The following is a 144179-nucleotide window of genomic DNA, read 5'->3' on the forward strand; positions in this document are numbered from 1 at the left end:
ATTTGTCTGTGCAAATGCATGTATAGTGTGGGCACATATAAATGCGTGTGCTTTTGTGCAAATACATATGTAGCCTATGCATGTAAATTCACATGTAGAGTGCATGCAAATGCCCATGTAATGTGTGCATGTACAAATACACATGCTTGTTTCTGTCTGCATGTGCAAATAAACAAGTGGTGTGTGTTTGTGTTTGCATGTGTAAATGCATGTGTTGTGTGTGCAAGTGCAGGTGTGTGCTTGTGTAAATGCACATGGAGTGTGCATGTTTGTGAAAATGCATATCGAGCATTTGTGTGCAGATGTACATGTGTGCATGCATAAATGCACGTGTTGTGTGTATGTGCAAATGTCTCGTTGCGTGCACTCGTGTTGTGGGTTATTGCAGCATGCATCATGTGTGCACTGTTACAATCAGAATTCAAGCGAGGCTTACCATGTTACTACGGGAACATAGAACAGTACAGCACAGTGCAGGCCCTTCGGCCCTTGATGTTATGCCAATCTTTTATACAAATCTAAGATCAAACTAACCTATACACTCTTCATTTTACTATCATCCATGTGCTGATCGAAGTGTTGTTTAAATGTCCCTAATGTCTCTGACTCTACCCACCACCACTGGCAGTGCATTCCATGCACCGCCCACTCCCAGTGTAAAGAACCTCTCTCTGATATCTCCCCTAAACCTTCCTCCAATCACCTTAAAATTATGCCCCTCATGATAGCTATTTCCACTCTGCGAAAAAGTCTCTGGTTATCCATTCTATCTATATCTCTCATCATCTTATACACCTCTTTCAAGTCACTTCTCATCCTTTTTCGCTCCAATGAGAAAAGCCCTCGCTCCCTCAGCCTTTCTTTATAAGACGTTTCCTGGCCATCCAGGCAACATCCTGGTAAGTCTCCTCTGCACCATCTCTAAAACTTCGATATCCTTCCTAAAATGAGGCAACCAGAACCGAACACAATATTCCAAGTGTGGTCTAACCAGGGCTTTATAAAGCTGCAGCATAACCTCACGGCTTTTAAACTCAATCCCCCTCCCCCCTGCTAATGGAAGCCAACACACTGTACACCTTCTTAACAACCCTACCATCTTAGGTGGCAACTTTGAGGTATGTATGGACATGGACCCCAAGATCCCTCTGTTCCTCCACATTGTCAAGAATCCTGCCTTTAAGCCTGTAATCTGCATTCAGATTTGACCTTCCAAAATGAATCACCTCACACTTTTCCAGGTTGAACTCCATCAGCCACCTCTAAGCCCAGTTCTGTATCCTGTCAATGTCCCGTTGCAACCTACAACAGCCCTCCACATTATCAACAACTCTACTAACCTTCATGTCATCAGCAAGCTTACTAACCCACCGAACCGGTCCCTGTGGAACACCACTGGTCACCAAGCTCCAGGCTGAATACTTTACATCAACTACCACCCTCTGTCTTCTATGGGCCAGCCAATTCTGTATCTAAACAACCAAATCCAATTCCAGGAGGAAACTCAAATCATTAAGATCCCAGGCATGGATGGATGAACTGTCTCCCCCTCTCTTCGTACACCAGCTTTCTCATTTGGTCACAACAAGCGTAATTTAAAAAGGATCCTACCATAGGATGCTGTTTTCTTCCAGACCAAATAAATTTACATTTTAAAAGGAGCCAGTTTTAACCAAGCTTGCTTGAATCAACAACAGAGTGCTTTTATTAGTTACTAATGAAAAGAATTCATGTACATGTACCCACAGGTTAAGAATAAGAAGTGAGTCCAAAAGGAGATAAACAATACACAGGTCAGTCTGTCTGGGTGGTTCATGGAGAGTCTATAGCGGAACATTGACAGTTGGACAATCAATTTTAGGATTTTTAGCTTTTGCAGAGTGGTTGAAATCTTATCATCTTGTTTGCTTTTGATGGTGTTTGGCCAGTCTGCTTGGAGTGAGAGAGTCCAACTGTTGTCCAGTATATTTTTAGCTGGTGTGTTATCTAACTGGTGTCTAGCACTCGATGCAAAAAAAAGTTTTTTTTAACTGCAATGTAGGGGTGACTAGCAGGGCTTTATTTCAATAGTGACTTTCACTGCACACTAATGCTCAACTCCAGGCTAATACATATGAACCTCAGTTCATGAGCTCACATTTTTCTACTAACACACATAGATCAAGGTTATAGTCAGTTGTTAACCCTTTTGCTTTATGTTCCTAGAAGGACAAATCTCAAAAATTGTCCCCAATCTTTATTTTACATTTCTTAAATCAGCTTTCTGCTGAGACAAGGAGATAGTTATCCGCCTCTTTACCTCTCTCTATTATACTTCTGTCTCTGTTTGAAGTTTTCCTGACACTCTTCAGGTAGGATATTCCATGGTTCCCATACAAGACATTTGGAAATCGGCTTTTTAAAAGTGTCCAGAATACCTCAGGATTCTGAACTGTCATCATCTCAGTGTGCAGTGTATCTGTGTGTACAGGGTGTGTGTATCTGTGTGTACTGCATGTGTATGAGTGAGTGCAGTGAGAGGGTCAGGGAGCAATCAGTTTGCAATGGGATCTCACCTTTTTGTGTGATCCCATTCTATTAGATCTGTTACGTGCATGCATTCCCTTTCAGAGATGAAAAAGCTCCAAAAGCCTGTGATTTGAAATAAACTGTTGGACTGTAACCTGGTATTGTGTGACTTCTAACTTTGTCCACCCAAGTCCAATATCGGCACCTCCGCATCACAGTTCCAAATGCAACCAATCAGGTGCCAACAATTTCAGTAGGATAAGGAGAAAACTTAGAGACAATTAGATTAGATTCCTTACAGTGTGGAAACAGGCCCTTCAGTCCAACAAGTCTACACCGACCCTTCAAAGAGCAACCCACCCAGACCCATTCCCTTGAGAATTTTTAAGAATGTGTTCATGGGCTGTGAGTGTTGCTAGCTGGCCAGCATTTACTGCATGTGAGAAGGCGATGGTGAGTTGCCTTGTTGAGCTGCTACTGTCCTTGAAGTGTAGGCCAGAGAATCATATGGTCCACAGATAAGAAAAAGGCCCTTTGGCCCATCAAGTCTGCACTGGCCAAAAACAACACCAAACAATTCTAAACCCTTTTCCAGCACTTGGCCCATGGTCTTGTGTCTAGATTAGAATGGAGCTGGAAAAGCACAGTACGTCAGGCAGCATCCGAGGAGCAGGAAAATCGACGTTTCGGGCAAAATCCCTTCATCATCCCTGAAATGTCGATTTTCCTGCTCCTCGGATGCTGCCTGACCTGCTGTGCTTTTCCAGCACCACTCTAATCTGGAGTCTGATCTCCAGCATCTGCAATCCTCACTTTTGCCATGGTCTTGCGTGCCTTGGAATTACAAGTGCACATCTAAATGCTTCTTGAATGTCTTGAGGGTTTCTGCCTCAACCACGCTGACGGGCAGTTCCAGATTCCCATCACCCTCTGGGTGAAAGGATGATTCTCATCTCCTTACTATAAATCAATGCTCCCCTGTCATTGCTGCCTCCCACCAAGGGAGAACGTTTCTTCCTGCCTGTGACCCTCATAATGTCATACATTTCAACCATGTCTCCCTGGTCTCCTCTGCTCCATGGAAAGTAACCCCAGTCTATCCAATATCTCTTCATAACTAAAACTCTCCAGCCCAGACAACATTCTGGTAAATCTCTTCTGCCAGTGCAATCACATCCCTCCTGTACAGCAGTTTGTGGGTTCCATTCTTGAGTGCATTCACAAGTCAATTTATTCACAAGTTTAAAACACAATGTAGGACAATATAAAGGAGCCATTCATAAGTTCACAAAATGTTTTCATGTTGGCTATTTAAGATTACAGCTCTGTATGACTTCATGTTCATAGGTACATGATTTGTAAGACAGATATTCATAAATTGGGGACCCACTATAATGTAGATTCCAGAACTACATACAATACTCTAGCTATGGCCTAACCAACATCTTATACAGTTCCAGTATCACCTCCTTCTCTTAAACGCTACACCTTGACTAATAATGATGGGAAACTCCCAGTGTTGTGCAGGAGGGAGTTCCAGGATTTCAACGGTGACACTGAAAGAACAGTGATATATTTCCAAGTTAGGATGGTGAGTGCCCTGGTGGTGACTGTGGGTTTGGAAGGCCTGTTGAACAAGTCTTGGTGAATGTCTGCAGTGTATCTTGTAGATGGGGCATACTGTTGCTACTGAACGTCAGAGGCGGAAGGTTAAGGTGGTGAAGTTGTGTATGGTTGTCAAGCCTCAGTTAAACCCAAAAACAGACATCTGTGCCTTTAGTGGAGTAAAACATCCCCAGGTGTTTCAAAGAGATACTATCACGCAAATTCTCATAAATAAAATAATTAGGATAGATGGATAAAAGCTTGGCCACTCTGGAGAACTCCCCAAGTCTATTCAAATTAGTGACCTGGGATCTTTAATACCCATCTGGCCTTTGGTTGACACCTCATTTGGAAGATGACTCTTGAACAACTTTCTCAATCAATACTGAACTAAAACCAAAATACCACAGATGCTGGAAATCCATAATGAAGACAGAAAGTGCTGGAGAAACGCAACGGGTTTTGCAAAGTCTATTATAGAGAGAGACAGAGTTAACGTTTCGAATCTAATACAACAGTCCTTAAGACAAAAGGAGTCACCTTGGACTCAAAACATTAACTCTGTTCCTCTCTCACAGATGCTGCCAGACCTGAGTTTCTCCAGCATTTTCTGTTTGTTTTCGATCAGTACTGCATTGGATCATTAGCCTGGAATTCATGCTCCATAATTCAGCATGGGAAGTAGTTGATGCAGCAGTGTGCTTAATATTTTGGAGTGAAGGAATTCCAGTGTGCTGAGTGAATTCAGCGGACTCAGGGTGGCGCATGGGGGATCGAACAGTTACCAGGTGTCAGAGGAGTGAAGATTGCAAATGGGGACAGATGATATAGTTAACACCACAGCAATGGTGACAGTGACCCAGGGCGTAACGTCACAAGCATCGACCTCCTCCTTTTACTTTTTCCCTGGTGTCGACATGTGTTATAGATTCTTAAGCCAATTTAAATGGATCTGGAGTTTGTCCACAGTCATTGTTTGTGAAGAATTCATTTAACACGTTTGCCAATTCCTGACACTCCCATACTACAAAGCTGCAAGTTATCCCTCTGAGGATAAAAGAGCTTAAAGATCACATTGGTTTCTGTAGACAGTGAAGGTTTCTGACTCTCCCTTGCTCCTATCAGCAGTCACCACTCTCCAAAGGTTCTGCTCTGTGATCCTCAATTGTCTCCTGTTTATGAAATCTCTTGCTTGCCTCATATACAGTACCATCTCAACTGCTTCCAATAGTTTTTATTCTAGCCCATCTGTTTTCCAACAGCTAGTTAAAGTTGCCCTTGAATGTTTTTAATTGTTTTTCTTCACAGCCTTCTTTATCCAATTTCAGAATTTACTATCAATGCATCTCCGATTGTTCGATCCACCTCTTGGCCGATCTTGGGTCTTCTGGTGATGAAAGTCACCAGCTGTCAAGATGTCCAGACCTGTCCAGCAAAGTCAGAGCTCCAGCTTTGGAGAATAAGAGGCCAGTGCGCACAATGAAAATGCTAATGAAAGGTGAATGATTTGTAGATACTCATACCATTTATTTCAGGATTTGGATTTTGAATAGTGTGTGTTCTATAAAGGGATTTGTCTTGTCGGTATTTTTGGAGCCACGATTTTAACCCAATATGTGTGCAATACGGCAGCTGACTGGGTTTGTGATAATGTGAATTTGTTTGCACTGCATTTTATGATTAGAAGGAGCAAACGTAGAAAGGTATTCGCTTACTTTTGGTTTAGATTAGATTAGATTACCTACAATGTGGAAACAGGCCCTTCAGCCCAACAAGTCCACACTGACCCGCCGAAGCGCAACCCACCCAGACCCATTCCCCTACATTTACCCCTTCACCTAACACTACGTGCAATTTAGCATGGCCAATTCACCTAACCTGCACATTTTTGGACTGTGGGAGGAAACCCACACAGACACAGAGAGAATGTGCAAATTCCACACAGACAGTCGTCTAAGGTGGGAGTTGAGCTCGGATCTCTGGCGCTAGATTCTATTGCTTAGGAGATTCCCATAGATTGGAAAATTTTTCTTTCAGTTTACAGAAGACCAAGCTAGAGTCAGATATAAGAATAGTTTCCCTTGGAGAAAGGAGTTCATTTGGAACAGGTAGAAAATAAGACACCACAGTGTAAGGGTTTTAGTCTGAAAATTACAGACCAGAAGAATTCAGTTAGAAACCTGAATGGGTTATTTGAAGCTAAGAAAATATAAGCTCAATGTGTGTGAATAATTAAGAAAAGGGCTCTCAAGATTGGAAGTTGAAAGGAACGGTCAAATTAAATCTGTAGATGTGATAGAGAAGGGTCCGTTCTCTGGCATTTGAGTACTATAAAGTTATAGTGTTGGGATAGATGGGATTTTGATTTGCCATGAGTTTTGACAACCCACATCTAATATATTAATTAATATTAATATGTACATTGTATGTTTAATAATATTAAATCTGAACTTAATATATGTTTATGGTAGCTAAGGATAATGGCACCGAAGAGGGTAAATGGAGATTCAATGATAGAAAGTGTTTGAGGGGCTGAATGGCCTACTCATGTCATCACTTTTAAATTGCAATCATAACCAACTGTGCATGTGAAATCACAGGCAAATGATGGGTGTTGTCCTGCTGCACTGGTCTGAGACAAACTTACAGAGACAAGTCAAACACATAGGAGGCCACTGACTGAATATAAACCCATCCATCACATTTATTCCAGTTTACAGGCTATGCTCAGAACTGGCCACGGACTTTGTGTATGGAATTCTCTGGCCTTTCTCACCTCCCTTCCAGTTGTGACATGTTTGTCTGTTTGATGCTTGAGATAACCAATTCCCTGGGATTATCACATCACATCTAAGATGAGCTTCTTGATATGCGATATGTGATTCTAGCTCTATATAAGGTATTGAAAAAGAATACAATCTCCGTAATTAGTAGGTGGGGAATGGAATTTAAATATTGGTCCCATACCCTTGGAGGCAAATGTTGCCTAATGTGCTGGTGTTTTCCTTCATTGGAATAATGCTGCAATTATGGCATCAACTTCTGACATTTCAGCTCTCAGGCAATTATCTAAGTGTTGCAAAAAAAAGGAAAGAAATGATACAAAGGCGATCTTAAGCAGACTGTCTCTCGATTGAAACTGCAACTTCTTTGATTAGTCAAATTGCTTCATCTCAGAGAGTGAGTCTATTTGAGGTACAATTACTGAAGCAGAAACAGATAGGCTGTTAGTTCAGGGAAGGTGGAAATAGCTGGTGTCTGTGGTTCTGTCTCCCTGCATTAAGTTAAAATTGCTGCTGTCTCAGTGGTGAGGGTACTGCTCCATACACCACTTAGTCAAAATGAACAGAAGGCTTCAGTTCTGATTGCTGGCTTATTTGTACAGTGACATCGATCGAAGTGGAGTTAGTAATTAGGGTCCTGTTGATAGCAATAATTCACATTGAAGTTATCAATTGTCCAGGACTGCCTGGAGGGACCCAATGAAAATGAACCTTGAGGTCACTACCTGAGTGTAAGGACTAGGGAGGACAATCAAAGGGGTCTTTTTGAAAATGAAACTACAGAGGTGATTATAGCTGAATCCTTCAGGCAGTAAAGAGATGGAATAGTGGTCAAGTTGTAGTGTGTTTTGTAAAGCCTTTTATGATGCATGAAAACACCTTATGAACTAAGTAAATAAAACAGAGATGCAGGGTTAGGTTATGTAGCTGCATGATATGGGAGCTGGTGGATCCCATTGTGGTTCAGAGTAAACACATCTTTAGCAAGTGTTCAAAGTTAGAAATCCCACTACACCAGGTTACAGTCCAACAGGTTTATTTGGAAGCACTAGCTTTCGGAGCGTTGCTCTTTCATCAGGAGATTGTGTTGGTTGCTTCAGGAACTCCAGCTCAGAGTTGATGAGTTGGAGTCTGACCTTCAAGCACTGATTCATCAGGGAGGGGGGGGGGAGGAGTTGACCTGGACGCTGTGTTTCAGGAGGCAGTCACACCCCTCAGATTAACAACCTCAAATCCAGTTAGTGGTCAGGGACAGGAGGGTGTGACTACAAGTGAGGCAGGTAGAGGGATCCAGGAGGTAGTGCTGAAGAAGCTTCAGACCTTGAGCTTATCTGACAGGTTGAATTGAATTGAATTGAATTTATTGGCACATGTACCGAGGCACAGCGAAAAGCTCTGTCCTGCGAACAATACAGGCAGATCAGAGTTAAGTCGCATAAATAAGTAAATAGTAGGTAAACAGCGGCAAAAACAAAAACACAAGTACAGGCAAATGCTAAGAGTTTGTGAGTCCATTCAGTATTCTAACAACAGTAGGGTAGAAACTGTTTCGAAACTGGCTGGTGCATGTGTTCAGGCTTCTGCACCGTCTCCCCGATGGTAGAGGTTGTAGAAAAACATTGCCAGGGTGGGATGCTGTTGCCCTCATGAAGCAGGCAGGGACAGGGGCATGCTGCAGGGAGAGGGTGAAGATGTCCAAGAAGACCTCTGCCAGTTGGAAGTTCTTGCTCCCTGCGTGGAGGGGCTGTTGGGAGAATGAGCAAATGGACCATAGCACAGACATTCAAGAGTGGGGAGAGAAGAGAAATGTCGTTGTAATTAGGGTTAGTATACTCAGGGGGATAAACACTGTTCACAGCAGCTAGGCACAAGAGTCCCGAAGACTGTGTTGCCCACCTGGTACCCGGGTTCAGGATCTCTCATCTGGGCTACAGAGAAACTTTGGGTTGGGGTAAAACATGCTTTTAGCATGGTCCCTGTAGGTACCAACCATATAGGTAGAAAGAGTAAAGAGGTTCATCTGAGGGAATGTGAGCAGCTTGGGGCTAAATTAGAAAGCAGAACCAGAATAGTAAGAACCTCCAGATTACTACTTGAGCCACAAGCTATTGGCACTGGGTCAACAGGATTAACGAGGGAAGCACACAGCTCAAAGATTGCTATGGGAGAAATAGGACTGAATTCATGGGAGATTGGCACCAGTACTGGGGAAGGAGGGAGCTTTTCCAATGGGACGGGCTCCGCCTGAATCATTCTGGGACCAGAGTCCTGGCAAACCACAGAACGAGAGCTACAAATAGGTCTTTAAACCAAATAGTGGAGAGGTGGGTTCAGTTGCTTGTTTTTATACTGCGTGCATTCAAGTACAATGCCCTCACTGCTGCATCGACTGGAGTTGATTGGAAGGCGAGCAAGGAAGAGGATAGAGCAAGGCCTTCTGGGAGTAATTTGGGGGAAATTCATCCCAAGGAAGAAGAAACATACTTATGGGTGAACAAGGCCACCGGGGAAATCAGGGACAGCATAGAAGCAAAGGAAAACACATACAATATAGTGACGCTTAGTGGGAAGCCAGAGGATTGGGAAGCCTACAAAAACCAGCAGAAGATAACTACAAAAGCAATAAGGGCCAAGATGAAATATGCAAGCAAGCTAACTCATAGTATGAAACAAAATTGTATGAGTTTTTAATGTAAGTTACAGAGAGGGCCACTGGAAAATGAGGCTGGAGAATTACAAGTGGGGAACAAAGAAATGGAAAAGGAACTGAAAAGGTGCTTTGTATCAATCTTCATGGTGGAAGACTCCAGCAGCATATCAGAACTTCAAGAGAGTCAGGAGACAAAGGTGTGTGTAGGGGCCATCAGTAAGGAGAGGGTGCTGGGGAAAGTGAGGCCTGAAGGTGGATAAATCACCCGGTATGGATAGACTACACTCCAGAGTTCTGAAGGAAACAGCTGAGGAGATTGTAGAGGTAGTGATGATGTACTTTCAAGAATCTCTGGAGTTAGGGTGTCTCCCAAAGGCATGGAAAAAGGTTAATGTAACATTATTATTGGTTATCCTGACCTCGTTCATTGGTAAAAGTTTAGAGTCCATTATTAAGGATGGGATTGCAGAGTAATTGGAAGAGGATTGAGTCACCAAAACTTCATCAAAGGAAGATCATGCCTGGCAAATCTACTAGAATTCTTTGAGGAGATAACGAGCAAGTTAGACAAAGGAGATCCAATGAATGTGATCTATTTTAGATTTCCAGAAGGCCTTTAACAAGGTGCTGCACAGGAAGCTGCTAAATAAGACCCATGGTCTTAGAGCCAAAGTGCCGGCATAGTTAGAGGATTGGCTGACTGACAGGTGGCAGAGACTGAGATAAAGGGATCTTTTTCAGGATAACAACCGGTGACCTAGTAGAGTCCCGCAGGGGTCAGTGTTGGAAACCACTTTTACTCACGTTGTACATTAATGATTCGATGAAGGAACTGAGGCCATTGTAGCAATGTTTGCAGATGACCCAAAGATAAATGGAAAGACAGGCAGTGTTGAGGAGGTGGGAGGCTACAGAAGGATGTGGACTGGCGACGAGAGTGGTCAAAGAAGATCATGTGGGAAAGTGTGAGGTTATGCACGTTGAAAGAAAGAATACAGGTGCAGGCTATTTTCCAAATGGGAAAAGGCTTTGGAAAGCTGAACCACAAAGGGACTTAGGAGTGTTAATTCAGGATTCTCTTAAGGTTAACTAGCAGGTTCAGTTGGCAGTTAGGTACACAAATGCAATGTTAGCATTCATTTTGAGAGGACTAGAATTGAAGAGCAGAGGTATACTGCTGAGGCTGTATGAGGACCTGGTCAGACTGCATTTCAAATATTACAAGCAGTTTTGAGTCCCATATCTAAGGAAAGATGTGCTGGCATTGGAGAGGGTCCAGAAGATGTTTACAAGAATGATCCCGAGGGTATGACGAGCAGTTGAAGACTCTTGGTCTGTAATCGGTGGAGTTTAGGCATTTGGGGAGAACTCTCATTGAAACGTCCAGATCACAGAGAGGCCTGGTTAGGTTGGAGATGTTTCCCCTAGTGGGAGAGCCGAGAGCACAAGGGCACAGTCTCAGAATGAAGGGACGACCCTTTAGAATGAGATAAGGAGGAATTTCTTCAGTCAGAGGGTGGTATATCTGTGGAGGTCAAGTCTTTGAGTGTCTTTAAGACAGAGATAGATCGCTCAGTAAGGGGATCCTGGAATTCCCTCCCTAAGGGTATTGGGTCTACGTACAGCACATGGACTGCAGCGGTTCACAAAGGCAGCTCACCACTACCTTCTCAAGGGACAACTAGGGATGGGCAATAAATACTGACCCAGAATGAATTAAACAAGTATAAGGTTTTCTTCCCTAACTGCAGTTGAAAATTCATTTGTGCATGTTACATAGGAGGTGATGGAGAGCTGAATTTCAACGCACCATCACATTTCAGAGAGTGGGAAACATGAAGTTAAAAGAATGAATTAAAAACATGAATGAATGCTATGATGAGGGCCCAACATTTGGCAGGTGCTGTGGGTGGTGAGTGGATGAGAATGATGACATTGAGAGCACAATCAGTCAGACTTTGAACTTTATTTTAGCTCCACTCTGTCTGTCGACTGGAGACCTGGCTGTCTTCACAAATCCAGACTCAGTGCTGTTACTGCAGTGCATCCACCGTGAATAGGCAGACATCTGGAGTCAAAGAGACTGAAATGTAGAGAAGACGGGTAAAAATAGGAGCATCAGCAGGAGAAAGGAAAGAAAAAGGACTTAACGGATTATCAGAGATCCATGAGGGAGTGATGCATGTTTTTAGTGAGCTAAGCCACAGCTCATTGCAAACGCGTTAATGAAGTTTATCATCTTTTCCTTGCCCTGCAGCTCTCTGTCCTTCTGTCTCACTTCTGCCAGCTTAACAATTGGGTTCATTTCCATGGGTCACAATAACCCATTGGTAACCAGTCACAAGACCATAAACCACAGGAGCAGAGGGACCATTCAGCCCATTGATTGTGTTCCACCATTCAAAAAGAACATGGCTAATCAGCTGATCCTCAATTCCACTTTCCTGCTTTTACCTCATAACCCTCAACTCCCTTACTGGTTAAAAATCTGCGTATCTCTGCTTTGAATATACTTAATGACCCAGTCTCACTAGCCCTTTGCAATAAAGAATTCCACTATTCTCTGAGAGAAGAAATTCCTCCTCGTCTCCGTCTTAAATATGTGACCTCTTAAACTGAGATGATGCCCTCTGTTTCTAGAGTCTCCCACAAGGGGAAACAATCTCACTACATCTACCTTGTCCAGTCCCCGAAGAATCTTGTATGTTGCAATAAGGTTGCCTCTTGTTCTTCTACATTCCAGTGAGTATTCCAGTAGACAGTCCATCCATAGCTGGGATCAGCCCTAGTGAACCTTCTCCAATTTGACCACGTAATCCAATTTGACATTCCCAGTGTGGTTTCAATCCATGTACTCTCCTCAGGTCATCAGTTAACCATAGCTGGAGCCCATAAGGTGGCTGGGTTATGTAACACAATAGGATGTTGATGAATGTGGTCGATAAGCTGATCTACACGGCAGAGCGACATGCTTGTGTCATATAAAGAGATGTGATTAAGTAGCGGCAGAAATTTTCAGCATCTGTCTTCGGTGTCTGGAGAATTACACAATATCCCTGTCTCTGATGGGAGAAGTTCTCATTTCAACATTCGATTAAATCTTGCCCCATAGGGGAAGAAAACCACCCAGCTAAAATTATCTCTCGAGAGCGTTAACTCCACAGACTGTGATTGACCTGAGGTCACCCAGCCTCTATACCCATTAGAAACAGCAATTCTCAATCTTGGATTGTCAAAGCACAGTGGAGGTTTCGGAGTGGTCGGTCATGTTCTTCCAGTTATTGAATGCTCTTTATTAATGGTGTCTTGTCAAGATGCAACTGAGACAACTGCACACAACACGCTGATCCGTGAGGAGTAGGCAAAGTTTGAGAGAAAGTCATTGCCAAAGAACACGTGTGTAGGCTTTCCTAGAGCCCTTGCTGTTAGAGTGTGGCACAGAGAAAGCTGACATAGATTTTGAAGGGAATGCTTTATACATGGAGGAATCCTTTTAACCAATCTTTAAGCTCATCCAGAGACTTATTTCAGAGTCTGTGGAATTCTTTACCCCAGAAACAGGTTGTGTCCAAGCAGGCGTTAGATATAGTTCATAGTGTTAAAGGGATCACATGGTATGGGCAGAAAGCAGCAATAGGGGATTGAATTGAATAGGGCAATGAATGGTCAAGCAGGCTTGAAGGGTCAATTGGCCTACTCCTTCCTCTATTTTCTATGTTTCTATTCCATTCATTACCATGAAATAAATCATTCCTTGTTTATCCTCATACACCACATGGTGCAGGAATTAAATAATCTCCCAATTATTCCTGATTTTGTTGCTTGGCAACACAGAGTATTTTCAACCGAACACCCGTCATGCTTGGTTCAATGCCTGTCTCTGAAACCGGTGAAGGCAGGGTCAGACAGTGAAAGAACAAACTGATGTAGTACAGCATCAAACTTGGATGCTACCTGTTTAGGGACAGCAGTGTTGAAAATAGCTGTGCGTTCTCCACTCTCACAGGATGATGTGAAGACACCCAGTCAAACTGGTTAATGGGGAAATCATTGTAATGACTGGCACCATTCTGTCTGCAGAATAAAGGTGGGGCTCATAGAGCCATCTGCTTGTCTACAAGAATGGTTGGAGAACTTCCCATTCACAGCTTTCAGTTCCTCCTATTGGTACAGTGAAAATACGATAGCACATTTGTCAAATCTCTACAGCTTGTAAATGTCTCATTCAGTCTGTCTGTCTCTCTCTGCTTCTCTTGACTTGACAAGGCTTGAGATTAAACTGTTTATTCCTTCTGTTGAGAGAGGAACATTTGTGTATGCTATCTGACTCTAACAGGAGCAATTGGAAACTCAACAGCCTCATCGTATTGTACAGCAAGATCTCATAAGACCTTTTACCAACAATGCCTCCAATATTTGTAAGTCATTTGTGTGGCTTGGTTTATTTTCCACTTTGAGACCAACATGATCAAGACTGACATTCCTGTGCAGCACTGTCAGAGGTGCCATGTTTTTGGATGAAATGTTAAAATATAAATCCAGCCTGCCCCTTCGAGTGGTCAGAAATATTTGATTTTAAAAAGCAGGGACATTATCCCTGGTGCTCTGGCCAATATTTATCCCTCCATCCACACGGTAAACAGCGAAATTAGAACAGGTACAAAACAGAAGAGGAAGAGGAGGGAAATGAATCTGAGAGAGAAGTGGATGAGAGGAAGTTGTTGTTGCCAAGTTTGTGTTGATTGTTAATGATGGGGAAATCTGAGGGGGAGGAAGTTTAAAAAAATTACAAGGATTTTTTTAAATTATTTCATGGGATGCAGGTGTCTCTGGCAAGGTCAGCAGTAGTTGTCCATCTCTACTCACCCCCGAAACTGGACAGCTTACAGAGGACACTCAGCCACATCACTGTGGGACAGGAGTCACGTGTAGGTCAAATCAAGCAGATTTCCTTCCTTTGAGGACATTAGTGAGTCAGATGGGTTTTCACAACAATCGATGATCATGCATATTAGATTAGATTAGATTCCTTACAGTGTGGAAACAGGCCCAACAAGGTCCACACCGACCCGCCGAAGCGCAACCCATTTCCCTACATTTACCCCTTTACCTAACACTACAGGCAATTTAGCATGGCCAATTCACCTGACCTGCACATGTTTGGACTGTGGGAGGAAACCGGAGCACCCGGAGGAAACCCACACAGACACAGGGAGAATGTGCAAACTCCACACAGTCAGTCGCCTGAGTCGGGAATTGAACCCAGGTCTCTGGTGCTGTGAGGCAGCAGTGCTAACCACTGTGCCACCGTGCCGCCCCATTGGACACCATTAAAAAGCTAGCTTTCAATCTCAGCTTTATTAATTGAATGTACATTCCACCAAAGGCCTCAGAGAGATTTGAAGCCAGCAGGTTAGCACCTCCAGCATTGGGATGTTATAACTACCTAGAGGAACTGAACATACTGGGATTCTCGGACTTAGAATCATCAAGACTGAGAGACGACTGAATGGCACACTTTCAAACAATAGCAAGGTTCGGCAGGGCAGACGAAAGGTTTCACTTAAGGAGGGGACCGAAACGAGCAATCCAAGAAGTCATTTGGGGAAACTTCATTACCAAAGAGTTGTCAAAAAGTGAAACTGATTATCATGAAAAATAGTCAAAGGAAGTGCATGTAGAGGGATGCTAGATAAATATGTGAGGGAGAATGAAAGGATACACGGTGGCACAGGGGCAGCACGGTGGCACAGGGGCAGCACGGTGGCACAGTGGTTAGCACTGCTGCCTCACAGCACCAGAGACCCGGGTTCAATTCCCACCTCAGGCGACTGACTGTGTGGAGTTTGCACGTTCTCCCCGTGTCTGCGTGGGTTTCCTCTGGGTGCTCCGGTTTCCTCCCACAGTCTAAAGATGTGCGGGTCAGGTGAATTGGCCATACTAAATTGCCCGTAGTGTTAGGTAAGGGGTAAATGTAAGGGTATGGGTTGGTTGCGCTTTGGCGGGTCGGTGTGGACTTGTTGGGCCGAAGGGCCTGTTTCCACACTGTAAGTAAACTAAACATTGATAGAGCGCAATGAAGTTGGCTGGAAGGAGTTGCAGGAGTAATCCTTACTGCTGTTCACCATGCTGTCTCATGTTGTCTTTAATATTCTCACCATGAGTTATGTTTCTATCAGAGTCCTATTACCGCTGTTCACGTTGCTGTCTCATGCTGTCTTTAGCATTCTCACCATGGGTTACACTTCCTATCACAGTCCTATTCTAAGCCAAGAATCTACACGAGAAGGTGAGGACTGCAGATACTGGAGATCAAAGTCAATACTGTGGTGCTGGAAAAGCACAGCAGGTTGGGCAGCATCTGAGGAGCAGGAGCTTGTTGTGTTAGATTAAAGAGACAACAGCTATAAGTCGAATGAGAACAGACCCCTGTCTTAAACAAGATGTCCTTCACTGCACCACAGAAAGGTAACACAAATTACACTGAAAGGATCGATACTGTTACAGAGACGATGAGGGGAACTTGGATGGTAGATCTTACCTTTTCAAGATCCTAAGCTGTTCTCTCACTTGGACAGCATCACAGTGGCGTTTCAGGCAGGCCTCCATATTAACCCTTTCAAACCCTCACACCCTTATACAACATCTCCTTTCAAGCTTTTTTTTATCTCTCATTATTTATATTACACATTTGATCATATAATCACACTTGTAGGTACCACAACTCCCTGTCTCCCCTCCCCCAGTCTCTGACATTACAAATTCTGGTGGTCTGGAAGTTTCACTATTCTCCCAGAATGTGCTGTCTTTGAACTTGAAGATGAGTTAGATCCCTGGGTTGAAGATTGTTGACTTTGATTCTGATCCTGTCAGTGTGAGGGTTGAAAGTTCTTTCCATTTTCTGTTCACCACAGTCAAGCAGAGATGAATGACTGATCCACAATGCGATGTATTTCCTGGGGTTCCTTCATGCAGCCCCTTGTGTGGTATAAAAGATACTGCCTTGTTGCTGGTTCACAGCTCCTTGAATGATGAGACATTTTAGTCCAATATCCACACCTGACATCCTGAATGTGTCATCTATCTCAATTGGTGATCCCTCCTATCATATATGGCCTGCTGTACATTGCAGGACTGTTCTTTCTGACAGACATCAGAATCCGATGGGATATGTGAAGGATCAGGAGTTGAGTCTTCAGAGTTGGTGGATCAGTCATTTAGCAATGCTGAACAGAGGTCAGCATTTTCCTTCCAAAGTGATTTGACTGTCTAAAGTTCGGGCTCAGCTTCCCCACTCAACTATGAGTAACTCAACGGGCTCATGACATATTCAAACCTAGAACTGGCAGTAAAATGGCTGAAAGACTCATGAGCAAATGGTGGTCCATCATCTAATACAACCACATCAAGGATACCATTGCAAATACTTCCTGCAAAATCTTGATAACAACATTTGTAGAAGTGGTACACAGCTTTTTCACCCCTACACATCCTGAACAATAAGTAATGACAATAAGGTAGGACTTTCCATCAAAAACGTCTCAGTCTGTTCACAAAGGTCCCTCTAGGTAGGGAATGTGATGGTTATCAGCTGTTCTCATTACTCTGGTGTGTGAATCACACAAGGAGCACTATTGCTGATGAGACCTTCAGTCTCTTTGGAGATCTCAGGCCACCATACCAATGGCTTCGTTATGGTCCTGCACTGAGAGATGCCACATGTCCATGGTGTATTGTGGCAGGGTGTCTTCCCAAAGTAAAGCTGGAATAACCAGCCTTTCATCAACACCATTAAACCATTGATGATTGTGAAATGCTATCAGTGCACCAATTATGTTTTCATGGCCAACCAATTGGGCTTTTGATCTGGCCAATCATTGACACATTGCTAATGAATGGTCTGGCTCTCTCTTCCTGATGCAGTACATTGAGCTAATTATGGCTTGCTGGCCTCTGTAGGCGGAGGATATGACTCTATTTCATGAACAAACTCAATATCTTGCCCAGTAAGGTTACTGATCATCGCTCTGGAGTGTGCATTTGCAGTTATCGGCAGGTTTCCCTGCACAGGATACTGTTTCATTGGCAAACCTCATATAGGAGAGCAAGATCTTTGAATTCTCGGAGGTACCATTGTTAATTCTTTCTCATCTGATAAAGAAACTAGGGTTTATGGTCTGTCTCTATGGCGGTCTTCAGATGAAGGATATATTCTGAAAATCTCTCTTGAGCCTGTGTAATGTAAAGAGGCTCCTCCACAACTGCTGCTGACCACGCTTCTGTATCTAACAATGCCTATGATATAGAGTCAACTGCATCTAGTTTCTTGGGTGGTATGCACATGGAATGAGCTGCCGGAGGAAGTGGTGAAGACCGATACAATTACAATATTTAAAAGGCACCTGTATGGGTATATGAGTAGGAAGGGTTTAGAGGGATATGGGTCAAGTGCTGGCAAATGGGATCGATTAGGTTAGGATATCTGGTCAGCATGGACAAGTTGGACCGAAGGGTCTGTTTCTGTGCTGTACATCTCTATGACTCCTGGAAGACCATGGCTTCAAAGCTGAAGTGACAGCAACGATAGAGCCTGGAAAGGCCATACTACAGTGAGTTGGGATATCCATGGAAGTCAGCATGTCCATGATCCTGTAAACTGTATCTTCCTGCTTTGAATTCTGATGCATTCCTCTAGTTATTCAGGAGGTGTCTCGAAGGTTCTATAGTAATTGCCAAGTGAGGCAAAAATTTTACGAACTAGTTTATTGTTCCTAAAAATCTTTGTAAGCTGACTTTGGAGAGGGGAAACTCGCAATGGATTTGGAATTTTTGAGGGTCTGTTAATGTCCCATTAATGTTGAAGAAATGAGCCAAAAAGTAAAGAAGAATTGAAGAATTCATACCTGTCATTGAGAATGTGTCCTTCTGGAAATGCTATACTCACTTTAGTGTTACCTTACAGTGGATTCTGCCATTGGATAAGCAGTCCAGACTTCTTACCACATTTATAACTCCATTTAGGGGCTTCGTTTCAACTGACTGCTGTTTGAAATCATTTCATCCCCAAAGGTTTACCTACAGACTACATCAACAAGATTGTATGCTCTGTCTGCTCATGCATTTCAGTTGTCTTGCTGTGAATCAGTATGTCATCCACTTATAATTTCTTAAAACCTTTTGAAATATGTAGTCTGTTGAAACTCATTTGGAATCTAAATAAATGATAGTCATTTCCTTGGCAGCTTTATTGAATGAATCCCATTGCCTGTTGTTTTTCTAAGGGTCCTTGTTTCTTTCAGGGATTTCATGGACACTTCCCATGGTCTGCAGTTTAAGTGAATGCTTCCTACCATAACTGCAGTTTCAGTAATGGGTCTCCTACCTTTTCTGTGGCCTTAATAAAGTCTACTAAATATATTCTTCCATTAGATCTTGTCTGCTTAGGCTTCAAATATGCCCTTTAGAGTCTTCATTCTGTCTTTCTCAAATCCCTCGATCTGAGACCATGATTGAGTTGCTTCTGTGGACATTAATTTCCCTCACCTTGCCATGCACCATGGTGGACACTCACTGTGACTTCAGTCTGAACAGCCACCTACGAACTCATCCTGAGAATGAAAGAGAGATGACAATCACTGTGCTACCAATACACAATCTAAGCTTTAAATACTTTTTTGTTACTTCTCTATTTCCCAGGCTGTAATTCTGCATTGGTTTGAAATGATTTCCTTGCCTTCTGGGGATTTTAATTTTGGCCGTCTGATATTCATTTGGTCTCTGGATAAACCCAACTCAAACCATTCCTAGAGATCACTGTGTTGGAATGATTAATATTCCAGCTCCAGAGAGTTACTAACTCTCTGTAAGCAGTATATCTCTTAGCTTGCCTGAAATGCTGTTACCACTGACTGTAAATGCTAACTTGTTGAATCTTTCCATGAGTTGACTTCAGTATGGTTTTTGAATGTTCATCCCTTCCCTATTGTTGACTGTATGCCTGAGCAGGATTCTTAAAGCTGTGTCTAAATAAACTGTTCACCTCCTCTGCTGCCAGCATCATGCAGCTATGCAAGCCACACCACTTCTCAGTACGGTATATGGGAAATCCTCACTATGTTCTTTGAGGCTATTCCCCACCATGGGGTATTGTTGCTGCCAGTTTTCTTTGAGGGATCTACAGGGCCTGCTTTATCAGGTGTAATGGGGACAACATTTGCTAGTCTAACAAAAATAAGCTCTTAACTTAAGCAAGACTTGGTTTAGTGAATGTTCGCAACAAAGTGCAGGTTACATTGATATGACCAACATTGTTACAAAAACTATAAGAAGGACCTGGATTTGATTTGTTTTGATTTATCTTTTGTCATATGTATCCAGGCATATGTGTGAAGTACGGGCAGATCATACCATACAAAGTGCATCCGGATAACAGAACAGAGTGAGGAATACAATGTTACGACTGTAGAAAAGGTGCACAGAGAGCAGGATTAACATTAAATTTAAAGTTTGAGAGGTCCATTCCGAAGTCTAATAACAGCGGGGAAGAAGGTGGGGATAGTAAGCTTTGCTCCTTCAAGATGCCCTCCTACTGGGTCCACATGCCATCATCATAGAGGATGGTGCTTAAGGCATTCCTCGGTATTGACCCATTCAGACCTCTGTACCTTTATACAATGGGAGAAAGATGAGTGGAAATGAGTGGCCTAATACTGCACTCTAATTTAGATGTGAGAGGTTCATTTGGAATGAGATTAGGATGTGACGGAATATGTAACACAGTGAGGCTTAAGGAAGGTAATGTAAATGAAACCAACATTAACCAAGAGTGTAAATAAAATAAATGGAGATGAGGAAACTTGTCAAAGAGAAGGAGAGAAGATGACTGGTTGGAGGCCAAGAAGGTGGATTAACCATCAGACATAGAACTCATTTTTGTATCCTGCCCAGATACTCTTGAGAGCACTTTCTGTGTGATGAGATTTCTGTGAGTTTGTTGAAAATTATATCCTTGGTTTATTTCTGGAAAATTTGCAAATCTTGTGTCGCAGGATTCAAATAGCTGAAACAGCAATCTCCTTTCTGGCTGCCTTCAACTAACTGTTCTCCCAGCTCATGGAACAACTTAATTACAACTTCCCATTCTCTCTTTCTCACTAACTCATATTTGGATGTTTTGCCAATGATAATGTTTGAAGATGGCACAAATATCACTAATCTCTAGCTTCTTGACATCCCACATGGAATTACTGTGTTTAAGTTTCACATCCAAATTAAAAGCTATATTTCCCAAGTGTACACCAGTATATCATATTTACAAGAAAACGCAAAGCTCGCCAAATAACGTGCTACAGTGACAGAGTGCGTCATCCACAGAGACAGTTTAGTTGGTACAGACACAATTCAGAGAATTACCAGGAAAACCGCATATCTCCCACTCCACCCAATCACATGGGTAAAGTAAAAAAGGGAGAGCTGCATTGATGTAGCCTCTTTCAAAACCTCAGGAAAGTCCTAGACTACTTTGCAGTAAATTAGGTTGATTAGGAATGTCGTCACCAAAATTGTGCATAGTAAGCTCCCACAGTGTGGTAATGTTGGCCAGATAGTCTGGATTAGTTATGTTGGTCAGATAGTCTGCATTAGTTATGTTGGTCAGATAATCTGGGTTAGTTATGTCGGTCAGATAGTCTGGGTTAGGTATGTTGGCCAGGTAGTCTGGATTAGTTATGTCGGTCAGATAGTCTGGATTAGTTATGTCGGTTAAATAGTCTGGGTTAGGTATGTTGGCCAGGTAGTCTGGATTAGTTATGTCAGTCAGATAGTCTGGGTTAGTTATGTCGGTCAGATAGTCTGGGTTAGGTATGTTGGCCAGGTAGTCTGGGTTAGTTATGTCGGTCAGATCGTCGGGGTTAGTTATGTCGGTCAGATAGTCTGGGTTAGGTATGTTGGCCAGATAGTCTGGATTAGTTATGTCGGTCAGATAGTCTGGGTTAGGTTTGTCGGCCAGGTAGTCTGGGTTAGGTTTGTCGGCCAGGTAGTCTGAGTTAGGTATGTCGGTCAGATAGTCTGGGTTAGTTATGTCGGTCAGATAGTCTGGGTTAGGTATGTTGGCCAGGTAGTCTGGGTTAGTTATGTCGGTCAGATCGTTGGGGTTAGTTATGTCGGTCAGATAGTCTGGGTTAGGTATGTTGGCCAGGTAGTCTGGATTAGTTATGTCGGTCAGATAGTCTGGATTAGTTATGTCGGTCAGATAGTCTGGGTTAGGTATGTCGGCCAGGTAGTCTGAGTTAGGTATGTCGGTCAGATAGTCTGGATTAGTTATGTTGGCCAGATGGTCTGGGTTAGTTATGTCGGTCAGATAGTCTGGGTTAGGTATGTTGGCTGAGGAATGAATGTTGGCAGAGACTCCAGCGAGATTACATGCAAAGGAATTTATTCAAAAACAAAAACAGCAATGGCTGGGAAAGCTCAGCAGCTCTAGCACCATCTGTGCAGAAAAAAACAGAGTTAATGTTTCGGGCCCAGAAACCCTTCCTCAGAACTGGTTGTGGTTCGGAGAATGTTGGTTTATGTGTTGATGGAGGGGTAAGGGGAGGGGGGCAGGAGTGAACGAGGTGGAGATGGAATTAGAGAGGGAGAAAAACAGTCGGGCACATGAAGGAGTTGGTAAAGGTTAGCCTGGGAGAATGAATAGCTGCCAATGGAGACCATTAATGGCTGACAATGGGGTGTTTGTGGTTCAGCCCATATGATGACAAGGTCTGGTGTGTGGGGGTTGGGGTAAGGACATGGGAGAAGGTGCTCAACTCTAAAATTGTTTAAGTTAATAATGAGTCGGAGATTGAATGGATTGGATTGAATTGAATTTATTGTCTCGTGTACCAAAGCACAGCAGTGAAAAGCTTTGTCTTGCGAGCAATACAGGCAGATGTAGCAAAGGTAAGTAAATAATAGGTAAACTGCAGCAAAAACAAAAACACAGGTACAGGCAAATGTTAAGAGTTTGTGAGTCCATTCAGTATTCTAACAACAGTAGGGTAGAAACTGTTTCAAAACTGGCCGGTGCGTGTGTTCAGGCTTCTGCACCTTCTCCCCGATGGTAGAGGTTGTAGAAAAACATTGCCAGGGTGGGATGGATCTTTGAGAATGCTGGTGGCCTTTCCTTGACAGTGGGCCTGGTAGATGGATTCTATCGATGGGAGGTTGGCCTTTGTGATTGTCTGGGCCGTGTTCATCACTCTCTGTAAACGTCTCCGATCTTGAATGGTACAGTTGCCACATAGCAGGTAGTGATACATCCAGACAGAATGCTCTCGATGGCGCACCTATTAAAGTTGGTAAGGGTATTTGCCGTCATGCCAAATTTCCTCAGGTGCCTGAGGAAGAAAAGACCTTTTTGGGCCTTTACAATGAGTGTACCCACATGAAGAGTCCAAGAAAGCTTGTTGTGGATGACCACTCCCAGGAGCTTGACACTCTCCACTCATTCCACCTCTGTGCTGTTAATTGAGTGGGCAAAGAAGTGGCAGGTGGAGTACAGTGTGGGAAAGTGTGAGGTCATACACCTTGGTAGAAGAATAAAGACATGGACTATTTTCTAAATGGGGAGAAAATTCAGAAGTGTGAAGTGAAAAGAGACTTGGGAGTTCTAGTCCAGGATTTTCTCAAGGTAAACTTGCAGGTTGAGTCAGTCATTAGGAAGGCAAATGCAATGATGGCATTTATTTTGAGAGGACTGGAATATAAAAGCAGGGATGTACTTCTCAGGGTCGAGAAGACCACATTTGGTGTACTGTGTGACGTTTTGGGCCCCATATCTCAGGCAGGATGTACTGCCCTGGGGCATGTTCAGAGGAGGGTCACCAGCATGTTGAATGAAAAGGAATGAAAAGCTTAACTTATGCGGAACGTTTGAGGATTCTGGGTTTATACTTGATGGAGTTTAGAAGGATGAGGGGGGGATCTAATTGAAACATACAGAATACTGAACGGCCTGGACAGTAAGGATGTTGGGAAGCTGTTTTCATTAGTAGGAGAGACTGGGACCCGAGGGGACAGCCTTCGATTAAAGGGAAACCTTTAAGAATGGAAATAAGGAAAAACTTCTTCAGCCACAGAGTGGTGAGTCTATGGAATTCACTGCCACAGAAAGCTGTGCAGGCCAGGTCATTGAGTATACTTAAGATGGAGAAATATAGGTTCCTGAGTATCACGGAGATCAAGGGTTATGGGGAGAAAGCAGGAGAATGGGGTTGAGAAACTTAACAGCCATGATTGAATGGCATAGCAGACTCAATGGGCTGAATGGCCTAACTTCTGCTTCATGGTCTTATGGAGTCTAGAAGGCCGCAGGGTTCCAAGTGGAAAATGAGGTGCTGTTCCTCCAGCTCGTGCTGAGCTTCACTGGAGCACTGCAGCAAGCCTGAGACAGAGATCTTGGCCAGGGAACAGGGTGGGGTGTTGCAGTGGCAGGCAGCTGGGAGCTCAGGGTCTTTTTTTAGTGGACAGAACGTAGGTGTTTTGTGAAGTGGCTACCAGTCTATGCTTCATCTCCCCAATATCGAGGAGACCACATCGTGAACAGAAAATACAGGAGACCAGAGTGTGAGAAGTGCAGTTAAGTTGTGTCTGGGACCTTGAATACTGAGGAGGGAGGAAGTAAACAGGCAGGTGTTACACCATCTGCTGCTGCAGGGGAAGGTATTGTAGGGCTGTGTGGGGGTGGATTGTTGGAAATGAAAGAAGAGTGGACTAGGGTGTCCTGGAGAGAACGGTCCCTGCAGAAGGCTGACAAAGGTGGGGAAGGGAATATGTGTCTGGTATTGACATCTCACTGGAGGTGGTGGAATGGCAGCTGACGTTATTTTATTTATCATTCTTACGTAAGGATTTTATTTACCATTTTACCTGGGAACTTACGCGGCCCTCAATATTGAATCCAGAATGTAATCCTGGATTGGGCGGTGAAATTTAAGAACCGGAACATAGAAACAGATGTACACTATTTAGTTTGTCAATCCTGCTCCATCATTCAGTGAGATGGTGGCTGATCGACAAATTAACTTCATATCCTTGGCTTTGGCTGTTGCCACCTCTCCCCTGACACAGGCTAAACCATACGCTCCCCCATCCCACACAATCGCATCGATGACTATACCCAGCAAGCAGCTAACACAGGAACATTAAAAAACTTCAGCTTTCCAACCTCTAGAACTTGTTGGATAAAAGTCAATGTCTCCTGTAATAATACTTATTCCTGATTTTCACATGCAATTTGGAGAAATTCCAAGTATCAATATTTGAAAGTCAAAGGATTTTTTAAGAGCCAGAAAACCTGGCTGGGAGCTCTGGTGCAGGAATTCCAGACGCAAACACACTCGCTCAGGTTTTACTGGCTGGACTCGATAACCCAGGGTTACTGTAGGACCTTTAGGTGTGATATTAAGACGATTATCAGAAAGTACGTATCTGGAAATGTAAACCAGGTTGTGCTGTGGAGCCTGTGAGCATCTGACAGTAAACTAAGCCGACAGTTTAATATGTAGATAAACTTGAAACAGTTTAGAGGAGTCTTTGCAGATTCAGCCAGTTAAAAAGTCCAATGGTTAACCTCCATGAAATATTTCATCCCGCTATGTTACAGTTTTAAGTTTAACCATTGACTTTGTTGCAACAATCACCTTGGCTTTATACTCTATACTGAATGAGAGGATTTCAGCTTCAAGCCATTATATATATATATATATATAAAACACACACACACACACACACACACACACACACACACACACACACACACACACACACACACACACACGAATGGGACATTAAGCAGAGGCTTCATCCAGACTCGCCAGAAAGCATTAAGGATCCCATGGCAGTATTTTGAAGAACAAAGGAGTTCTCACTGGTCTCCTCACCAAGATTCATGCTCAGCCAACATCACAAAGCTAAGCACAATTTGGTCGTTGGATAATTACTACGTTCGTTATGCCGATTAAAGAAAGACGGACTTGTGTTTATATATAGTGCTTTTCATAACCACCAGAAGTCTCAAAGCATTTTATACCAAATTAAGTAACATTTCATAGCATCCCTCCATGTGGAAATAGGCCATTCAGTCCACAGAGTGCACACTGGCCTTCCAAATAGCAACCCAACCCCTCCTTTATCCCTGTAACCTTGCATTTCCCATGGCTAACCAACCAGCCTGCACATCCCTGGACACTTTGGGCAATTTAGCACATCTGATCCACCCTAAACTGCACATCTTTGGACATTTGAAGTGTAACCACTATTGTAATGGAGGAAACACTGCAGCTAATCTGCATACAACAAGCTTGGAGTAGCACAGTGGCTCAGTGGTTAGCACTGCTGCCTCACAGCGCCAGGGACCCAGGTTCAATACCAGCCTCAGGTAGCTGTCTGTGTGGAGTTTGTACATTCTCCCCATGTCTGCGTGGGTTTCCTCCCACAGTCCAAAGATGTGCTGAATTGGCCATGCTAAATTGCTCATAGTATTAGGTGCATTAGTCAGAGGGGAATAGGCCTGGGTGGGTTACTCTTCGGAGGGTCAGTGTGGACTTGGTGGACCGAAGGGCCTGTTTCCACATGGTAGGAATCTAATTTAATTCTACCAGCAGTCATGTGATATTGACCAGGCCATCTGTTTGTGTAATGTTGATTGAGGGATACGTCTTGACCAGGACATGGGGTGAACCTTCTGCTGCGCTTTCAAATGCTGCTGTGGAATTGTTTCCGTCCAGCTAAAAGGACAGAAGTGCAGCTTTAATGTCTGCTTCAAAAAAAAGCAGTACCTCCAACAGTGTAGCACCCCCTGTGCTCCGAACCTTTTAGGACCCATCAGACACTTTAATCAACCTGTTATGAATGAATTTACCCAGGTATCCCACAATACCAGACAAGCACAAGTTGGTACTGAAGCAAACTATTGCAACTTTATGAAGGAATGAGTAGCAGTGAGACGTTAATACTAATAATCCCCTATTCCTAATCCAGCCCAATCCCCTTAGTCGTTACAATACTTCCCAGAGTAACTTCAGTCAGATGTGCAAAGTCGTCATGCTCTTCCTTTCTCGCTCCAGATGGTCAGGAGGTCTTTACCTTTTGCCATACTGGTCACTCCTTTGTCTGCAGAGGGTCCAAGAGATAGATCTGCAGCCATGCCCCATCCTTTATACCTTTTTGGAAGGTTTTCTGGAATTTCCATAGTTCTAACCAATCAGGGCGTGTCACATAATGGTTCGAACATTGTCATTCATTTGAATGATTTACTAATATTGTTTGTTTTTTGAATAGCAGGGTCTCGGTGCCTATCTGTCTGGTTTTTCATAGAAAATATGCATTTGTCTCTCGTTTGTTTGATTGAACAGTTAATGAGATATGACCTTTTACATGGTGCTAACACCATTAACACCTGGCTGCTGTGTTTCCACTGTGTCTCATTTCTGGATTTGCAATTTGCAGAACTTCAACTGGTCAAGAACTGGAGTCAGTTCTGAAGAAGGGTCAGACCTGAAATGCTAACCCTGTATTCTCTCCACACATGTTGCCAGATCAGTTGAGTTTTTAACAGCTATTTTGTTTATGTTTAATTACAAGTAATTATATTAAATCATAGAGTCGTAGAGACGTACAGCATAGAGTCATAGAGATGTACAGACAAATGTAGCAACTTTAGAAGTAACAATGAGTTGAGAAATACATTATATGTTCAGTGCCTTCCCATTTTATTTCAATTGCTTTTAGGTCTATTAGTTAAAGAGTCATAGAGATGTACAGCACAGAAACAGACCCTTCGGTCCAACTCATCCATGCCGACCAGATATCTCAACCTAATCCAGCCCCACTTGGCAGCATCTAGCTCATATCCCTCCAAATGCTTCTTATTTGTATTCCCATCCAGATGCCTTTTAAATATTGCAATTGTACTCACCTCCACCACTTCCTCTGTGTGAGAAAGTTGCCCCTTAGGTCTCCTTTATATCTTTCTCCTCTCAACCTAAACCTAGGCCCACTAGTTCTGAACTCCCCCTTCCCAGGGAAAAGACTTTGTTTATTTATCCTATCCATGCCCCTCATGATTTTATAAACTCTATAAGATCACCCTCTGAAAATTCAGGGAAAACAGCCCCAGCGTATTCAACCTCTCCCTACAGCTCAAATCCTCCAACCCTGGCAAAATACTTGTAAATCTTTTCTGAACTCTTCCAAGTTTCACGACATTCTTCCAATAGGAAGGAGACCAGAATTGCATTCAATATTCCAAAAGTGGCCTAACCAATGTCCTGTGCAGCTACAATACAATCTCTCAACTCATATACTCAATGCTCTGTCCAATAAAGGAAAGTAAACACCTTCTTCTCTATCCTATCTATCTGCGACTCTACTTTTAAGGAGCTATGAACCTGCACTCCAAGGTCTCTTTGTTCCTAAGTGTATAAGTCCTGCTGAGATTTGCTTTCCCAAAATGCAGCATTTTTATCTAAATTAAATTCCATCTGTCACTTCTCAACCCATTGGCCCATGTGATCAAGATCCTGTTGTAATCTGAGGCAATCTTCTTTGCTGTCCACTACACCTCCAATTTTGGTGTCATCTGCAAACTTGCTAACTATACCTCTTATGCTCACATCCAAATCATTTATATAAATGATGAAAAGTAGTAGACCAAGCACCGATCCTTGTCTGAAAAACAGGCCTCCAGTCTGAAAAACAACTCTTCACCACCACCCTCTGTCTTCTACCTTTGAGCCAGTTCTGTATCCAAATGGCTAGCTCTCCCTGTATTCTGTGAGATCTAACCTTGCTAATCAGTCTCCCATGGGGAACCTTGTCGAACGCCTTACTGAAGACCATATAAATCACATTTACTGCTCTGCCCTCATCAATCCTCTTTGTTACTTCTTCAAAAAGCTCAATCAAATTTGTGAGACGTGATTTCCCAAGCACAAAGCATGTTCAGTATCCCTAATCAGCCCTTGCCTTTCCAAATGCATGTACATCCTGTCCCTCAGGATTCCCGCCAACAACTTGCCTACCACTGATGTCAGGCTCACTGGTCTATAGTTCCCTGACTTGTTCTTACCACTTTTCTTAAATAATGGCAACACGTTTGCCAACCTCCAGTCTTTCGGCACCTCACCTGTGACTATCGATGATACAAGGGGTCCTGCAATCACTTCCCTAGCTTCCCACAGAGTTCTAGGGTACACCTGATCAGGTCCTGGGGATTTATCCATCTTTATGTGTTTCAAGACACCCAACACTTCCTCCCCTGTAATATGGACATTTTTCAAGATATCACCATCTATTTCCCTACATTCTATGTCTTCCATGTCATTTTCCACAGTAAACACTGATGTAAAATACTCATTTAGCATCTCCCCTTTCTTTTGCAACTCCCCAAAAAGGCTGCCTTGCTGATCTTTGAGGACCCTATTCTCTCCCTTAATGTATTTGCAAAAACCTATTGCTTTCTCCTTAACTCTATTTGCCAAAGTTATTTCATGTCCCCTTTTTGCCCTCCTGATTTCCCTCTGAAGTATACTCCTACTTCCTTTATACTCTTCTAAGGGTTCACACGATCTCTCCTGTCTATATCTGACATATGTTTCCTTCTTTTTCTTAACAAAAACCCTCAATTTCTTTAGTCATCCAGTATTCCCTAACCCACCAGCCTTTCCTTTCTCCCTAACAAGAATATACTGTCTCTGGACTCTTGTTATCTCATTTCTGAAGGCAGTAAAACCAAAATTTAGCACTGTTAAATTAACATTTCTCCTGTCCTCAGGTTAATGCAAAGCATTTTACATCCAGTGAAAATATTTTTTGACAGCTAAAGCTGATGTAAATTGGATAACGCAGCACTCACGACCTTTTAAAATGATCACCACACTGGATATTAGAAGTTAGCATTGCTTTTCTTGATGAAGAGAAGGCTAGGAGGAGAGTTGATCGAAGTGTTCAAATCATGAGGTATTAGAACAGATTGGATAGAGAGAAACTGTTCTTGCTCATGAAAGGATTAAGGACCAGAGACCACAGACTTAAAATGACTCTTGTATAACAAAATCAGAAGCAAAAACAAGGTGAGAAAAAAATGCTTCTCATGCAACGAGTGGTTGACTTGTAAGATGTGTTGCCTGAGAGTGTGGTGGATCCAGTCTTCAAAATGCAGTCAGATCATTCTCTGAAAGAGATGGATATACAGGGTCATGGGGGAAACGCTGGAGAATGGCATTAAGCATAATTTAGACAGCCAGTACGGATATTATAGGCTTAATGACCTCCTTCTGCACTGTGACCATTCCATGATTTGTCACTAGCTTCCTTTTTCTTAAGTGCACATTCCATATCCCACCTGGACGAACAGGAAGAGGAAACCCACACTTCTCGTTGGTCTCCACCAGCCCTCACAGTGGCCAGTTGGGAAAGGGAACACTTGTTTCTATTGAGCTGTGATCTTCAGAACCTACAGGTATGTGAAAATACATCATCCCCAGGGGCCTGTGATATGAACCACCGTGTTTACTAGATTTGGGCCCAATCCTAACAGACTGATGAAAAAAATCAGACAGCTCGTGTGAAAGCTAATGCAATTAATTGAGAAGGCAACAACAGTTTGCATCAATATAATATTCTTAAAATAGTAAAAACATCTGAAATGCATTTAGAGAGCTGGTTCTCCAATGAAATGTGACACTCAGCCAGGCAGGGAGATATTAGGGCAGGTGCCCAAAATCTTGGTCAAAGAGATACATTTTAAGAAACATTTGAAAAGAGAAGTGGAGAGATTTTGGGAGAGAATTCTAGAGTTGAGGAACTGGGACAACTGAATCAAAGTTGCTAATGATGGAGCTACGTAAGTTAGAGGTTAAAGTCAGAGGGCACCTGTTTCCTGAGCTTTCAGGTGATAGTTGATGTGTGCACAAGAGATCAAAGGTGAAGGAATGCAGAGATCCTACAGAACTGTAGGACAGATGCTGGTTATAGAGATAGGAAGCAGAAAGACCAAGGAAGGATAGCCTGCACTCTTGTTTCCAATGTAAGATCATACAGGGGTCAGGAAATATAAATAAATTGTGAATATACATTGTGTGAAATTGATAGGCTCTGGAATTCCCTCCGTAAACCTTTCCACCTGTCTAACTCACTTCTCTCCTTTAGATGCCTGGTCCAAACCTACATCTTTGGCCCCATATCCCAATCCCTCCCTCAGTGCTCTGATGGTAATCCTAGTCTGACAATACCCTCCTCTGAGCCACCTTGGGATGTTTCTAACTCCCTTAATAACACTATATACATACACACTGTGGCAGTACACTCCTGGGACACGAATGTCTATTTTGTGTTGCACTTAAAACAACAAAATAATGGCCAGGACATTCAGAATGGGAGACTATATGGGTCTCTTTCATTTTCCCTAAAATGTTGGCTTTGTTGGAATTCTGAAATAAAAACAAGGAATGGTGCAAATACACAGCAATTACAAAATTTAAAAAGGCATCTGGATAGGTATATCAATAGAAAGGATATGGGCCAAAAACTGGCAAATGAGGCTAGATCAGTTCAAGATATCTGGTTGGCATGGTTGAGTTGGACCAAAGGGTCTGTTTCTGTGCTGTACAGCTCCATGACTCAACAGCAAACCTAAAAAGACAAGGTTAATATTTAATACAAACTGAAAGAACTGCGGATGCTGTAAATCAGAAACAAAAACAGAAATTACTGGAAAAGCTCAGCAGGTCTGGCAGCATCTGTGAAGAGAAATCAGAGTTAACGTTTCGGGTCAGATGTCCCTTCCTCACAGTTCTAAGGGAGGGTCACTGGACCTGAAAAGCTGATTCTGATTTCTCTTCACAGATGCTGCCAGACCTGCTGAGCTTTTCCAGCAATTTCTGTTTGTGTTTGAGCTAAATATTTTGTCATAGGCCTTCATCAAATAGTGATGCTTTTTCTATGTTTTTCCAATATCTTCTGTCAATGAAAGCTCTGCCTCTTTAACTCCATCTGCATGTGGTTCATAAAAAGAAGTCCCCAATTTTATGTTTGTGATACAAGAAGTGGTGCAGGGTGGTACAGTCCTGGATGAATCAGTGTATGGAGAAGCTGTTCCTATTAGACCTAAACCAATCATTGATTAGCAAAGTGCAGCGACAATGGCTACACTGCAATCTTTTGCTATCAATTCCGTATCTTATGATCCTGCTACACAACCACCTGATGAAGGAGCAGCGCTCCGAAAGCTAGTGCTTCCGACCAAACCTGTTGCACTATAACCTGGTGTTGTGGGATACTTAACACTGGCTACAACCAAATAGCAAATTAACAAACCCCTCAATATGCTGCTAATTACTTCAAACTGTTCAAGAAATTTGGGAAAATTAGTGTTCTAATGTACTCGTAATGATACCATTTGCCCAAAATTAGGAGATTTTCATTGTTGTTTTCCCACTGCGTGAGGTTAAATATGCAAATGCTTTAAAAGTTGAATGATTTCAGAACATGGGGTGGGGGGAATGACTTTGCAAAGACACACCCACTGGCCTGTGGAGTCTTTAACCCCTTAACTACCAAATTAATTTAAACAATTCAACTAAAAATAAAACATGATATTGGGTGTGGGAGTTCTCGTAAGTTTACGGATGTTGATCTGTAAAAGTGTGGAATTTGCTTCTCACCTCTAGGTCTGTATTGTTTGTATGCAGTCATCTGCAGTGTTAATTAAAACCCACTCTCATACATAACTATAATTTAGAATCATTGAACCCCTGCAGCATGGATGCAGACAATTTGGCCCATCAAGGCCACACAAAATCCCTGAAGAGCATTCAAACCAGACCCACCATGTCTCCATAATCCTACATTTCCCATGACTAACTCACCTAGCCTGCACATCCTTGGACACTAGGGGCAATTTAGCATGGCCAATCTATTTAACCTGCACATCTTTGTGACTGTGGGAGGAAACTGGAGCACCCAGAGGGAACCCACTCAGACACATGGAGAATGTGCAAACTCCACACAGACAGTCGCCCGAGATTGGAATCGAACCCGGGTCCCTGACACTATGAGACAGCTGTACTAACCACTGAGCCACGATATTGCCCTATCGGTTATCAGTTGCAAGGGATGCAAAAACAGTTAAAGGTTTTTAAATCAATCCTATGTAATATTTTTGAAAATATAAAAGGTGAAGTTGCCAGAGGCATAGTGGATTATAGAGCTGCTCTCTCATTAGAGAGAGAGAGAGATGACTGTGTGGTGGTTTAACCCGAGGGTCACCATGATGGGGAAAATTGAAAAAGGGAATCCTCATGATAACCTGAGCTGGGGTAGAATTGAATCTATGTTGTTGGTATCACTCTACATTGCAAGCCAGCTATCCAGCCAACTGATCCCTAAACACTGTAAGAGCTTTTTTTAAATTCATTCACAGGATGTGGTTTTCAGCAAGACCAACATTTATTGCCCAACTCCTAATCAGAAACACTATTTGCATAAAATCAATTATTTTGCAGCGTGGTGACTTCTAGTTTAGACAACAGTGGTTGACCCTTTGCTGTGCAGAGCAAGATCCCACAATCTGGAATTCTCGTTAATCCAACGGTTCTCAAGCATTTTCATCCATGGACCATAAAGGCAGAAGGTGCCACAAGTCCCCTGTTGGTCTGCTTCCACCCATTTCTACTTAATCCCACAGAAAAGCTCATCAAAATATTGGAAATTAATAGTTATGTGCATCTTCAACTGAATATCAAATGTAAATCATTAATTAATGGCAAACAAAAAACATAAGTAGTTTCATATTATAAGCATTAAAAATACAGAACATATATATTTCAAACGTTGCTACAGATGTTACAAACATGTTGCATATATGCTATCTAGATTTAATCAAAAAAAGGTGAATTGTAATGTAAATCTTGCTTATAAAACTACATTGGTGGTGTTAATGCTGAGGACAACAACAGACCAGCACTGGAACTGGTCTGGCTGGTTAACAGCACAGGAGTGGTGGGGATTAGGGTTCTGGAATGTTCTCTGGTATGGCCGTATGTATCAGTGACCTGTGTTTTGGACCAGCCACTGGACCACCTAGAGTACGATCATGGACCAGCAGTTGTCCCTGGACAACACTTTGAAAACCTTTGCCTTAATCTGTTTGTTGTGGCATTGAGGGAGGCAAAATAAGAAGAGAAAGTGCTGGAAAAAGTCAGCAGGGTTGGCAGCATCTGTGCAGAGAGAAAGCAGAGGGAATGTTTTGAGTTCAATGACCCTGCTTTGGAACCATTCTGAAGAACAGTCACACTGGACTGAAAACTTTAACTCTGTTTCTGTCTCCACAGGTGCCTGAACTCTGAGATTCTCCACCAATATCTGGTTTTTTTCAGATCTCCAGGATCCACCGTATTTTTTGTTTTTAATCGACACGGATAAATTGTTCAGGACACCAGAAAATGTTGGAGCCTTTTCCTGTCAGAGCACCTTACTGTCTCTGATCCGATAGCAAGGGCCTTTCAAGTTCTATTTAGTGATGATTCTTTAACTGGGCTATGGTGGACTGTTAATAAACGGGGTAGTTTATAGAAGGAGGCTGATAGCTTATAATATTCAATAATGAGTGATGCAGTTAGTTGACTTTGTTCGTGCAGCCCCTGAGTTTTGATCAGAAGGTTGTGCATTTGAATCATGCACTAGGGCTTGAGTGACAAATCCAAGCAAACATTCAGATTTGGAACAAGGGAGTGGTGTAACTCTCGTCATCATCAATGCTCCATGATTCAAGCAAACATGGCAATTCCATTGACCCAAAAGAATCGGAGGCAGCTCTCACAATGTACTGGAGATGGCCCTTCCTCAAACAATAGCTTCCAAAAAAAAATGGATTAATTGATCATCATCATTAATGGGATGTTATTGTCACAGAATGATGATTGTCTGCAGATTAATAGTCACTGTATTCCTAAAGTAATCCACCATGTGGAATGCTTTGATGTGATAAGGCAGTATATGAATGCAGGAGAAAGTGAGGACTGCAGATGCTGGAGATCAGAGCTGAAAAACGTGTTGCTGAAAATTCCTGAAGAAGGGCTTAAGCCCAAAACGTCGATTCTCCTGCTCCTTGGATGCTGCCTGACCTGCTGCGCTTTTCCAGCAGCACATTTTTCAGTATTTGAATGCAGTTTGAATCACACAAATAACATTGCATATTACTGAAAACAAAAAGTGCTGGAGATCACAGCAGGTCAGGCAGCATCCATGGAGAGAGAGCAAGTGAACGTTTTGAGTCCAAATGACTCTTCATCAGAGTACAGACTTGAATGGTTAGCTTGCTTTCTCTCTCTGAATGCTGCCTGACTCGCTGTGATCTCCAGTATTTGTTTGTTTTCAGGACAGATTCCAGCATCGGTAGCAATTTGCTCCAACATTGGATATTAGGATGGTTACAGAAAAATCTGTGAAACTCAATAGGTGTAGACCAGTCAGCTTCCCTGAGGCTGCTGCATTTTTCAATACAAACATGGCCACTTTTCAACCATGAAACATTTTCTTGCCCAATCTCCATATCATTTGATGTCGTTTCTCAGGCTCAGATATACTCAATGATGGAGCATTCACAACCTTCATGGTAGTAAAGCATTCCAAAGATTCACAACATTCTGATTAAAGTAATTACTTCTCATCTCGATCGTAAATTAGCAACACAGTCTCCTCTGATAACAGCCAAATGAAGAGAAGCAATCTCGCAGTATGGAGTATTTATATTTTAATAAGATAATGCTTTAGTTGGAAATACATAACATTAGTTTAAAATAAGGCAACATTAAACAGAGGTGGGAGGCGAGGGAAGAATAAATAGTATGGTGGACTGAGGAGAGGACTCAAAAATGCGATTGAAGGGAAAGATCATGGTTAGTCCTGAAAATGGAACAGAAATATCCCCAAATTCTCCTTCTAATCCCACACATTGATTTAGGAAGAGGAGTAGGCCATTCAGTCCCTCAAGCCTGCTCTCCCATTCAATGGCTGATGTGATTTAGGGCTAATAATGGTCTGTGAATCTGCTGCCCTTCACAAGATTTTTTTTATGCCCTCTCCTTTCAATCACACCACCCTGACTTGAAAATATATCAGCGTTCTTTCAATGACATTGCGTCAAAATCCTGGAACTCCCGCCCAAACAATATCATAGGTGCATCTACACCAGCTGGGCTGCAGTGAGTCAAGATCACGACACCCTCAAGGGCAATAAATGCCAGTCCAGCCAGCGAGACTCAAACACATGACTTTTAAGAACGATTGGGTGTGAAGCAGCCAGACAGAGGGATAAAGGGATAAATTCCCTGGGGAGAGGACTTAGCAAGTTGAAGTTTCTATCATCAATGTTCGAATGAGGGGATGAAGCTTGTTTAGAAGAGAGAGGCTGAAGAACAATAAGCAAAGCATGAGCAAAAACGTAGAAATAATTGAAGAAGGTTTTAATTATATTTCTCAATGCTTACTATACAGTCGTGGATTAATATTGGAGTAATTAGGTCTCTGGGTCGCTTTAACCCTGCATAACTAGAACTTAATTCTAATTGCCATAAAAACCCATCTGGTCACTAATGTCATTTAGAAAAAGAAATCTACTGTCCTTACCTGGATTGGCCTACAGGAGACTCCAAACCTACAGTCACGAAGCTGACTTGTGATCTCCCCTCTGAAATGGTTCTAGAAAATTCAAGGGGTAAGTGGTTGTGTTGTCTCAGCCAGTGACACCCAAAACCCATGAACAAATACTTTATTTTTTAAATCTTGCTGCGTACAAGAAAGAATTTACTCTTGACAGTCAGAGGCTGAGAGGTGACCTTATAGAGGTTTGTAAAATCATGAGGGGCATGAATAGGGTAAATAGACAAAGTCTTTTTCCTGGGTTGGGTGAGTCCAGAACTGGAGGGCAGAGGTTTGGGTTGAGAGGGGAAGGGTATGAAAGGGACCAAAGGACAACTTTTTCACACAGAGGGTAACATGTGTATGGAATGAGCTGTCAGAGGAAATGGTGAAGGCTGGCACAATTGCAACATTCAAAAGGCATCTGGATGGGTATATGGATAGAAAGGGTTTAGAGGGATATGGGCCAGGTGCTGGCAAATGTGACTAGATTAGGTTAAGATATCTGGTCGCTGTGGATGAGTTGGATCAAAGGATCTGTTTCCACGCTATTACTCTAGGACAGTGGGAGGCTGAAATTCTTTCGAAATAATAGATAACGTTACCTTCTCAATCTACAAAGTTCCCATTATAATTTTCTCTTAGTTTTAAGTTAAGCTGATCCTTATTGTGATTAGTGGTGCATATTTATTGACAAGGGCTCCTAGTTGGTAATCAACTGTGCCACTCAGGGACTCAGATAATATTATACCAAAAGCTCCGATTTCCTCCCCTAGTCTGATGATGTATAGGTTAGGGTGGATTGACCATGCTAAATTACCCATAGAGTTCAGGGATATTTAGTCTAGGTGGGTTACCCATGGGAAATGCAGGGTTACAGGATTAGGTTAGCAGGGCAGGTCTGGGTCAGATTCTCTTTGGAAGGTCAGTATGGACTCGATGAGCCGAATGATCTGCATCTACACTTTAGGGATTCTATGATTCTTCACTGTCATTCGGACAAAATCCTGGAATTCCCTCCCTAAAGGAGGGTCCACCCAGAGCACATGGACTGCAGCAGTTCAAGAAGGCAACTCAACACCCATCTTCTCAAGGGGCAACTAAGGACGGGCAATAAATGCTGGGCCAGCCAGCAAAGCCCACATCCCATGTGAATAGAAAAACAAAGTTAAGCCTCTTCAATGAACATGTAGAGACTAATCAACATTGCTCATGGGCCACATTTAATCAAAAACCAGGCGACAGTCAACTGTGCATTACTGGGGTGATGTGATGCTAGCTGTATGGGGTCCAGTCGGGTAGCATTTCATAAACTGCTACATACCTGAGGACAGGTGGGAATGAAGCTGAGAGATTGCTGGCTTGCTGGTACTTTAATGGGTTTTAGTGAGTTATTGTTTCAAGGAACATTTGTTGAATCTATGGAATGGGATCCCAGGGAGACAGTGGAAGCAGTCAGTTAATTCATTCAAATGCAAATCACATTGATTTGTTTCAGGTAATAACGTTATAAGAACCAGGACACAGGCAATTTGAGACGTGACGTGTGGCGAGTGTAATAGCTTGGGAGAAATGGGTGATTTTGGATTTGTTGGTTTGAAAGCTTGCCACCACTAGGGTTTTCAACCATTATTACCTGTACCTGGTTTAAACGTCATGATAAAAACCCCATTATCACATCATACGACTGATAAAAGACTAAGTAACTGATGTTTTCTTTTCCCATCCCTGTGTTCTGAGACGTCGGGCTAGTGAAAGATGAATAGAGGTTGATTGCATCGGCCACCTAAAAATGGCGGAGGATAATGACGAGTAGCCTACCATAGTAACCTTCACAATGGACTTGGTGTGGAGGTGCCGGTGTTGGACTGGGGTGGACAAAATTAAAAATCACACAAAATGTGGTGGCTAAGCTTGATCATGCCCAGTGCTGTTGGCAGGACAGAAACTGGACTAATGGGAAGCAAACAGCAGACTGCTGGTGGGGTGGGGGGGGGGGGGGGGGGGGGGGGGGGGTGGCGGGAAGGAGGATATGAGGATTGAGCTGGAAAGCTACAATTAATTCAATCATGTTAGAGAGCAAGGGAAATTTGGTGACAATTTGGAACAGGACAGGTTCAGGGGAGCAAAAGGTGGAGCTAATGGAGTTGATGCGACATCATCAATTAAATATGTGAAGTCATAGAGATGTACAGCATGGAAACAGACCCTTCAGTCCAACTCGTCCATGCTGCTCAGACATCCCAATCTGAACTAGTCCCATATCCCTCTAAACCCTTTCTGTTCATATACCCATCCAGATGCCTTTTAAATGTTGTAATTGTACCAGCGTCCACCACTTCCTCTGACAGCTCATTTCCATACAGGCACCACCCTCTGTTTGAAAAACTCACCCCCACATCCTTTTTAAACTTTCCCCTCTCACCTTAAACCTATGCTGTCTAAATTTGGACTCCCCTACCCTGGGGAAAAACAGGCCTTGGCTATTCACCCTGTCCATGCCCCTCATGATTTTAATAAAACTCTGGAAGGTCACTTGTCAGCCTCTGATGCTCCAGGGAAAAAAAAGCCCCAGCCTATTCAGCCTCTCCCTGTAACTTAAACCCTCCAATCCCAGTAACATGCTTGTAAATCTTTTCTGCATCCTTTCAGGTTTGACAACATCCTTCCTATATAAAGATCAGTAGATTCTGCAATAGCCCACTTGTGTTATGGAAACAATATTCAACAATCCCTTGTTATGTCACTGCTTCCCCAAATGACAGTGAAAACAGTTCCACAGCAATTGCAACGTCAAAGGTTCAGTTTTCAGTTCCAGATTTGTATTGGGTTAATTGGCTTGAGTGGAGCCACATACTGTTGAACTCAATAGCCCTGGGTTGAGGAGGGACAAGACTCAGTGAAGGTCGTTTCTGATCAGTACTGAATGACTCTCCATCACAACACGTCCCAGTGTGCTCTGCTGCTGAGGGGAACGGTCAGCCAGGACCCTGTTGAATGGCAGAGTATGCTCGAAGGGCTGAACAGCCACCTCCTGCGTCTATTTCTTATGGTCTTATGTAGTCAAATGGGCTGACAATTCTCACATTAATGTTAGCTGCTTGACTGACACACTACATGGAGGTTGAGGGACCCTCATTGGTGTCACCACAGTTCAGTGGGGAATGGGGTAAGGGGAGTGACAAGGAATAAGTAACAAACATTGGTCGAAAATGTGTCCAATAACTATTGTCCTTTTGTCACTTTAATGCTTTACCATTTAATTTCTTGTTTTATTTCATTGTTATTGATTTCTCTCCTTTAAGACTCTGCTTAAAAGTTTGTTCTTTGATTCAGCTTTCAGCTACCTGTCCTAATGCCTCTTTCTTTGGCTCACTGCCATTTGTTTTCATTGGATAATGTTGCTGCAGGGCGTCGTGGGACATTTTGCTATAGGAATTCAAGTTGTTGTTGTTGACGCTGCTGCTGATTACCCATCAACCACATTCTGAAATAGTGTAATTAACTGCTTTACTGGAAAAGGTTTTAAATTGCTGATTTGAATACAGGCACACAAAAAGGGATGTGGTGCATTTGTCATAAATGTCACTTCGTGTCAGTCTCACATCTACTGGGAATGAACAAAACCAACCGTTTATTAAAGCAGCTTTGTCAGGAAGTAACTTAGTTAACTTTTTCTGAAGGCTCCCACTCTGGCTCACTTGCTGACTATTGGGCTGGGACTTAAAAGTAAACAACTTTGCAGGTTCATTACCTCTGGCAATGCTGTCATGTGCATTACAGCACTTGACTGGGGAAGGGGATAGGCAAAAGTGAGGACTGGAGATGCTGGAGGTCAGAGTCTAGATTAGAGTGTTGCTGGAAAAACACATCAGGTCAGACAGCATCCGAGGAGCAGGAAAATCAATGTTTTGGGCAAAAGCTCTTCATCAGGAATGAGCTCATTCCTGATGAAGAACTTTTGCCCGAAACATCGATTTTCCTGCTCCTTGGATGCTGCCTGACCTGCTGTGTTTTTCCAGCACCACCCTAATCTAGACTGGGAAAGGGGATAGGGATGTTAATTCCTCGAGGTAATATTCTTGTAAGATTCACCTCAGGAACACTGAACCTCAGCTTCTATACTCACACTGGCAGCCATCAAAACATTTAAACCCTTGAGACCCATTTGCCCAGTCCCAAATGAAAACTGAATAGATTCTGCATTATTCTATTGAACAGTCCTTGATTGTTGATCGAGCAACCAATTCTCCTATCTCCAAAAGTGAAAGAAAGTGTTTGAAGAGAATTTTTGAAAGGCAAACATTTTTGGCACCCTGATGATTTTGTTCTCCTGGGTTTTTGCTTGACAGTGTCTTGGAGATGAAGATTAATTCAAGAGCAATCCAGGAGGCTGACAACGCTGATAGAATAGAGAAGGAGAGGGACTGGAAATAAAAATAATTGCATTTACACTGCACTTCTCACAGCCTGAAGAAGGGTTACACCCGAAACATTGACTTCTCCACCTTCTGATGCTGCTTGGCCTGCCGTGTTCTTCCAGCCTCCTGCCTATCTACTTCTCACTGCCAGAAGACATCTCAAAGCACATTCCAGGGAATGAAGTACCATTGGGGTGTAGTCACTGCTATAATGTGGGAAATTAGCCCAAGTTCCCATTGCTGACTACAGGAGGGTTGGTGCACATAGGTCCTCAAAAGACTGTTGAACAAGTTGGATCCACACTCACTGGAGTTGAGGAGAAATCAAACTCTGAGGGGTTTAACAGCGTGGGTGTCAAGAGGTAGGAGGGAAATCAGAACGGGATGCAAACTGTCTGAGTAAGGGGTCTCCCATTTGAGTCAGAGAGAAGGAGAAATCTTCTTTCATTGAGGGTAATTATTGGAATTCTGTAATGTGGAGATTTCAGTGTTGGACTGGGGTGAACGTCACCTGGCCAAGGAGCAGCACTCCGAAAGATTGTGATTTCAAGTAAACCTGCTGGACTGTAACCTGCTGTCATGTGACTTCTGGAATTCTATAGCCAAGATAGCATTGGAGACTGGATCACCAAATGTATTCAATGAGACAAATTTTTGATTGATGAGGGAGTCAATAATAATGAGGGGTCCGGGTGTAACAAACAAGTGGAGTTGAAGCCATAATCAAACCAGTCATGGTTTTATTGAATGGCAGAATAGGTTCAAGGGGCCAAATGGCCTACTGCTGCTCCCATTCCTCAGGCTTTTATGAAATTTCACCAATTCCCAACATTCACTGTCCAAATTATGTTGTTTCATTCATTGTGGGGTGTGGGCTGGCCAGTATTTATTGCCTGTCTCTAGTTGCCCTTGAATTGTGAGGGGTGGGACCAGCCCTGAAGCAGAACTGGGCACTGGAGGGGATTGGGTAAGATCATGATATAAAAAACATTGAGGCATAGGTTTAGGGTGAGGGGGAAAGATTTAAAAGGCACTGAAGGGGCAACGTTTTCACACTGAGGGTGGTGTGTGAGTAGAATGAGCTGCCAAAGGAATTGGTGGAGGTTGGTACAATTGCAACATTTAAAAGGCATCTGGATGGGTATATGACTATGAAGGGTTTGGAGGGATATGGGCCAAGTGCTGGCAAATGGGACTAGGTTAGGTTGGGATATCTGGTCAGCACGGACGGGTTGGACCGAAGGGTCTGTTTCTGTGCTGTACATTTCTATGACTTGGACAATCCAACTCTGCAAAATCCCAATCAACAGCGGGCGGCGAAAGGGGCGAAGCGGGAGTGAAGATGCGGACTTGGGTTAGCTGTTCCTTTTGACCTGCAAATTCATTTAATGCAACGCCAGCTACCTGTACCCACCTTTTAAACAAATTATGATCATTGGGGTCGATTTGCGGGATAAAAATATCATTGAAATACCTTCGATAAAGTCTCTGGTGTGCAAGGGGTTAAAAAACTAGAACCCTTGTTTGCGCAACCATCACTACAACTCAGCGCCGCGCCAAAATGTCTAGACTACCACATGATTTCAGAGAGCCAATGGCTGAGTTATGTGTGAGGACGCCCAGAGTGTTGTAAAGAGAGAGAGAGAGTGAGAAAGAGGAGCAGTGGAGAGAAAAATCCACAGAGTGCAGCCTGACATGTTGGTCACGGGGACTTGTTTCTGCAGCTTGCCTCTGCCTGCCTGTGTGCATGTGTGATTATTTCCCCGAAGCTTGGGATCACCAGGAGATGTACTGAAGGAGCATGCTGCACCGCTGAAATCTGCAATGCGATTCACAGAAGGGGGAGACGCAGCTCGCTGGCATCTGTTGCAAAGGAGGGAAAAGGACACTTGCATTCAGTGTGAAGAGGAACGTTTTTGTCTGTTGGGGAAGAGGGAGGTGTAGGTGGAGGAACTGGAGGAGATATTGCTGACCTCACTTGCACAGGAGAAAATCGCCTTTCTTTTTGTTTTGATTTTTGGTCTGGCTCGTGGGTTGCTTTTTGTGTGTGTGTGCAACATTTCATTTTCCCCTTCTTTCTGAATTAGTTACTGATTCCTCATCCCTCTCTCTGCCCCAAACACCCCCCTGTCCTCTTGCACACAGCCTCCCTCCCTCCCACCCCCCCCCCCCCCCCAGCCGAATGTTGCAGCTTGGATTACAGTGGAGCTCTGATCTGTTCCCGGAGCTGGCTGTGCTGATGCATGGCTTTGCTCTCTGCTTAATGCAGTGTGATCTGCTCCCTTTGTAAAAACAAATCCCCCCCTCCCCTCCTTTCCCTTCTCCCCTGACCCCCTCCCCTCTTCCCCCCCCCCCTCCCTCGCCCCCAACCCCTCCCAGCCAGCCCAGGACAAGGAGGGCAGAGGCAAGACTGGCATTGCCAAGCTGCAGCGTTTCAGCTTGTCCTCCCTCCCCGGCCACTCCGTCTATAACCGTCGCATGTTCAGGTCTAAACGGTCGGGCCTGGTGCGGCGACTTTGGCAGAGCCGGGTAACGGGAGGAAATGGGCAGGAGGCGGACGATTGGAGTGACCTGGCCGGATCGCTAAACGAGCTGAAGTCGGTCACTCACTCGCTGCTGAAGAGGCTGAAGGAGAAGCCGCTGGAGGTGCTGAGCCAGGCGGTGCAGAGCAGCGGTGCGTTACACACCGCCTGTGTGCCCATGGCCAGGAGCGAGCTGAGGCTGGGCAAGCAGACACTCGCCCCTCAGGTCTTACTCTGTCGACTCTTTCGCTGGCCTGACCTCAAGCATCTTTTTGAACTCAAGCGACTGTACTCCTGCGAGGGATTCGCCAGGAACACAGACAGTTCCACTGTGTGCTGCAACCCTTATCATTTCAGCAGACTCTGTGGACCAGGTGAGTCCTCTCTCTCTCCCTTATCTCTCAGATGCTCACACATCCAGGCAGATGCTGGAAACCAGAGTCTAGGTTAGAGTGGTGCTGGAAAAGCACAGCAGGTTAGGCAGCATCCTGCACCTCGGATGCTGCCTGACCTGCTGTGCTTTTCCAGCACCATTCTAATCCCCACACGTGCAGTTTAAACAAAATCTTGAGGCGTGCATCGCCTTTTATGCATTCAAACCTTTTCTCGTGGAAGGCGGTGATGATGGGCTGGGATTGTGGGAGAGAAGATGAGAACTCCCAACTCTCACCTGAGGCCCGCATTTAGCGCTTTTAACCAGGTATCAACTCCTGTTCCTTGTGAAAGGTTTCAGCTTTGTACACGGCTGATTCTCTCCAGAGGCACGTGAGATGTGGGTTACCTTCATTAAGATGTCACATTTTGAAAACGATTGAGTGTGTGACATTAGTGAACGCATTTAGAACCACCCTCACCCTCACCCCCACCCCCCAATAAAAAAAGCTCGTGTGAAATCAATTTTTAAAAATATTAGTTCAAATGAAATCCCATAATTTGTTGGTATCATTGCAAAACCCAGTCTCTCAATGTACAAACGGAGTTTGCAATGTGTTTATAATACACTATCTTGGGGAAAAAATGCAGACCATACGTTATGTCGATTTCAAACATTTGAAGGACAGAAATTGTTGTCACTTTTGGGGCCCAGGCGGATTCATTCATTCACATGGAGTGGATGTAATGTTCCAGCCATGTGAGAGCGGAATGTCTGTTTCAAGTCATTCATAAAGTAGAATGCTGTTGTAGTAAATACAGCTCCAACAATGGCAGGGCTTTGGAACAGGTGAGATTGGGAATTTCTGGCCTAGGGCGGGGAGGGGCAGATAGGAGGATGGGGTAGTTACTTACAGACCGGGCAAAATCACTTCGGAAATAAAATGGGAGTTTGTGACTTCCATAGTATTTGATGTGTGCCTTGTGATTTTTCTCCCCTTCCTCCGGGAAGCAACGTTCACGCTGAAACTATGAAATTATGGACATTTGTCTCAAAAAAAATACATGTTCCAGGCATTCCAAATTGTCTGTTTATTCCGTGTCAGAATCACGAGCGAACAAGGCGTTCGAGATGTGAATGTGTGGAGTGTGTGTCACTTGGTGAGTGGCTAACGGTTTCAGGGAAAAGACTGGAGATTTGAACCCTTTTATATGTTAAACATCAGAAGGAGGATTCCGCTCTGGGTGCCCCTCTTTTGCCATGTCCAATTTCTTGGATAAAACTTGAATTTCTAGTGAGTGTTGGATTGAAATTAGCTTTTTTTTAAAAAAAGTGTTACATTTTAATTCACTTATCCTCCTTTCATGGATTGGATTTCATTTCTCATCATTGTTCTATCTACAGTTAGTGATTTAGATTTCACACCCTGGTTTTCAGTGGGTTTTGCAAGTCTTAGGGAGTGTATGGGGGGGGGGGTGTCATAGATCTGGGTTCAGGCTGACTCTGAGTGAACAATTACATAACACCAGGTTATAGTCCAACAGGTTTAATTGGAAGCGACGCTCCTTCATCAGGTGATAGTGGAGGGCTCAATCTTAACACTGAGTGAGATTACTAATCACAGGGAACCAAAGTCATCTTTTCTCCCTTACAGCGAGAAACAACTGTTCATATATCTGGGGGTGGGCGAACACCACTCCATAAGTATGGGGGAAGTGAGGAAGATGAAGAGGTGGTCATCATGGAATAACCAATGTGATCATTCAGCACCACATTATAACCATGAGCCAACTGAGCTCCTCTAACTCGGTTACTCACCTCTAATGGTGAGACTCCTGAACTTGGGGGAAGCACCTTTCTGATGATCATTAATAAATAATTTAAGCGCCGTTTATAATCCAAGGGAAACAGTTTGGCCGGATTGAGAATTTAATAAAATACAAAGGAGATGGGGGAACAGTTAATGCGGAAAAATTGTGAATTCAATGTGTTTACTTTGAATGCTGTATAAACTTTTTTAGAGGCCCTGATTTAAAGAGGGAGGGGGGTACCACTATCGCTTTAAAGACAAAAAAAAGGCCCCATGTCTTGTCTGAAGTCCTGTTGCATTTTGAAAATAGCTGAGGATCATTAATGCGTGACATGATAACGTTCATATTAATGTCACTGATGCATATTGTGGCTTTCACCTGTATATGTCCTTCGTGTATTTTTTTAAGAAAACAATGTTAAAAAGTATTTAAAATGTGACCGCTACCAGTTGCAGTTTCCTCCCTAATTGGCCTCCAACACACAAAGAAATCTATTTTTTATATATGGAAAACGGCTTTAATCTAACCAATTGTAACGTTTTGCTAGCACTAACAAAACCTAGTTGTATGTTTCCTTCGCTCTTGCAGACTGAGTGAGTCAATTTCAGGCTCCCTTTCACTGTTGTAACAAAGACAAACGCTTCCCTTTTTTTTAAGGAAGTTGTAGTAATCTCGTGTTATAATTTTTTTCTTTTAAGAAAAGGTTTTAAAGTTCTCTTAATTGTACAGACCGGACTAGATTCCAGCGAATGCGATTTTAATCTCAAGTTTTTTTTTCCCTTCTCTCTCTCCTCCTCTAGTGGGAGGAGATTGAGGTCTGGAATTATCCCTTTGAAATGAGATCGATTTCAGCTCGTGTTTTTTTTCCTCCTTTTTCCTAAGAAGTTCGAAAGCTATTTAGGTGAAGGAGTGGTAATAATATGTAGTTTGCATATGTCTGGCGCCAGCCTGGCTCTCTCGCTCATCTGACGATTGAACATCCAGGCAATTACTGCAAGCTCACTCTCCTTACACTTAAACCTTTCCCAAGACAGAGAAAGGATTTTTTTCTCTCTCGTTCCCCACTTTTTCTTTGTTTTTAACTCCCATGTCATCATTTTCAGACTCTCCACCTCCTCCTTATTCGAGATTCTCTATAAGTGATGAGGAAAAGCCACTGGGTAAGTTCTTAAATATGTCTAAAATTACGACTTTTTAAAAAAAATGTTGGTATTAATTTGAGGGAATAGTGGCTAGACCAGAGTATTATAATAAACATGTGCCACAGGTAGCTGTTTGCTATGAGTTTAGCAAAAGCTTGTCATTTTTGTGTGCAAGAGATAGACAATCCATGTTCTGATTAAGCATGTTAAAAATATTTATTTGTGATTAGGAATGGATCATCCAAGGTAACCTGAAAACTAAGGGACTGGGGTTCAGGAGGGACAATGTGGGGGAAGAGGGGAAAAAAATCTCCAAACTTTTCTGTGTTTAAAGTAAGAGCTTTGTTAAGACAGAATTAATCCAGCTTGCAGGGATTTTTAATTGTGTTTGACTACAGTAACTGCACCTTATCCTGTTCAGTTTTGTATTTACCCCACCGGGTGTAAACCTGTAGTTTTCAGGAAAGCTTGTGAATTTTGCTGCTATTTTGTGTGTTTGCCTGCCAAACACTGCAGAGCTTCAGTGAGTCACGCTGTGGTTGGGAGTGTGTGGTGCTGGGGTTGCAAAGGATCAGTCATGAGGCAAGCTCCAGTTTGTCCTGGGTTAAACTCTTCCACTGTTTAAATCCTAATAATCACAGTTTTCATGTGGCATTCATGGGGGGAAAAAAACTCGATTAAAATTTAATTTTTTAAAAAAAAGAATGTGGAGGAAAGCAGTGTAAGGATTATAAAGACATTTGCCATGCGGTTTTATACCAGTGCTAATGAGTTAGGGTTGAGGAAGATTATACATATTCACTTGTTGAGAGCTGGAGCTTTGGTGTAACTTTTGATGTTTTGGAGAATGGAAGTTCGTAGATTTTTTTTTGTTCCTGTAGTTCCCCCTGGTTTCCATTTATTCTAAACACCCCATGAACTTTGTCCTGAAATGTTATAAACTTTATTTGTGGCATGTGATGTTATTGCCCCACAGCATTGTAAAACACATCCAATACAACACCTCGCTTCCCTGTGTAATCATAGCATGCTTGAGAAATGGGGTAATGTGTGTGATTTGGCTGTTCTCCATTGTCATACAGCCATTGTATGCAACGGTTGGGAAGTGCATTGTGAAACTCGCCCTGTGCAGTAGTGTAGGATGCACTGCGTTTGCAATTCCTGCATCCTTACTATCATCTTTTACCATTCTCCAGAATGTACGGCATCCTGCACTGAAACAGAAGCCACCAACTCCCCAAATATCACACCTGGAGATTTCTCAGGTAAGCTTTTTGAACATGTTTGAAGTGTGTAAATGCGAAGGAAGTGAGACTGATTAAATCACTGAGTGTTCAGGTGCTTCATTTTGTTAGGAATGATAGACATCCCAGTAGTCACGATGAATAGTGCTCTCTCTTTAAAATGCTTCAAGGTGATCCATCCTTCTGGAAAAGATTCAAGGGAATTTTCTATAATGTTGGGCTTATTATCCATATAGCAAGTATACTATGGAATAGTGACCATTATTGTGTTAAATCTGTGCTGATGCCACCTTGAATCCCACCTGGACTTTTTGAGGTTGTGTTGATTTCAGAGAAACAGAACTTTTGGGAATATGCAGCAGGTCGGGCAGTATCAATGGAGAGGGAAGTGGAGTCCCATGTTTCAGATCAATAGTTTTACTTCAGAACCACATTGTTTTGTACTTGGACTTCCAACTTGGTGTTGGAAGGTGGTATTATCACGAATTGGAAATTTTGTGGATTGGGAATGTTATCCTCTTCTGATTGAGATTGAGGGCTGGGACATGCTGCGGTAACATGTTTCCCTCGTCCCCTGTTTTCATTGACCCTTTTTATTTCTTGATCATTGCCAAGTAAGAGAGAATGTACATTATGCCCCCTTGGGTAAGTCTGATGACAGAAATGGCAGCAAAGTGGTTGTCTGCTTTATTTGACTTGATCTTGTAAAGTTGTCACTAAAAGACTTTTTTGATGTGAAATCCCAGGAGGGGTTGCTTCCTGACAAACGACCATGTGAGTACAGTACAGGATTTTCTATTTGTATTCACGACCCTTTCACTAAAGCTATCAATAGGAGAGTGAGGTCAAGTCGGAAAGACATGCTACAAAATAAACAAACTAACTCTCACATGCCCCCTTAACCTGCCAGCTAGTTAGGGGACGGAGCACCTCTACCTTGATGGACTGAGACTGTAGACTGACAAGATTGGCATTAATGGACCCCTTTGGTGTTTGCAATGTCATAAATGGTGATGGAACCAATTGAAAGCATTCCACTATTTTATTTGTTCAGGGGATGTGGGCTTTGTTGGTTAGTTAAGTGTCAAGCACGTAAGTTTGGGTTTAGAATCACATGTGAGCCAGACCAGTTAAGGAGACAGATTTCTTTCCCTAAAGGATACTAGCTTTTCATTTCTCAGTGACTAAGTGGACTGAAAACCACCATGAGGTGGCATGTGTTAATATGATGTTTGGTTCTGAATTTGCTAGCAACATTTAGAACTAGTTTTTTTGGGAGGGGGGGAGATGGGTTGGAAATTTGGATTATATCTCTAAATACAATTTGATCTGTAGTGGTTCTGTTGGTCAAAGGTGGTGTGGCACTAACTTGTGAGAACAAAGGTCCAGGGCTCGATTTCTCAGTCTGTAGTCCATTCAATCATCTGAGTTGGGCAAGTGCTGCCCCCTGGGTAAAGTTGGTGGAATATAAATTCAACTAAGGTGCCACCTTCCAATCCTAGTTGGCGCCTGTTGGAGGATGTGAAACAGGCCTCTGGCATTAAGGTCAACATTGCACCTGGCTGTGGCCACGCCTTCATACTTGAAATCTAGTGTCCAACAAGATAACCAGAGGAAATCATTGACCAGGGTTGAGATGGCACCAACAGGAGAGAAGGGTGAAAAAGATGAACGTGCTCTCTGCCTCTTTCTTGCGTTATTTAAAAGCAGCATGAGCATGGTTTGAAAACAAAAAATGCTGGGTGCCCAGCGGGTCAGGCAGCGTCCATGAAAAGAGAGCAAGCAAACGTTTTGAGTCTAGATGACTCTTCTTCATCAGCCATCTAACATCTGCACAGTTTGAGTTCACCATCTGCATTTACCTGGTGCCTTTAATGTCTCTAGGTGCTTTAGGAATATTGTCCAACAAAATCTGGCACTGGGCTCCACAAGAGAGATTAGGACTGAAGCTTGGTCAAAGATCTGGTGCCTTTAAAGGTGGACACAGGGAGGTTTGTGGAGGAAATTTGAGATTGGAGCCTCATTAGCTGAAGATAAAGCTGCCAATGGGGTTGATATAAGTCAGAGTGTACGATGTGGTGTGGCTGGGATCTGGGTGCCTGTTTGTGAGCAGAGTCCATCCATGAGAATATGCATGTTGTTACTTTTTTTTTTGTTTATTGATACTAGCTATGTGGCTAATCTGGAGACTTTGGCTTTATGGTATCTAACTGTGCACGCTAACTGTGGCTGACCAATTCTTTATCATGCCCTGAAATGTAAATGAGGAGATTATCTTGCCGTGTTTGTTTTGTGTGTTATGTGGTTTTAAGGCCCAGGCTGACTCTGAGGTGCAAGCACGCTCTGCTCCAACAGGAATGTGTGGGGAGGAAGATTGTGGTGAACATTCACTCTGTACAACTGTATAAGGACAGCTGCCTCCCAGTCCCTGTGCAAGTCTGTTGTTGGCAGGATTTGTGCTTCTAACCTGGAACACTAAGTTGCGAAAGATCAGTGATGGCACTATCTTTTTCCACATGTAAATTAATTATTGATAATTGACCAGGCGCCAGACAGTGCTCTTCAGCAAAATAGAACCACATTTGCAAAGTCAAAATGAACCTTGTGCTACAGTGTAGGAGCCAGTGAACCCCTAGTAATCTTGCCCAAAGTCCCAAAGCATTGGTTTGGAACAGAATAATCTTTGCACACCATTTGATCATGAGGACATCACTTGCAATTCCAATTCTGTTCTCACCCACTCCTTTCTGCAGAGAATAATCTTGGGTGGTAGCTCTCTGGCTAATTTCCCCTTTTTTTTAGCTTCGTCACTACCCCATTCTTAACCCTTAAGTGCTGTCTTGTAGCCCATTAACTCGGCAGAGATTTGATAATTGGGTCTGGCACTCTAAGCCAGTGTTAGACTAATAGTTCCTGAGCTGAAAATGTGTTGCTGGAAAAGCGCAGCAGGTCAGGCAGCATCCAAGGAGCAGGAGATTCGACGTTTCGGGCATAAGCCCTTCTTCAGGAATATCTGCTTATGCCCGAAACGTCGAATCTCCTGCTCCTTGGATGCTGCCTGACCTGCTGCGCTTTTCCAGCAACACATTTTCAGCTCTGATCTCCAGCATCTAGAGTCCTCACTTTCTCCTAATAGTTCCTGAGCCTAGTGAACCAGGTCATCCCTATCTCACTGGATGTTCTGAAACATTCGCACTTCCTCATCGCTGTGAACCTGAATCGTGTGACACCGTGCCAGGCAATGTGACCCCAAAGGTTCCAGATTGTACTGACCCCAAAATCATAGCGATTGGTGGCCTCCGTGCGCCTGCCTTTGGATGAGGAGAAAGGCCATTGTTCAAGTTTCAATCACAGTACGTGGTTGTTCCGCCACCTCTGGGAGTCTTCCTGCACTCTTATTATTCCCTTGTGGGATATGGGAGTCACTGCCTGGGCCAGAATTTATTGCCCACCCCTAGTTGCCCTTGAGAAGATGGTGTTGAGCTGCCTCCTTGAATCGCTGCAGTGCATCTTCTCTGGGTTGACTCTCAAAGCCATTAGGGAGGGAATTCCAGGATTTTGACCCAACGACAGTGACTTGCGGAACTTACTGGGGAATGGTGTTCCCATATATCTGCTGCCCTTGTCCTTCTAAATGGTGGGTTTGGAAGGTGGTGTCTCTGGATCGTTGGTGAATTTCTGTAGTTGGTCCTCCAATTTAGAAATTTAGTTCCAGTCACCTATCCCGTGCTGGCTGACCCACATTGGCACGTGGTACAGCAATGCCTAAAATATATTTTTGTTTTAAAATCTCATCCACTTTATCAAATCCCTTCAAGGCCTCCACCTCCCCAACACCACCTCCAATCTCTGTAACAGCCTACAGCCCAATAACATTCCAAGATCTGTTCTCCCTCACCTTTGGCCTCTTGTGTGTTTCCTCTTGTTCCATCACTAGCGGCCATGTTTTCTGCTGCCTGGGCCCCAAGCGCTGGAATCCCCCCCCTCTAAACCCTACCGGCTCTCTCCTACATTCAGGTGTCAATGACCAAACTTTTGGTCATCGGTCTTAACATTTGCCATATGTATGACTCAATGTCTAGTTTTATTTTAAAGCAAGACCATAACACAGAGGAGCAGAATCAGGCCATTTGGTCCATTAAATCTGTTCCGCTACTCATTCATAGCTGACATGTTTCTCAACTCCATTCTCCAGCATACTCTTTATAACCTTGATCCCCTTACCAATTAAGGGCATCTCTATCTCTGTTTTAAATACATTCAATGACCTGGCTTCCACAGCCCTCTGTGGCAGAATTCCACAGATTCACCATCTTCTGTCTGAAGAAATTCCTCATCTCCGTTCTAAAGGGTCATCCCTTCACTCCAAGGCTCTGCCCTCGGGTCCTAATCTCGCCTACTAGTGGAAATATCTTCTATCCAAGTCTCTCAGTATTCTGTAAGCTTCAGTGAGACTCCCTTGAGTACAGACCCAGAGTCCTCAACTGTTCCTTCATGCCTGGGACCATTCTTGTGAATCTCCTGCATACCCTCTTCAAGGCCAGCACATGCATCCTTAGATACTGGGCCCAAAACTGCTCACAATAATCCAAATACGGTCTGACCAGAGCCTTGTACAGCCTCAGCAGTGTATCCCTGCCCTTGTATTCTAGCCCTGTTGAAATGAATGCTAACATTGAATTTACATACCTAACTGCCAACTGAACTTATATGTTGACCTTAAGAGAATACTGAATTACAATTCCCAAGTCCCTTTGTCCTTCAGATTTCCAAAGCCTTGTCCCATTTTGAAACCTGTCTATGCCTTTACTCTTCCTACCAAAGTGCATAGCCCTACTCTTTCCCAAATTTTTTTCCATCTGCCACTTCTTTGCCTACTCCCCCTAGCCTGTCCAACTCCTTCTGCAGCCTCCCTGCTTCCACCCACTAACTCTTGAAGGTACACACCCATAGACATGTGCACACATTCTCTTGTTGGACATGGGAACAAACTATATTATGATTCGAAATGTGAGTGAATTCCATGTAGATGCTGTCTCCTCCAGTTTTATGCAGGACTAGGTACCAAACAGTTGTTAATACCTTCAGGTGTAAACCCTGGACAGAAGCTAAACTTGAAGTCTAAAGAGCACTTTTTATTTTGTTAACTACATTCAGATGTAACCAATCATTCTAAGAGAAAAGTAGTAAAAGGTCCCTGCCAGTGAATTTTAATATTGGGGATAGGAATCAGCCAATTTAATAAATATTAATAAAATATCTGTTTGCCTAATACTTCCCTTGATCTTTCAGCCAAGGTTAGTAATAATCATTTGCAGTGAAAGGGAGAGAGACACAAAAGCAGAAAGAATGCTCTCTGAGCTGGCTGTAACTTTAATCATTCCTTTTCTTTGCAATTATATTACAGCTGAACAGCACTTAATGTTTTTCCTTTTGGTCCTTTGAAGTCAAGTCAAGTTTTTTTTTTGGTTGGTATTTTTTTCTGTTTTTAGTCTGTCCAGGTTGGGTAGAATTTATTACGTTTTACAGACCGGAAAGAGCATGTGACTTTCTAGATGCTATGATCTTAACGGAGAGGATTGGTGAGGTTTTCCGTAATGGAAATGAGTTTAACTAGAACAATATAACGATAAAATGGAGTGCAGTCTCCATGAAATCAGATACGTTGTCTCCCGACTGTGCAAGTTCAGATACTGAGACTTGTAATAGCAGACTGTCGTATTTGGTGATTAATGCACTCCTAGTATTCAGACTTCTAGTTAAGAGGGTGGGAGTTTTTAAGAGATTTCAAGCTGATCCATTAACCCCTGGGGCTTATTTTAACCCTTTACTGTGAGGCTGATAATAGCTAGCATACACTGTGAACCAGGCCATTTCTTTCTCTCTTTCACTCATGCTCCGCTCCCTCCAGACTTGACCTGATTAGTGTTTTTATCTGAGGTTGTTCAGAGATAAACCTGGCTCTGGTAACCTCTGTACACATGCTGTACAGGCATTTTGAGTATCTGACCATTGTTAATTTGAAACCCCTTGCTTCTTCACTCAGTGTGGATCTTGGCACTGAGAGAGATAACGACTTAGGTGAGATAGCATCAGTTTTCCAATGCATTGGCGGTTTTTTTGTATCATGTAAGTTTGGGGAAATCTTACATTTCCTTTGCAAATCTGATCTTTTATAATATTGAATTTATTTTCCTTTGTTTAACGGGGTGTAGGTATTGCTGGCATATACTGTCCATCTCTAATTACCCTGAAAAAAGGTGGAACAGTGTCTATAGGGATACCCACAGTGCTTTTAGGAAGGAAGCCATTCAGCAACATGAAGGAATGGTAATATATTTCCAAGTCAGGATGGTGAGTGGTTTGGAGGGGAACTTGCAGAGGGAGGTGTTCCCAAAAAACTGCTGTTCTTTCCTTCTGGATGGAAGTGGTCACTGGTTTGAAAGATGCTGTCGAAGAAGCCTTGCTGGATTTCTGTAGTGTATCTAATAGATGGTACGCACTGCTGCTACTGAGTGGTGGTGATGGTGGATGTTAAAGACGGTGGAGGAAGACCATTGTGATTACACCTGGCATTTCTGTATTCTGAGTCCCACACTGTCGAAGGCCAGTGGTCAAATCGTGGAGGGTGTACAGTGTGAATTTTCCAGAGTTGTACCTGGACTGCACTGGTCAAATGACAAGGACTAGGCTAGGATTGTATACACCATTCAGCCTAATCTTTCTGACGTGTGAACAGTCTCTTTTCTAAGTGCACAGTACTTATACATTTTTTGAGTGGCCAAGCATGCATTTTAATTTTAAAGGGGCAATGTGTATGTAGCCTCTGTGGATGATTTTGGGTCAAGAGGATGGTTAGTTGGATACCCTGGGATTTGGATGCTTACATGAGAATTTGATTAGTGTTTTTGAAATACAAAGCAGAATGGATGCAGTAGATGGAGAGGATTTAGGCGACGTCACCAAGAGAAATGTAGAGCCTGATTTTTATGAAAGAATGAAAATTGGAAGCATGTTGATGAATAATGGTAAAAGTCCCAAGACTCTCTCATAAATGGCAGTCGGTACTGGATCGGTTGGTACAGCTGGCTTACTGAATCAGCCATGATCTCATTGAAGGGTGAAACAGTCTTGAAAGACGAAATGCTTTCGTCCATTCCTAATAACGGTGCAGTTTCTAGGAAGAAACATTGACTTGTGATCAGCAGCTGGAACATAGGATGATTTCAGCTCACTGTACACATTCTTGATGTTTCAGGAGTGTCCTGATGGCATTCTCCATCATTTCCCAGTCTCTGTATGGATGGTTTAGCCCCACAGTTGGGTGTCCGCTCTCTGCCGGTGACAGTGTCTTCCCAGATAACTTGAGGCATGTCTGTCCAAACAAAATCCATTATTTATCAGAAAAGTCCTGTTCTCGATGGTTCAGACTTTCATTGGATGTGCACCTATCAACTGCAACCCTGGCACGAGTGAGGTGACCAAGTATGTGACTTCCTTTAAACCGTGTCCAGTATTTGATTGCTATGGTAGCAGCACAGATGGCTCAGTGGTTAGCACTGCTGCCTCACAGTGCCAGGGACCCAGGTTCGATTCCAGCCTTGGGTGACTGTCTGTGTGGAGTTTGCACTTTCTCCCCATCTGTGTGGGTTTTCTCTGGCTGCTCAGATTTCCTCCCATAATCCAAAAATGTGCAGGTTAGGTGGATTGGCCATGGGAAATGCAGGATTACAGAGGGGCTGGTGGGTCCTCTCTTTGGACGTTCGGTGGGGACTTGTTGGGCCAAATGGCCTGTTTCCACACTGTAGGCATTCTGTGATTTACTACTGTGGCTGAATGACCCTTAACATTTAGAATCTTGTTTGGAATAGAGCAGGCTGACTTTGAATTGAGGCTTTACAGTTGGCAAGGCCTTTATTATTAAACACCACATGAAGTGAACATTTCCAGGATTTTGTTATGTAAGTGATTATTGAATTTCATGTTGTAAATGGGTGTTTCCAATTTTGCATACAAGCCTTTCCAATTTCACTTTTTAAAAATTAATGTCCAATTGAAAAAATATAACCATGTGCAATGAAGATTATGTCCCAAGAAAGTTGAGCATTTTATTTTTGAACTAATTTCGGTTCTTTAATTGGGACGTGGGCCTAACTGATACCTTCAGTGGTCGTTGCACATTCCTAATTGCCCTTGAACTGAGTGACTCGCTAGGACAGTGCAGGGGGCACTCTGGCCTCATTTAGTCCAAACCAGATAAGGCTGGCAGAGTTCTTTCCTGTTAATGAACTCCAGTGATTCAGATGGGGTTTTCACAACATGGATAAAATTAGCATTATGTTCCAGATTTGCGAGCTGAATTTAAATTTCCTGCTGGTGCTGTGGTGGGATCTGAATCCACATCTCTAAGGCATGACTCTGAGTTTGGATTACTAGTCCAGCAACAGCATGGATATGCTACCGTCTCCTCTAACTTTGGTTGGCTGTGTTTGTAACTCATGTTTGACAGAGGCAGCCTCTCCCTGTGCTCCTTCATTGCCCTGTAACTCTCACCCCTGGGTCCCCAGCCATCCCTCATGTATCTCCTTGCCTCCTTCTGCCCCCCGCACTCTTCCTTTTCCGTCTGAGTTCTAACATTACCGCAGAGGTTTCTTAGGCTCTCCGATCCCAAGAAAAAAAAAATCATAGTTTTCTTCAAAAATAGACTCTAGTATTTAGAAGTGAGATCTGGCCCCCATTTGGAAGAGTCTGGTTTCTCTTTTACTGAGCGTGTGTCATTCGCAAGCTTTACTGGTGCTGCCTTCTGGGGCAAGGCGACTTCTGGTGGCCTCTGAGTGAGACTGGCTTGTCTTTTTTTCTGTTTGCATTTCTCCCAGTCCTTGCCTGCCTGTCTGTCTCCAATGCAGACACACAATCAATTTTTAAACCTTTCCTTTTTTTCAAAATAAAAGTGATTTTTCTGCCTCTCTCTGCACAATTGGGATTGATAACATCAGGACTGGGAGCGCAGTGCAGACTGGGAAGTTCGGAGGGCATGAGTTATTGTGTGATTATTATCAGCACTGAGGCTGCCTGACTTTCTGCCTATGGCATGCTTCAAAGGAGAAGCTTGCATTTCTGCTGTGATTAATGCTAACCACCAGAGCTAATCCATCACAGTAACCTCCATGAGATGCAGGAATAAACTGGAGCCAGTTAGGATAATGGTCATTGAATTCATTCATGAAAACCATTTTTATTAAGATTAGGTCTCCATATGGAATTTTTTTTAAAAGCTTTTGTTTGAGCTCTGAACATAGAATGCTGCAAAAATTTCTTTCCAATCAAAGATTCCCTTCACTTGTCCACAAGATATTTTCTTGGAAACGAACAGCCCTTCCTCCATTCCCCAGGGTGAATGTTTATAGATACTTTGGAGATTTATCATGTGGAAGTGCTTAGTATTTGTGCTTTTGCTATATGTCTTCATTGTTACTTTTCTAAGCTCAGGTGAAAATAAATAAATGAATGCTTTCTCTGCTAATCTACCACTCACTCACTCCCTTGTTTTCATGTAGCATCTGAGGGAGAGGAATAAAGGAGTTAACCCCTCCAAGTCCAATATGATTTCTCTTCAAAGAAAAGCATTAACTTTTTGTTTCTCTCTCCACAGAAGCTGCCAGACCTGCTGAGTTTCTTCAGCACTTGGTTTTCATTTCAGATCTCCAGTATCCAGGATTTTGTTTTTGTTGCTTGGTTTCCTCTCTCACTCAAAGCTTCAACACTGTTACATCATTTCAGGTCAATCACGATCGTACTCATATTCCATGTTCCTTTATATTCTCATCTAGCAAAACTCCATTGCCCAAATTTGAAATTATTAACTGATTGACCATGTTCTGCTTTCTGTGGGAGAGAGCTAGCCCCATTTTCTGTCTCCTTCCTTCTCCCCCAAAAGGTGCACAGTCCTCCAGCGAGAACCGATGTCTCAGTCTCCCCAACAGTGGAAAGGTTTCTCTCCATCTATTCCGTATATCCTCTCGATATCCTGATTTGTCTTCCATCAGATACCCATGAAAGTTCTCAAGTACCAGGGAATGTAAGCCCGGTTTCTATAGTATTTCCTTTTAACCTGATGTGGTCACATTCTGGATTGTTTGGAATCCATTGGGAGCCTATACCTTATCCTGGGGCTATTCAACTAAACTGTAATTCTCCGCGTGCCATGTTGGTGAGATTGGGAGCTGGGTCTAGTCTTTGAAGCAGTTGCAGCCACATTTTGCCAAAGTATCTTTTTCCAATTAATGAGGGTTTTTTTTTTTTACCTTGCTTTCCAATAATCGAACCACCCCTGAGCTCCTCACACTGTCCACCTCACTGAGCAACAGTCATGGTGAGATGGTCAAGCAAAGACACTTAGCTGGACTCTGCAGCCGTGTCACATTTTCGATATAATCGTGGGGTTAGAACTGGATGGTTGGTGCTCAGAAGCAGTTCATAAAAGGTTTTACCATACTAGTAGCTGGAATGGGTGGGATGTCTTATGAGGGAATGATAGCCAGGCTAGACTTGTAACCACTGGTGACATGATTGAATCATACAAGAGTCTGAGGGGTCTTGACAGGAGAGGTGTCAAGAGGATGGTTCCTCTAGTGGTAAAATCTGAAAGTAGGGGCTCACTGTTTTAAAATTCAGGAGTTACTTGTAAGCTTCTGGAACTCCTCCTGAAAAGATGATGGAAGCAGGGTCCTTGAGTAGTTTTAAGGCTGAAGAAGAGCAATTCTTGTTACTAAGAGAGTCATGCATTATCGGGGGCAGGCAGGAACGATCAGATCAGCTGTGATCTTATTAAATAGCATAACAGGCTCAAGGGGCTGAATGGCCTTCTTCTGTTCTACAGGCCTATGCTATAATCTGCCACTTTAACAATTGGTATGTTTTGAACTCGAGGCTGAGTAGCCTGACGGACGGGAGCTTGGTTTGAGCAGGAGTAGAGGAATGAACTTGAGAGGTGATGGGGTTGGAGGCCAGGAACAAGGTTTGCGATTCCTCTTTGAACTGATGTTGGGGACAGGATCTCAAAACTTGGACCCTTCTTACATCAGTCAACCTTGGTGTCTCCCCTGAACTCTCTCTAGGCTCTCAACATCTATTCTGTAAACTGCAAGTTCGTGATCTGTGTCCTTTGCCAATCCTCTTCAGTCTGATTGGTGGCTGGTATTGTGGCTTTTGGCCAACACGCTGACTCTCGATGAAAAAAGTCAGCATGTTTGGTGTACTTTGGCTGTCTTGAAGACAGCAGTCCGGAGGTTCGGGCAAGGCACATCAGTGGGCAGGTATGTCACAGGGTCTGCTCCCGACAATTCAATTCCGAGTCACTCCATTCCGGTAATCAGGTGCTTTACATTCTTTAAATACTTAGTTCCCATTTTATTGCGTAGAGTTCAGTTCAAGATGGATTGTTCAGTGAATGAATAGGTTGCTGGTATAGGAAGAGGGGAGACACTCTAATGTTGTTACAACTGCTCTATAATTGTTAAACACCTCCCAACTCCTACTCCTCACCATTCCCACGAAGGACAGTAAATGTACAGCAAGTCCCCAGGTTACAAATGAGTTCCATTTTTAAGTTTGTTCACAAATTCAATTTGAATGTAAGTCGGAACAGTTAGGTACGGTTCACTTCTAGCATCAATTAGTCAAATCTTTGTCTTAGTATATATTTTACCTAAACATCTTAAAAATCATACAGTAATGGTAAGAATAAGTGTAACTACAGTACAATACAGCGCAGTGTTTTGAGGGTCGCCCAAAGCAGTCAGCCCGTTCATTAGTTTGAACCGTTGTATTAACTCGCTTTTATTTTTAAATAATGGGCTTTATGGGGGTTGGTTTTGAAGTACAGGCATTCATAACCTGGAGAAAGCCTGTACTTTGTCTCTTTTTATGTGTTCCAATTCATATGGGTTTGGCGATCTGGACTGAATGATTCTGGCTCCTACAAAGAGTTGATGCAGGAACCAAAATGAGATGCGCAGGTATTTGAGAAGACGAGGAAGAGTAATTAGCTTGCGCCTGCACTGGCTTTATTTGGGAAACAGTGGACCACTGGTGAGGGCAAGCCTTGAGGAAACACTACGAAAGGAGCTGAAGCGTCAGGTTGTCAGGTGATGGGGGAAGAGACTGTTTGTTGTGGTCGGTATAAAGCGATCGTTTTATTTGTCAGCACTGTCCATTAGCCCTAAGTCAAGGAATTCCCTCCCTAAACCTCTCCACATTCCTTGAAACCTCCTTCATTGGGGCAAGATCTTTAGTCAGCCAGCTGTCTACCTGTTTACCAGGAGTTAGGTGTCCAAGCTTGCCCTGTTTAGGAAAGGCATACAAAGACAAACGAACCCCTAGTGCTGACATAACTGAGGGGACACAGGTTGAAGGTTTGGAGTTTGAGATCCTGAGGGCGAGGGAGTGATAGTAAACTTGGAGTCACTTTTCAGGGGCAAACAGCCAATGACTCCAAAAGGAAGATTAGAGAAATAAACGTGCAAGGGATAAGGTAGGGAAAGGGGCTGACTTGATTGTTTTACAGAGAGCTAGGGTGGTCTCGATGGGCTGAATAGCCTGCAAGCTGGTTACGCTTTAGCTGTATCCATGTAGCAGTGCAGTGGAGGAGGAGAGGTTTGACAAGGTGAATGTGGATGCATCTTGTTAATGATCTTGTTAAACACATGCCACTGCTATAGTTGCTCTTTCCTGAGTTATGCTAATGGTGGGTGTTAGGTGGGAGGGGATGGGGGGAAATAGGGAAGAGTGTGAGGGGCTGTGGATATTATTGTCAGCTGCTTGGAATTAATATCGTGGTCTCCTCCCGGTCTGTTTGGCCGACACAATTTACGTTGCTACGGCATGGATTTATTTCAGAAAATGGTGAATCTAAGCAGTCCGGGTACAATTAAACACAGCTGCTTTTTCACCTTCACACACAACTGGCTTCCCAAAAAAACACCAAACTAACTCCGACAAGAGCTGTGTAAAACCACAATCTCTTTCTGTGTTCATTGGGATGAAGCCATCAGCTGGTAAACGCAGTACTTGCCTCTTTCTGTCACTGTATCAGCACCAGCTGCATGCTACCCAGGGATGGCACCAGTCAGACACAATAGAGAGATGTGCCCTCCTAGTCCTGCACTCCCAAGTAACACCCTTGTTACTTCATCTCTGTTTAAGCTATTAGCTGGAGAATACCATCGCCAGTGCGTGGGAGTGCAGTCTGCCTATATTCGAATGCTTGTTGTGGCTCAGTCGATAGACCACTCACCTTTATGCTGGAAGAATGGGTATCCAATTCCCAATCTGAACTTGAGCATAAAAGTCCAAGCTAATATTCCCAGTGTGGTGCCAGTATTTTGGACATGTGTCACATGTAGAAGTTCTCCCGGCAGTATTTGGGAGAACAGGAGGGAATTTTCCTCAGAACCAATGTTTGTGCCTCGGTCAACGTCATGAAAGGAAATTTTCTGCTCATGGTTGGACTGCTGTTTGTTGGAGCTTGCTGTGTGCAAATTAGCTGCCAGGTTCCCAGTATTAATGAACAAATTCAACAAAATTATTGTAAACCGCTCCAATATTCACAGCAGTGCTGACACTTCCCAACTCCTTCGTTGGCTGTAAAACGCTTGGAATATTGTGAGGTCCTGAACCAGGCTACGAAAAGAGAGTTCTTCCTTTTCCTCTTTGTGACTGAATAGGCAAAAGGCAACCATTCTAAGGCTGGGTATGGAACAATATCTTGACTCTTTGTCCCCACCTCTCAGATCCATTCGCTCTGCACTCATTGGTGTTAACACTTTCTCGCCTCGGATTAAGATTAAGGAGTCAGTTGGGTCATCTTTCAGGCAGTGTCCGCTGTCTGAATCTGGTCCAAAAACGTGGAGGCGATCACAGTTCGCTTGTAGTTCAGTTGACCAGGATCTAGTCATTTCCTCCTAAAAAGTGTTTCTGTGTGCCCATCCGATGAGGGCTGGGTTGGGCTGAGCTCCGCAATGGCCCCCCCAACCTCTCCAAAAAATGCAGCAGTAGAATAAGGTCCCACATTCCTTGTGTCTGATTAACAAATTCAGCATAATTAGAACAAGTAGCCCCAAAGTGGCACAGAACTGATAACCAAAATTCCAAAGAGACCCTCGTGAATTCATTGTTTTTGTTCTGGTGGGAAGCACATGCTGTCTCTCTACAAGGATATGTTTTGGGATTGATGATGTATCCCAGCCCCTGTAGCTGCCCACCACGTTAGAAGGTCTGAATTGTAATGGTGGACGCCACATGCTCCCTCTCTCCAAGGACGCCCGACTATGGGCATGACCATCAGAGAGAAGCAGGCAGTTAGACACAGGGCCCTTATAGGGTCTGCTGCCTGAACCTGATGGTGGCCCATTGGCCAGGCCCTGAAGTAGTGTGCATCCACACACATCCTGGGTTGGCATGGAAAAATGGCTATTTACATCTGGTACCCAGAGGCTGGATCGATCATTCTGAGCAAAGATGAAATAAAGGAGTTACACTCCTCTCAGGAGTGAATTCTAGGTCAAAGGAAGATGTGAAATTTTATTAAATAACTTGTTTGAAGTCTTTTGGAGGACACATACTGAGGAGGAGATGCATGAAATATCTGGTTATCGTCACTGTTGATCTGTGCTGTTTGAATTGTGGTAGTTACAAACCATGTTAACTTTGTCTGTCTCTGGAAAATTGACTTTTTTAAAAAAAAGTTGAATAAGATATTGGCGCTGTATCCTTATTAGATTCTGAAATGGGCCTGAATTATCACCGCTAACACAGAGGAGAAGGACGAGAGCAATGCCTATAGATTCTCAGCCTCCAGTTTAGTTGAACCTAAAAGATTATCAAAAGGCAAAAATCTTGCATTAGAATCTGTCAGGCTGCACCTCAAAAATTACATCCGTCCTCAAGAAATGGGGGAGGTTCCTCTGTACTGTGCAGTCTGACCATCTGTCCCGCTCCGAGTACAATGGAAAATGGGGAGAAGTTGCTTTCTTTAAAGCTGGGGAGGTGATGAAGGGCTTTTACCCGAGACGCAATTCTCCTGTTCCTCAGATGCTGCCTGACCTGCTGTGCTTTTCCAGCACCACTCTAATCTTGACTCTGATCTCCAGCATCTGCAGTCCTCACTTTCACCGAGGTGAACTTTAAAGACCTACTCCAGTTTCCGTCTCTCGCCCATTCTGTCTCTCGCCCGCACCCAGAGTTGTAGGTTCAGTAAACTGTGGGTGTTGAACGAGAGGTTCCGGCTTGTGAAAAAGAGAGTTATTAACCAGAATAATCTGCACACCAAGGTTGAACAGCATTTGGGGTAAACCTCTGAGGAAAACAGAGATAAGAAAAACTGGCATCAACTCCACACGTAGATTGAGAGCGTCTAAGATTGGCCAATGGGTTCCATTTCCCAAATTACTTGGCGTTTTGTAGGACAGTCACAGACCATTTTACAATTTGGATTCCTGATTAGATTAGATTAGATTACTTACTATGTGGAAACAGGCCCTTCGGCCCAACAAGTCCACACCGACCTGCCGAAGCGCAACCCACCCATACCCCTACATTTACCCCTTTACCTAACACTGCGGCAATTTAGCATGGCCAATTCACCTGACCCGCACATCTTTGTGACTGTGGGAGGAAACCGGAGCATCCGGAGGAAACTCACGCAGACACGGGGAGAACGTGCAAACTCCACACAGTCAGTCGCCTGAGTCGGGAGTCGTCTGATCTAATTACCCCACTCATCTGATCTAGAAACGTGATGCTTTGTGCCAGTTCTAGCTCACTCTCAGAGCCAAATGTGACTATCTTTGTGGAAACCCAAAAGGAACTAGTTTGCTGCAATATTATATCATGTTCTGGTCATTTTGTCTCTGTGGTGAAACTTGTGACAAGGTGCTGAAATACAAGTGTCCCACTGTCAAGAGACCTGAATGGTCAGGACAGAGTGGATGGGGAGAGACCTTTCGGCTGGTCAGAGGGTTGAGAACTGGAGTGCACAGATTTAAGGCGAGAGCATGATGATAAATATCTTTATGCAGCAAGTCGTTAGGATCTGAAATGCACTGCCTCAGGATTCGTTGGAGGCAGATTCAGGGTTAGGTCTCCAAAGGGGATTAGAAACTACTCAAGAGGGAATTAAAAAAATGGCAGGGCTATGGGAAAGAGCAGTGAAGTGGCACTAATTGAATTCCTTCAGCAGAAAACCCAAAAGGACACAGTGGGCAGAATGGTCGCATTGTGTCGCTGAAATTGTTCTCTGAGCCTGTGACCCTTCCTTCGGGGTTGAGTTGTGAGTGTAGTTGTCCATATTGAGTGCCTCGTGCCTATGGTAGTTATTCTGATCAACACCTCGGGTAAGTGTTGGGAGTGTGGGACGTGTACCCGGACCTCTGGCTCAGAGATAGCGACACTACCACTCCCTCTGCTACAAGAGCCCCGTGAGTGCAGTTGTAGGGAGTGGGTTGCTCGAATTCTGTGAGCTTCGGAGGCTGTTTTGAGAAAGGAAAAATAAAGTGAAAACAGCTGCCCCTTTAAAACAAGCCCCAGGAAAATGGGCAGAACAGTGGAAGCCTGTGGGGGTGGGAGGGTTTAACCCACAGTGCCTGCTGCTGCCAACTCTCACTCGACCTGCCAAGTGCTGCCTCTCCTTCCAGTTCATCTGCTTTCAAAGCCTCTGTTGTGGGGGGATTTAACTCCATCTCCCAGGCGGGCTGGATCATCAAGGTAAGGGATATGGAAAAATAATGACTTGAGTACTTCCACTATGATGCCTTACGCTCTCTGAATTGGTTGTGAATTGTTTACTTGAGGGAAGTGTGTGCCTCAATCAGGCTTCCTGCTTTACTGTTTTTATTGTTCCAGTCATGCAGTAGCACAGTTCACTGCAGTTCGTAGTTAAAGGAACTTGGCATTGTTTTACCTTTGATTTTACTGTTAGCCAGTCGCCTCTATTCCTGTTCACCCTGAAGATTTGTATCCTGTAGGAAGAGACAAGAGTTTTCCTTCCTTGTGTGCATCAGAGTAGTGTGTAACTGGCTATTCGACTGTGGAGGTATCAGTGGGTATCCCAATCCTGTCTTTGTGCACGTGCCTCCTTTTGGGAAGACCTGTTTTAGCCAAGGTTCATCGGGTCTCCCATCACTGTCGTACTCTTAGCACAATTTCAGGAATGGGACAAGCTTCTCTTGGCATGTCCCCCATTCCCAATTGGACTTGGAGCTGTTTTGTTTAGCAACACTTGGACAAATCATTGACTTTTGAGTCATCTGACTGTCCTGCCCACTGCCACCTGACAGTCACTGCAGCATGATCTTTAGCAATACACTCTCTGACTGGCCTGGGAATGCGGTTTGATTATGTGGTCCAACGCTACCGTTAATGTCAGCCAGAATAGAGAGTGCATATTCTCAGTGTCCAGTCACTATCAAAAGATTGTTTGTAATGAAGGCTCTGAGATTGAGTGAAATCTTTTGTAAAAGTTGAAATAAAATGAATATTAGATGTAGTTACATTTTAAAGCTGGATTTCCACTTAAACACTGAAGGAAAGTCAGAATCGTGATATTTTATTTCCCCTGGTGGTTTGGTTACAGCTTAAATTTCGTTTCTCTGTTTGAGACCTGGTTACTCTGTGCTTACTGTCAGACCCTTCAGTGATATAAATAACACCGTGCCTCTCGAAGCACAATAACCCTTCGCTATCTGGAGAGTATATCGGTGAGTTTGATCAGCTTCTGTTTCCAGACAGTGTTTTTGGATTGTCTCCATTTCAACTGGTTTGGAAAATGGTAAAATTGAAAATATTCCGGCTTGCTGGGATATTTGGTGAATTGCATAAGTCGAGAGTACAAACAAAGCAAGATATTCCTGGGTGTCACACTTTCCTGTTTCACCCTTCCACTCCTGTATATCCTTTATCCTTGATCATTCCCTGTCGCTTGTTCATTTTCTGGTCTTTCTCCTCTTCCTCCTCCCATTCTCTTCCTCGCTGACACACACCCGCCCACGCACGCACATCATGTTAGGCTTTCTCATGTGCATTTCTAAATTGGCATAGGCTTTAAAATATATTAATGAAAAGTTCAATATTTCAGTTTATCTGTTCCTGGGATTCCCAGCCACCTTTTATTCAACAGGACCTGCCTAATCAGGGTGGGGAGTAGTGTTGAGGCCGAGATGAGGTCAACTATGATTGTATCAAATGATGGAGCAGGTTCAGTGGGCCAAATGGCCTACTTCTGCTGCTAGCTCTTATGGTCTAATATGTAACTAATGAGCAAGGATGGCTGCACAGAGATTGGAGTCTAGCTTACATTGCTGGGTTAGCTAATCCCGGTTCCCCTTCCTCTCCACCTTGAGACATGAGGGGAGCTCTTGGTGCGAGAGCAGACTTAGTAGCTGGGGTGGTCCTCACAAGTGATGGTTTTGCTCATTAATTATTGAGGTCAGCGTTTGGAAGAAACTTTGTGCTAGGAAACGTGGAGGGCATTCGGATGTTTTTTGAAAAGTGTTTCATTTGCATCGTCATTGTCATCAATCCCTCAGCAAAAGGGCATTGTTTGCATGCTCCATGGTTTGTACCTTCCTGGTTGACTTGGCAGCGTTACCCATGGAACCAGAGGTCTTTGGACAGAGAGGACGGGCTACCCTGGGGAAGAAGGGCTATCGGGGGCGAGGGTGGGGGTGGTGACCCTGGGGAAGAAGGGCTAGTGGGGGTGGTGACCCTGGGAAAGAAGGTGGGGTGGTGACCCTGGGGAAGGAGGGCCATCGGGGGTGGGGGTGGTGACCCCGGGGAAGGAGGGCTATCGGGGGTGGGGGTGGTGATCCTGGGGGGAAGGGCTATCAGTATTTTCATAGCTTCCTATTAACTGAAGCAGGAGTAGGCCATTTGGCCCCTCAAGCCTGCTCTGACATTCATTAAGATCATGACTGAACTATCTGTCGTCTCAGCTCCTCCTACCTGCAATATCCCCATTACCCTGAATTCCCCGAACATGTAAAAACCAAATGTCTCTTGAATTTAATGAAGCTGCGTCTGCTGCTTCCTTGGGCAAAGCATTCCATAGATTCATTACTGTCTGGGAAAAGCAGTTCCTCCCGAGCTCTGTTCTAAATCTACTCCCCCTAATTTTGAGGCCATGCCCCCTAGTCCTAGTCTTACCCATCAGTGGAAACAATTTGCCTGCTTCTATCTTATCTATCCCTTTTATAATTTTATATGTTTGTATAGATTCCCTCTCATTCTTCTAAATTCTAGCGAGTACAGTCCCAGGCGGCTGAACCTGTCCTCATGGGGTAACCCCCTCATCTCTGGAATCAACCTGGTGACCCTCCTCTGCACCACCTCTAAAGCCAGTGTATCCTTCCTCAAGTAAAGAGACCAGTCCTACGCACAATTTGATGGGGAAGGAGGGAGAGAGGTCCCTGGGGAAGAGGAACTGTGTAGGGGACGGGTCCCTGGGATGGGGTAGGGGTTGTAGTGTTTTCGATGTTGTTAACTAATACGGACTGACAGAGATGCTGGCAGATGGAACTGGTGGGATGTGAATTACAGTGTAGCTCCGACCAGAAAAGCCTGGACTCTCTCTTTAACCAAAGTCTAAGCTCTAGTGTTTAATGCTTGAATCAAGGGGGGTATTCCCCCTGCCCTTCCACTTTGATCACTTCCCTGGAACAGAGTTTCAACAGCCCAGGGGTGTGCTTCCTGTGGGATCAGACACTGCCATCATTTGTACGGCTCCTCTGATGAACTGATGTCAGTTTGTTCCCATTTCACTGAGGTCTTGTGAAAGTTTCAGATGTTTTCTTCAGCCTGGGTTTGTGGGCGGGAAGGGGTGGAGAAGGACCTACATCAGCAGCTATTTGGGAGAGGCAGTAGTGTAGTGGTGATATCACCCCAACAGTTTTCTAGAATTCCTGGTTAATGTTCATGGGACACGGGTTCAAATTCCATTTGATTTGATGGTTCAAACTGGAATTGAACAAAAAGCTAACTTAATGGCAACCCTGATCACTCACTTGTGATAATGGAAACCCATCTGTTTCACTGATGTCCCTTAGGGAAGGAAATCTGCCATATTTACCTCGTCTGGCTCACAGACTCGATGCACTCAATGAACTGCTAGGATTGGCAGCAAACGTTGGCTAAGCCTGAGACAGCAATGACCTATCATTCTTTTTTCCAAGTTGCCATTCAGATGCAGTGCCCAGAGTAGCTGGTCTTTGCGAGACCATTGTTGTGATACTAGAGTGTTCAGCATCACACAGAAGCAGACCCTTCGGTCCAACTCCACCATGGCGACCAGATATCCTAAACTAATCCAGTCCCATTTGCCAGCACTTGACCCATATCTCTGTAAACCCTTTCTACTCAAGAACCCATCCGGAAGCCTTTTAAATGTTGTAATTGTACCAGCCCCCACTGTTGTTTCTGGCAGGTCATTCAATACACATACCACCCTCTGTGTGAAAAAGTTGCACCATAGGTCCCTTTAATATCTTTTCCCTCTCATCTTAATCCTATGCCCTCTAGATCTGGACTTGCTCACCCCAGGGAAAAAAAACCTTGTCTATTTATCCTATCCATGTCCCTCATGATTTATAAACCTCAATAAGGTCACTCCTCAGCCTCCAACGCTCCAGGGAAAACAGCCCCAGCCTATTCAGCTTCTGCCTCCAGCTCCCTATGGGACCCTGGGGCTTGTTCAGCTGAGGAGCATCCTGAGGGGACCTTATTGGTAGAATTTCTCTAGCACCTGGAGGAGGCTTTTAACTGCTGATCCAGATCTCACTGCTGTAAATTCAGGTAGCGAGGAGATGACCGTTGCCAACTCGAACCTTGATCCAGTTGTGGGAGGTCTCTGCTGTTGGAGGAACTAGATTTACAGTTTCTCTGAGGCTAGGCCATGGCTGCTGCTTCAGTTATGAAGACAAAGATGGCAGCCATTTTTCAAACAAGAAGATCTCATGAAGGAAAATGACCAGTCCCCTCTCACCCCCTGCATTTTGAGCTGCTGCTCAAGGTATGATAATTTGATTTTTAAACCTGACTTACCAATTTCTTCATTATAGCTTAAAGTAGGTGTTTTTTAACAATATCCCAAGTTTACCCAAACTGTGGGGAACCAATTGCTTCACACTTTCAACAAAAATGTGAATAAAAGTGTGGGAGGAAGAAATATCAGTTTGTTCACCCAGTAATGGAGGACTGACAACTCCCAATATTGGATCAATGGATATTCATTGAACCACAGAATGAAACAAACCAGGAGGGGGCCATCAGATAGAAGAAAATTCAGTGTACCCCCAACAGCTGAGGGTTGGGAGAAAGTTGTGGGACAGCCTCGGGCATCATCTCCCGAGTAAGGAGGTCACACATTTCAGACACAGGAGGAGGAATCGCTTTTTTCAGATGGTCATGAATCTGAAAACCTGTTGAGACCTTGGCTTAGTAAGAATATTCAAGGCTGAGACCAATAGATTTTTAATCACCTTGAAGCAAGCTTGATGGGCCAAAGGTCATCTCTTTCATGTGTTGTTTTGAGGCTAATTGAATAGCTCTTTCAAAGAACTGTCAGCTATGATGGGTCGAATGTCCCCCTCCTGGTTTGTTTCATTCTGTGGTTCAGTGAATGTCCATTGATCCAGTATTGGGGCTGCCATTCCTCCATTTTTGGGAGAACAAACTGATATTTCTCCCTCCCACACAGGAAATGGTAAGGCAAGTGGTTTGGATGCATTTAAAGGCAAGCACATGTGGGAGAGAGGATTAAAAAGATTTGTTATTAATGAATTGCAACTGGTAGACTGTAAATACCAGCACAGTCCAGATGGACCAAATGGCCTGTTTCTATGCTGGAAACTCTGTGTATTTAATGTAGGAGCCAGGTGATGCCAAAAGGTTTCAGTTTGCGTGGGGGGTGCTCCATGGTCGAAGGGTTAACAGAATGGAAAATGGGTGATTGCCCAAGTTTGTGAAACTGTGGAGTGTGAGCTGGAAAAGAACTTCGTAATGATTAACTGGTTCATTTTTTTTTATTTTAGTTGTGTGCTTGGCACCGGTGAGCTCCCACAGTAATAGCCATCAAGTGACTTGATTTGAACACAGGCGAGTCTGGCTCCGTTTAGACTGCTCCTGATCCAAACACGTTGTCAGGCTGTGCTGTGAAGGAGAGCGGGAGAGCACTGTTGCCTGTCTCGAGAGGTCATTACAAGGCTGTGCGTCCCTCCTGTTTGGTGTGAAATGTCAGTTTGTGTCACTGGGACATTGTTGTAAATATTGACCCCATTGTGGTAGCTACACGTTTGGCGAGTCAGTGCTAAAGAAGGAGTTGCAACTTCATTCTAAGGAAACCTTTTTCCTGTATTTCTTGCTTTTTTTTCGAGGGAAATAGCCAGCATGGTTCTGTTGGTTTCTGTTCCCACTGCTTCCATTCCCTGATTGCTATTGAATGTGCAGCTAACTGTAAAATAGGAGACGACAAACTAATAAAGCTGGAAAAATCAACTGGATGCTATTTTAATTGGTGAGGTTAAATTGTCTATCAAAATAATTTGCTGGTCTGGGACCCAAAAGCCGCTGGATTTGATGAGCAAAGGAACATGAAATTAGTTTGTGTTGGAAGACCCCTTCCCTGTGTTGTCCAGTTAAGTCTTGCCCAATGCCTGGGGGTACCACAGGAGGTCTTAATCTGACTTTGGCGAACAGTTCCTTATGGAGTTTGTCCTCCCTTTCTCAGCTGACCACATGAGTGGTGCCTGGCTCTATTCAACAATATGGGGCATCGCTGCTCAGCTGATCTCCTGCAATTGGTCAATATTGACAGTCATGTGCTCTCCCTTCATTTGAGTTAGGAGTGGGAGCTAGGACTGAAGTTATCCCCTAACACCCTCAATCTCAGAGCATCAATGCCCATATCGCCTTGTGTATATTGACTTACCCAGTCCTTTCCACAAAAGGCGTGGTGGAGTGACTCTCGGAGAGAGAAACCGAGTTAACATTTCAAGTCTGCTTCCTTTGATAGGAGCCGAAGGAACTGCGGGCAGCGTAAGTCAGAAATGAAACCAGAAATCGCTGGAAAAGGCTCAGCGGGTCTGGCAGCATCTGTGAAGAGAAATCTGAGTCTCTGGACCCGAAACGTTAACTCTGCTTTCTCTGCACAGATACTGCCAGACCTGCTGAGCTTTTCCAGTAACCTCTGATCTTCCTTCCTCCAATTAATATCCTAAGAACAGATTCCTGAGTCATTATTGCTCTGCTGTTTATGGGAGCTTGCTGTGTACAACTTGGTGGCCGTGTTTAGAACAGTGGCTCCACTTCAAAAGTACTTCATGAACTTTGTGGATGTTCTGAGATTATGTAAAGTACTGCACAGCATCAAGTTCTCTTCCTGACTCTATAGGTGTAACGGGAGGCTTTGGTCCAGTGCAGGTCAGCGTGTTTGACTCCAGTGCCTGTTTGCAGCATTCTTTCAAAAACAGCCAGCAACATTCCCTTTGGGAATCTTTCTCTGAACGCTTGCTGATCTAAAGTCACGATGTTCTTGGGCGCCTGCGAGACTTCAGGCTTTGGAGCGACTGTTTGAGTTCGGCCATCCAAACCGCTCGTGAAGCACTGTGGCATCGTGCTGCCAGACACGTTGGCTCCATGCATTAGCACTGACCCAGCGAAAAGGTTTCCGGTTCCCAGTCACTCCCATCTCACACTGAGTGGGCACCAGGCAGGACTGGTATTGAGTCTAGATTAGAGTACACGAAAAGTGCAGCAGGTCAGGCAGCATCCAAGGAGCAGGAAAATCAGCATTTCAGGCTGGACCCTTTATTCAGGAATCCAGGACTGGGATGGAGTCTCAGCTTCTCTTGCAATAGATACCAGCCTACCATCTACAACTCTGATAGCTCATTGTTTCCCTCCTGATGGATACCAGCCTGCTATCTCCCACCTTGATCCCTCATTGCATCTTGCTGTTGGGTGCAAGCTACATTGGGATTTCTTGCAAAAACTCTTCAACATAAGCTAGAAGGATCTTGGATTTTTATGGCATCGTTCATGACTCAATGTCCTAGGTCAATGTGCAACCAATAAAGTACTTTTTGAATTAGTTTTAGAAAAATATGGAACCAATTTGCACAAAGCAACAGTTGAATCCTGAGCAGATGATCATTCCTAGATAGTGATGACAGACTGATATGTATTGGGGAGAGACATCTTCAGGAGCTCCCTTTGTTCTTTGCAATTTTACCATAGAATCGTTTATATTTGCCCGAGAGAACAGATAGAGTCTCTCTTTTTTTTTAAATGTCTCCTGGTGGTTCTCTGTAGCAGTGGTAACATTCTGTGTCGGGTTTGGGTTTTACACTTGGTTTGTGGAGACAACTGGACTGAAACCCCACTGCCCACAAAACTCTGGCTGGAAGGGGAGCACTGAACTTCAGCAGGTACATAACCAGAGAGTGTTTCCTCATTCCTGTCTGTGGCTCATTGACCCTGTTTCTCTCCACAGTTACTGCCTGACCTGCTGAGTTTTTCCACATATTTGTATCACAGATGTGAAAATCCTAAATCGGAACCTTTTAGCTGTGGAAGTTCATGGGGATTGCACATAGTGACTGCAGTTGGCTGATAACTGGATACATGTCAAATAGTTTGCTGCCAGTTCCTCTGGGAGTGGGAACTGAGCGGATAGTAAGAGGAAATTGACAGAGTGAAGGTTGTAAGTAGTGGAAGACTCTTTGTTGTACGGATTGAATTGGGAACGTTCACAATTCCTGAGCATCTTGTGTTTAAATCACATTCTTTTTCAAGTAGTATAATGTTCCAAAGTGCAGTGTGTTGAAGTGTTCACAAATAACATGTGAAACGGAACAGCATCAGGGTGGCACAGTGCCTGGGATCCAGGTTCGATTCCTCCCTCGGGCAACTCTCTGTGTGGAGTTTGCACATTCTCCCTGTGTCTGCGTGGGTTTCCTCCGGGTGCTCTTGGTTTCCACCCACAATCCAAAGATGTGCAGGTCAGGGTGGATCAGACATGCTAAATTTCCCATTGTGTCCAGGGATGTGCAGACTAGGTGGGTTAGCCATGGGAAGTGCAGGGTTACAGGGGTGGGGAGGGGGGGTGTCTGGGAGAGTTGCTATTCAGAGGGTCAGTGTGGTCTCGATGGGCGGAATGGCCTGTTTCCACACTGGAGGAATTCTATGATACTAGGACAGACAGACTGGCTTGTTAAAAATGTAGGTTTTTAAGAGTATCTGGAAGCAGGGGAGCTGTAGATACTTGGGGATGGAATTCCAGAAATTTGGAGTTTGGCAGTTACAGGAGCAACAGCCAATGGTAGAACAAACAGAAATAGGGAAGTGGGTGAGGCCAGAATCGAAGGAGGTCTCCCGAGAACTGGGGAGGTAACGGAGATAGGGAGGAGTGATGTCACAGCATGGCTGGAAAACAAAGTTGAGAAAGTTAAACTGGTCACTGCGAGTCCCAGGTGACTTTGTGTTATGTGTCTGTGCGCTGGACAGACTGAGCGAATGGAGTTCAGGGTACTTGTTCCAATCCATTCACGGAAACCTCAGCAGCCTTCCTGTAGTATCCAGGGAAATGTGAACCTCCCTGGCTCTTACATTCAGAGAATATTTGCTCAGCTCTGGCGTTTTCAAATTGGCAGCAGCAATTAAGAAACTCAAGCTTGTTGACACCGAAGTGCTCACGCAGTAAAGCTCATGTAACGGAAAGCCAGATCACAGCAGACTGCAACCTACTTAAAAAAAAAAGTCCAGAGTAAACTGTCAGGCCTTCAGTTTGTGAGCACTTTCTGATTGACTGGACTGGCGGCCCTCCTGTGGCAGTGCGTATGGAGTTGACTCCTGCAAGTGGAACATTAAACTAGCCACATCAGACGGCCGGAAAGCTCTCCCTAACCGTCTCGCACAGCAGGATTACTCCCTTGTTTCTTCTGGCATAGCCCGCCAGAGTTTGGTCATGGATCTCCTGTCTTCCCTTGCCTCGCTGCTGCCTTTTTTCCAGGTGTCCCTAACCTAATGACCTCTTCGCCATTTTTGCTCACTCCTGTCCTGAATATGCTGTTGATGTGCTCAGGCACAGTTCCCCAGGGTCAGTGAAACACTGACCAGATCTCAGTGATTTTCCTATACTGGCCTCTCGTCCTTCCCCATTTTCCACCTTGGTGTCACTGGTTGTGCGCTCAGTCACTGAATCCTGGACTCCAGAACTCAACTCCCTAAATCCCATCTCCCCTCGTCATTTTAAATGACACGTCTCCGAACAAACCACTGGTTGGAAGTTAATTTCTAACTCTCATCATCAATTACGTGTGGAATATGTTGCTCTGGTCAAAGTTGCAATGTAAATGCAGGTTGTTGTATACACTGGATCATCCAGCAGGATGTTGTGATGGGGTTCTCTGAGTAACGTTCATGTTGATTGAATTGGTTGAAGTGATTCTCTGTTTTGCTGTTTGAATGTCACAGCTCTCATAGAAAGGGCAAATATCTTTGGGCACAGGGCTACGATGTGAGCGCAGCAGTGTCTACCTCTGAACGGAAACTGTACTGTCTGTTGTATTGCACTTTTCACACTTGCAGTGAAAAGCTCTCGACCCTCTCACTGCTAGTTCTAGAAAATTAACCTTAGAAGCCATTTCGGGAGCAGAGTGTGAGCTCCACGGTTTGCCAGCAGCTGATTCTCATAATCTGCAAAATAATTTCCACTTCTGTACCCACCTCCCCAGATTTCTGTCCTGTATAGATGCAACTTTCACAATAAACAGCCACCGGAGTGTAAATTGTACAGTCCACCTTTGTCCAGTGCATTCTTTCACAACCATGCACTGCTGTGGATAAAGTGCTATTTGACAACAGAGGCATCACTGCTCAGCTGTATGATGTCCTTGAAATCCACACAGACAGTATCTTGGGGCTGATTTCTCTTCCCACCCCCACACTACTCCATCACCCTCTCCAATATCAAATACTGCTCCTCCACAATTGCCCTGTTACATAAACATCAGGGCAATCCGTACGGTTTTTAACTGCCACAAATAATTTGAGTGGCCCAGAAATGGTCAAATCTCAAATTGGATTGGATCCAAACACCTAACACATTTTTTGAAAAAAAAAATTTCTCTGTCAGCAGAGCTTGATTGTAAAATTTATTCCTCCTTTCTCTCAATATGTTTAAAAATGCAGTTTTCTTGTAACAAGATAAACCAGTCTTTATCCAGCAGGAGGCTGGCTGGACAGAGATCGTCGATCCCTGTTAAAAGGGTTCCGTCGGTCCCATGGTTACGGAGCGTCTCAGTTCACAGGTCAGGAAACTGTCAAGTCAGAATCATCTCTTTCGGTCTCCGATCCCCTGGTGCCTGACTGCCAGCACCCATTTCATAAGCAGAACAAAGAGTAGTCAGTAAGTCTGCCTGAAGTGGGTCGATGGTAGTCCAGCTGGTGCCTGGTTAGTTTTCCCAGCACTGACTATTTACAGCATGAGGAAGACTCTAGGTGACAGTTGCTGGGCAGGCCTCTTGCTGTGAGGAATTGCAAAGACAGTTGTTCGCTGGACAGCATCCAATAAAGTCAGGCCTTGGTCTGAACAATTTAAAAGCAATGGGATCAGCCACCTATTGGGAGAATTGTGAGTTGGGATTTGAATTCTCTCCGTGTTGGAATAGACCATCCTTTCAGACCTGTGTTCCCACAAAGCTAGGAGCACTTTGGATTTTCTTTTTTGTTTTTGTATTTTCTTTCACGGTCTTATGGTCTTTCGCTTCACAGAATCATAGTGATTTACAGCACAGGAGGAAGCCATTCAGCCTACGGCCTGTGCTGTCCCCGCAAAGGAGCTATGCGTTCTAATTCCATTTTCCAATTTCTTGGGTCTGGAACCTTACAGCTGACTATATTTCAGTAAAATTCTAAATGTGACCTGCCTCCACTAGCTTTTCAAGGCAATGATTTCCAGACCTCTGCCGACATTGAGGGTGAAAGTAAGTTATTCCACATCCCCTCTACCCCACTCAACCCTGAGTCTAAAGCTCCACTCCCACCCTCCCCAAAACCAGTTATAAACTGCTCAACCAACACAGAGCAGCACCTCCCTGTCCACTCTATTCACCTCCCTCATATTTTACTGCTCTTCAATTAGCCTGTTCTGTTCCAAAGTAAACAGCTCAAACATATCTAATCTATAATCACTGTATCTGGATGAGGTTTCTGTCAATCCCTCTGTACCCTCTCCAACGCAGTCACGTCCATGCTACACTGAGATGCCCAGAATTGCAGTTTAACTACAGTTTTAAACAGTTCCAGCACAGACCCCTGGCTCTTGTACACTAGGGTTCAGCTGGTGAAAGCTAAACCCAGAGGGAAACTTCAAAACAGTCACACTCTGAAATGAAGGTACTGGAGTATACGAGACAGGTTGAATCTGTATTGCTGTCTCGTCATGTTCATGGTCCTCTGGACACTCTCTCTCCACTTCATTTCTGTACTTTCTCTCTTACAGATTCCCATGCTTTGCTCCAGACTACCCACTCCTCAGGTTTCTTGTTCTCTCTCCAGAAGCTGCTGGGTTTTGTTAATCAGAGAGTAGCATGGGCATTGGCAGCGCTCTGGTAACTGATGAAAATGGCACTGCCCTGTACATGACCCAACATAGTGGGCATCAGTCAGTCCCAATTCTCTGTCTCACCATTGAGATCACCATGGGTAGATCATGACGCAACTCTCAGCAGATTTTATTTCTCCTGTCTGCCTCGTGCTTTAGCCAATTAGATCAGCTGTGATCAATTGTAAGACACATTACTTAGGCTGTGATCCACAGGCCCAGTACAGAACCCCATACCAAACTTTGTTCAGTTTGAACAAACCTTTTAAAGTTTTATTTTAAATTAACGAAAGGGTTTGATTGGATGGATGTAGAGAAAGTGTTGCTCCTTGCAGTGGAGACTAGAACTAGGAATTATAAATACACTCTGGTCGCTACTGAGGCTAAGAATCCTACAGAAAGTAACTCCTCTCCCAACTCCTCAAAATCTGCTCACCATCTACTTGGCACAAGTCAGGAGTGTGATGGAAAACTCCGGACTTATCTGGAAGGATGCTGCTCCAACAGCACTCAAGATGCTTAACATTATCTAGGACAAAGCAGCCCACTTGATTGGCACTACATCCATTTGCGTCCACTCCCTTCACCCCTGACACTCAGTAGTCTATACCATCTGTCAGACACACTGTAGAAATTCACCAAAGATCCTTAATCAGCACCTTCCAAAACCATGATCACTTCCATCAGAAGGACAAGGACAGTACATTTGTGGGAACACCACCCCCTGCCTCTTCCTGTCCAAACCACTCATCATTCTTACTTGGAAATATATCACCATTCCATCAATGTCACTGAGTCAGATTCCTAGAACTCCCTCTCTAATGGTACTGTGGGTCTACCGACAGTAAGTGGGGTTCAGCGGTTCAAGAAGGCAGCTCACTAATACCTGCTAGAGCAATTAGGAATGGCATTAAATGCTGGCTCAACCAGAGATACTCAAGGGTATGTAGGCAGTTAATAGAAATCCAGTAGGGGCTTAAGGCGCAACTTCTATACTTGGAGAATGGCTGGAGTGTGCACTTCCTTCCCACAGAGTGTGGTTGAGGTAATACTGTAGATAAATTAATTTAAAGGTGGGGAGAGGGAGTTGGATATACAGGTGACACTGAAAGGAGGAGCAGATGGGGTTTGATGGAGAAGGAGATTATGTGCACCATAAACACTAACCCGGATGTGTTGAGTGTGCTAACTCTTGTTTTTAAATACTTTGTAAAATTTATGGAAACTATGCATAGGATCATTTGACTGATAGGTCTGACCTTGTGTCCAAATCGTGATTACTGAGAATCTAGTCATGCTGCTTGATCTAGGAGTCTCCGCTTCTCGACAGTGACTATGTTAAAGGTATAGCTGTGGGAGAAGGATTTCCCTGAGTCACTGCGGGGGAAGAAAATCTTCTTTAAATTAACGCACTGGAAGATTTCTGCGAGCTGGAACATGGAGTTGGATTCTTTCTCCTGAACAAGAGGGACACCGGTGAAAGGGTGTCTTGCTTCTTTCTTTTCACTGCCTTCAGCTGGACAACCAGACATCCAAACAGCAGCAGAGAAAAAGCTGACCACAGCCTTAATGAGCTCCCTTCACTTTGTGAGCAGGGCTGATCCACGCTGTGCTGACCCTTGGGTTCAGCTGGCTTTGTATAAATGACTTCAGGCCTCCGTTAGTGCCTGTTTCCTTTCAGTTAGAGGCCTTCTCTGTCAGGGTCATGACCCCTGACCTTTTGGAGAAAGCCACGCCCCCCCATTTGAAATATGATGGGCATTCCCATGACTTTGAGAATGTGTCTTTCTTTCTGTCTCTCCCTCTCTCTCTCTCTCCCTCCTCTCTTTTTCTCCTTTCTCCTTTCTCTCTCTTTTCTTTCTCACTTTCTTTCTCAGGTTTTCTCTCTTTTTCTCGATCTCTCTCCCTCTCTTTTTCTCTTTTTTGTCTCTCTCTCTTCTCACATTCTCTTTTTCTAACTCTTCCAGTCACTCTGTTTTCTTTACAGAAGATCCCAAATAGGTGCTTGTTTCCCTCACTGTAAGCATACAGTCTCATGGCAGTAGGTCAAGACTTACCAGGATTGGGACTTATATACAGTGGTGACTAACCAGAGCAATGTATTGTAAATTCCCATTTCCCTGGTAAGAGAGAGCAGAAGAATGTGGGCCTCTTGTTGCTGTGGAGGCCATTTTGGATCCACTCCCAGAGTTCCAAGCAGCTCTTAATTGAAAATGACAACAGTAATTTTTTGAAATTCAGACCTTCTCCTTTGGGTTTCCATTGTTTTTCAACAATAAGAAAATCTTTGAGTGTAAAATTTGGGTCTTCAGCCCGTTTAGACAGTGTACCGTTTGTGACTTTCATGTTTGAAAGCTGGCTCACATTTTTGAGCAATGAGAAGGAAGCTGGAAAGTAAAGTTAGGGCCCAGTTTACAAGCCGAGACTTTCGGTTTCTGTCTCTACTTTTTGACCAGTCCTCACCTGACTGGATTTGGCTAACTCCCTGTCAGGGTCAGGATTGTGGAGTTGATCATTTCCTCATCCAGCCGTCAGCTGTAGGCCCTGACAATGCTGATAGTACCAACAGGCGAGACTCGTTTTAGGCTTGATCGGGGCGATACTGTGCAAAGGACAGCTATTTTGTCCCATGGTACCTGTGAAGGACATAAATAACTCTTCCCCCATTTCCCAGTGATTTTCCTCTGGGTTTTCTTTTGGACAGTGGTGGTATGGGCAGAAGGAGGAGCATGCAATCTAGTCCTTGCATGTCACGTGTGCTGAGGTGACTAGGGTTGACTTGTGGGCAGTGAGTGTACCATGATCTCTGGTTTGTGTTTTTAATTCTGTCGGACCCAGCCTGGCCCTGGTTCGATCGACAGCACATGGATTGAACCTTAGACTTTAGGTGGAGTAGTTTTACGCCTGGATGGCCCATGTGCCACGAGACATTAACAGCTAGCTAATGTGCGCAAGTTTATCAAAACCGATGAGCTAAAATAATGAATTGCTGGAGATCTGAAACAGAAATCATTGGCAAAACCCAGCAGGTCTGGCAATGTGTGGAGAGAGAAAAACCGAGTTAACCTTTCCAGTCACCCTCCGAGAGAGTCAATGGGCCTGAAACATTGACTGTTTTCTCCCCATAGATGCTGTCAGAGCTGCGGAGTTTCATCAGCAACTTTTTAAACCCAGAACTGTACAATGTACCAATGAGACCAGGCTGGAGTACTGGGTACTGTTTTGGTCTCTTATTTTAGAAAGGACAGAAATGCTTTTGAGGCAGCTCCGAGAAGATTTAGCTGATTGCTGGGGCAAAGAGATTATTGTGAGGACAGATTTGACGGATCAGGCCTGTATTCATTTGAGTTCAGAAGAACGAGCCATGTTCTCCTTTAAAATATGTCAGATGTTGAGAGAACGTGACATGGTGGATCGTCAAAATAGAGAGACGTAGTAGAAAAAACAAAGTGCCTCCCATTTAAGATGGAAATGGAGGTAACAAGTCTGGGGAACTGGGGAGGTGCTGATCATTAAATAATTTTAGAGACGTAGAGAGACTCCATTGTCTGTCAAGAATCTTAAGGTTGTCAGGAAGAAATGGAAATGTGAAGTAATCTGAACAGACTTGAAGGGCCGAATGGCCCCTCCTGTTCGTTAGTAAACTACAACCTGGACAGAGAAAAACATAAAAAGCAGAAATTTAATCTGAACAGGGTGTAGCACAGCCGAAGCAGAACAATACTTGGATTAAAGGTGGTAAGTTTTGAGGATTGCTTGTTTTTGACTATTTCCTGAAGATTAAGAAGCAGTATCCTCATTGACTTGTCTAATATGATCAAAAGACTAGATAAGATTGAGAAATATAAACTATTTCCTTGGGGGGGGGGGGGCGGTATTCGCAAACAGACAATGAGGTAGTGGTGGGGGAGAGGGGGGATCATACCCTTTACAATTAGAGCCAGGCCTTTCTGGATAAAAAGGAAAATTTGGAATTTTATCCTAGAAACATTTTTTTATTAAGGCTAGAGTTCAAGTGAAAATGTTACGACTGAGGTGGATGGATGTTTTGCTTGTGAAAGGGGTAATGGAGAATATATGACAGGATAGGGATAATGCTCTTTCATAGATAGCAGGATCTCATAGAAAGGTGGAATCCACTCAAGGGCTGAATGCCTCTTCCTGTCTGCCCCTACCCTGCAAAAGAAGATGTATGAACTGAGTCTGTCTGATCCCTCCATAGCTTTAGATTAGATTACTTACAGTGTGGAAAGCGGCCCTTCGGCCCAACAAGTCCACACCGACCCGCCGAAGCGCAACCCACCCATATCCCTACATTTACCTCTTACCTAACACTACGGACAATTTAGCTTGGCCAATTCACCTGACCCGCACATCTTTGGACTATGGGAGGAAACCGGAGCACCCGGAGGAAACCCACGCAGACACGGGGAGAACGTGCAAACTCCACACAGTCAGTCGCCTGAGACAGGAATTGAACCTGGGTCTCTGGCGCTGTGAGGCAGCAGTGCTAACTGTGGGTATCACTGGCTACGCCATTGTTTGATGCCCATCTCTAATTGCCAGAGGGCAATTGACAGTCAACCACACTGACCAGGTACGGATGGCAGATTTCCCTCTCTAAAGGGCGTTAGTGAATCAGGTGGGATTTTACTGACAATTTTCAATGGTTTTATGGTCGTCATCAAAACTTTTATTTCTGGATTTTTTTAAATATAAGTTGAATTCAAATTCCATTATGTGCCATGGCAGGATTTGAGCCCAGATCCTCAGAATGTTAGCTGGGAATTCCAAAATAATTGGCTGTCACCAATACCACTAGGCCATTGGCTTCTCACTTTTATTGTGTTGGAGAGAGGCAGAGGAGTTCTCCTTGTTGCTCTGGTCAATTCTTAATCCTCAACAAACACCAGGATTGCAGGTCCTAGAATATTTAGTGAGGTTGTGTTTTGTTTGTTGGAGCTTGCTGTATGCAAATTGATTCCAACGTTGAAATGGGAATTATACTTCACAGGCCTTTAGCACCTCTTGATGTCAGGAAAGGTCACTATTAAAATGCAGCTGTTTTCGCTTTCACTTCATTGACCAGCTTGTATATGAGTGAGGAACAAATGGACAAGAGTGTGACATCAAGGGCTGTCAGGAGAATTGGCAAATCCCACACTGGACCTTTTAGTGTGGAATGTATTAATTTCCCACAAGGTATTTCCCCATCTCAAACACCTCCACACCCAACTCCACCTCTCACCTTGTGCAGCTTACAACAGTTTCTCCAGGCACCAGCATCTGCTCCAACAGGAAAGCTCCCTAAAATGGTGTGGTTTTTTATTTACACCGTGCAATTGAAGACTATACAAGGTTTGTCACACATTTCACTTCCCTGATATTCACATATCAGCATTAAAAAGGTTAGAAATCGTGGTTTTATATACTGGCAGACTCTCTCACATTGAATATGATTTCTACTTATCCAGGAGTCATAAAGAAGTGAGATGCTCATAAATGGAGGGGGACTGTTATCTTGTGGACCTGCTGAGAGATTTAATTAACGGCCTTTAACTGCAAGCTAACCCTTTGCCTGATAGTAGCCTCAACCTTCACCCTTTCACCCTGAGGAATGCCAGGAATGTACATTATTTTCAGAGGGTCTGGTGGGCCTGAGTTGGAGAGAGGAGTTAATACTGGAAGTGGAAAGGCACCTACTGATTGCTGTGGTGATCCCTTGTAAATAACGGAACAGAATGGTGATGGAGTTCACTCAGCCACATGTGTCTGTCCATCTCACAGGTTTTTCACGCCCTGTCACACTTGCACAACCTCTGTTCCTTCACAGAATAGTGCGATGACAGTTGTGGATTCCTTTACCTGTCGCATTTCCAACGCCCCTCCCCCAAGCCCCTCCTCCCTACCTTTTATCTTAGCCTGCTGGACACACTTTCCTCATTCCTGAAGAAGGACTCATGCCCGAAACGTCGATTCTCCTGCTCCTTGGATGCTGCCTGACCTGCTGCGCTTTTCCAGCAACACATTTTCAGCTCTGATCTCCAGCATCTGCAGTCCTCACTTTCTCCTTTGCCATGTGTGCCCATCACCAGTCATTGGTTGGCACAGACCCCTGGCTCTCACTGACCCCGGAACCCACGCTGACAAGAGTGGGATAGCAGTTTTAATTCCCACTTCTTAAATTTGTTGTGACAGTGACTCACTGCAGAGATACTTCATTGTCACCGCAATCTTTTCCCTTTGGCCAGCCCTCAGCACCAAGGATGGCTGTCTCCTTCTCTGAAGTAGTGATGCGGAGGTGAGTGAGGGTCTGCAGACCATACCTACTGATGGAACAGCTGGTGTCTGAAGGTGTAAGTGGGTGGGATATCCAGGCCCACCAGCTCGGATTGACTGGAGGTGCTCAGACCTTCAATGATGCTGCTTTTCTAGTTGGGGCAGTCTTGGGTGAAGGATTCCCCTGGGTTGGTGGAGATGATGCAGTCTTGTGTTCAGGGAGACATCCTTGAGGTAAGCACTTTGGTACACAGGAAGGTTGTGAAGGACGCTGTAGAAATGCAGGACATGATGTGGGGTCACCCTCATAGACTCGTACAGCACAGAAACAGAGCCTTTGGTCCACTCGTCGATGCCAACCAAGTTTTCTAACCTAAACAGATCCCTGCGTTTAGCCCGGATCCCTCTAAACCTTGCCTATCCACGGACCTGTCCAAGTGTCTTTTAAACATTGTAATTGTACCCACCTTGATCACTACTTCTGGGAGCTCATTCCATACACGTAGCACCCTCTTGGTTAATTCACTAAAACCTGAATGGCACCACACAGCATACAACTAAACAGGAAATACAGGCGTTACATCTTAAAGATTATACTCAGCTGATTTTTATCGGGCTTGTGTGAAGGTTATTCTTTCCCTCGGTCTGTCGTGTGTCCATTGCTCAGAACCTCAGTGACTGAGACCCACCTTGTCTAGTGCGATTGCTTCATCCTCAGTGCATTAGCTGGTAATGTCACCATGGTAACGTCCTTCAGTCTTGAGGTGAGGCTGGAATTCCAATCTCTGGAGAAGCTCGCAAATAGTAACTTTAAGGGTTAATTCTTTTTTAAGCATATTTATCTTGTGTAGTTTTATTTACCATCACCTCTCTGATCACTGACCTTGGCTCCCAGTCTCGGAGTACCTCAATTATTCATCTTTATTCAATTCCATCCTTGACCTATCCCTCAGCTATCTGTCACTTCATACCCTGGCATACCCTTATCCCTCCAGTTCTAGTTAACTGCTTACTTCCAATGCTGTGCCGTAATCTTTAGCTGCCAGGACCTTAGACTTTAGGATTCCCTTTTTTTTGAAACCTCTCAGCCTCTCTATCCCTCTCTCATTTTAACAAATTCCTTATTGATCAACTTTTCTGATCCGAAACAATGTTCAACTTTGTTTGAAAATTGCCCCCACGGGGTGGTTTTTCCACTGACTCAACGGTGCCACATAAATGCAAGTTGTTGCTTTTGCATGGAAGAAGTAATTTCTTCCAGTTGGCCATCAGAGAGGCAGGCATAAGGACTGAGGCTATTGAGTCGACAAGTTGGCTGCCTTACTGGCTGAATTGATGGGTGGGAGATAGCGAAAAGAAGTGGTTTTGAAGGCTTGGTATGCACTGTCTTTGAGATTAACTGCTAATGAGGCTTGGACCCTGGCCATTGCAAAGACTGTGAAGAGATAAAGTCAAATGGAGACTAGCGAGTCTCTGGGTGAGGGGAGAGCATTGTAATTCACTGAGACTGTCGTGTGGTTGTGGGGGGTGGAATAAGGATTGGTAGGAAGTACAGAAAAGAATGATTTATTGAGCTGAATTACCCTGTTGCAGGAGACCAATGTTCTTGGCATCCATTAGGACTCATTTATTAGAGAAGTGGCCCTTAACTTACTGGCAAATGGAGCTGGAAAAAGTACACAGGGCATGAAGTTTATAAGATTTTTATTTTTAAAAAAAAGCCACCTCGAGCCAAAATTGCACTTTTTCATAAGAAAACACAAAAAGTTTATGCGTTTGTATTCAGTGCTTGGGTCGAGTTGAAAAAGTCTGAATTGTGACAAACTATGCTCTCTCCTGTATCTATTCTGTTTAACAGTCAGTCCGGATGAAATTGGTCTGGAACTCCTTTTAATAAACAACGTTCCGGAAGGATACCATTGCGCTAAAGAAAACTATTTCTTTCTCCCTCTCTCTCTCTCTCTCTCTCTTATTTGAAAGGCACTGGGATTTAATTAAAAATATCATTCAAAATAACTAAGAAGATGCCCTGTCTTGTCATGTAATGCGAATGTCACTTTTGTTTTCTCTTGTGGGCAAGTCTAGGATCTTGTCTCAGAATAAGGGTTCGCACATTTCAAACAGAACTTCTTCTCTCTGAGGATAGTGAGTGTGTGGAATTCCTTACAGCAGAGAGATGTAGTGGCTGAATCATTTAAATATATTCAAGGCTGAGATAGACAGGTGTTTCGGTCAGTAAGGGAATCGAAGGTTTTGGGGAAAAGGCATGAAGGTGGAATTGAGGATCAGCCATGATCTCATTGGATGGCACAGCAGACTCAATGGGCTGAATGGCCTACTTACAGTCCTGTGTCTATGGATCATTTGATGTGCTGAGTCAAGGCTGCCTTCATCAACTTGAGACATGAGCCAATGTGGTTGGGGTACACCCCCCTTCCTGCCCCAAACCCCATTTTGCCTCCCTACTGCTGTCAAAGGAGTAGAGTAGGTTCCATATGGCTCAGGTGTGAAACTCCCCTCCAGATCAGAAGGTTGTGAGTTCAAATCCTGGTCTAGAAGCCAGGCCATTCTAGCTGAGTACCTGGGAGGGAGTTACACAGACAAGAGTTATCACCTCTTGGCTTGGATGTTCAATTGTGACTTTGTCTGCCTTTCCAAGCAGGTATAAGGTGATCTTTTATCACTTTTTGAGAGAGACAGACAGCCAGTGCTCCATATCATGTGCATTCCTTCTCCCTTGCCCATGGTTTTAGTGATGCTGTTTATTCACAATGTCTGTGGACCTGGACTGACAACACAACAATGATGACTCTTCAACAAAAACTTCCATTGGCTGGAAAATCTCTTTGACATCCTGTGTCTGTGAACGGTGCTTTATAAATGCAAGACTTTAATTCCCTTTGCTAACTAAGAGGAAATTTACCTGTGCTCCTTACAGGGAGTAGCTGTAGCCTATGGTCAGTCTGACTTGACAGAAGGCACTTCCCACTCACTGAGCAGACTGCTCTTTTCCCACAACCTAGAAGATAGAAACAGGCGACACAACAATTTAAACTATGTACACAAATATCACTGACTTTTGTCATATGTTATCTAATATCTATGTTTCAAACTTTCTTCAAACTTCCTAAAATTAGGAAACCCTGTACCAATCTGCATATGCTCTGTGATACCATGTGTACACACAAGTCATAGGTTTCTCTCTCGCTCTCGCTCACTCTCTCTGTCTCTCACTCTCTCTCCTCTCTTTCTCTGTCTCTCATGCTGTCTCCTCTCCTCTCTCTCTCTCTTCTCTCTCACACACTTTCTCTACTTTTCAATATTTAATTCTTGTCAGACGTCACCACAATAGATGATCTGGTCGTCACATTTGTTTTTGTGGGCGTTTACTGTACGTAAGTTAGCTGCTGCATCTCTGAACTATGGTACCACCTTGTTGTTTCTAGTTTTCCTAATTTCCTGTGGAGTGTCCCACGATCAAGAATGACGCTGCAAAAAAAAACACTTTTCTCCACCCCACCTTCTTGTTCTCTGCTTTTACTTGCTGTGGCTTTCACTTGTAATTTATATTTCTCTGTCATTGCTCTGGATTATTTTGCATCTCCCTCACTGCCATTCTGATAATTTCTTATTTATATTTCTTTTACTTGCTCGGTTCAGGCACTCCTAACCCATGAGGAATCGACCTTCTGCCTGATGTACCTCCTGTACAGACTGCAGGAAGCTGGGAGTATGAGGAGAACTGCCTGCAGAGAGTTTTCGTGTCTGTGTGTGTGTCTGTGTCTGTGTCTTGTGTCTGTGTCTTGTGTCTGTGTGTGTCAGTAAAGGTTAGCACCAAAGCACAGACCTTCCTTAATGTAGACCTTACTTGGAGGCATGCTGGGAGAGGGGGTGTTGGGGGTTGGTGACAAGGTGGGTGGGGGGAGTTGGTGAAGGGAGCTGCCCCACTTCCTGTGTCACAGAGGGATCTGCAGTACGTTTAAGTGTGACTGCATCAGTGATCAGCCATTAAACCCGAAGTTTCCTGTTTTCCCAAAGCTTTTGCGGTCACTCAGACTCTGGGGCTTGGCAGAAGTGTCTCCTGAAAATGTTGCAGTCATGGAGAGTGGAAATTTGAAACTGATGAAACAATATTTCTCTCTCCTTTTTTTTTCTCTCCCCCTGGCTGCTGAAAAAGCATAACGTGTGGCTTGACAAAGCAAAAATAAAGAAACGAAGGCGAGAGAGAGAGAGATGTAAAGCTATTTGCTTCTCTGGGCCTGGCCGAGAGATGTAATCTGACTCCATTCTTAGACTGCGCTTGAGATAAGGCGGACGGAGGTCAGCAACTGGACCTCATGAAAAAGAACAACTCTAAGCTGGGCCCCTCGCGGGGCTGCTAGTCATCAGGAATTCACTCCAGCTAAACCCACATTCTTGTTTCTAAACTGAGTAATCTCATTTGCGCTCTAGGAGGAGAGGAGAGCATGTTTTGCTTTCTGAACATGTACCTGGGATTTTCTACTCTGTTCAACAGTTCCTGGAATCTCTGTGGGTGTCAGCAGAGGCACATTGGACGACACTCCAGCCGCAGAGTCAATAGGCTCAGAGTCCTCAGGCCCAGAGACTCGGAACTTGCAAATCCAGGCTGGTGCTCCCTTGCAGGGCTGTGGGAGTGCAGCACTGTCATGGGCTCAGTCTCTCGATGAGAATAAAGCCTTTATTTGAAAGGGAATGGACAGCAAAAGTAGGGTGGTTTGGCTAAAACTAAGCAAGGCACTGGTCACAGCCCAGCTGGAATACTGAACAACTTTGGACCCCTTGACAAAGGAAAGATAGATTTGGCGTTGGAGGCAGTTCCGAGAAGGTTCTCTAGGCTGATCCCAGGTATGAAGGGATAGTCTTATGAGGAGAGATTGAGTAGATCGGTCCTGTACTTGTCATTTAGAAGAATGAGAGGCAATCTTATTGACACGTTTGTGATTCTTTGGGGGGGCTTGTCAGGGTAGATACAAAAGGTTATTTCCCAAAGTGGGAGAGTTAGGACCAGATGGTGTCCTCTCAGAATATGGAGTTGCACATTTAAGTCAGAGAGGAAGAGGTATTGCTTGCTCTCCGATAATAGTGTATCGGGGGATCTCTTTACAGCAGAGCGTTGTTGGGGCTGTGGTTGTTCAAGTACATTCAAGGCTGCGAGACTGATCTTGCATCAGTGAGGGGGTCAGGTGAAGTTGAAGATGATCAGATCAGCAATGATCTTGTTGAGTGGCAGAGCAGATTCAATGGGCTGAAATGGCCTACTTTTGTGCTCCTGTGTCTTATGAACTCTTAACTGAATGTAAAGATCCCATGGTTCAAAGGTAAAAGAAGGGAGATCTCCTAATCTCATCACGAAAACAAAATTTGGAACCTCTTGTGCCCAATTTGGCAGCCCTTTTTCCGACATTACAAAATTGTGTCGAATTCCAATGGGACAGCCTGTGGTTCTCAGACTGAACGATGATTGTGATTGTTTCTTTGCTGTCCAACTTCATGTCCCATGGCACAGGAATTCTTCAGTTGTAGCCCTGTTCGACAATCTGGAAAGGAGACACATCACACTCCACCTTATCTCTGTCACCTACCCCCAGCCCCTCAAACTCCCAAAATATCCACTGTCCTCCAAATTACAGAGGCAAAGAGATTTTATAGCAGGGCAAAAGTCCTTTTGGCCCATCTTGTCCAGACCATTCTGGCCTCTCCTGCAGCCCATCAGTGCTCTGACCAAAATGCATTCTCCAAACAACATGGCCACAAAGCAGTTTTGTGTGGAGTTTCTGTGTACACATTGGATGCACAATTCCAACATCACAACAGTGCACCTTTTTTTTTAAGATTACTTACAGTGTGGAAACAGGCCCCTTTGGCCCAACAAGTCCACACCGACCCACCGAAGCGCACCCACCCAGACCCATTCCCCCCTTCACCTAACACTACAGGTAATTTAGATTTAGCATGGCCAATTCACCTAACCTGCACATTTTTGTGGGAGGAAACCCACGCAGACACGGGGAGAATGTGCAAACTCACACAGTTAGTTGCCTGAGGCGGGAATTGAACCCAGGTCCCTGGCGCTGTGAGGCAGCAGTACTAGCCACTGTGCCGCCCTTGTTTCTTTTAGAACAATTGGCTGTCAAGCAAATTGACACATTCTGATGACATGACAGGTGCTACCTAAATGTAATTTTTTCCTTTTTCAAAGTCCAAAGGGGTTAAAACAGCAAAAGAAATTCCTGGGAATTTTGCATTAAACACTCGCTTTCTTTGTATTTTTTTAAGCAGGCCCACCCAACTCTTTTGAATCTTTCTTCCCTCTCTCTTTGATAGTTTTTAAAAATAATTATTTTGGAATACATATTTAATATTTTCTTATTGAGGGCCATGTTGTATGTTTGCTCAGTCATGTTGGTCTGTCTGCCAGCAAGCACAGCTCTTGCAGAGGGGAAATGGGGACTGCTTGAAACAGCCTCATATATAAACAAGGGCAGTGTTTCAGTGTATATGTCTGGCTGATAAGTTGACTGTTGATGGGAGAGATAGCTGTGTCGCCAGGCTGAATGTTGCTGTTATAATTTCTGGTTATCCCTGTAATAATAGTTGTTCAAAGCTTTTGGGCTATTACCATTCCACCCGTGGGGGAGGAGAAGAGTGTACCACAAGATTAAACTCTTCTTTTTGCCATTGCAAGCACTTTACTGTCAAAACATTTAATGGCACAGTGTTGGTTTTGAGTTCAAATGTTGCATTTTCTTCCCATTTTATGTGGCAAAGTGTTGTTCAACATTCAAAGCCTTTCAGACCTCCCGCTGTCTCCTTAATGGCTTCACCTAATAGCTGCAGGCAAAGCTCAGAGTTGGCTGTAGATGAGACAGAACTGGCCTCGTGTATTAGGGGCCTGGCTGAGAAAACTTGCATCTCGTTGGGTTCTGCTGCTTGAATCTCAAGACTTTGTTTGAGTATGTTTGGAAAGATGGAAAAGAAAATGAAATGAATTCACTTCAGCAAAGCATTTTGCAAGAATCACAACATGGGTTCAGTATGGGTACAGCAAACAACAGGCAGAGCTGGCCTCCTCCTTCCACTGGCTAATAGTTTCCTTAACGCATAATCCTTTTATTGCCTCTCACTCATTGCACGCTCTCTCTGTCTCTCTCTCCCCCACATTCTTTCTGTCACTCTCTTTTCTCTAATGTGCCTTTTCTCATTCGCTGTGGTTCCCCCCTGTAACAGCGTAATCTTTCTTTGATGGATTTGTACCTTTCTGAACCCATGCTAGTTTAACGCATCCAATTCCCTTATCTCCCGATGTTTAATCATTGACTCACTGCCAGGTTCGAGTCCCTATCTGAAACTTGCCGGATTGTTGGCACGCACATTTTAACTCCTTCAGTGCTCAACAGTCCCGAGAATAGGATTAGGCCATTCAGCCCCTCCAGCCCATACCAGCATTCGGTTAATTCATGGCTGTTCTGCAGTTTGACTTCTTGTGTTCAGCTTGGTCCAGCTGATATCCTCGCACAGTACAAAACAACATGCTCCATTTGACCCCCCACCCTCAGCAGCTACTTGGAAGAGAGACTGTTTCCAGATGACTGTAACACAAAAGGAGAACAAAGTACATGTGGACACAGCCCAGCTCTGATTTTAATGGGCTGCCTTCTTCCTCTGGACATTCCCTCCTACCCATTCCCCACCACCAGGAGAATTAGCGCAGTACTCGTTCATCGGACATGAGAAGGTTGGGGTGAGCTGCCGCCTTGAGCCACTACAGTGTGGGCTGTGGGTTGACCCACAATGCCCTTGGGGATGAAGTTCCAGAATTGTGACCCAGTGACACTGCAGGAGCGGTGATAAATATCCAAGTCAGGGTGGTGAGTGGCTTGGAGGGGAACTTACAGGGGGTGGTATCCCAATGTGTCTGCTGCCCTTGACATTCTAGATGGCAGGATTTGTGATGTTTAGTAAATAGAAGCAATCAGCTTCTTTAATTATCTTCTTCACCTTGATTAGAACATCCCCCACCCCCCCCCCCCCCAAACTCCCTATACCCAAGGATATGTAGACTTGTCCTGTCCTCCAAATTTAGCCCTGCATTCAAAAGTCATGATCATTGCATGGTTTTGCTTCACTGGTTTGTAGCCAGCACGCTGTAAAGTGATGACTGTTCACGTTTACATCGTCCTGGTCCTGATAAAATGCTACTGCCTCCAGTCCATACAGCTCGGGGCTGAACATTAACAGGAGACAAGATGGAGCAGGCTTCTGGGTGAATGATCCCTGACCCTGCTCCTGCCATTGGCCGCTGTTTACTGTAAGGCCACAGGTTGCCAATGAACTGACATGTCTTTAGCTGCAAAGCGATCTTTTTCCCTCTAAGACTGGCGAGAGGAGGAGAAAGTAGAAAGGAGCCAAATTCCCCATTCCAAAACCTTCAGTTCATGAAGGTGTGATCTCCCCTGAGACTGAATTTCCCTGACACTGTTTGTGCTCCAAACCAGTCTTTGCTGGAGACATTAGCAGTTGAAAAGTCTGGTGCTGGAAAAGCACAGCAGGTCAGGCAGCATCCAAGGAGCAGGAGAATCAATGTTTCGGGCATAAGCATTTCATCAGGAATGTTAGTCGAAGTTAGTCCAACAGGAACAGCCCAACATCCACATTGTCAATAATACACATCATTTGAGTGCATCGAGTGTTTGTGTGACATCCCAGGCCACGCCTCAGTGCATTCATACAATTTAGAGTCCAGATTAGAGTGGTGCTGGAAAAGCACAACAGGTCAGGCAACATCCGAGGAGCAGGAAAATCGACATTTCGGGATGGTTTAGAGTCATACAGCACAGAAACAGACTCTTCGGTCCAACCAGTCCATGCAGACCAAGTTCCCAAGCTAAACTAGTCCCACCTGCCCACACTTGACCTATATCCCTCCAAACCTCTCCTAATCATGAACATATCCAAATGCCTTTTAAACGTTGTAACTGTACTTGCATCCACCACTTCGTCTGGCAGTTCATTCCACACAAACCCTCTTGTAAGAAGCAAGTTACCCCTCATGTCCTTTTTTCAAAACTTTCTCCTCTCATCTTAAAAATATGCCCCCTTAGTTTTGAACTTCCATACCCTAGGGAAAAGGCTCTTGCTATTCACCTTATCGATGCCCCTCATGATTTTATAAATCTGTGAGGTCACTCAACCTCCTACACTCCAATGAACAATGTCCCAGTCTACTTTTTGATCTTGAACCATCCATTCCTGGCAACATTGTGGTAAATCTTTTCTGAACCCTCTCCAATTTAATAATATCCTTCCTACAGCAAGGCAACCAGAACTGGACACAGTACTCCAGAAGAGGCTTTGTGGATTCAAGTCTTGCTGCAGAATAGAGTTTATCAAAGCTGCCAAGTAGAATCTATTCCAGGAATTAATTTAACAGCACAAGAAATGCATCCTACTGGCAAAAAAGAACAGGACAGGGGAATCCTGTTTAAACCATCCTGGCAATAATGAGGTTGATCTTAAGCCCTCTGTGCTTATTCTCCTCAAATTTCCTACAGTGTGGCTGGATATCTTTCACAAACAGCAATGTGAGAATGATCAGAGAATCACTTTCTGTAATGTTGAAGTCTTCTGCTGTTCTTCCGAACAGTGTCCTCGGATCTTTTTGCCTCCATCAGAGGAGAGAAGTGGGATTTTGGTTTGAGATCTCGTGCCAGGAGGTGTTGAAGTGATTTAAACAAGTTGAGCGAGTGGGCAAACAGATGCAGTGCATCACATCACTTGATAAACTCGCGCTGTATTTTCCCCCATGACCAAATGCTTCTTCTTAAAAATAACATTAGATATAAACTGCATTTTGTTACTAATATTGCCATGTGTTTGCAGTGCAGGAACATGTCTTCTGGCCCATGTGTCAGCGTTTACACAGCATGTAGACTTCATACCTCCTGCCCTCATCAGTCCATATCAGCATAGACTTCTTAGGTGGACTTGGGAATGCCATGAAGTATGGACTGGTTAGATGATGACTGCCAGATAACTGCCAAACTGTGTTTAACTTTAAATTGGCTAGGTTGACTCTGATTAAAGCATTAACCCAAGGAACAAACTAGGGGATGGTTGATATTTATTTATTTTAATCTGTTCCTGTCATCTTCAAACTGGAACCTTCTTCATGGCAACAGTGCTGTTTGTGGGATCTTGCTGTGCCCAGGCATCACAAAAGGTGCCATATACCAGTCTCTTTAACAATTCTCACCCCTGCCCTCCATCTGATTTTGATTGGCTAGAGGGTGGGGCTGAGGATTGCCAAAGCTAACCAGTTGGCAATGGAAGCCTTTTGGTTCAGGCATCTTCAGGCCTTCATCTCTCTCTATTGAATTGTTTTTTAATTGGCTTTAGTTCCACCTCCTTAACTGACATAACCAATCTGGTGGTTACTAACCATCCCCAGTCTTGCTGGGGGGAGCCGTTGGATTTGTCTTGTGATCCACGAAACAAAGAATTCAGAAACCGACAGTCAGCTCATAATAGGCTGTAGAGGCTTAACCAGATTGAAATCAGGAGGCTAAGCTTGGAAACTCTTACACGCTGTTGATAAAAGGACTTGAGCACGGAGCCTTGAGTCCTCATCAGTCAGCAGCGACAGAGCTGTAAGGGAATCCAGCCTCTGATAAGAGGGTGAGTGAGGAATGGGGCCGTTCTGACAGGAGAGTTCTGGTTTGAATTCCCAGCTGGGGAGATAGCTGAAGTTAACTTTTTTTTTAGATTACTTACAGTGTGGAAACAGGCCCTTCGGCCCAACAAGTCCACACCGACCCGCCGAAGCGCAACCCACCCATACCCCTACATTTACCCCTTACCTAACACTACGGGCAATTTAGCATGGCCAGTTCACCTGACCCGCACATCTTTGGACTGTGGGAGGAAACCGGAGCACCCGGAGGAAACTTCTGGGACCTCCACTCCTCAGAACTAGGGCGGGTCTGAAACCAACGAATGAAGCGAAATGGAAGGAGGCCCTAATGAGGAATTTGTCCAATCAATCCATGGTCTTGCAAAATTTCCCTATCTGAGTGGTTATCTGTTTCTTACTGAATCTGCTCCCACTGTCCCTTCAGACCAGCTTCTCTCAGCTCCCGGTGTAGAAGAAAGTGTTCACCCTTCTAGTTCGTCCGCCAGTTGTGTTAAATCTGTGCTTTCTAGATTGTGAATGTGTTAAGTGAGATCACAGTAAAGTTCAGGTCCACCATCACAAACATAGCTCCTGGCCTGTAGATGTCTTAATGGGAGCACCAACTAAGCTCTCACTGAAACCGATCATTGCAGCAGTCAGATGGTATTGGGCGTGGGGATGGGGGAATGTATTTAACTGGACATCTCCTCCACCCCTACCCCATAAATACCAGAAAGAACAGTTCAAAGGGAAACAAAAATGGAACAGTAAAAGGGTTACTTTTCCACCAAGTTGGTTTACCAGGTATAGGAAGCTCTGGTTAACTAGTTAACTCTGCTGAGAGCAAATTCTACTCTCTTTTGAGGGTAATTTGTCAGTCAAACCTGGAAGCAGTTGCAAAGTGGGGACAGAGGAAAGGCTTGCTTTTGTGTTGAGTATTTTAACAAAAAAATCTCCAAATTTCAGTGCACCCACCCACAAAAAGCAGCAGTGCCCCAAAGCCGAGGTGGGGGGTGTTGCTGGGGGGAGAGGCCAACACTACACTCATCCCGAAGAATGATGGGAAGGGTCGTGGGGCAAGGGAGAGGAAAGGCAGTGTCAAGAGTGTTTTGTCAGATGATGGTGAGGGAGAAAGGATGATAGTGGGGAAGAGAGAGCTGGAGAAAAAAGGTTTGATACAAGCAGCTGGAGAGTGTGTACCAGGTGAGGGAAGGGAATTATTTTTCACAGGGGCCGATATTTGGTTTAAGAGCAAGTGTCTGGGTTCAGAGATAATTTGAAGCAGTGGGAGTGCTATTGGGGAGGTTTGGGAACACCTGTCACTGGTACTGCGCTTACTGAAGGGAAATAATGGGATTGTTATGTGAGTGAGTTGATCGGATCTGATGGTGTGAGGGAGAAGAGGTTAAGAGGGCTTCATCTGCTGATAAGTTGTCAGTGGGAGCCGAGAGACACGCTGGCTTAGAACACACCCCTGGGCTCAGCTTGAAGAGCTGGGCCCAGTGCCCAGATAGAGACCGCTGGAAATAATTCTTCCCTTTTAATTGTGTAAGTGTTGGGTTAGAAAGGAGTGCATGGTGTGACCAATAGGAGTTTTTCTTTAAAATAAAAGGTTAAAGCAAACGGATATGGCCTTCCTTAGTGTACTTACTTAGTCTGCTATTTAATCACTTGTGGGTGTGTTGTATATGGAAAAAATTGCATGGAACTGTTTAACTCTCATTAATTACATGTTTGTACTGTGCTTAATGGGTCTGGCATGCGCACAGCTTCTCCAGAATCTAGCCTTGGTTGAAACGTTACGAATCTGTCCTTAATATCTTACCCCATGATGTTCTGTGAAATTTTAACCCGTATAGTCCCAGGAAAGTCTGGTTGCATGCTCCACAAACACACGTGTTTGATCCTCTGTCCTTAACTGGCTGGTTAGGGCTCAGGGACTTGTGTATTGTCTATTTAGCAGCAGGTTTAATGGTGGGCTTTATACATGAGCCTGTTAGCCCAGGGAGTTGTGGGTGAAAGCCTGTGATAGCCCATTCTGATGCACTGGTGCAGCACAGAGACACCCCCAGTTAAAGCAACAGGCCTCTCCCAGTGGATGGTGAGGTGTGCCATTGGGATGGAGTGCACTTATACCCTGGGCACCAATCAGCTCGCAGCCAATTTCTTCTGACCCTGCTTGTGATATCATGCACAAAATGGACATCTGGGATTTAGCTCCACATATCCTAAGTGCAGAGTACTAATATAATTCCTTGTGATGTTTCTGATAGATGGGTTAAGACCTGGTCATATTGCACGTTAACCTAGCTGGGGTAGAATTGTCAGAGTGTTGAAGGAGAGTATTATGTCTGTGCCAGCTCCCCTCCATGCACATTGGCACTTGGAGTCATTCTCCTGCCTTCTCCTACACTTCCCTTGCAAGTTATTTCTACTGAAACAATTATTTAATATCCTCTTGAACGCCTTAATTGACCCTTCTCCATCACACATCCAAGCAACACATTCCAAACCCTGGCTACTCACTGACTAGGGGGAGAAAAGATCTCATATCTCATTTGCTGCCTTTGTGAATCATTTTAAATCTATGCTGTTCCCATTCCAGATCTTTATAACAAGTGGGAACAGTTTCTCCATATCGAAGCTGTGCAGGGCCCTCATGGTTGTAAAGCGATTATCAAATCTCCTGCTGGCTTTCCCTTCTCCAACGAAAACAGTCCCAGCTTCTCCAGTTTATCACCTTCACTGACATTTCCCAACTCTGGAACAGTTCTCAGGAACCTAACTCTTGTCCTTTTTCTTCTTCTGGGACCTGGTAATAACTTGAATTGTAAAGTTAATGATTGGGTTGTGTCTGAAATTACAAAATCTCATCTTTAAATGCCAGTGGAAGATTTTCTGTCTTTGCGAGGGAACCCTCAGGATTTGCAGTTTTGTTTTGAATTTGTCACTCTCCAAATCGAAAACCTGACCCTCCAGTTCATTCCAGTTCTTTACATCAGATAATATCCTGAACTGATTGGAAGAGATGAGTCACATGTTCTTGTTAACCCAGTCTTCACCAATTCACATTTGGTAACAAATTGATGTTTCAGGCAATGGAAAGTTGACATTCAGAAGTAAGATTGGGCTGTTCATTGAAGTCATGATGATCGTGATTCCGAATTCCATCCTTTTGCTCCATTTCCATAACACACTCTATCCTGACTAACGAATCCTCCGTCTGGGGAAGTGGAGGATGCAGTATTTAAATGTTGTTGTAAAGGGAGTGCTCTTCGGTTTCTAGTTCTTCCAGTACCCACCCAATGAGTCTTTGAGACAGTGTAAAGGGAACTGATAACATCTACTTCATGATGTGGAGGCAATGGCCTAGCGGTATTATCACTGAATTGTTAATCTAGGCACCCAGCTAACATTCTGGGAACCTGGGTTTGAATCGTGCCATGGCAGGTGGAGGAATTTGAATTCGATAAATATCTGGAATAAAGAATTTAATGATGACAATGAATCCATTGCCAACTGTTGGGGAAAAGCCCACCTGATTCCCTGATGCCCTTTAGGGAAGGGAACTGTCATCCTTACCTGGTCTGGCCTACATGTGACTCCAGACATTTAGCTGTCCTCTGGGCCATTAGGGATGGGCAATAAATGCTGCTCTGGCCAGAGAAGCCCTTATCCTGTGAATGAATAAAAAACATGTACATGCCTGGGTGTGCTTGACTACAACGGAGTGTGGCTGACATGGGGAAATCATGTATATTCACTGCTTCTGCTGCGGCATAGTGGGCTGAATGGCCTCATGTCAAAAGAAAGGATGTACTGGCACTGGAAGGGGTGCAGAGGAGGTTCCCTAGGTTGATGCTGGAGTTGAGGGGGTTAGTTTATGAGGAGAGGCTGAGTAGATTGAGATTATATTCATTGGAATTCAGAAGAATGAGGGAGGATCTTATAGAAACATTATGAATGGAATCAATAAAATAGAAATAGAGAGCATGTTTCCACTGGCAGGTGAAGCTAGGACAAGAGGCCATGGCCTCAAGATTAGAGGGAGCAGGTTTCGAACTAAACTGAGAAGGAACTTCTTCACCCAGAAGGTTGTTAATGGAATTCCTTGCCCAGGGAAGTAGTTGACGTTACTTCAGTGATCGCTCTTAAAGCTAAGGTAGACTTTTATTTTGCAAAATAAAGTGGAGCTGAGTCCGCGAAAAGATCAGCCGCAATCTTATTGAGTGGCGGAGCAGGGTCGAAGGGCCGAATGGCCCACTGCTCCTCGTTCTTATGTTCTTATCCTGATCTATAGTATTCCATACTTCAAACCTCCCTCTCCTTGGTGAGTCTGAACGGGTCTAAATAGTGATAACGATATTGTGTGGAAGAGATTGCAGTTGGAAAGCTTGTGTTCTGGCATGTGTTTAACTATCGTTGCGGTACATTTTATGCAACAAATGGTCAGAAGTTCTGGATTCACTGACAATTAACAAGAATAATATTAATAAGCAGGAATGACTCCAGTGTTGTCATGAGGCCTGATAAGTAAAAGCAATACAGGAAAAGCCAGACTTAACTGACAAACTTTAACATGGGATGTACTGGAATGTATTGTTAACAGATCAGTTTAATTGCCTTCAGCGAGACCTGTCCCTGGTTCTACAACTACATAGAGAAAGCTGTGAATTACTTGGTACATAATTGAGATAAATGACAAACTCGTGTATATCTGCAGGAACATTGTGCAAACTTTGAGACTGCGTAAGAAATGTTGGAGAAAATTCTGAACACTTGCTTGTCTATAGTGAAGTTTGATGCAATGGGTTAGGTTGATTAGGGATTTACGTGATGTAAACTGACATCAGGCAGGTGGGTGAATCCTACCATTGAGATGGTGAACTGTCCTCCACTGCAATCAGAGGGCACACTGTGGATACCCGGGAAGGAGCCCAGTCATTGAATTGGATTGAATTGAATTTATTGTCACGTGTATCGAGGTACAGTGAAAAGCTTTGCCTTGCGAGCAATACAAGCAGATCACAGAGTTAAGTAGCATAGGTAAGTAAATAATAGGTAAACAGCAGCAAAAACAAAACCCAGGTACAGGCGAATGTTAAGAGTTTGAGAGTCCATTCGGTATTCTAACAACTGTAGGGTAGAAACTGTTGTGAAACCACCTGGTGCGTGTGTTCAGGCTTCTGTACCTTCTCCCCGATGGTAGAGGTTGTAGAAAAACATTGCCAGGGTGGGATAGAACATAGAATAATACAGTGCAGAACAGGCCCTTTGGCCCTCGATGTTGCGCCGACCTGTGAACTATTCTTTGTTTTGTGCCCCCTATACTATCCCATCATCATCATCCATGTGCTCATCCAAGGATTGTTTAAATCTCCCTGGATGGATCTTTGAAAATGCTAGCAGCGGGCCTGGTAGATGGAATCTATAGATGGGAGGTTGGACTTTGTGATTGTCTGGGCCGAGTTCACCACTCTCTGTATCCATCTCCGATCTTGAATGGTACAGCTGCCATACCAGGTAGTAATACATCCAGACAGAATACTCTCGATGGCGCACCTATAAAAGTTGGCAAGGGCATTTGTAACCAGTGCATCCATATGAAGAGTCCAAGAAAGCTTGATGACCATTCCCAGGAGCTTGACACTCTCCACTTGTTCCACCTCTGTGCTGTTAATGTGTAGGGGTGTATGAGTAACATCCCGTCATAAGTCAATAATGAGTTCCTTGGTTTTGCTGGTGTTGAGAGCTAGCTTGTTCCCATGTGCCAAGATTTCCCAGGCAAAGTTACTGTTGAGTTGTGTCTCTCAGCCCTGACCACTGAGCCAGGGGGCAAGGCCCAGTCAGTCTCAAGGCTGCAGTAGTTTATACAGGGTGACAACATGGTTTTATTATCAGACTAGTCATTGAGACGTTTGGTCTAAATAAACAAGAGTTCAGATCCCACCACAACAGCAGCATTTAAATGCAAGGCATTAAATAAATCTGTAACGGAAACCTAGGATTTGGTAATGATGTCCATATCATAAAATTCCAGCTGTTTTATCTAGACTGGGCTACATTGACCACCCGCTCCCCCTTAGCAATTTGATTAATGTTGACCTACCTCCTGAAATAGCATAGCAAGACATTTAATGTACCAAAACTGCTACAATGGACTTAAGATGGAGACAGCAAGCCTCCTTAATGGAATTTGGGGACAGGGTATAAATGCAAGTCAGTAAAAATTGAACATAGCAGCACATTTGATCAAACCAGCATCTGGGTTCCCATGTTTAACCTTTAATGTGCATGTTTTTCTTGGGCAGAATAAACTCTCCTGATATCCACCTAGACTGAGAGTTCATTCAACTGTACCAAGTGTTAGACAGGACAGTCGACAATATTTTAAACGATATAAATCATTTGTTGATAGCTTATTTCATGAATCGTTTGAGAGCCCCAAAATCTACAACCGTTGGCAGTTATGTTGTTACAGGGTTGGTTCTTTGGGGTCAGCAATTTCACTAAATATGACAATGGCAAAGTATTATTCAACTGAGATGCAAATTTAGAATTACAAAGAGCATTTGGATGAAATGAGTAGATTGCCTGAGTCCAGTGATGATTGTAAAAGATGATTGTGAGAATTTTGCTCCCAGGCATTACCCTGTGGGTACAACCTGCAACTTTACAGACAAATATTTCCATTTTGGGGATTTTGATGCTAAATGTTTATCTGGGCAGTTCAAATGTTGGCATAAAATTGAGACCAAAAATCGTGTCAACAGAAAGTTGATGAGAAATGAGTGTTTTAGTTTAATAATTGGTGACTGTGACAAGTGTCAGAGACTCCAATATTATTTCAAACCAGACTGACAGACATGAGAGAAACAAAGTATTTTCCGGTATTCTTTAATATTATTCCACAGCTCCAACCGCATGTTACAATGAACTAAAGGAGAAGAAAGGCTTATGTTTATATAACACCTTTTCAGGATATCCCAAGGCACTTTCCATCCAGTTCAGTAGCATTAAATATATAGGTGCCTTTGTAGCTCATCTGCCAGAAACAGCAGTGTGGTCGTCCCCAAATAATATGTTTTTAGTAGCGTTGATTTGAGGGATAAATTTTGGGCAGGATACATGATAGGATCTGCTCTATCAAAACCCTGTCTCCCCCAGCAACTTCATCCCCTCCCCAATATTGCATAAACGCTGTCCCCTCCACATTTCATGTCCGTTCTGGTGAAGAGTCATCTAGACACAAAATGTTAGCTTTCTTGCTCTCTGTGGCTGCTGCCTGACCCGCTGTGACCTCCAGCAATTTTTGGTTTTCAGTACAGCTTCCAGTATCTGCAGTAATCTGCTCCTACATGAAAGAACTCATCTGCCCTCCTTTGAAATTTTGACACAGGATCTTTTCCATCACTTCATAATAATCAGGACCTTAGTTTAACATCTCATCTGCAAAAATGGCACATCTGACCATGCTGCACTCCCTCAGTGGTGTGCTGGGATGTAAGCCCAGATTTCAGTATTCAGGTCTCTGCAGTGAAATCATTAATCACAGCATCAGAGACGGAACATCTGTCCACTGTGTCTTAGGTGACATTATAGTCCCTGATCTACAGTAAGTTGGTAGTTTTTCTGTTCACTTTATTCCATAACCACAACCATCATCAAGGAGACAATAGTGGTGTGAGCAGGTTTGTTAAATGTGGATGTGGATCCTAGTGGCCTTTGGGAACATTGATCTTAAACACACTTTAATGTTGCATAAGACACCAATTTCTCTGCTATCATAGATATAATACAATGCAGTAGAAGGCCATTCAGCCCTTTGTGTCTGCAGTGCCCCATCAAAAGAGCTTCTTTTCCTCTTGCTAATCTGCTGGTGTTCTCCGGAGGCTAGGATATTTCAACCCTCATGGATATTTCAACCTTCTTGAATGTCTCAATTGAACCAGCCTCCAGCCATGCTTTCACCTCTAACTGTTGTGGTCAGCTGTCCCATATGCACCAGTACATTAATAATGTAAGCTGAGTTTGTACAGTCAGAATTTTTATTGGACTGTTGGGACATTTCTTTCCATTCAATTGAAATGATGCCCATCTACCCATCAACCTGAAAGTCATTTAAGAGTACTTGAGTTGTGTCTGTGTGTGGGAGGGCTGTAGGCTAATGTAGAAAGGGTGGCTGCTTCCTTGAGAAGTAATGTAGCAGGGTACTTTGTTGATGTTAAGCCTTGCATGGGGTGTTGGTGAAATGAGTTTAGATCGCCCTAATGTTTGGTTTGTCTTCACCCTTGCAGATGCCAGCCTGTCACCCGACACAATGAAGCAGTGCCATTGGTGTATCGTGGCGTACTGGGAACATCGGACCAGAGTTGGCCGCCTGTACACTGTTTATGAACAGTCTGTCAGTATCTTCTACGACCTACCTCATGGGAACGGCTTCTGCCTCGGACAGTTAGCCCTGCACAACAGGAGCGAGACCGTCAAAAGGACTCGAAGCAAAATTGGCTATGGGATCTTACTGAGCAGAGAGCCGGATGGAGTGTGGGCGTACAATCGAAGTGAGCATCCAATCTTCGTCAATTCCCCGACTCTGGACATTCCCAATTCTCGGACTTTGATTGTTCGGAAGGTGATGCCAGGATACTCCATAAAGGTTTTTGACTATGAGAAGTCTTACCTGCTGCAGCAAGCCACAGATACAGATTATGCAGACGGGCCATATGACCCTAACAGTGTTCGTATCAGCTTTGCGAAAGGTTGGGGACCTTGCTATTCGAGACAGTTCATCACGTCTTGCCCATGTTGGCTGGAAATAATGCTGAATAGCAGCAGATAACAGTCACCCTCCAGGAATGAAATCCTATATCAGAAAAAAAAAACAAGACTATTCCAAATATCATCTACCTAGATTTAATATAAAGTTTTATATATTATATGAAATATATATTGTACTTGTAAATATGGAGTCATTTTTACATTGTAATTATTTATGTATGGTGCAATGTGTATGAATACAGAACACAACAGGAAAATGCACTTTGGTTTATATATACTCATTCAACATCAGATTAAATTATACAGCAAAAATGGGGACAAAGCCTAGTTTTGGTGTATAGTGCTGCCGTACTTTTAGTACCCAGACAAAAAGCTAACTTACCCGTAAAACAACAAAATGAGTCACTCATTGATAATAAAGTATTTGCATTATAAATCGGTTGTGCCAAGTCTGTTTCAGTTTGCAGGCTGTCAGTCCCTCGTTGAAGAGGTTGCTTAGGTGCATTAATCAGGATTAATGTAGCGGAGTGGGTCTGGGTGGGGAACTCTTTGAAGGGTCGATGTGGACTTGTTGGGCTGAAGGCCTACTTCCACAGTGTAGGGATTCTATGAAATCTTCACCTGACATCAAAACACATGCACCTCTGCGAGGAAATTAGGGAAAACGTCGCTCTGCAGACTGAAATTTGGGTGAGGTGAGTATTAAAGCTAATTAAGCGACATTTAAAGGAAGTTAAGTTAACATTTGGATTAAAGGAATAGAACGAGATGCTGACAGTGTTTAGATGAAGTATGGGGGGGGGTGGGGGTGAGGTTCATGGGAACATAAACCCTGGTGTAGTTGGAGTTTCTGTAACTTCTGTTCGTACCAGTGGATGATCTGGAATCTGAGCTTCAAACACTGCGGCACATCCGGGAGGGGGAGAGTTACCTGGACGCTTTGTTTCAGGAGGCAGTCACACCTGGGAGATTAAGTAATTCACATTCAGTTAGTGATCAGGGACATCAGGGTGTGACTGTAAGTGAGGCAGGCAGGGGGAACTTGAGTTCAGGAGTGCAGGAGCCTCAGCCCTTGACCTTGTCCAACAGGTATGAGATTCTTGCTCCCTGTACGGATAAGGAAAGGGACTCTGGACAGGATGAGCCAGCTGACAATGCTGCCATGGTGCAGAAAGCCATTCAAGAGGGGGGAGCAAAAAGACAAGTAGTTGTTATAGCGGATTCTATAATTTAGGGGGACAGATAGTATCCTATGCAAGCTGGATCGGGAGTCTCGCATGATGTGTTGCCTGCCCGGTGCCAGGGTGCGGGACATCTCTGACCAGCTTGGGACTAACAACATAGGTCCTCCATCCTAGCTTTGCCTGTTTGGGGAGTATCAAGCACTAGGAAGGAAATTGAAGTACAGGTCCTCAAGGGTCATAATCTCTGGATTACTGCCTGAGCCATGTGCCAATTGGCAGAGGGATAAGAAAATTAGGGAAGTAAACACGTGGCTAAGGGATTGGTGTAGGAAAGAGGGATTCCATTTCACGGGGCATTGGCAGCAGTTTTGGAACCGGAGGGATCTGTACCGTTGGGACGGTCTCCACCTGAACCGATCTGGTGCCAATGTTCTAGCGAAGAGGATAAATAGGGTGGTCAGTAGGACTTTAAACTTCTGAGTTGGGGGGAAGGGAAAGTGAAAGCGACAGGGAGTATGGAGTTAAATGGAAAGATAAGCAGCAGGATAGCATGTATGCAGGTGGGTTTAATCTTGAGGCAGATTAGGAATGCAACAAAAAGGAAGGATAACTTAGGACATCTTATGACTTCCAATATCGCTAATGATAAGAATGTTAGCATTAAGGCACTTTACGAATGCTATGAGCATTCAGGTAACAAAGTAGATGAACTAACGGCACAGATCATCGTGAATGATTATGATGTGGTAGACATCACAGAGACATGGTTGCAGGGGGTTCAGGACTGGCAGTTAAACATCCAACGATTTGTAACTTATCAAAAAGACAGGGAGGTGGGCAGGGGGGCGGGGTGGCCTTGTTAGTTAAGAACAAAATTAAATCTGTGGCACTGAATGACATAGGGTCGGATGATGTAGAGTCTGTGTGGGTGGAATTGAGGAACCACAAAGGCTAAAATACCATAATAGGAGTTATGTACAGACCTCCTAACAGTGGTCAGGACCAGGGGCGCATCATGTACCGGGCAATAGAAAAGGCATGTCAGAAAGGCAAGGTCACGGTGATCATGGGGGACTTCAATATGCAGGTGGACTGGATAAATAATGTTGCCAGTGGATCCAACGAAAGGGAATTCTTGGAATACTTACAGGAAGGCTTTTTGGAACAGCTTGTCATGGAGCCCGCAAGGGAGCAGGCTATTTTGGACTTAGTGCTATGTAATGAACCAGACTTTATAAAAGATCTTAAAGTAAGGGAACACTTAGGAAGCAGCGATCATAATATGGTAGAGTTCAGTCTGCAGTTTGAAAGAGAGAAGGCAAAATCGGATGTAATGGTGTTACAGTTAAATAAAGATAATTATGAGAGAGGAACTGACGAAAATCGACTGGAAGCAGAGCCTAGCGGGGAAGACAATAAAGCAAAAATGGCAGGAGTTTGTGGGTATAATTGAGGACACAGTACAATTATCCGGGGAGGGATTAGACAGCCATGGCTGACAAAGGAATCAGGAATTGTATCAAAAAAAAAGAGATCCTATGAAGTGGCCAAGAGCAGTGGGAAATCAGAAGATTGGAAGACTGCAAAAACAAACAGAGGATAACAAAGAGAGAAATAAGGAAGCAGAGGATCAAATATGAAGGTAGGCTAGCCAGTAATATTAGAAATGATAGTAAAAGTTTCTTTCAATACATAAGAAACAAACGACAGGCAAAAGTAGACATTGGGCCACTTCAAACTGATGCTAGAAGCCTAGTGATGGGAGATAAGGAAATAGGAGAACTTAACAAGTACTTTGCGTCAGTCTTCACAGTGGAAGACATGAGTAATATCCCAACAATTAAAGGGAGTCAGGGGGCTGAGTTGAGTGTGGTTACCATTACAAAAGAGATAGTGCTGGAAAAGCTAAAAGGTCTTAAAATTGACAAATCTCCTGGCCTCGTTGGGCTACATCCTAGAGTTCTGAGAGAGGAGGCTGAGGAAATAGCGGAGGCATTGGTTGAGATCTTTCAAAAGTCACTGGAGTCAGGATAAGTCCCGGATGATTGGAAGATCGCTGTTGTAACCCCCTTGTTCAAGAAAGGATCAAGACAAAAGATGGAAAATTATAGGCCAATTAGCCTAACCTCGGTTGTTGGTAAAATTCTAGAATCCATTATTAAGGATGAGGTTTCTAAATTCTTGGAAGAGCAGAGTCGGATTAGAACAAGTCAACATGGATTTAGTAAGGGGAGGTCGTGCCTGACAAACCTGTTAGAATTCTTTGAAGAGGTGACAAGTAGGTTAGACCAGGGAAACCCAGTGGATGTGGTCAATCTAGACTTCCAAAAGGCCTTTAATAAGGTGCCACACAGGAGACTGCTGAGTAAGGTGAGGGCCCATGGTGTTCAAGGTGAGCTACTGGCATGGATTGAGGGTTGGCTGTCTGACAGAAGGCAGAGAGTTGGGATAAAAGGTTCTTTTGCAGAATGGCAGCTGGTGACAAGCGGTGTCCCGCAGGGTTCAGTGTTGGGGCTGCAGCAGTTCACGTTATATATTAATGATCTGAATGAAGGCACTGGGGGCATTCTAGCGAAGTTTGCTGATGATACGAAATTAGGTGGACAGGCAGGTAGTACTGAGGAAGTGGGGAGGCTGCAGAAGGATCTAGACAGTTTGGGAGAGTGGTCCAGGAAATGGCTGATGAAGTTCCATGTGAGCAAATGCGAGGTCTTGCACTTTGGAAAAAAGAATACAAGTATGGACTACTTTCTAAACGGTGAGAAAATTCATAAAGCCAAAGTACAAAGGGATCTGGGAGTGCTAGTCGAGGATTCTCTAAAGGTAAGCATGCAGGTTGAATCCGTGATTAAGAAAGCGAATGCAATGTTGTCATTTATCTCAAGAGGGTTGGAATATAAAAGCACCGTTGTGCTACTGAGACTTAATAAAGTTCTGGTTAGGCCCCATTTGGAGTACTGTGTCCAGTTTTGGGCCCCACACCTCAGGAGGGACATACTGGCACTAGAGCGTGTCCAGCGGAGATTCACACGGATGATCCCTGGAATGGTAGGTCTAACATACGAGGAACGGCTGAGGATCCTGGGATTGTACTCATTGGAGTTTAGAAGGTTAAGGGGAGATCTAATAGAAACTTACAAGATAATACATGGCTTGGAAAGGGTGGACGCTAAGAAATTGTTTCCGTTAGGCGAGGAGACTAGGATCCATGGGCACAGCCTTAGAATTAGAGGGGGTCAATTCAGAACAGAAATGCGGAGACATTTCTTCAGCCAGAGAGTGGTGGGCCTGTGGAATTCATTGCCGCAGAGTGCAGTGGAGGCCGGGACGCTAAATGTCTTCAAAGCAGAGATTGATAAATTCTTGATGTCACAAGGAATTAAGGACTACGGGGAGAATGCTGGTAAGTGGAGTTGAAATGCCCATCAGCCATGATTAAATGGCGGAGTGAACTCGATGGGCCAAATGGCCTTATTTCCATTCCTAAGTTTTATGGTTTTATGGTTATATTAAATATTTTAATGGAACCCCATGTATGGAAACTGACATAGCCTTATCTCCTCCTGGAATTAGCTTGGATTGTGTTGTTTGACAGTGTGGCCCTTGAAAAACACAGCAGGTCAGGCAGCATCCGAGGAGCTGGAGAGGGCCTTAGGCCTGATCTGCAGTCCTCACTCTCCTTGTGCTGTTTGACGTCATACAAGGAGGCTGGCCTCTAATGCACAGCTAGTGATACACCCAGCAGCAGATGAAGGCCAAGAGAGCTGAATGCTCTCTGATGGGCACCGCTTACCTCAATTCCTGTGAACCTGATGGACCTGTCAGTTTGTTCCATCACGGACCCAAGTAACTGAAACAGTAAGATTCCTATTCCAGCCCCTATTTGGACCCCCCATACACACACACACGTTACTCACAACAACACTCCGGATCGTGATTTACAGTGTATTAACTAATCAACAATCGAAGGATGTAAAATAGCCAGAGTCATGGAGTTAGTCATTTGATTAGGGCTTGCACATCCTTGTTTCAAATGCAAGGTTACCTCTCAATGTTGCACTTGTTCAGCTCCCAGCCAGATTAATGCCTTTGAGAAGGTAAGAAAGCGAGCAAGGTGATACTAATTATCAAGAATTTAAGTTATAGGGAAATGATAAAGGAATTGTCCAACTTATGGGAGGAAATCCTCACTCTTGGCATAGTTACAAAAACTTCACACAATGAGGAGTCATAGATAGCAATGATCTTTTGCTGTTCCTGACAGTTCTCTGCTCAGATGATTTATCGCATCATACATTGCTGTGTTGACTGATCACCGATGGAAGGGCTTAACATATGCTTTGATAGAGTCAGTGGTCCAATGGCAGAAAACATAGATTGAAACATTTCCTTAGCCAGTCAGTGAGTTGAGATCTGGGCGGTACTAGTGGAAGGAGGGTCAATAGCAACTTCCAAAAGGGAGTTGGGAAAATAAATGAAAATGGAGACTTGTGCTGAATTATTCAGAAACAGCAACATGAAACCTAATTGCATCCCTTTCGAGAAGAGTTGGTGAGTGAGTGGACTGGTCTTTCACTGTATTCACGTAGGGCAGTAAGAGCTATGGGACTGTGACCAGCAGAAAAACCCATTGTTGATGTTTATGTAATCCATTAGATACTGAGGCTGATTATAGTAAGTCACAGCCGAGTTTCATACCTGTCTGTTTATTTTGGGAACCTATAACAATGCAAGTAACAGTCAAAATATGTTGAGATCAATTTACACGACATTAATTGTCCTGGATAGGGGACATTGTTTTGATGTAACCAGATGAAATGTGGTGGTGGACCTGTATAACAATGACAGGAGGGTTAAATAACTCATGTTAATGTTTCTGAAACAAAAGTCGAAACAGTACTTCCACATTCTTAAGCTTAATAAAATGTGGCATAAAATAGGTGTGACATAATGGAAATCTAGAAAAGTTAAGTAATTCTTTAGAAAGTTAACGTATAATACCCACTTATCTCTCTCTCTCTCTCTCTCTCTCTCAATATATAGCTAGTTATATAGAGTAGAGAGTATAGAAGCTATCCTGATGGTGTAACCTCTATACATATATAGTGAAATATATCTGTAATATGTATGGATTGTTTTAAAGAAAGAGTATCTCAAATCCAGCTACCCAAAAACTGGTGGAATGGGAAGTTTTTTTTTATATAATCCTGCATGCATCAATTTTGTTTGTCCAGTTTGCTTTTAAAAAAATACCAGGACGATTCAGTGAGGTGCTGCATTAATGTGATGCAGCTCCAGTTGCTGGCTTGTACGCACCACGTCCCATTCTATCCCACATTCTGAGTCATCTTTGACCTCAACTTGACCTGAATTTTCAGTGGCCTAAACCACCTGACTTGAAATGGGAAAATGTCAGAAATGCAACACAACCTGATCCCTGACAGTGCTGGGTTTGCAGTGCTGTACCTGGAGAAAATCTGGGAACTGTGCCCCTGGAAAAGGAGGCCCGTTGGTCCATGATGTTTGAACTGGCTCACTGAGCATTTTGATTTAATGCCAAACTTTTGCCTATTCCCCGTGACCCTGCAAATAACCATCCAATACTCTCTGGAAAACCTCAGTTGAACCTGCGTCCACCACATTTCCAGGCAGTGCACTCAGACCCTGCTCACTAAATGCAAGAGGTTTTTCTCAGCACGGATTTGTTTCTTTCGCAAAATTTTTAAAAACCATGCCCTCTGGTTCTTGATAACAGTTTCTTCCTATCTGCTCTGCCCAGATTCCTCATAGAGTCATAGAGATATACAGCATAGAAACAGACCCTTCGGTCCAACTCGTCCATGCCGACCAGCTATCCCAACGCAATCTAGTCCCATTTGCCAGCATTTGAATCCATAATCCCTCTAAACCCTTTCTATTCATGTACCCAGATGCCTTTTAATGCTGCAATTGTACCAGCCTCTACCTCTTCCTGCGGCGGTTCATTCCATACACGCACCACACTCTGCCCACTAGGTCCCTTTTAAATCTTTCTCCTCTCACCATAAACCTATGCCCTCCTCTAGTGGAGTTTTTGGACTCCCCTACCCAGGCGAAAAGACCTTGTCTATTTACCCTATCCATGCCCCTCATGATTTTATAAACCTCTATAAGGTCACCCCTCAGCCTCCGACGCTCCAGGGAAAACAGCCTCAGCCTTTTCAGCCTTCCCCTATAGCTCAAACCCTCCAACCCTGGCAACATCCTTGTAAACCTTATCTGAACCCTTTCAAGTTTCACAACATCCTACCTGTAGCAAGGAGACCATAATTGCGCAGCATATTCCAAAAGTGACCTAATCAATGTCCTGTACAGCCACATTATGACACCCCAACTCCTATAGTCGATGCATTGACCAATAAAAGCATAATTTGGGAACTTCTATCAACATCTTTCAGACTTCACTGCTCTACAGAAAACATACACTTCTCCAATCTATCCGTGGATGGATTCCCGCTCTATGCTGAGCTAGCTATTTCAGCAGGAATTGGGAATTGCATATGAACCAAGAAGTAGTAAATGAGACATTTCCATCCCCCCATTAGTATTCCTTACTGAGAAAGATATCTGTGGATTCCGAGTGACAAATCTATCTCCATCTGTTGACAGTGGCTAGGCTGATTTGGGAAATAGTCGAGTTGGTAAGATTCTGACCACCTTTCGGTACTAATGGAACTACATCAGAAGATTTCAAATCCTAGTAATGAGGAGCAATGAATTCGGAATACAACTTCAGAGAGAGGTCATGGTTAAGGGAGTGGGGTCAGTGATATAACTGAATATCCATATAATATCTGTGGCTTCACTGGGAAATAAATTATATACAAGGTGGACTGTTTGAAAAAGTGAATTGCAAAGGACAATGTGGTGGCTTCTATCTTTTACCTTGAAAAGTTAGGTCCCATCATCAGTTGACCCCTTTGGAAAATTTAATTTAATAATTTCAGGTGATGCACTTTGGGAAGAATAACAGGAAGTCAGAGTACTGGGTCTATGGAAAGATTCTTGGTAGTGTGGATGTGCAGAGGGATCTTTGAGTCCATGTACATCGATCCCTGAAAGTTGCCACCAAGTGGATAGTGCTGTTAAGAATACATACTGTGTGTTAGTTTCATTGGTAGAGGGACTGAGTTCCAGAACCGCAATATCATGCTGCAACTGCACAAAACGCTGGTGCGGCCACACTTGGAATATTGTGTACAGTTCTGGTACGCATATTTCAGGAAAGATGTGGAAGCATTGGAAGAGGTGCAAAGGAGATTTACCAGGATGTTGCCTGGTCTGGAGGGAAGGTCTTATGAGGAAAGGCTGAAAGACTTTAACCTGTTCTCATTGGCAAGAAGAAGGCTAAGGGGGGATTTGATAGAGACATACAAAATGATCAGAAGATTAGATAGGGTAGACAGAGAAAGGCTTTTTCCTAGGATGATGACATGAGCATGTATGAGAAGGCATCACTACAAATTGAGGGGTGATAGATTTAAGACAGATGTCAGAGGCAATTTCTTTACACAGACAGTGGTAAGGGCTTGGAATGCCCTACCTGCCAATGTAGTCAACTCAGCCACATTAGGGAGATTTAAACAATCCATAGATAAGCACATGGATGATTTTGGGATAGTGTAGGGGGATGAGCTGAGAATAGTTCACAGGTCAGTGCAACATCGAGGACCAAAAGGCCTGTTCTATGCTGTATTGTTCTATGTTCTATGTTCTTATACTGACACACCAAGTAATGGCTACCCCAGCTATGAGTTGCAGATGGGAATTTAATGAAAGCTGTGAAATTATTTTCTATAACATCCACACAAATGTAAATCTAATTGAGGATTTGGATGATTTACAAATATAGAATAACCCATACCTAAGGGAACTGCAGATTAAAACTTAATTGAGGCATTAAGATAGTTTATTTTTAGAATACTGTCATTCTAGGGGTGAGGTACATAGTGGAATCTAATTGAGGGGATTTGAATAGTTTACATATGGAAAGAATGGTTACCCGGAGCATATTAAAATCTGGAATATAATTGATGGAGCCATGGTATTTAGAACATAGAAGCGTACAGCACAGAACAGGCCCTTCGGCCCACGATGTTGTGCCGAGACTTACTCCTAATGTAAAATATAGTAACTTAACCTACGCACCCCTCAACTCACTGCTATCCATGTGCATGTCCAGCAGTCGCTTACATGTCCCCAATGATTCTGCTTCCACCACCACCGCTGGCAACGCATTCCATGCATTCACAACTCTCTGTGTAAAGAACCTACCTCTGACATCTCCTTTATACTTTCCTCCTAATATCTTCAAACTATGACTCCTTGTACCAGTCAATCCTGCCCTGGGGAAAAGTCTCTGGCTATTGACTCTATCGATTCCTCTCATTATTTTGTACACCTCGATCAGGTCTCCTCTCTTCCTCCTTCTCTCCAGAGAGAAAAGTCTGAGCTTATTCAGCCTTTCTTCATAAGACAAGCCCTCCAGTCCAGGCAGCATCCTGGTAAACCTTCTTTGCACCCTCTCCAAAGCCTCTGTATCTTTCCTATAATAGGGCGACCAGAACTGGACACAATATTCCAAGTGTGGTCTCACCAGGGACTTGTAGAGCTGCAGCAAAACCCCGTGGCTCTTAAACTCGATACTCCTGTTAATGAAAGCCAAAGCACCATATGCTTTCTTAACAACCCTATCCACTTGGGTGGCAACTTTGAGGGATCTATATACTTGTACACCCAGATCCCTCTGGTCCTCCACACTGCCAAGAATCCTGTCTTTAATCCTATATTCCCCTTTGTAGAAATTAACATTTACTTGGGAACAGTTTGCAGATTGGAGCTTAACTCAGGGGTCCAAATGTTTCCAGAAAGAAGTAATCTGTGTTTCTATATCACCTTACCTTTGGGACACACCAAAACCAATGAAGTATTTTTGAGATGTAATCACTGTTTTAATGTAAGAACTAAAACAGGCAACCTGTGAACAGCAAGTCCCACCAACTACCGTGAGATGAATGCTTTACTAATGTTGGATGAAGGAGAGATTTTGGTCAGATTTATCCAAAAGGTAGATGGGACTGATTAGAATCTATCTGGAAAGTTCAGCTGACTTATGTATCAAACGTAATTGATTTGCAGGAGTGTATTATAAACTGGAATCTATTTCAAGTTTATAGTTAGAAAAAAACAGAATCCAAGGATTAAGCTAAGGTGGCATGGTGGCTCAGTGGTTAGCACTGCTGCCTCACAGCGCCAGGGACCTGAGTTCGATTCCCACCTCAGGCAACTGTGTGGAGTTTGTACATTCTCCCCGTGTCTGCGTGGGTTTCCTCTGGGTGCCCTGGTTTCCTCCCACAGTCCAAAGACGAGCAGGTCAGGTGAATTGGCCATGCTAAATTGCCCATAGTGTTAGGTGCATTAGTCAGAGGGGAATGAGCCTGGGTGGATTACTCTTCGGACGGTTGGTGTAGACTTGTTGGGCCAAAGGGCCTGTTTCCACACGGTAGGGAATCTAATCTAATCTAAACAGTCAAATCTAGAACTGACAAAAAAAAACTAAACAGTTACCCAGAAACTTCAGCTAATTTGAAATCAACATTTGTATGTTGAATGGTTAAATCAGTTGGCTGTACACTGGCATTGTTAATGCAGAACTAGGCTTTATTGTCACATGTACTCAAATACAGGGATAGAGGAGTACAGTGAAAAGTGTACAACGTCACCATTCACAGGTACAATGTAAATAGGTACAAAACCTAAGGTAAAAAATGAGGTCTGCAGATGCTGGAGATCACAGCTGCAAATGTGTTGCTGGTCAAAGCACAGCAGGTTAGGCAGCATCTCAGGAATAGAGAATTCGACGTTTCGAGCATAAGCCCTTCATCAGGAAATAGAAGGGCTTATGCTCGAAACGTCGAATTCTCTATTCCTGAGATGCTGCCTAACCTGCTGTGCTTTGACCAGCAACACATTTGCAGACAAAACCTAAGGTAAAAAGTAGAAAAATAATGAAGTTAAGTTAAAAGTGCAACATTACAGTTCTTCTCATTATAAAGTAGTTATTAAATCTCCTTCTCAACCAATCCCTTCACCTGACGATGCTCAGATTAAACCCCACCAGTTGTTTCCATGTCATGAGCGAGTGGGACTATACCTTTACAATGATGTGATTCCAGCCTTAGCGTGTGTGTAATCAGTACATTGTCATGAAAATCAGCCTCACTAAGAATAATGTTTGAATTCTAGATTTTAAAAAAATGTATATTCTCCAGTCTTTTCTGATCATTCCTTTGCATGGGCCAAACTATACATAAATATATAAAATAATGTACATTTGTGTATTATAATAATTGATGAGCAATGGAGTTGAATGTTGTTGGGGATAGATGGAATTGTCAGCCATGATTTTATTGAACGGTGGAGTGGGGTTGAAGGGCAGAGTGGCCTGGTCCTGCTCTTCATGTATACGTTCACACAGACAGAAAGTAAACCAAACCAGTTTTGTTACAATATTTCTGCTTTTAAATTCTCTTCACATCAGTCTGTATGCCTGACCTTGATACAGGAGGTCCCGATTCACAAACGTCTGACTTACAAACGCTCGTAACTTTGACCGTGATCCCACACAGGGGTGTAATGTTTAAGACCCACATGCAAACATCTCCTGTTCTCATGAAAAGCTCCTCTACATTGTCCTGCATTCGGTTCTGACTTGTGTCCAAATCAATTGCAAATAGACTCCAGAACAGAACCCGTTCACTACCTGGGGACTACCTGTAATTTTCATTTTTTATTTAACCTATTTTTTTAATCAACCTGGGAGACTGGTTAGGAAGGTGAGATCTCGTGGAATATAGGGAGAACTAGCCATTTGGATTCAGAACTTGCTTGAAGGTAGAAGACAGAGGGTGGTGGTGGAGGGTTGCTTTTCAGACTTGAGGCCTGTGACCAGTGGAGTGCCACAAGGATTGGTGGTGGGTCCACTACTCTTAGTCATTTATATAAATGATTTGGATGCAAGCATAAGAGGTATAGTTAGTAAGCTTGCAGATGACACCAAAATTGGAGGCGTAGAGGATAATGAAGAAGGTTTCCTCTGATTACAATGGGATCTTGATCAGATGGGCCAGTGGCTGAGGAGTGGCAGATGGAGTTTAATTCAGATAAATGCAAGATGCTACATTTTAGAAAAGCAAATTCAGAGCAGGACTTATACACTTAATGGTAAGGTCCTGGGGAGTGTTGCTGAACAAAGAGACCTTGGAGTGCAGGTTCATAGTTCCTTGAAGATAGAGTCGCAGGTAGATAAGACAGTGAAGAAGGTGTTTAGTATGCTTTCCTTTATTGGTCAGAGCATTGAGTATAGGCTTTGGGAGCTGAAAATGTGTTGCTGGAAAAGCGCAGCAGGTCAGGCAGCATTCAAGGAGCAGGAGAATCGACGTTTCGGGCATGAGTCCTTCTTCAGGCTCATGCCCGAAACGTCGATTCTCCTGCTCCTTGGATGCTGGCTGATCTGCTGCGCTTTTTCAGCAACACATTTTCAGCTCTGATCTCCAGCATCTGCAGTCCTCACTTTCACCTATAGGCTTTGGGAGGTCATGTTGCGGCTGTACAGGACATCAGTTAGGCCATTTTTAGAATATTGGGGGCAATTCTGGTCTCCTTCCAATCAGAAGGATGTTGTGAAACTTTAAAGGGTGCAGAAAAGATTTACATGGATGTTGCCAGGATTGGAGGGTTTGAGCTATAGGGAGGGGCTGAACAGGCTGGGGCTGTTTTCCCTGGAGCGTTGGAGGCTGAGGAGTGACCTTATGGAGGTTTACAAAATTATGAGGGGCATGGATAGGATAAATAGACAAGGTCTTTTCCTTGGGGTGGGGGAGTCTAGAACTAAAGGGCATAGGTTTAAGGTGAGAAGGAAAAGATATAAAAAGGACCTAAGGGGCAACGTTTTCACACACAGGGTGGTGCTTGTATGGAATGAGCTGCCAGAGGAAGTGGTGGAGGCTAGTACAATTGCAATATTTAAATCTGAATGGGTATATATGTCGGAAGGGTTTAGAGGGATATGAGCCAAGTGCTGCCAAATGGGACTAGATTAGGTTGTGATATCTGGTCGGCATGGATGAGTTAGCCAAGGGGTCTGTTTCCATGCTGTACATCTCTATAACTCTATGACTTTATGATAACCTGTTCAGGGATGTTATTACACACCCTCTGGAGCAGGTGGGACTTGAACACGGGCCTCCCGGTACAGGGGTAGGGTTACTGCCACTGCGTGGGGACTGCCTGTAAAATGTGTCCCCTCTACAGTTTACCTCAATGCCGTCTTTGTCATGTTGCTTCCTTTGCCAACAGTTACATTGTCACCAACAGGAGAATCAATGTAAACAAAAGGATATTGCTAATGTCTCTTTATCACTAAGGTGAGGAATGATACTTGTGGGAGAGATAACAATTTGCCCATTTCAAGCTCCTAGAACCCACATCAAGCATTCTTAGTCAATTACAGGATAATCCAGGAGCCACTTAAATGCCGAAAATGTGTTGCTGGAAAAGCGCAGCAGGTCAGGCAGCATCCAAGGAACAGGAGAATCGACGTTTCAGGCATGAGCCCTTCTTCAGGAATTAGCCACTTTAATGCCTCTTGCCTGACCAACGGTGTACAGGTCAAAGCTGTTGTATAAGATAATGGTTCTGAACGAGTTAATGTTGGAGACTGCATGAAGGTCCACTCAATCTAGTGATGTCATTTGGGCTTATCGTACATCCTGATTTTCTTGTGAAATGTCCTGATGAGAGCACAGCGAAAAGTTTTGACACAATGTAACTTCTTCTGTAATGGTATTAAATCAATTGGAGGTTAACTTTGTAAGACTCTTTAGGTATTTGACAGGGTAGATGTGGAAAGGTTTGTGGAGGTTTGTAGGTCAGGTTGAGGTTTAGGGTGTAAGTTTGCTCGCTGAGCTGTAGGTTTGATATCCAGACGTTTCATTACCTGGCTAGGTAACATCAGTGGTGACCTCCAAGTGAAGCGAAACTGTTGTCTCCTGCTTTCTATTTATATCTTTCTCCTGGATGGGGTTCCTGGGGTTTGTGGTGATGTCACTTCCTGTTCGTTTTCTGAGGGGTTGGTAGATGGCATCTAGATCTATGTGTTTGTTTATGGCGTTGTGGTTAGAGTGCCAGGCCTCTAGGAATTCTCTGGCATGTCTTTGCTTAGCCTGTCCCAGGGTAGATGTGTTGTCCCAGTCGAAATGGTGGTTTTTTTTCATCCGTGTGTAGGGTTACGAGGGAGAGAGGGTCATGTCTTTTTGTGGCTAGCTGGTGTTCGTGTATCCTGGTGGCTAACTTTCTTCCTGTTTGTTCTACGTAGTGTTTGTGGCAGTCCTTGCATGGAATTTTATAGATGACGTTGGTTTTGTCCATGGGTTGTCCTGAGTCTTTTAAGTTTGTTAGTTTTTGTTTGAGAGTGTTGGTGGGTTTGTGTGCTATTAGGATTCTGAGGGGTCTTAGTAGTCTGGCTGTCATTTCTGAAACTTGTTTGATGTATGGTAAGGTGGTTAGGGTTTCTGGCTGTGATTGGTCTGCTTGTCATGGTTTGTTCTTGAGGAATCTGCGGACTGTATTTTTTGAGTATCTGTTCTTCTTGAATACGTTGTATGGGTGGTTCTCCTCTGTTTTCCGAAGTTCATCTGTGCTGCAGCGTGTAGTGGCTCATTGGATTAGTGTTCTGATACAGCTTCATTTGTGTGTGTTTTGGGATGGTTGCTGGTGTAGTTAAGTATTTGGTCAGTGTTTGTCGGTTTTCTGTATACGCAGGTTTGTAGTTCTCCGTTGTCCTTTCTTTCGACTGTGACGACTGACAAACACTGATCAAATACTTAACTACACCAGCAACCATCCCAACACACACAAACGAAGCTGTATCAGAACACTATTTCAACGAGCCATCACACACTGCAGCACAGACGAACTTTGGAAAACAGAGGAGGACTACCTATAAACGTATTCAAGAAGGACGGATCCTCAAAAAATACAGTCCGCAGATTCCTCAGAACAAACCACGACAAGCAGACCAATCACAGCCAGAAACCCTAACCACCTTACCATACATCAAAGAAGTTTCAGAAATGACAGCCAGACTAATAAGACCCCTCGGAATCCTAATAGCACACAAACCCACCAACACTCTCAAACAAAAACTAACAAACTTAAAAGACCCAGTACAACTCATGGACAAAACTAACGTCATCTACAAAATTCCATGCAAGAACTGCCACAAACACTACGTAGGACAAACAGGAAGAAAGTTAGCCACCAGGATACACGAACACCAGCTAGCCACAAAAAGACACGACCCTCTCTCCCTCGTAGCCCTACACTCGGATGAAAAAAAACACCATTTCGACTGGGACAACACATCTAACCTGGGACAGGCTAAGCAAAGACATGCCAGAGAATTCCTCAAGGCCTGGCACTCCAACCACAACGCCGTAAACAAACACGTACAGCTCGATGCCATCTATCAACCCCTCAGAAAATGAACAGGAAATGACATCACCCCAAACCCCAGGAACCCCATCCAGGAGAAGGATATAAATAGAAAGCAGGGGACAACAGCTTCGCTTCACTTGGAGGTCACCACTGATGATGTTACCTAGCCAGGTAATGAAACGTCTGGATATCAAACCTACAGCTCAGTGAGCAAACCTATACCCTAGATGTGGAAAGGTTATTTCTGCTTGGAGAGAGTCTAAGAACAGAGGGTGTCATCTCAGAATAAGGAATTACAAATTGAAACCAGAGCTGAGGGGGTATTTTCCTGTCTCAGAGGCCAGTAAACCCTGTGGAATCCTTCACCGCAGAGGGCTATCAAGGTTGGGTCGTTATGTACATTCAAGGCTGAGATTGAAAGTTTTTTAATCAGGGTTTATGGAGGGGAACATGGAATTGAGGATTATTATTGAATAGCAGAGCTGATTCAATGGGCCGAATGGCCTATTTCTAATCCTGCACTTCACAGTCTTAAAAAAGTAAAAGGTTTCATTGAAATAGAAAGGTTAGAGGTTCTTGTGGAACCAAGCCAGCACAGTTTAGGCTGAATGGCCTGGTTCTGTGTTGGAACTTCAATGTGCTTCCATTCAAGCCATTGTAACTGACTAGAAATAATCTCTCATCTCCACATTCCAGAATCCAGCTGCCAATTTAAGTGACTCCAGAGTTTTTGTTTTCACTGCATGCCAGGAAGTCCATTGCATGTGTTGATCACTCTTTCTGTTAATAACTTCCTGTCATCAGTCCTAAACTTGCCAGTTGCTGGTTTGAACCTATGTCCCTTGCCTTAAAGTTATTATTAATTTGAGGGGTGTAGTGACCAGATTTACGAAATGCCCAGCGATGGAATATTGCCGCTCTCTTTGGCCAGGCTACAAAGGATCTTTTGCTCTTGAATTCAAGCCATGTCCAATTGCAAGTCTCTAAATGAGGGAGAAAAATGGGGTAAAACTTTTTTAAAGAGAAGTTTTGTGGCATATGTGCAAACAATTTGTAACATTCAATATTATAAATGAACAGATGTTGTAATGCATTCTTAAACAGAGTTTTCAATTCACGATTCTCTTTTCAGTGATTCAAGGGAATATGAGCATCTCTCGCTGGGCCGATATTTTTTCTCTATTCCTATTGACCCTGGAGAAAGTGAGAAACCTGCCTTCTTGAACAGCTGCCATCTTTGGAGTATAGGGACATTCACAATGCTCTTAAGGAGGGAGTTCCAGGATTTTGACCCAGCTACAGTGAAGGAACAGCGATATGTTTCCAAGTCCAGGATGGTGAGTGGTTTGGAGGAGAACTCACAAGTGATTGAGTTCCCATGTATTTGTTCCCCTTGTCCTTTTAGATGGTCTTGGTTATGGGTCTGGGAAGTGCTGTCTGAGGATCTTTGGTGAATTCCTGCAGTGCATCTTGTAGATGGTACAGACTGCCACTACTGAGCATCTGTGGTGGAGGGAGCGGATGCTTGTGGATGTGGTGCCAATCAAGTGGGCTGCTTTGTCCTGGATGGTGTCAAGCTTCTGGAGTGTTGTTGGAGCTGCACCCGTCCAGGGCAAGTGGGGAGTATTCCAACAGATGCTCAGTAGTGGCAGTCTGTACCATCTACAAGATGCACTGCAGGAATTCACCAAAGATCCTCAGACAGCACTTCCCAGACCCATAACCATGACCATCTAAAAGGACAAGGGGAACAAATACATGGGAACTCAATCACTTGTGAGTTCTCCTCCAAACCACTCACCATCCTGGACTTGGAGACATATCGCTGTTCCTTCACTGTAGCTGGGTCAAAATCCTGGAACTCCCTCCTTAAGAGCATTGTGAATGTCCCTATTCTGCCTTGTAGATGGTGAAAGTGAGGACTGCAGATGCTAGAGATTCGAATCCAGAGTGTGATGCTGGAAAAGCACAGCAGGTCAGGCAGCATCGGAGAGGCAGGAAAATCAACGTTTCAGGCAAAAGCCCTTCATCAGGACAGATGGTGGACAGGTTTTGGGGGTGTCGGGGGTGAGTTACTCATTAGCCTGGTTATAGTAACAGACTGGATGGGTTTTAATGCTACACTTAATTATTAACATGAGGCAACATGAAGGTGGTTTTTAGTCGCTGTGCTGTGGAAGAATTGAAATCAGTTGATGAATGAGAGGGAATGGAGTGGCGATTTCACCCCGCAAACCTGTTTGCCACCTACAACTTGGCTTCCCTGGACACTAATTCCACATACGTCTCCATGTCCTACATCTCTGAAGAACTTTGGCTGACAAAAGCTATCAATCTCAAAATTAATTAAAGACCCAGCATTGTGGGTAATAAAAGTTTCCCAGATTCACAACTAAAGATGTGGCTGTGAGTTTTAGGTTGTGTGCCCCAGTGCCAGACTCCCCAATCCGTGAAAACATTGAGAGAAACCATCCGTCCCCCTTAATCTCTTGAAAATGGTGATCAACGCTCCTTTCCAAGTTCTAACTTCCAGGACAGATCTCTTACAACCACCATCAAGATAACCAGGTATTGGGGAAGGTGTTGGAGTCAGCACCAGAGTGACCTTCCGAGAAACACCCTGTTGACCTCAACTGGAGCATCGTGGGACTAACGTTGGGCATCTCATTTTAAGAAGGATGTGATGGCATTAAAGAGGGTGAGGAAAAGATTCCCAAGAATGATTCCAGGTTGAAGCATTTCAGCTACTTGGGTGGATTAAAGATCTGGCTTTGTTCTCCTTAAGAAGAAACATTTGAGGGGTGATTTGATAGTGGTGTTCAAACATATGAGGGGTCTCGGTGGAGGAAATGGAGAGAACACAGAGTGAAGATCATTGGGAAAAGAACATGAGGGAAAATGTATGTGTGGTATCCACTACCTGAAAGTGTGAGAGAGGTTCTGTTGTGGCTTTCAATAGGGAATTGAATAAGGTCCTGGAGAGGGACAAATTGCAGAACTACAGGGGAAGGGCAGGGGACTGACAAAATTGCCCTTGCAGGGAGCCACTGTGGATTCGATGGCCCCAGTCATTACCTTTGTACTGTTATCATCCTGTGATTGGTCTTCGAAAGAGACTGTGGGCTGAATGGTTCACTTGCCGACCTGTTTTGTGAGCAGCAGCCAGAACGTAGACACGAACTACTGCGGAAGAAAAAAACCCTCTCCATTCAAAATTACACTCAGCAAAAAGTCAATCAAAGGTCACTCTCTAAAGGAGCGTTTGGTATTTTGTTTAAACTCAGGAAAACTAGATTGCTTCCTGTTTATAGAGTAGTTACCCTGTCATAAGAGCAAATAGGAATTTTTCACAATAGCTAAATAAAACTGGTCACAGAGAATATTCCCTGGTTCAGGAAAACTACTATGGATCCTAAGGTTGCCTATGGGGCACAATTAAATTGCAGTAACCTCCTGTCTGCCCAATGTATCCTCCATCATTATCTCACTGGTCAGCTTAAATAATATCCTGCACTCATTATTTATCCTGTGAATTCATGGGCACTGCAGTCTGCCTCGCTGGGTATTTTTACAAGCCATTGAACTGTATCATGCACCATCCTTGAACTGGAAAGACTGCAGCTCAGAGAGAAGTTAATAAAGGCAAGGGCTATTGCACCTTAGGGAAAACAGCCACAACTGGCAAATCAGAGAAACAGAGGCTGCAATATCACGTCCTCACCTTATAAAAAAATCACCCTTTATAACTGAATCCACAGGTGTCTCTCTATTTGATATTCATTAAAAGGTCACTGTCTTTGCAGAGGGACAATGTAGCAATGAGGGATTTCTTATCCAATACACTGCGGTGAAGATGCAGGTTTCATGCATATAGTGCATCTCTGTGACTGTAAGAGAGGCTGGGTGAGTCTGAGTGACTGAGTGAGTGTGTGTGTGAGAAAGGGCATGTGGGTGTAGGTGTGTGTGAGTGTGAATGTGTGTTGTGTGTGAGTGTGAATGTGTGTGTGTGTATCTGTGTGTTGTGTGTGAGTGTGAATGTGTGTGTGTGCGTCTGTGTTCTGTGTGTGTTTGTGTGTTTGAGTGTGTGTGAGAGTGTGTGTGTGAGTGTGTTTGAGTATGTATTTGTGTATGTGTGTAACAGTGTGTGTGTATGTGTGTTTGAGTGAGTGTGTGTGTGAGTGTGTGTGTGTGTGTGAGTGTGTGTGTATGTGTGTTTGAGTGTGTTTGAGTGAGTGTGTGTGACAGAGAGTCTGTGTGTCTGTATGTGTGAGAGAGTGTGTGTGAGAGAGAGTGTGTGTGTATGTGTGTTTGAGTGCGTTTGAGTGAGTGTGTGTGTGTGTGTGTGTGTGAGCGTGTGTATGTGTGTTTGAGTATGTATTTGTGTATGTGTGTGACAGTGTGTGTATGTGTGTTTGAGTGAGTGTGTGTGTGTGAGAGTGTGTGTGTGTGTGTGAGACTGTGTGAGAGAGTGAGTGTGTGTATGTGTGTTTGAGTGTGTTTGAGTGAGTGTGTGTGTGTGAGAGTGTGTGTGTGTGTGTGTGAGAGACTGTGTGAGAGAGTGAGTGTGTGTATGTGTGTTTGAGTGTGTTTGAGTGAGTGTGTGTGTGAGAGAGTGTAAGTGTCTGTGTGTGTCTGTGTGAGACTGTGTGAGAGAGTGAGTGTGTGTATGTGTGTTTGAGTGTGTTTGAGTGAGTGTGTGTGTTTGAGAGTGTGTGTGTCTGTGTGAGTGTATTTGAGTGAGTGTGTGTTTGAGAGAGTGTGTGTGTCTGTGTGTGTGAGTGTGTGTGACAGTGTGTGTGTGAGAGACAGTGTGTATGTGTGTTTGAGTGAATGTGTGTGTGTGTGTATTTGTGTTTGAGAGTGTGTGTGTGTGTGTGTGTGTGTGTGTGTGTGTGAGAAGCTCCAGGTGGACAGAGAAAGTGCTTCAGTGATAGCGGCATTCCCATAGACACCTGGGAATACTGTCCAAGACAGTCCAAAGCACTTGGGAGGAGTTGAGCACCTCGAGACTTGTCATCAGGAAAAAAATGGAAGCCGGGCGCAAACAGCGAAAGGAGCGCTCTGTCACACCCAAGGCCCCACCCACTCCCTTCCTGTGGCCACACCTGCCTCCAGGTGTAACACAGCCTGTGGTAACCCCATCAGTCTGTACAGCCACCTACAGACTCACCCTGAGAGTGGGAAAGAGTCATCCTCATCCGTGAGAGATTGCCGACGATGATGGTGTGAGAGAAAGAGCACAGAGAAGCAAAGTGAGTTGCTCCATTACTGAAACATCACAGCTAAACCAGTCCCAATCCCACTTGCTGAAAACATCCTCACATGTAAACTTCCAAGCAGGAGTCACTTAAGAATGATCCCTGGGCTGAACCTCCTCTTTTGATCATATGGAGACCCATCATAAGTGCAAAGGGCTGAATGGCCTCATTTTGTGTTTTAACAATTGTGTGAGTGTATGTCCCTCCCTCAACCTGTCTGGATTTGTACCCTCCTTTAAATAATTTCCTCTGACCTGCTTCTATGATGAACGTTTTAGCCTACATGTCTGCCACTTTCACTCAGTGTCAATTCTTGTCTCATTAATTCTCAAGGGAAGTGCCTTGGAAGATTCTAGTGTATTAAAGGTGTTGTATGAATGCAGGTTCTTGCTGTATTGGTACCATTCAGGCTGATATCAACTATGGGGGCCAACCTTCCCCAGCTCACATATGGTCAGCCTTTATGTAATCATAAAGTAAATAAAAAATTTCATTTAAAAAAACTGAAAAATCTTCATTAAAGCCAAACAATGTCAAAAATGCTCAGTGCCTGAAAATGAAAAAGGAAGTAAGATGGCACAAACACTTTGGCAGACACCAGCACTCACTCACTGTAGGGTATTCACATCAGTACCTTCTGAATATTTTTATTTTGCCGGATTTATATGAAGACATTGCCCCTTTAAGAAAGCAGCAACTCAACCATTCCTCTGCACATTTGACTCCTGGGATTTATTGAGGTATCACTTTGAGTTCCACATTTAATGTGATTAATTAAAATAGACTTAAACTCTGCATTATATTTGAAACACCAGCTGGTTATCTTTGGGACTGACACTCGTACCAGATATCCACGAAGAACGTTCTGATGTAAATACTTGAGATCAAACAAGACACAGCCAACTGGGACATAATGTGACCATTGTGTAAGTGCTTTTGTGCTTCCTTGGTGGTCTGTGGACCTCCAATTGTTTATTTATCATTCTCTTGGAAGTAATTTTAGTGGCATCACATGGCTTGAGTCACACAATACAGGCAGAAGTGAAGGGCCAAGGGGTTGGTTCAAAAGTAAATTGTCTGAAAAGCACTTAGACATTGAAGAAGCTGAGCATCATACAACCACGGCTTCGGAAGGTTGGGACAGGAGCTGGTCATTCAGCCCCTAAAGCCTGGTCTATCATTCAATTCGACCGTGACCGATCTACGTCTTTATTCAATCTCCTTTCTTGATTGAGTAGCTGCTGATGTCCATATTGAGCTAAAATCTATCCATCTTGCTTTTGAATTTTGCAAATTAACCTCTTGCCCCATCCTCTCAACAGTTTCTTTGAGAGTGAGAAAGTTCCACAATTCCACTCCCTGAAGTGTGACCAAGTGCTTCTTGATGTCACACTCTTGGCTCTGATTGTACCTCTTTGTATGAACGCCCACCCTGGGAATTAGGGCACATGGGGAGAGACTGAAAGCTCTTTTCATTATCTTTTGCACCTCAATTTGACCACCCCTTAATCTTTTATATTCATGGGATTATGAAGTGAGTGTATGAAATCCGTCATCGCAACTAACTCCATTAAACCTGGTATCACTCTGGTAAATCAGTGCTGCACACACACCATACAGAATAATATCCAGCAGGAACACAGCCTTTCTGCTTTCGGAACTTTTGTTTGATGCACTGAGACCGATGGTTGAGGGTTTAGGAAGTTTCAAATCCTGTTGCAGTAAAGTTGAGTCAACTGTAGATATATTTTCAGACATATTGTTATGCATCTCTGGAGCAACTGGGACTCGAATGCGGGCCTACTGGTATAAAGATAGGGACACTATCGTCACACTACAAAAGCCCTGCCTGCCTGTTATTCTGGAGGTGGTGTCTCCCTTCTGGGATTTGGTGAGATATATTGTTGAGTGTGGAAGTGCTCAATATGTAAATATACCATCCCTAACCTGGGGACAGCTCAATATAATGCAACTGTTCCATTTCCCACGTGTTCATTCCGATCTCCTTAACCAGCATTTGATTTCTCATTCCCACCGTATTCTATCAAGAGGATAAGAAAACTGGAGTAGTGACTGTTCCAACCTTTCCTTCCATTAATTTGCAAGCTGCTTTCACCTCAGGTATGAAGTGGGGCAGGAGGCCACTCAGCCCATTGTACCTGAGTGATACAGTGGGGAAGGAGGCCACTCAGCCCAATGTGCCTGAGGTATAAAGTGATACAGTGGGAAAGGAGGCCATTCAGCCCATCATGTCTGAGGTATAAAGTGATACAGTGGGAAAGGAGGCCATTCAGCCCATCGTGTCTGAGGTATAAAGTGATACAGTAGGAAAGGAAGCCATTCAGCCCATTATGCCTAACAGACACTTCGGAAAAGCTTTCATACTAGACCCATTCCTCTGTTCTTTCCCTGCCACCCTGCACATTTCTCCCCTTCAATTGTTTTTTTCCAATTCCCTTTCCAAAAAATTATCAGGTCAATTTCCATCCTGTTGTGGTTCTGTTCGCCGAGCTGGAAGTTTTTGCTGCAAACGTTTCGTTCCCTGGCTAGGGAACATCATCAGTGCTATTGGAGCCTCCTGTGAAGCGCTGCTTTGATGTTTCTTCCGGTATTAATACCGGAAGAAACATCAAAGCAGCGCTTCACAGGAGGCTCCAATAGCACTGATGATGTTCCCTAGCCAGGGAACGAAACGTTTGCAGCAAAAACTTCCAGCTCGGCGAACAGAACCACAACAACGGACACCCGAGCTACAAATCTTCAACCAGACTTTAAATTTCCATCCTTTCAGACATCCCCAATGATAATAGGTGACATGTATTAGAAATATCTTCTTATCTCATGTCTGCTTCTTTTATCAATGATCTAACATCTGTGTCCTCTGAATACTAACCTTTCCAAGTGGAGAATGTTTATAATATTAAATTGCAATGTTGGGATAGAATTTGCCCAGGAGTCCAAATATTCCAGTTCCACTGATAGACTATCTTGTACTGCGCCATCTACCTAGTCATATACCTTCTGTATAATCACTCTATAAAACCATCAAACATTTATCTTCTAACATAATGATTGCTCCATTACATAATACATCATGTGATTGTGCTATTTTATATTTTCCTTAAACAAAGCACTGTCAAATGGTAATACTGAAACAACTGCCAGATAAACAGCTTACATTATTCCACATCACAGAAACATAAACAATAGGAACAGGAGGAGGCCATTCAGCCCTTTGAACCTGCTCCACCATTCAATAGCACCATGGCTGATCATCCAATTCAGAGCTGTATTTCCACTTTTGCTCCATACCCAATGATCCCTTTAGCCGTAGGAATTATATTTATCTCTTTCTTGAAAATATTCAATATTTCGGTCTCAACCACTTACTGTTGGAGAGAATTCCACAAGCTCACCACTCTCGTCTCAGATAAAGTTTCTCCTCATCTCAGTCTTAAATGGCCTACCTGATATCCTTAAACTATAACAAGAACAGAAATTGCTGGAAAACGTCAGGACGTTCTGAAGAAGGGCTGCTGGACCCGAAACGTTAACTCTGCTTTCTCTCCATAGTTACTGCTGAACCTGCTGACCTTTCCCAGCAATTTCTGTCTTCCTTTCTGATTTCCAGCATCCATAATTTGGTTTCTTTCCCTTAAACTGTGTTACTTGGTTTTAAACTCTCCAACCTTGGAGAACATCCTTCCTGCATTTATCGTGAATACTCCTGTTGGAATTTCATAGGTTTTTATGAGACTCCAGCCTTCACCTCCCTCACCATTTCTTCTAAACACCAGTGAATGTCAACCTTACTGATCGAGTCCTGCCACCCCACCAGCCTTTGCTGCATCAGCCAGAAAATCCTTCTCAGATCTTGTTCCCTCACCTTATTCTGGGCTGTAAGAGCTGTAGGTACTCAGCCAAGGATCCACCTTCTGGTTCAGCGAGCTGGTAAAGATCATGTGGCACAACCGCAGGAAGACTAGGCTGCCCTCTGGGCTGCACTCTCTCCCTAGCCAATCACCTTGCTTCTTGTATGTCAGTTTTGGACAAGTACAAAATGGCTGCAGCAATTGTCTATCGCAATCCAGATAACTTAAGTTCATTTACACCATGCAAAGCATTTACCAACCGCCTTTATTAAAAAAAATAATGCAAATCATTCTTGGGATTATTGACTTTTCTTGGGGTGTATCCCTATAGCTCCAGGGTAGGTAGTGATGGCCCTCCTGGAAACATCTCAGGATACTTTGGTGAAGATGATTCCAAGGTGCTGTTGCAGTGGCAATTCCTGGAAATTCACCACCATCAATGAAGGAATAACCCTTGATTTGGAAGGAAGCTTGGAGACGGTGTTGTTCCCATGTGTCTACTGTCCTGGTTGGCGTTTTGAAAGTTTAGAAGATGGTGAGAGTTCAAAAATGTGGTGCTGGAAAAGTACAGAAGGTCAGACAGCATCCGAGGAGCAGGAGAGTTGATGTTTCGGGTTTATGCTAATTTCCAAAAACTTTGGGCTAGCTTCTACTAACATTCCTGATGAAGGGCTTATACCTGAAAGGTTGACTCTCCTGCTTCTCGGATGCTGCCTGACCTGCTGTGCTTTTCCAGACTTTTCTGATTCTCCAGCATCTGCAGCATCCTCACTTTCTCCTAGTTTAGAATATGGTGTCAATGAAGCCTTGATGAATTTTGTTTATTTCAAAATATACTTTATTCATTAAAAGTATCTTTATATATGTACAGTCATAAACACAGTTCGGTTCTGTAAAGTGGTATATCAAGGAAACAAACAAACATTAGAGTGTGACTTTGTCCAACAAACAAACTAAAGACCTCTCTTACTTGACTGAGATATTTATGTAGAATTGAGGCAGCAGTAGGGTCCAATAACTGAACAGACCCCTATTCAACTTTGGCAGAAAGACCTCAGACAGTGGTCTTTCCCAACTGATTGCAGCTGCCCCAAATTTTGTTGCGTCCCTCAGGACATAGTCCTGGACTGATGTGTCAGTCAGTTGGGGTCAACTCCTTGCTCTGGAAGACAATCAGGTTTCAGACAGACCAAAGAGCATCTTTCATTGAGTGACTGGTCCTCCAACTGCAGTCAATGGTTGTCTTGGTGAGCATCACTGCTGAATTGTCACCATAGTCTTGCCAGACCATAGGGGCTAGTCTCACATCAGAGAGAAGTAACTGGTGGTGATTTAACCTGAAGGCCATTAAACCTCAGGCGAGGAAAGAGGTTGAGAAGGAGGGTCCTTCATGGTAACCTCAAACCGATGATGGGAATTGAACCCAGGCTGTTGGCGTCACACTGCTCTGTAAACCAATGATCCAGCCAACTGAACTAAACCTATTATAGATAGTACAAGATGGTGTTGGTGTTGGAGGGAATGGATGTAGAAGGCGGTGGATGGGGAGTCAATCAGAGACTGCCTTTGTTTGTCCAAGATAATGTTGAATTTCTTGAAGTCACGAGAAGTCAAATTCCAACTCTTTGTTTTTCGTATAAATAGTTTACACCTCCATAGCAGAGCAGGGAGGTTTGTTCGAGAACATTAAACACTGGGATCACTGCTGGCAATGTCTTCCCTGATTTATTTATATATAAAAATCTTGCACCAGGCACATGACACACCACATATCACGTTCTCCTCCAATAGAAAACATTCTTAACAAAAGGGAAAATGAAGCAAAGCCTCAAACTTATAAGTAACAGACTTCAGGAGATTAATGGAAACTTTACAATGTTCTGAACAGGGTAAGATTGCTTGACCATTTCAAACCACCCATCAGTTCCCTCTCAATGATTCCGACATCCCATTTCCTAACAGGAATCTAACAACTCTCTTTGTAAAACTATATTCTTCTGTTCTGTTGGCATCACTTCTACAGTTCTATTTCTCCCTGACTTTGCCTAATCTTAATATTTTCTTTTGAAACCTTTCAATAAAAACAACACCCCATGTCTTCACATTCAATCTCAACAGGAGAACTTTCATGAACCCAAACTGGTCTCATTTCCACAATCCAAAAAACCTTTTTTCGTCATTCTGTAATCTTACATCCTCCTTTTCTCCAGAGAGTGAAGTCTGTCTGATCAATTTTTGCTGTAACCCAGTTGTTGAAGTTCCTCATAATTTCCTGAAAAACCTCCAATAGTTCTGTTCTCTTCCATAACCTGGAAACTGAAATAGTGCCCCTTCTTAAAATGCAGCCCTCAACAAACCCAAATATTATCCCAAATTCACCTTCATATCATTATAGATCACACCCGTAACAATACATTCTAACTGATCGTTTGTGTTTTTCACCATCTGCAATCAATGAATTGATTGTTTTACCAGCAGTCCAATTACCTGTGTTATCTTTTGAACAGTTCCTTGAAAGACACAGGTTAAGGTAGCAACTGAGCATCATTCCTTTGTTCCTAGGCTACCACTGAGCAATGCCATAGGAGATCTGTCGGTAGACTTAAATAAATGTCAGCATTCTACCCAGGAGTCTGGTTGGATTGATGATTGTCCTGTGCTGCCTTAATCCTGTTTGTTCTGCACACTGGTGGCTGGGACTATGTGTCAACAATGTTTAAAGAGGCTGTCTCATCCCAATACATTGATTGATAAATTTCACAAATTCACTGTTTCTGTCTGTTGCAGAATTTCAGGAAATGGACTACGCACTAATCAATGTCTTCATATTCTCAAAATCTTTGTAAACCATTAAGAGTTTTCCATTTTCCATTTCAAAGCAAGCAGACATTTAATATTTTGAATATGTGTTCTTTGTGCCTAAGTCGCATACTTGATACATTTTGTATTCTCTCCTCAGCCCACCTGGTTTGCCCTTAGTTCTTGGTATCTTACTGATTGACGTATGTTTAAGTTTCAGACTTGGACCAGTGAGGAGCACCCTTCTCTGAAGATTATCATTTAATCATCTCATTGTAAATCCTTAAGCACAGAAACTAGGCTGTTACTCCTAGTGTGGCTGTGCACAGACAAATACCCACACACTTTTTCACTCACACACATATATATAGACACACAGACATACATACATATAGACACAAGGAAGAAGTGGGTACTGCAGACGCTGAAGATTAGAATAAGATTCAAGTGGTGCTGGAAAAGCACAGCAAGTCAAGCAGCGTCCGAGGAGCGGGAAAATCAACGTTTCGGGCAAAAGCCCTTCATCAGGAATCCTGATACACATAGACTCACGTGAGAATGTGTTGCTGGTTAAAGCACAGCAGGTCAGGCAGCATCCAAGGAATAGGAAATTCGACATTTCGGGCATAAGCCCTTCATCAGGAAACGTCGAATTTCCTATTCCTTGGATGCTGCCTGACCTGCTGTGCTTTAACCAGCAACACATTTTCAACTGTGATCTCCAGCATCTGCAGACCTCATTTTTTACACATAGACACACACACACAAGACACACATACACACTTTCTCACACTCACATACAGATACACATACACACACACACACACAAACCCAGATACATACACCACATTCAGATAAAAACACACACATGCAAGCACTCACACTCAAGTACAAATACAAATACACAGACACACACTCATATACTCAGACACCCACACATATACATACACAGATACCACACACAAGTTCAGGTACATATACACACATATATACACACAAGTACACAGACACACGCATACAGATACACACATGGTGGGATACATAAAGATATACACACACATTTTACCATAGTTCTAAACACACAGTAAAGTCCTCAAGCTTTTGTTCTGTGTCACCAGTGCAGGGGTCATGTAAAGAGCACCATTAAGAAGTTATAACCCAATCCTGTCTGGGCTGGATATCTTTGTGTGTGTTGCCACTTGGTTGGGAGACCTTTGCACAATTAGGTGGGCCCTTATGTAGCAATCAGCCTTTCTCTGTTTACCAGAGTAATACAATGTAAACTGCAGGATAAAGGACCTGGATTTCATGCTGTTATATTGACAACAAAAGCTCAGGCATTTTGTTTTCCTTTACTAACTACTTAGGTCCCACACCAGCTCAGGTATGTTCTAGTCTAAACATAACTGACAGCTTCTTGTTAAAAATTACTTGGGGTCTGGCTAATATTCAACAGCATTTTGATCCTGCTCTGATGATGTCACCTACAAGTTAGCCTGACCTTTTTGCCTTAATGACATCATTCCATTGTTGCTATGTGCCTTCGATGTCACAACAACAACTTGATTCGATGTAGCACCTCTAATGTAATGATATGTCCCGAGGTATTTCATCAAATTTGACACGGAGACACATAAGGAGACATTGAGGCAAATGACTAAATGTTTGAAAACATGCAAATTACAAACAGGAGTAGGCCATTCGGCCCCTTGACCTGTCCCACCCTTCCTGAAAATCACAGCTGATCTGAATATACTTTTCTGTCTCCTCTCAATGACCTTTCAGCCCTTTGCTAACAAGAATATACCTACCTCAAAGAGTTTATTCCCCTGGCTTTTGAGTGAGACACCCACAAAAAAACTCTCATCTGTCTTCAGTGTGCGAGCTTTTAGTTTTAAATGTTGAACCCAAGTTCTGGATTCTCCCACGGATGGAAAGAACCCATCCATCCTGCCAAGACCTAGGGGAGATAGAGAGGGGCATTGTTTTTGGGGGGGGGGTGCAGATAGAGAGGGGGGAATGTTTTGGGGGGTGCAGATAGAGAGGGGGGAATGTTTTGGGTGGTGCAGATAGAGAGGGGGGAGTGTTTTGGGGGTGCAGATAGAGAGGGGGGAATGTTTTGCGGAGTGTAAATAGAGAGGGGGGAATGTTTTGGGGAACAGATAAAGAGAGGGGAATGTTTTGGGGAGCAGATAGAGAGGGGGAAATTTTCGGGGAGCAGATGGGGGAATGTTTTGGAGATGGCACATAGAGAGGGGGAATGCTATGAGGGGATACAGAGGGAGAATATTTGGGGTGACATACAGAGGGGGATTGTTATGGGGGGTGGGGGGGGGGGGGCGAGGGGGTTGGTCTCCAAAGGTTGAGGAAGCAGGTCGCTGAACACATCAACGCTAAACACATCATTGTCATTAACCAACATGATGCAAGAGACCAGATTCAGAGGAGTGCAAGGAAAAGTAATTTAGGAACTAATCCCACTCCCCCACCCCCCCCCACCCCCAAACCTCCACCGTTGGGTTAAGATGATCATCTGGCTGAATGGGTCCTACTGAAGCTACCTACAGAGGGATAGCATGGCTTGAACAGGCTGAATGGCCTTCTGCTTTGCTGGAATGACTGTATGGTTGGAGTTTTCCCCTTGCTGGTGTGTGAGCAATGGTGAGAATGAAAACTGAAAATGTCAGGTTTTTGATGTTGAGGAAAACGTTTACGATTTTCCCTTCAAGTCTTAAATGGAGACTCAGAATCCCACCTTGAGCAGTGATAACCCTCTTTCGTTGTATCTGCACGTTTCATTAAAGCTGCAACTTGCCTTAGATGTCATTTCCCACTGTCCCCTCCTTTGCTGAGAAACTATTGAGAACAAAGCCTGATAATCTAAGCTGGAGAGGGCACCTCACAGCTATAGCTCACCAAATGCTTGACCTGACCATCATGTAACTGCTCTTTGATGGTTTACTCTGTCCCAAAGAAATAAAAAGCAGCTTACTCCAGGGCCAGCCACTTTGTGTCAGTTGACTTTCGAGCTGACATAGTGAGATTCCAACTTTGGTTCAGTCTGAGTGAATTCCAGGCTCTGTCAGTGAGCATAGAGGTTCCCTCTTGTCTTGCTGTTCAAGTGGCCCCTTGTGTTCTTCCAGCCAACCTCCTCCCCATTTTCATTGAACCCCTTTGTTATTATTTGCCCCAAGAGACCATGACTTTGGAGAATCCCATCTCATGCTGGACACACACCTTCCTCCATATCATGGAATCCCCACAGTGTGGAAGCAGACCATCTGGCCCATTGAGTCTACATTGACCTTCCAAAGGGCATCACATCCCTGCAACCCTGCATTTCCCATGGCTAATTCATCTAACCTGCACATCTTTGGATTGTGGGAAGAAACCAGAGCACCCGGAGGAAACCCACGCAGACACAGGGAGAACGTGCAAAGGCCACACAGTCACCCGAGAGTGAGATCAAACCCAGGTCCCTGACGCTGTGAGGCAACAGTGTTAACCACTGAGCCATCTTGTCTATTGTGTCTTTTATGTTGATGGTTCACTAGAACAATAAATAGAACATGAGGTAGGCAGAGGAGAAACTTGAACAGGGAATACTTTTATTATTGTTCTCTAAGCTCCACAGTCAGTTTTTACACTAGCTCCTGCCTCTGGGTCAGCTGACCTGCTCTCTTAAAGGGCCAGCGCACACCAACTATATACATAACAATGTCCATGAGTAAAGATATCTTGTGACGAATGTTTAGATCCGTGGTGAGTCCGTACCTAGAGCACTGTGTGTGGTGCTGATTCCCTCACCTCGCCCTCGCCCCTGCCCCCACCCTAACCCACCAAAAGCACAGACGTCTCATTGAGGGAGTGCAGCACAAGGTAACCAAATTGATTCCTGGGATGGTGGGAACGATCCAATGAAAAGGGAATGAGGAAACTGGGACTGTAAATCTCTAGAATAAGAGATGATCTCATTGAAACTGACAAAATTCTTCAAAGGACCAAAAAGGTGGATGCAGAAAGAGTGGCTCCCTTGGCTGGAGAGTGTTGATCCAGGAGTCACAGTCTCAGAATTAGGAGTTAGCTATTTAGTATTGAAATGAGGAGGCATTTCTTCACTTAGAGGGTAGTAAATATTTTGAATGCTGTATTCCAGAGAGCTGTGCACACTCAGTCTTTAAGAGTGTTTGAGATAGAGATCAATTGATCCGCAGATACTAATGATATCAAAGAAATTCACAATAGTGCAAGAAAAATGCTGTTGAGGTAGTTGATCAGCCATGACCTTGAATAGCAGAATAGGCTTGAAGGGCTGAATGGCCTCCTCCTGCCCCTATAATCCAGCAATGCTGTGGTGTGTATGGCTGCTAATCTGGAGTGCCATCCACACCAGGCACCAAACTGATCATTACCCCATTATTATTCACAGGTGAACTGGAGGGAATACAAAGGAATGGAGGAGCACATCAAATCTGCTTGTGCCTTTTCACAAAATATTTCGAGGACAGATGATTCGAAAGACAATATTATGTGACATCCCAACTTTACTCTCAGTTAAAGTTTGTGCTTGCAGCCTCAATCTACCTCTTCAAAAAACAGGTGATATGAAGTGACAGCGAAACATGATCATGGTGACCTTGTAGTTTGGGACGGCCAGGTTTTACAAGCTCCGTCTGCTTTAAGAGCGTTCTCAACCTCTTACCATTTCAATCTACAGTGAGATGGAATACCTGCTTGAGAAACAAGCACATACCTGTCCCAATCAGTAAACTCTGCTCCTGGCACCTACCAATATAATCCTTAAAGGAGAACTGAGCTTTGATGTCAATATAGAGTTGACTAAGAAAACGGTCTCTTTACCGGTTTATAGGAAACCACAGATCTCAACAACATTATCTCTAATGGTAATACTGGGACCAAGCAGTTCCAAATGTTTTAATTTTACCCATTAAATTCTCCAAGTCTGTGTTTTAGCATCAGGACACTTTCTAACCACAAAGTCATGACAGCACAATGGATTTAATAAAGTGATTTTGTTATTAGCTGTAGATGTCAGGATGAGCTGAAAATGTGTTGCTGGAAAAGCGCAGCAGGTCAGGCAGCATCCAAGGAGCAGGAGTCAATGTTTCAGGCATGAGCCCTTCTTCAGGAATGAGGAAAGTGTTTCCAGCAGGCTAAGATAAAAGGTAGGGAGGAGGGACTTGGGGGAGGGGCATTGGAGATGCGATAGGTGGAAGGAGGTCACGGTGAGGGTGATAGGCCGGAGTGGGGGTGAGGGCGGAGAGGTCAGGAAGAAGATTGCAGGTTAGGAGGGCGGTACTCAGTTCGAGGGATTTGACTGAGACAAGGTGGGGGGGTGGTGAAATGAGGAAACTGGAGAAATCTGAGTTCATCCCTTGTGGTTGGAGGGTTCCTAGGCGGAAGGTGAGGCACTCTTCCTCCAGCCGTCGTGTTGCTATGGTCTGGCGATGGAGGAGTCCAAGGACCTGCATGTCCTTGGTGGAATGGGAGGGGAAATTGAAGGGTTGAGCCACGGGGTGGTTGGGTTGGTTGGTCTGGGTGTCCCAGAGGTGTTCCCTGAAACATTCCGCAAGTTGGGGGCTTGTCTCCCCAATATAGAGAAGGCCACATCGGGTGCAGCAGATGCAGTAAATGATGTGTGTGGAGGTGCAGGTGAATTTGTGGTGGATATGGAAGGATCCCTTGGGGCCTTGGAGGAAAGTAAGGGGGGAGGTGTGGGCGCAAGTTTTGCATTTCTTGCGGTTGCAGGGGAAGGTGCCGGGAGTGGAGGTTGAGTTGGTGGGGGGATGTGGACCTGACGAGGGAGTCAAGGAGGGAGTGATCTTCTCAGAACGCTGATAGGGGAGGGGAGGGAAATATATCTCTGGTGGTGGGGTCCGTTTGGAGGTGGCGGAAATAACGACGGATGATACGATGTATATGGAGGATGGTGGGGTAGGTGAGGACCAATGGGGTTCTGTCCTGGTGGCGATTGGAGGGGCGGGGCTCAAGGGCAGAGGAGCGGGAACTGGAGGAGATGCGGTGGAGGGCATCGTCGATCACCAGTACCCTTCCACTGACACCTTCCTCCAACTGACTGAACTGGTCCTCACCCTGAACAACTTCTCTTTCCAATCCTCCCACTTCCTCCAAACCAAAGGAGTAGCCATGGGCACCCGCATGGGCCCCAGCTGTGCCTGCCTCTTCATAGGATATGTGGAACAGTCCATCTTCCGCAAATACACTGGCACCACCCCCCACCTTTTCCTCGGCTACATCGATGACTGTATCGGCGCTGCCTCGTGCTCCCACGAGGAGGTTGAACAGTTCATCCACTTTACCAACACCTTCCACCCCAACCTCAAATTTACCTGGACCGTCTCAGACTCCTCCCTCCCCTTTCTAGACCTCTCCATTTCCATGTCGGGCGACCGAATCAACAGGAACATTTACTATAAACCGACTGACTCCCACAGCTACCTAGACTACACCTCCTCCCACCCTGCCCCCTGTAAAAACGCCATCCCGTATTCCCAACTCCTTTGCCTCCGCCGCATCGATCACGTCTGGGGGGAAATTGCGGTCTTTGAAGAAGGAGGCCATTCGGGTTGTACTGTATTGGAACTGGTCCTTCTGGGAGCAGATCCTTGACTCCCTCATCAGGTCCACACCCCCCACCAACCCAACCTCCACTCCCGGCACCTTCCCCTGCAACCGCAAGAAATGCAAAACTTGCACCCACACCTCCCCCCTCACTTCCCTCCAAGGCCCCAAGGGATCCTTCCATATCCATCACAAATTCACCTGCACCTCCACACACATCATTTACTGCATCTGCTGCACCCGATGTGGCCTCCTCTATATTGGGGAGGCAGGCCGCCTACTTGCGGAATGTTTCAGGGAACACCTCTGGGACACCCGGACCAACCAACCCAGTCACCCCGTGACTCAACACTTCAACTCCCCCTCCCACTCCACCAAGGACATGCAGGTCCTTGGATTCCTCCATTCCCAGACCGTAGCAACAAGATGGCTGAAGGAAGAGCGCCTCATCTTCCGCCTAGGAATCCTCCAACCACAAGGGATGAACTTAGATTTCTCCAGTTTCCTCATTTCCCCTCCCCCCATCTTGTCTCAGTCAAATCCCTCGAACTCAGCATCGCCTTCCTAACCTGCAATCTTCTTCCTGACCTCTCCATCCCCACCCCCACTCCGGCCTATCACCCTCACTTTGACCTCCTTCCACCTATCGCATTTCCAATGCCCCTCCCCCAAGTCCCTCCTCCCTACCTTTTATCTTAGCCTGCTAGACACACTTTCCTCATTCCTGAAGAAGGGCTCATGCCCGAAATGTCGATTCTCCTGCTCCTTGGATGCTGCCTGACCTGCTGCGCTTTTCCAGCAACACATTTTCAGCTCTGATCTCCAGCATCTGCAGTCCTCGCTTGATCCTAGATGTCAGGATGACCTGTCCTGAACAGCTGTATATTCTTCCTTATCACTGTTCGTAAAGAAAAAGGGGAAGCATACAGAGTAAGCACTTAATTACCCAGCATCTATGGGACCAAGAGTGAGCTGATGGATCAAATATTCTGGATAATCCAAAGATCCACATAATCATTGTAAAAACACACACTAAGTAATAGAATTGTAATGTAGAGGGTATACACATCGCTATTATCTTTTTTTTACAGCATAAAGCACTTAAATCTAACACAAGTTTACCTTAAATAAACCTCACGGGCAGAAAGCATTCTCACTCACACCCTCAACTGATATCACTGAACATTTGGAGAAATTAACTCGAAATTGCACCAACTATTGATTTTTGATGTGGCCACTTTATTAAACTGCAAACATATTTACATTGAGATAAATACATTTTTTTTAAAAAACTGTAATAATTGGACAGAATTTTACAGTAAACTCGTCAATATTTGAGAGATGTAATTTTTACCAGGTTATGATTAGATTCTCTACTGTGTGGAAACAGGCCCTTCAGCCCAACAAGTCCATACTGACCCTCCGAAGAGCAACCCACCCAGATCCATTCCCCTACATTTACCCCTGACTAATGCACCTAACACCATGGGCAACTTAGCACAGCCAAATCACCTGACCCGCACATCATTGGACTGTGGGAGGAAACCAGAGCACCCAGAGGAAACCCACGCAGACACGGGGAGAACATGCAAACGCCACGGTCCATTGCCTGAGGTCCCTGGCGTTGTGAGGCAACAGTGCTAACCACTTAGCCACCATGCCACCCATCAAGAGGGATGGATCATAAAGTGTCATTAAACTGGGTTTTGAGACACTGTAATCGGGAAGTTACTCTTACAGAAGGAAAGAGTAGAGGTGAAGAAGAAAGTAAAGGGAGGGGAAATTATCTTGCACAACAGCAAGAGAAGGAAATGTCATTAATGGTGATTTAGCATCACTTGAAGCTTTTATCAATGTCAATGTTTTAGCTTGAAGTAAAAACTCAGGCCTATTGCCTGATGGTCCTACACATGGGATTTCTCCAGTGTTGATAATTGTAACCCTTCAGAGAGTTAGAAAAGTGTCATTCTCCTTTAATCCCCACCTTTCTGACATTTAAAATAAAGCTGACTTGTAAAGCTGCACATTAACCCACGTCAGAGGAAAGATATTTATTGGCTAGCAACTAAATATGATTCAAAGATAGTCTGAACTTCTGCTCCAAAACTATCGTAATCATAATCCCTCTTCAGTTGCCAATGTTTGAATATTTGAGTAGGCTGTGGCATGAAGTTGGCTCCCAGTTGACAAAGGATGGTCAAGTTCAGGGATCTGACAGAAAAAGGAGGAACAGAAATGGCAGAGATAGGGATGCCATCATAAAATGTCAATGTGACCCCTCAAACAGGTCAAACTTTGAGACCTAGTATTGGCTGCAGTATACAGAGAGTGAGCAATTCAATCCACTGGAGACCAGATAAACTGGAGAAGTATTTCTGGAATTTAAAAGATTAAGGAGTGATTTTTATCAAAGTTTTCAAGATAGTGAAGTGAAAAGATTGGCTAGATAGAGAAATGAATCTTATTGGTTGAGGAGTCTGGGATCAGGGGATTTAGCTTTCAGGAATAAAGTTCAGAAATATATCTGCATGCACAAAGGATGGCAAAAGGTTAGAACTCTTATCCTGCAAAAGGCAATTGATGCTGGGTCAATAGTACATTCCAAATCTGAGGTTGATAGATTTCAGTTCACCAGAATATTAAGAGCTATTGAGCAAAGACAAGTTTGTAAAGTTAACTCTCAAATCAGTCATAATCTAATTGAATGGCTGAGTTACATGATATCGTTTTCAGATTTGGATAATTAATTAAGGGATACCCTTAGTATGTGATATGATTAAAAAGATATTGTACAACCAAAGGTTACACAATAAAAGACTTAATGCAATTCTTAATAATCTAAGTTGCCCAAAGACTCAGTGAGGTGTCATGTTACAAAGGGGTGAAAGTATTACAGTAGGTTTTTATGGCTGTCACAATGGTGTAACATGATCCAACTGGTCATTACTGACCCCTGCAAATTAATAAAAGATTCTGATTTACAATGTGATCTCTGCGAATATAGCTCCAACAGCCACCTGCACTCATAGAGTACAGAAATATTTCGGCAGGCTTGACAGGAGCAATTCTCAGATAAAATTTGACATTGAGTCACATCAGGAGATTTCAGGGGAGGTATCAAACAGCTTGGTTGAAGAGGTAAGTTTTAATGTATGTCTGAAAGGAGCAGGGGTAAAGAGGTGGAGAACCTCAGGGATTGAATACTAGAGTGTGGGGCCCAGGCAACTGAAAGCACAGACTGATTAACACTGGAATGCACAAGAGGCCAGAATTGGAGGAGCACGGAGATCTCAAGTGAAACAGTTGAGGTTATGAGGGAATTTGATCATATGGCGGGGGGGAGCTGATTTACAAAGGTCTGACTTGAGACAGCTTGTACATATGAAAGCAATCCCATACAGGGGTGAAACTTTAAAGATCTGACATACAAACATTTCCTGTACTTGCAAGCCATTGCTTTATATGGTCTCGCACTGTGTTCCAACTTACGTACAAATCAACTTGCGGACAGACTCAAGAATGGAACCCGTTCACAACCCAGGGGCTGCCTGCAAGGATGGCCATTGGACTAAAGAATGAGAATCAAGTGGTTGCCAAACCCGGAGCCTGTACACGTCAGTCAGCAACAGGGTTGAAGGGGACGTGGTGTGAGGGAACATTTCAGATGCTGAAAATGTGTTGCTGGAAAAGCGCAGCAGGTCAGGCAGCATCCAAGGAACAGGAAATTCGATGTTTCGGGCATAAGCCCTTCATCAGGAATCAATTCGACGTTTCGGGCATAAGCCCAACATTTCAGATGAACTTATACGTAGGAATATGACCAACATAACATTGGAATAGTCATGTCGCGCTGTCTGGTTAAGGATAGATTAGCGCTTGATAAGTAGGTGGGACCATTACTGGTTCCTACTCATATCACTTGATAGGATCTCAGTCAGTATGGATGGGGGTGGACAGTATTGGGCTCAACTTTAACATCTCCCCTGATTGAACAGCCACTCTGCCTTTCCAACTTCATGTATGAAAGAATGTCAGTTGGGTGAGTAACTGCCACATTCCTGAACCCCTGCAAACTGAAAGCAGCAAGAGGAAGAGAGGGATGAAAATATACAATTTAAAGAATGCATTACCATTTATTAATGATCATTAGCATTATTATCAATATTGTTAATAATGATAATAAAGTAATTGATCATTGTTGCTTTGTAGTTAAATTATTCTAGCCCACCAAAATCAAAAAATGATTCCAATGTAATGTTCAGAATGCAGAAGCAAGCATTCTCATTTCTAATGTTACTGATGAGCTTTGATGGGCATATCTGATCCCAGACTGACCTTCAGCTTGATAGTTTTCTTTTAGTTTCAATGAGGTAGTCTCTCACTGAATCACAAGCACACAATGCTGCAGATTTAACAATAAAGCTGAAGTTTATTAAACAAAAGAAATGAAAGTAAAATAGAAGAAGCCAAAACATTTACATATAATGCAAGCTTAAGTATTAAAAAAACACAGTAAAATACAATCCAAAAACATTACTTACAGTATTCATAGAAGAGAGAATTCTCCTCTGTTTCATGTCGTGAGGGTTAACTTAGTGCTGCCTTCAATTCCCCATATTTAGAATCAGGTAGCTTCTTTCTGAAGCCTTCATACACTGAGCTTAAAATTTCTCAGTTTCAAACAACCCAAACACTTCTGGTCTGGAACTTTGAAACTAAACTCCATACACTGAGCTAACCTCTTAACAATGCTAAACTACTTTTTTTTCAAACTGTGAGCATTTTCCCTAAGCCAGAAAAGAAATTTCAGAATTATCTATCTGTAATCTATTGTACATCTGTTTACTCTGTTCTCTTGTGAACTTTCTCAATATAAACTAAATTCTGTTACTCTCTGGGAAGACTCTCTCTAATGTTGGGTTTTAAAATAAATCACCATAGCTACAGAAATACTTGCAAGTTAATCATTGAACTCTTTCAGACTTGCAGACACAAACACATATACTGTGTTCAAAATCTCAAGTCTAAATTAAATATTAAAATATATATCAGTTACACACTTTATATCAAACTCTGTCAGTAGATTGGGGGTTTTTATCCTACATCAAAGGTAGATAAGCTAGGTGACTTTTTCGCAGTACTGAAGGTGTACTGGCTTGTGAAACCTTTTTGATGAAGTACTAATTTGAGACCGTGTCTGCTTTTCAGGTGGTCACAAGAGTTCCCATGTTATGATCCAGGAGTTCATTCTGGGGATAATATCTGTGCCTCAGCCAACATATTGAGAAAAATTGATGATATAGTCACTATTATATTGCTGTGTATAGGAACTTGATGCGTGTAAATTAGCTCCTAAGTTACAGCAATGATTGGTCTTTTAAAAGATTTAATTGGCTGTAGTTTTGGAAGTCCAGAGGTTGGGAAATGAGTTATAGACAAATATGTTTTCTTTTTTTGCTTTGAATGAAAGGAGCAAATGGAAGAAAGACAAAGAAATAAGAAGGAAATGAATCCTTGTAAAACGTTCTTTGCAATGAGAGTTTTGGAGGTTGTCATGGTGAAGGATTGTTTCTTTAATGCATGTTACAAAAACAATCATTTTTCGCTCAGTGGGTTTAACCACTGCATCCTGTTAAACAATTGTTTACAAAAGAGGGAAGGATAAATAGTATGACAAGATAAACACAGCTCCAGCCAAGATCGCTGGCCCATGCCGTACTGATGTCCTCAACTTTCCTGACCTTGTTGGAAGCCCTGGGTTTCCCAGCATGGACCACACAACCTGGGCTCTTGGCTGGTTTCTGAAACAAACCGGTTCAGAAACAATTCCTCATCCAACTTGGCTACAGCAGTTGGCTCAGGGCCCTCCAGTCCAAACAACAACCAACAAAAAGGATATTTATCAATCCGCACTTCACAGCCAAGCATCAAAATGTTTTCTTTTTGTCTTTTGTATTAGTGCATCATTGTGCAGAGAGAAAAAAAAGTGCATTCAGCCCCAGGTTTCCAACCCTCCAGAACTGGCCTGGAGTCCCCAGGAATTCAAGTTTAGGGCACTACCTGGAACAATGTTTGAGAAAAGTCATCGAAACTCTGAGAAAAAAAAGAGTGCGCTCTTTTAAAATTTATTTTGCACAATTCTATTTATAAAATAATTGACAGTGGGGAATAAGAGGGGTGGCACAGTGGTTCAGTGATTAGCACTACAGCCTCACAGCGCCAGAGACCTGGGTTCGGTTTCCTTTGGGTGCTCTGGGTTCCTCCCATTGTCGAAAATGTGCAGGTTAGTGTGGATTGGCCATGGGAATTTGCCCATAGTGTTCAGGGATACATAGGTTAGCCATGGGAAATGCAAGGTTACAGGGTTGGGTTGGAGAGTGAGTCTGGTTGGGATAGACTTTGGAGAGTTGCTGTGCACTTGTTGGGCTGAATGGCCTGTTTCCACACTATAGGAATTCTTAAAAAAGGGTGCTCATTCAATCTGGTAATTTTCAAGAGATTATTTATTTTCTGAATGGTGGGGTAAGTGACCATCATGGAGATTGTTCTGTCAAGTTAAAGTGAGGTATGTAAGAACCTAAGAGCTAGGAGCAGGAGGAGGCCATTCAGCCCCTCAAGCCTGCTCCACCATTCAAAACCATCATGGCTGATCTCATCTCAGTCTCAACCCTAATTCCATGCCCACTCCCCATAACCCTTCAACCTATTGCTAACTAAGAATCTAGCAGTCTCCTCCTTTAATGTATTCAGTTTCCCTGCATCCACTACACTCTGGGTTCATGATTTTAACAGATTCACGATCCTCTGAGAAAAGTAATTTCTGTCAGAAAATTGATGAAATCAGCAGTCACCAGGTTATAGTCCAACAGGTTTATTTGAAATCACAAGCTTTCGGAGTATTGCTCCTTCATCAGGTGAAGTCTCTAAGCTCTGGCAGTTGTGCACTGCACCTCTCGAAGGGCAGTGCTTTGAAAGCTTGTGATTTCATATAAACCTGTTGGACTACAACCCTGGTGTTATGTGATTTTTAACTTTGTCCACCCCAATCCAACACCGGCACCTCCATATCATGGAATATTGAAGGCCAGTGATCATGTGATGAAACCCCAAGAATGCAACCAACAAGAGTTGGCAACACTCAATTGACCCTTGACCACTCCCTACAATGGTGAACTCGGATTTGGAAAAGTTCTAAATCAGGGTTAGAATTCCAGTTTAAGTCAACTGTGTGATAAATTGGATTGGAGAGGATGATGGTGGGGGAGGGAAATCTGGACTGGACTAACCAAAAAGTCAGAGAGTGTGGTGCTGGAAAAGCACAGTCGTCGGGCAGCATCCAAGGAGCAGGAGAATCCAGGGAGTAGGATGCTGCCTGACCTGCTGTGCTTTTCCAGCACCACACTCTTCGACTCTGATCTCCAGCATCTGCAGTCCTCACTTTTTCTTAACCGAAAAGTCAGCCAAGGCAAAGAAACATGAATAATATAGGAGAAAGTGGTTGATGAGACATTGCCTCGGAGCATGTATTCAGGAAGGATTTTCAGACATTCAGGTTTTGGCTTCGTTTGCTACACTCTGTGTGCAATACTACGTGATCAATAGTACACTACTCATTCAAACAAATATTGATGCTGTCAAGAGATAGATTAATTCTATTTATACCTGGGGAAACTCTGTGTCAACCCTTACTTTACGTTTGGTGAATGAAATACAACTTGCTTACTTCTCCTCGCCCCACTGGAGGCAGAAAGCCCACCCTCGTATTGTTTGAGTGTCACCAGATTTGCCAGAA

General features: G+C 43.8%; 1 protein-coding gene across 2 annotated transcripts; it reads left to right on the top strand.

The window, feature by feature from the left end:
• Nucleotides 1-42273: 42273 nt before the first annotated feature.
• Nucleotides 42274-102572, top strand: smad6b (SMAD family member 6b). 2 transcript variants are annotated; one of them, XM_060853124.1, is made up of 4 exons: nt 42276-43542; nt 46456-46512; nt 47691-47759; nt 101656-102572. In XM_060853124.1, exons 1-4 carry the CDS (start codon nt 43125-43127, stop codon nt 102195-102197), a joined length of 1086 nt encoding a protein of 361 aa, XP_060709107.1. In that variant the 5' UTR covers nt 42276-43124; the 3' UTR covers nt 102198-102572. The 2 variants fall into 2 exon arrangements, with proteins under 2 accessions (XP_060709108.1, XP_060709107.1); XM_060853125.1 differs by lacking the exon at nt 46456-46512 and having other exon boundaries at nt 42274-43542.
• Nucleotides 102573-144179: the final 41607 nt, after the last annotated feature.

Source organism: Hemiscyllium ocellatum, chromosome 39 (genome assembly GCF_020745735.1).
Source record: "Hemiscyllium ocellatum isolate sHemOce1 chromosome 39, sHemOce1.pat.X.cur, whole genome shotgun sequence".
In the NCBI taxonomy this organism is placed as follows: domain Eukaryota; kingdom Metazoa; phylum Chordata; class Chondrichthyes; order Orectolobiformes; family Hemiscylliidae; genus Hemiscyllium; species Hemiscyllium ocellatum.

Coding starts and splice junctions, on each gene's coding strand:
- smad6b (XM_060853124.1), top strand. CDS start 43,125: ATGTTCAGGTCTAAACGGTCGGGCCTGGTGCGGCGACTTTGGCAGAGC. Junction 43,543..46,455: donor CAGCAGACTCTGTGGACCAG/GTGAGTCCTCTC, acceptor CATCATTTTCAG/ACTCTCCACCTCCTCCTTAT. Junction 46,513..47,690: donor TGATGAGGAAAAGCCACTGG/GTAAGTTCTTAA, acceptor ACCATTCTCCAG/AATGTACGGCATCCTGCACT.